A 144,179-nucleotide genomic window follows, 5' to 3' on the forward strand; every position below is an offset into this window, starting at 1 on the left:
GGTTAGGTATATTCCTAAGTATTTTATTTATTTTATTTTATTTTTGCAGCTATTGTAAAAGGGGTTGCGTTCTTGATCTGATTCTCAGCTTGGTCGCTGTTGGTGTATAGCAGCGCTACTGATTTATGCACATTAATATTATATCCTAAAACTTTTTTGAATTCAATTATCAGTTCTAGGAGCTTTTCGGAGCAGTCTTTAGGGTTTTCTAGGTACCCAGTCATATTGTCAGGAAACAGCAACAGTTTGATTTCCTCTTTACCAATTTGGATGCCCTTTATTTTTTTCTTTTTTCTGATTGCTCTGCTAGGACTTTCAGTACTATGTTGAATAGAAATGGTGTGAGTGGGCAACCTTTTCTTGTTTCAGTTCTCAGGGGGAATGATTTCCATTTTTCCCCATTCAGTATTATGTTGGCTGTGGGTTTGTAATAGATGGCTTTTATTACATTTAGGTATATCTTCTATGTTGATTTTGCTGAGTGTTTTAATCATAAAGAAATGCTGGATTTTGTCAAATGCTTTTTCTGTATCTATTGAGATGATCATGTGATTTTTGTTTTTAATTCTGGTTATGTGGTGTATTACATTTATTGTCTTGCATATGTTAAACCATCTCTGCATCCCTTGTATGAAACCCATTTAATCATGGTGGATTATATTTTTGATATGCTTTTGGATTTGGTTAGCTAGCATTTTGTTAAGGGTTTTTGCATCTATATTCATTAGTTGTTGTTACGTCCTTTCCTGGTTTTGGTATTAATGTGATACTGGCTTCATAGAATGATTTAGGGAGGATTTTCTCTTTCTCTATCTTGTGGAATAGTGTCAATAGAATTGGTACCAATTCCTCTTTGAATGTGTGGTAGAATTCAGCTGCGAATCTGTCTGGTCCTGGACATTGTTTTGTTGGCAATTTTGTTTTATTACCATTTCAATCTCACTGCTTGTTATTGGCTTATTCAGAGTTTCTATTTCTTCCTGGTTTAATCTATGAGGGTTCTATATTTCCAGGAATTTATCCATCTTCTCTAGGTCTTCTAGTTTATGTGCACAAAGGTGTTTATAGTAGCCTTGAGTGATCTTTTGTATTTCTTTGGTGTTTGTTGGAATATTTCCCGTTTCAGAAGTTTTGACAGGTTGTGTCACTATTATCATTCAGTTCAAATAATTTTTAAATTTCTACCTTGATTTCATTATTGACCCAATGATTATTCAGGAACAGGTCATTTAATTTTCATGTATTTGCATGGTTTTGAGGGGGTTTATTTTGGAGATGATTTCTAATTTTATTCTACTGTGGTCTGAGAGAGTACTTGCTATAATTTTGATTTTCTTAAATTTACTGAGACTTGTTTCATGGACTATCATATAGTTTATCTTGGAGAATGTTCTATGTGCTGATTAATAGAATGTATATTCTGCAGTTGTTAGACAGAATGTTCTGTAAATATCTGTTAAATCTTTTTTTTCTAGGGGATAGTTTATATCAATAATTTTTTTATTGACTTTCTATCTTGATGACCTACCTAGTGCTGTCAGTGGAATATTGAAGTCCCCCACTATTATTGTATTGCTGTCTATCTCATTTCTTAGGTCTAGTAGTAATTATTTTATAAATTTGGGAGCTCTAGTGTTAGGTGCATATATATTTACAATTGTTGTGTTTTTCTGTTGGAGAAGTCCTTTTATCATTGTATAATATCCCTCTTTGTCTTTTTTGACTGCTGTTGCATTAAAGTTTATTTTGTCTGACACAAGAATAGCTACTCCTGCTTGCTTTTGGTGTCTATCTGCATGAATATCTTTTTACATCATTTTACTTTAAGTTTATGTGAGTCCTTATGTGTTAGGTGAGTCTCTTGAAGACAGCTGATACTTGGTTGGTGATTTCTTATCTACTGTGCCATTCTATATATTTTAAGTGGAGCATTTATGTCATTTACATTCACAGCATTGAGACTTGAGATAGTGTTTTATGTATTGTGCTATTTGTTGCCTGAATACCTTGTGTGTTTTTATTGTAATTGTGTTTTTGTTTTATAAGCCCTGTGATATTTATGCTTTACAGAGGTTCTATATTTTGGTGTATTTTGAATATTTGTTTTAAGATTTAGAGCTCCTTTTAGTAGTCTTGTAGTGCTGGCTTGGTAGTGGAAAATTCTCTCAGCATTTGTGTTTCTGAAAAAGACTGTATCTTTCCTTCATTTATGAGGCTTAGTTTCACTGGATACAAAATTCTGGACTGATAATTGTTTTGCTTAAGGAGGCTGAAGATAGGGCCCCAAACCCTTCTAGCTTGTAGGGTTTCTGCTGATAAATATGTTGTTAATCTGATAGACTTTGTAATAGTTATTTTAAATTTCCTCTCAGTCCTAAGATAGGTGCCATGTCCAAGTCTAGTTCTAATGATTGTTTACAATATGCTTTTACCAATGAGCAGGAGTGATGGTTGCCTGCTTCTCCCCACAATCTCATAGATCATGACTTTTTTTTTTCATGAACAAAAGAAGTTGGATCTAGAGGAAGTTTCTTGCTTCTTCCACATGATATCTGCTGTTTTCCTTCCTCAAGCCTGTGCCACAATAGGAATTTATCAGGGCTTTCTTCAATTATTTTATGAATGCCTAGTGGAGTTGGTGGAGAAAGACCTTGAAATGTATAGATTCCTCCAGTTTTTATAGCTCCAAATTTTTACACTGCCTTCTGAATTTGGCATTTTAAAATTGTCAACGCTTCTTGTTCAACTCTTTTTATTGGTATCTGGTCACGTCTACTAAAGTAAATGAATGCTTTATCTCTCTTCCTTCTTTCAACGTATTTTGGAGCAGTTGTCCTTCCACTCCAGCTCTGTTTTGAATACAGTAAAAGTCATGATATTAACTGTAAGAGCAAAACTACTTCTAGCTTTCTACATCTTGAACATGAAGCCAGATACCATGTATTTTGAAGATAAAATGAGATAACAACAACCATGATCATCATGATAATAAATTTTATACTTACAAAAGGAGTGCTGTTTTAAGTGCTTTAACTTCACTGTCTCATTTATTATCATTGTAATAATATAAAGTAGGGTAGGTATTCTTATTTATATTTTTCAGACGAAGTATAGAGACAAATACATATTGAGGTATTGTATTTACACAAATTGCTACATGAAAAGTAAAAACTTAAGCCAAATACTGACCCACAGTCTATACCAGTAAGCATTAAACATGTTTTGTTTCTGTCATGTGAGGGAGCAAATGAAAGCATCTAACATATCTCACAACGTTTATGGCTGTAATTGGTAGATGCTCAGCAAATGTTTTCCTCTTCTCTTTTCTATTCTTTGTTTCAAGTTCTTGCTGACATTTATTGTCAATTCAAGAATGCCAAAATTCATTAAAAACAGTTCTTGTTCTTTTTGCAAGCCTTTGCACAGTGTTTTTTTTTTTTTAACACTGTCACATTGTGACACATGTTATTCAGCAGCTTGAGCATTTCAGTTCACAAATAGAATCTGAGTTGTTATTGATTTATTTTTCCCCTATTTAGGGCAAAATAAACTTTCCAACTTGTGTTTATTTTTAGTTAATAAGCGGATTGAGTGGTTAGTGGTGATGCTTACTTTTTGGGGTTACTGTGCCCAGAGCTGAAGCTTCCGGCCACCTTGGAAAGCATCCAGTGTTAGTGTACGCTATTTCCCCTTTTGAAGGTAAGAAATGAGTACACAAGCAACAGAGAAATAAATAATCTGAGAGTATTTATAGGAGCTACACTATGCAATTTTGACCTAAGTCATTTCCCAGAACAGCAGCTCTATCATACACTGATGATTTATAAACGCTTAGATTGCCCTCTTGAAACCACAAATCTGTTACACTGATATCTTTAATTTCCTTTTGTTCTGTCCTAAGCTAACCCTATCATTGTCAAGCACCAACAGGGCACAGAGAGAGAAATCCAGGTGGGAGCATTCAATTTAACCAGAAACTATATTCACAGGCCCCTCTTGATCTAATCAGAATTCCAGACATTTTCTTTCAGAAGAAAGCTTTGTCTTCATATCTTGTCATGTTAAAAGACACTTAAAGCTCTTATTAGAAAACAGTTCAATTTTAACCTTTGGAGACACAATGGTCTTTGACTAATTAATAAGCTAATGGACCCCATTTTTTTATTCACTTTAACAGTCAGTGCATGGACATCTGATTTTGATTTGAATGGCTTATCTCATAAAGATATCAGTCTCTTTGGTTACCCTTTTTGTTTCAGAACAGTCCTATTTTATGCATTTTCCTTCTTAATATCTCATGTTTAAAAAAAAATTAGGACCAGGGGCAAGAATTTCTTACCTAAAAGTAATTTGCCCAAATCTAAACAATTATTTCATATGCATTCTATATTTATTTTATGTAAAATAAAAGGATAATTTAATAGTTTTAGGAACAGTCCTGTGGGAGGTAGAATTCCAAGGTGACCCCAAGTGACTCTCATCTTTATATAATCTCTTCCTCTTATGAGAATGGAACTTATGAATATTACAAAACGTCATTCCTGTGATTATGTTACTGTTATAGAGTGTATTTTTTGTATAATCCAAAATTCATATGTTGCACTCCTTACCACCAATGTAATGGTATTAAGAGGTAGGTCTTTTGAGAGGTGCTTAAGTCATGAGGACCACTGATGAACCAGGAAGCAGGACTTTGTCAGATATCTGATTTGCTGGTGCCTTGATCTTGGCTTTCCCAGGCTCCAGAATTCTACATTTCTGTTGTTCATAAGTCATCCAGTTTATGGCACGTTCCTATAGCAGCCTGCACTAAGACAGATAACTTCTGTGGCAAAAGGGGTTTGAAAATACAATAATGCCCCAAATTGATGGACCTTAAGAGAGGAAGATTATCTGGATGGGACTGAGCTGATCACATGAGCCTTTTAAATCTGGGTCTAGAAGTCAGAGATGGAGGAATTCAGGGACTCAAAGCAAAAGAAAGATTTGATGTGCCATCACTGGCTTGAAGATTGAAGGTGTCACATGGCAGAGAATGCAAGCAGCCTCTAGCTGAGAGTAGCCCCTGAATGACAACCAGTAAGGATATAGAAATCACACAATGAATTTAATTCAAGTAACTTAACCCTGCCAGAAAAAATGAATTTGAATTTAGAATTTTCCCCAGAGCCTTTAGACAAGAACTCAACTACCCTGACATCTGTATTTCAGTGTGGTGATACCATGAGCAGAGAACCTAGTCATATCATGTTAGATTTCTGATCTACAAAACTTTGAGCTAATAAGTGGGTGTTGGTAGTTCAGGTGTGATGGTTCACACCTGTAATCACAGAACTTTGGGAGACCAAGGCAGGAGGACTGTGTGAGCCCAGAAGTTCATGTCCAGCTGGGACAACATGGCAAGACCCCCATCTCTATAAATCAATAAATCAATAAATCAATAAATAGGGGTTATTTTATGTTGCTAAACTTGTGGTAAATTGTTATGCATAATAGAAAACAGATGCATCTCTATTCTGCTTGTGTTATGCTGAATATTCATTTGCCTCATGCTCTTCCTACAACTAATGATATCCACATTTTTGTTACCTGCCTGGAAATTTAATTATTTAAAATAAAAAAGCATTCATTAAAGTAAGTCAAATAGCTGTCACACAAGTGATAGATTTACTTCATAGAAGGATTCATTCAGTGTTTAAAGACTTATATTTTGTCTATATCTTAAGAAACATGTTATTGTATACTTTCTATTCTGTAAGGATCAAAATTAGATTATAAAGGAGAATAAGTTGAGAAGTAAAAGCTGAAAGGCTCATAAGTAAGAAAAATACATAAATTTGTAAAACAAACTAAAGAGACACAAAGCAGTGTAGTCTGAGCTCACTAACTCTTAATTATGTTCATTTGAAGAAATAGAAGCAGTGAGTGAGTTTACTCTGATTCCCCAGAGGACGTGAGTAAGATTAAGTACTGGATTGACTGTGTTACTTTAAACCTTGAGATAAAAAAAGACCCACGGAAGTTTTTGCTCATTAAAGGGAATTTTAAGAAAAGTCTGTCTTGCAAGTACTCTAGAGTAAATGGGCAGCTATCTTAAGAAATAAACTTTTGTTACATTTAGCCTTTGGAGTTCCAGAGTTGTTTGTTACCACAGCCTCAACTGAATCTGTCCTGACTGACCTAAATATATTCATAACTCCAGTCTTCTTAGTTTTTATGCGATACAAATTCATTCTTGTAGTTTCTTATGTGAAAAATATTAAAATTATCCTTAACCCTTCTCTTTCTCTCTTTCATCACTGAATATTCAACATGAAATCTATAACTAATCTTGTTGTTTCTATCTCCAAAATGTATTAGCTTCTCACCATTACTGTTCCACCATGACCTAAACATATGAGCCCAACGGTTACAGAATCTTTGGGGTGTCATTTTTCTGGCCAGAAACCTCTGTGGCTGGTGGCTTCTTTTCCCGAGTTTTTCTTGGGCCCACTGGGCTCATTCTTCCCACTCAGCCTGGCAGACTGCACTCTGCTCACACTACCAGCCTGGATACCACCTCTGCCAATGTAGACTGCATGGACTGGTAAGGGATGTGTGAGCAGGTGTAGGCTCTGGCCACTGTGCAGTCAGACATGCTGGCTACTACAGCAAAGCAGGCAGTTCCAGGTGCCAGCATGGGCACTTGCTCTCTCTGAAGCTGCTGCTGGACCAGACACACCACAGACAGCTTCCACAGCTAGCACCAAGGAACATGGTGGTGTCTGGAAACTTGGAGATGCCAGGAACCACAGGACCCCAAAAATGGAGTGACAGCTCTGGATCAGGGAGCTCCCAGGTCTGGGATCCCCAGTGGACCATAGCTTTTCTTTCCTTATCTTTTCCCGAAATGTGGCAAGCAAGGGGCATGTCTCAGCCCTGTTCGTGTTACCGCTCTTTTAGCCTCATTCAGTGCATCCAAAGTTATTGTCCTCTGCCCAGGAAGAATAAGGTATGCAGACAAGTGAGGGTGAGCAAGACAAAGAGGAGCTTTATTGAGCAATAGAATAGCTCCAAGGAGACCGGCAGTAGGTAGCTCCTTTCTGCAGCCAGGGTGTCCTGACAAGTGTTCAGTTCCTAGCAGAGAGGAGACCCTGGAGTGGGAAGCTCCTTTCTGCAGGCAGTCGTCCCATCACCTCTGAACCTCTCAGCAGAGAGGAGGCCTTGGAGTGGGTTGCTCCTCTCTGCAAGCGGGTCCTCCCATCATCTCCTCAGCTCTCAGCAGAGAGGAGGCCCTGTAGTGAGTTGCTCCTCTCTGCGGCTAGTCATCCCAATGTCTCTGCAGATCTCAGCAGAAAGAAGGCCCTGGAGCAGGTTGCACCCTCTGCAGGCAGGTTGTCCCATCATCTTCCCAGCTCTCAGCAAAGACGAGGCCCTGGAGTGTGTAGCCCTTCTCTGCAGGGGGTCATCCCAAGGTCTACTCTGCTGTGGCTGAGCCCATGAGCCTCGGAGTGGAGGAGGTGCATGATGATTGTCATGGACGGCCATGGATGGGCCCAGAAAAAGGACTACAGGTTCCCACTCTAGTTAGGGACTGGCAGCCTGGTCCCCAGCCTTCAAGCCCTCCCTGGTCTGAAGGTGGAGCCTCAGCAGGGACCTGCCCCCTTCCAACCAGAACCCTGTCTGCCTCCATCCATGGGTCCAGGCTGCTCGCACCAAGGGGCACCCACAGGCAAGTACCAAGCTGCCCTCAGCACCCCATCAGCTCCCTCCTACCACACTTGTTGGAGCCCAAAGTCCAGAGGGAGGTGAGGCAGCAAGGGCCTGGCATGTCAATGTTGTCCCAGCACTCAGGGGTGGCACAGGGCAGAGTGGATTGCAGCCTAGAGCCTGGCTGTTGGGAGTGTCAGGCTCAGCAGTCATCCCAATGTGGGGCAGACCCCAGGCAGCCCTGCACAGAACCTCCTCCCAAGGCACAGGAAACTTGCACCCTCGGAGGGGTGGGTGCAGTGGCTGCACCAATGGCCAGGTCCCTGAGGTGGGCACCACTCCTACTTCCTGTCCCAAGGCTCAAAGCACAGCCTAGCTCCTTGCTTTGGGCTTGGCCCCTGTGCTGTGTGTGCAAGTGCGGCACTACCCCAGGTCCAGCTTTGCCTCAGGACCCCCCTCTGTTTAACTGCACTTCTCCCCCACCAGCAGGCGTCACAGGCCAGCCCCATCCTGGCAGCCCTCACGGTGGTGGGCTACAGAGGTGGGCTACACACCTCCTTCCTGTGCTCTCCCTGCAGTGGCTGGCATGATGGCAGTGGGTGCTCCAGGCAGTCTGCTGCTGCCATCACAGTTGTTACAGTAGCTTTCAAATTGCTTTTCATAAAAACTGGCTAGGTATCTTCCCTGATAAATGATATATTTGGTTAGATAGTCTATTATAAATAGACTGATAGACAAAATAGACATAGACCTAAAAGAAGGAGAAACTACCTGGGATATGAGAAAGCATCTCAATTCAAGTAGTTTCAAAATAGGAGGTAAATGACTTATGCTTGCTCTCCAGGTAAACTCAGTAGACATAGGATCAATTTTATTAAAATATGTTCTTTTAAAGAAGATATAAATGTGAAAGGAGAAGGACAAAAACAACCCTTTGGTGTTGGATTAAATTTAGAAATGTTAGCATTATTTTATGATTCAATCAATATATATTTTCTAAGGGCTGAATGCTGTGAAAGGGCTAAGATGTAAATTACACCTCCAAAAGAATGAGCATGTTTAGCACACTAATTTACTTTAAGATATTATCTCCCATTGTAAGGGACTAGACTTCCTGGACAAATGGCCAGTTCTAGGATTAGATGAGAGAAGAAAACATGTTGAACCCAAAATACATTATTGTACCAAAGAAAAAGCAGGACTCAAAACCTGGTGAAAACATGTCAAAAGGATACAGGAGCCAACTTGAATTGGCTCGCACTGGCCAATAGGAGCAATATGAGCCTTGTAATAAGTAATGACAGTGACAGAGAATGACATATATAAAATATAAGATGTGTCCCATAAAATATTTCAAGATGTATTCCTTGAATTACATGGAATCACACCCAGATAATTCAACTGAAAAGATTTCAGTGAAAAAACTACTGAAGAAGTATGAGTAAGTCTGACAGAACCAAAATGAGATGCCAAGGTGTCCGGTGTCAATAGCAGTACAGCTTAATGGGGCTGGGTGAGGATCTTACTATACACCTGGTACTGGGTGAGGACTTGAACTGTGGAGTTGGAACTATTGAGATTTGATGGAGTTCACAAGATCCTTGAAGCAGTGAGTGAGTGGGGATCTCTATATGCTGATACCCACAATATCTTGTTGGTGTCTCCTTTTGGTCTGAACTTACAGGAGTGTCCAGGTGATGCATCCGCATGAGTCTGCCCCGCATAGAAGAGCTGGGCAGAAATAGAATCTGGCAGAGCCAATATATGAAACACTAGCACAATGGCATCTCTTTCCATAAATTCCAACTACCTGGAAATAACAGTTTAGCATAGTTCCAGGATTTTATTATAATGCTGTACGTCTCCTTAATTCTATTTTATAGTTATTCCAATTACTTACAGTCCTGAAACGTGACAAATATCTATCATTTGCCATTGCATTGGCATACATAGTTCTTTCATTTGTTCAAATCTGTTTTATAATAGCTATTTGATTTTAAGGAATTTTCTGAGGGTCTTCAATCTGACGTTGCAAGAATACCCAACAGATCTCAGATTCCTCTTGACCTCGTGATATCTTTTCCCTTCTTTTTACAAGACACAAAAAGTGAAAGAGAGAGAAAGGGTGATAAAGCTGAAGACACTAACATTTCAAAAGGAGTTCAGTCACAATTTCTACTTTACTCTAAGATAAAGTTGAAATACTCACTTGCATTATTATTTTTCCTTCACAATCTATTATTTTCATGAGCATGAAAACATATTTAATATCACTCATCTTAAAACAGAAGAAAGGGGAAGAAAAGTCATCATTTGAACTCATTCTTTCTCCAGGGATTTCCTCCGTTATATCAAAACTTCAAATCACTATTATCACTTCCTGTCCTCCAAATCTCCAATTACCACTTTACAGAAAAATTTTTTTTAAAGTTATCAATAATCTCTATGCTACTTAGTCCAGTCGTCAAGTTTAATTTCATAATTAGCAGCATTAGGCGTAAATGATCATTCAATTCTTTCTTAATCATTCCTGCCTTTGTATTCTGGGATACCATTTCCTTTTGGTTTTCCTCCTGTCTTGGTCAGTGAGATTACTTTCTCAGTTTTCTTTGCTTCTCTCTCACCTTACTGACTACTCAAATTTGTGTGACCTGTTGCTTGAGGTTTGTATTTTTTTTTTCTATCTACATTTCATTCCCAAGATTATGTCTATAAACTTTAAATTCTAACCCAGATGACTCTTCTGAATTATTTATTTATTTATTTATTTATTTATTCATTCATTCATTTATTTGAGACAGAGTCTCATTCTGTCACCCAGGCTAGAGTACAAACTCCGTCTCCCAGGTTCAGGTGACTTTTGTGCCTCAGGTGCTGGAATAGCTGGGATTACAGGCGTGTGCCGCCACCCCCAGAGGATTTTTTTGTATTTTTAGTAGAAATAGGGTTTCGCCCTGTTGGTGAGGCTGGTTTCAAACTCCTGACCTCAAGTCATCCACCAGCCTCAGCTTCCCAAAGTGCTGGGATTACAGGCATAAGTCACCGCACACAGCTGTGAATCTCCTGAATTCTATACCCAAATAGACAACTCTGTATTTGGCATCATTTCTTTGATGTCTAGTAAGAATTACAAACTTGGCACATGTAAATATAAGTGTATTCTGACGAATCCTAAGCCATTAAACAAATATCTCCAGCTTTCTGACACATGGTAAAATAACACCTGTAGACCCCTTTTAAATGTAAACGTAGAAAGTACGTTTGCTTTGGCAAATGAAGTATAAGTTACGAGTTTTGTTTCTGGAAAGAAGCTTTAAGATTTAGTGCATGAACCAGTATGTTTCCCGACCTGTGCCACAGTGATTATTCAAACACTCATCAGTGTGGACCTTCCTCAGCCTGGGCCTGCGAGTACCTATGACAAGCAGAACTTTTGCTTGTTGATTTTCTTCAGACATGTGTCAAAGCCTGAAATGAATGTTTATTGTATTTAGCACCTGAGATTTTGAAGTTGCTTGTTATCACAACATAACTTAGACTATTCTGACAAATATACATTTCTGAATGTGCCCTTTCTCTAGTTTTTAAAAATTTTAGTCTGACACAACTTTACTCTTCTAGGTAGACCTAAAATCATGAAATTATCCTAGACTCCTCTTTTACTAATATCGCATATCTGATCAATCACCAAATATTGTTATCTCTATCTTCAAAATGTATCTACTTCTCACTGTTTACTATTTGAACCTACCTTAAGGAACTATAGAATCTACTATCCTTGACTGGATTTTTACAGTAGCCTCCAACTGTTCTTCACATCTTTTCCTTCTTCTCAACTGAGTAGCCATAATGAGTCTTGTAAAGACAGATTATATAATCCCACTCACTGACCAAAACCTTCCAATCACTTCCTATCTTAACCAGTGGAAAGCCAAATTACTGCAAAACCTTTAAGTTCTGGCCTCTCTAACTTCACAGGCCCTTATCCTCAGTAGCCTTCTTGCTATTCCTTTAACATGAGCCAAATATGTTGTCCTCTCCAGATATTTTTCCTTACCAAATCCTCTTGCTAATGTATTTTCTCTGACCGTTTCTTTAATTTGGCACTCATCAGTGTATCTTCCAACATCTATAAACAGCAATTTCTCCCACTTGCAGAACTTCTTATATTCTTACCTCTGATTATTTCCTTCCATGGCATTTATATAGCCTGAACCTTATTTATTTATGTATTTACTTTTTTTATTGTCTCTTTCATTCACTACAGTATAAGCTTTTTCAGAATAGGGCAATGGCTGGCACAAAGTACAAGTTTGATAAATAAACAGTGAATTAAAGGTAAATAATTTATTTGAATTTGTTAACAGCAGGGATGGAAAATCAATTTACTCTCAAAAGTCACTTATTGTCTGCTGGTTGTGATTATCTAAGGATTTGTGCAGTGGATACAGAAGTCACATACTGGCTCAGGGGAAAGTGTATCATGATTACTTAGAGGTGTCTTCCATAACTTCAGGACAGTTGACATTTGCCTGTCTCCAAAATTTCTCATACAAAAGTAAAACGTGTAATCTTTGCATTAATACTTAACTCTGATTTCTAATCAGAGATTTTAAGAGCTTAGTCACTCATAGTGGTGGTGGTGATGGTGAAGGAAGAAGGGGATATTAATTACTGACTTGATACACTTAAGAGCTTCCAAAATCACTGTGGTGACCTTAGAACCCCATTTCCTCACATATTCAGCTTCTTTCTTTCTTTCTTTCTCTTTTCATGATTTTCTCTCCTTTTGCTCTGCTTTCCTCTATTTTTTACTCCCCCACCTACATTTTTGTCTTTTCTATGAAGTCATTTGGTTGCATTCCCAGATACTATTTAGCCCTACTGACAGTAATATCAACTAATGATATTTTTCCTTCTGTTCTATTTAAGTTAAAAATGATCTAATTGCCACCATCATCAACAAATTAATTTCTGAATTATGCAATATTCTCAGATTAATATTGCATGCCAATACTCTTCTGTCCTAAAGTAAGGCATCAAAATTATCTAATGGAATTCCAGGACTACGTTTTATGTGTGCTAGCACAGTTCTTTGCATAAAGAGGTAAACATTTGTTGAATAAATGTTTCAATAATTTGTGGCTAGCTGCTCTATCCCAATCATTTTCTGTGGACTGCAACACATTTTTAAAGAAATTTTATGCAAAACAACACAAAAACACAATTTTGATCAAACTGTGTCACAAACTTAGGTCTTATAAAATTACAGAATTATGGTTTTGAGGCCCATATATACTTAATTAGTGCATATTGTCTCTTTATTTTAGCCTCTCTTTAGCATCAGATGGTCTGAGATCTTAAAATGGTCAAATAGCAAAATTTTACAATTATATAAATCATATCCTACATTAACATCAAGGGCAAATATCAAGTGAGAATTATCAAAAGTAATCCTTTCTAAAACTATAGAAGTGACATGCTGTTTTTAGTAATTTTTAAAAATTTTTTATAAGAAATTATTTTTGAAATATTTGAAATTAGCTTTACTTTGTGTATCTAAACGGGAAAAAAAAGCCAAAGAAAAATTGTTGTAAATGTAAAATAATCGCACCATTTTATATCAACCTTCCTATCATCAGTTACTACATTCAACTAGTTCAAGTGTATATCAATTCATTCCTTATTAATACTCAAACCCTCTCAATGTTAAATCTGTAGAAATGCTAAGGATACAACACTTAGTAAGACTGGATCTTGGCCTTAAGAAATCTACAGTCTGGCAGATAATAAAACATGTAAACCAATACGCCTAACAAAATATTATGAAGTTCCAAGACTTGACAGGAAACAATTTTAGGGAAGCACAAATTGCATTAAGCTGAAACTGATTTAATTTAAATTTCATTCTACTCAGGACTCCTATTTCAATGTTTAATTCAACCCCAATACTTTATATGTGACTTTTTTCCTTGTATATTTTGGGTTGTTTTTCTTTTATTTTAAGCCACTCAGAGCTATAAATTTTTCTTACTTTTTTATGCATATATAAGGTAAACTCTGTTTTTAGAATATTTCAAAGGATAAATAAATAGATTATTTTGCCTACCACAACAAAGCTGTAGCTAATCAATTAGGGTTGATTGATCTTGAAAGTCCATTCTCTAGAGTTAGGGAAAGTTCTCCTATATTTGTAAAATGGTAATGTAATTTAGAGACTTAAGTATGATTATGAAAGAGCATTAGTTTAACCAAGTACCTACGAAATGTTGTAAATAGACTTTGAACACAAACAAAACATAATCTACAAATAGAAAAATAAAAAAATGTGGGAAATGTAAAAATCCAAAACTTTGAATTTAAAGAAAGAGATATTTTTTCACTTCAATGAGAATATAAAATAAACATGCATAAGACAGTAAGTGTAATATAGATGTACACTCATTTTACTGAGGATAGATTTGTTTTCAAAGCTTATACAACTTGAAATGGGTATAGTTTTTCGGTGGTAAACTATAATCTTAACATTGACATCTAAAAACCTAAGTTCAATATATCAAATTTTGTGCTAGCCATCTTGCACTGGAAAAGTTGTTTAACATCTGAAAATGTTAATTCTCTTGCTTTAGAGTACAAATACTTTACCTCTAACACCAGTTTCAAATCCAAATGAAATCATGCATATAAAACCATTATATACTTATTTTTTAATGAGATAGTTTCTGAAATGTAAGGACAGATTTTTTCCCTTTTTTTAAAAATCAGAATAATAGGAATTTTATGTTCTTTTCTACTTTTACATTGTGTTATTAAATGTTCAGTAAGACTTTTCTGGCTCCATATTATTCTATATGATGGTTGCATTACACTTTCCTTAACTATTCCATTATTGCTAAATATTTATATTGTTTCCAATTGTTCGTTTATATATAATGTTCTTCCAAACATTCTTATTCTGGAGCTTGTGTACATCTTTGACATTATTTTCCTTCTAAAAAATTCACAGATGAATTACTAAATGAAGAGATTCTTTTTAAGGTTTTTGTTACAGATTGACAAATTGCTTCTAAGAATAGTATTATGGATTTATAGTAAATGAGAGAAACAAGATTTGAGACCACATATACTTAACTCTAAAACTCATGCTCTTTTTCTAACATAAAGTCCTTCTATTTGAAAGACTACGAGTGAAGGCTAATAGACATAGCCTTACAAATATTACATATAAAACAGAAATAGACTTATATAGCTTTCTCCTTAAGTAGTCATTGATGAGCCAAGCACATTTAGTGAATGTAATTGTCACGGAAATTGTATAATGTTAACCAAGTATGTGTACCTCTTGTAGTCAACCTTTAAATGGGAATGCAACTTGAACTTACATAATTTAGAAGAGTAGGTGAATAGTACATGCTTTAAACTAGCTATCTAAAGTTCACTTACTATACACATGCATTTTTAGAAGTAGGATGGCAGACAACTTAGCAGACAGGTTGTATTTTTGGTGAGTGCCTGAGAAATGGTTACTTATATTTTGAAAATATTTTACATTTCTATAACCAGAATGACCCCTGGCTTATAACAAGGAGTCAATAAATATTTGATAAATATAGGATAAATAATAGGAGAGACATACATTTTGGAAATCAGACCAAACAACTGTGTGGCTGAAAATTTGAAAGCCTGATGAGAATAATTGTCCTGATGGAAGAGCAGTTTCCTATCGTGTCAAGGCAGGTTTGCATGCCACCATGGGCAAAGTGCAAACTTCTTCAGACACATGTACACATTCAATTTTTAATCTATTGGGAATATAAGTATAAAAATTAAAAGAAAATAAAATTTCTATAACCTTTGGGCAATGATAGACAAAAAAAAAAAGTGTTGGAACTGTGCTCTGCCTGCTTAATGGAATTTCACCTCACAGAGGAGCTTGTATTAGTCCGTTCTCATCCTGCTATGAAGAAATACCCAAGACTGGGTAATTTATAAAGAAAGAGATTTAATTGGCTCACAGTTTCTCATTGCTGGGGAGGCCTCAGGAAACTTACAATCATGATGGAGAAGCAGGTGCCTTCTTCACAGGGTGGCAGGATGGAGTGACTGCAGGTAGGGGTAATGCCAGACACTGATAAAACCATCAGATCTCAGGAGAACTTATGCACTATCATGAAAACAGCAGAGGGGAACTACCCCCATTATCTGATTACCTCCACCTCTTTCTGCCCTTGACACATGGGGATTATGGGGTTTACAATTCAAGATGAGATTTTTGGTGGGGACACTGCCAAAAAATATCAGAGCTACAATACATTCTATCTTATCATGTATAGCCTAGTGGTAAAACCATGAACTTCTGAGCCAGAATGTCTGGCTTCAAATCTTTGCTGTACCCCTTGTTGCTGCTATTAGGTTTCAATGTCATTAAATGTGTTTCTACACCACTTGTATATGTTTTGTGCTAAGAGTAATATACTAGGAAATTTGATGTAAAACTGAATCATTTGCAGGAGCAAACAAAAGACAAATTAGAGTAAGATTTAAATGAAATATGCATGAATTATATAAATAACCAAAAATGATTCAATAATTTTTTCAAAACTATGTCCTCAACATTAATCTAGGTATTGCAGTAAAACAGTGAATAAGACAGATAAAAATCTTTGCCCTCATAATTCCTATATTCTAGTGAAGGAAGACATATAATAAAAATACATAAATTTTTACAAAACTAAATAGATGATAGGTAAATAGTTTATTAGGGTTCTCCAAAGAAATAGAACCAATAGAGCATATAAATACATAGAAAGAGATTTACTGTAAGGAATTGTCTCATGTGATAATGGAGGCTGAGTCCCATGATTTGCAGTTGACAAGCTGGACATTCAAAGGAAACACTGGTGTGGTTACAGCCCAAAGGTCAGCAGGCTCAAGACACAGGAAAAGTTGATGCTTAAGTTCAAGTCCAAAGGCAGGAAAACAAACAAACAAACAAACAAATAATGTCCCATAGCCAAAGGTAGTCAGACAAAAAAAATTTTCCTCTTCTTTGGGGGAAGGTTATTGTTTTTGTTCTATTCAGGCATTCAAATGATTGGATGAGTCCTACTCACTTTCAGGAGGGCAGTGTACTTTCCTAAAATGTTATTATTATCCCAAAACATCTTCATAGAACCACCCAACATAATGTCTGATCAAATATCTGGGTACATCATGGCCCAATCAACTTAACACATACAATTAACCATCACAGGTAGATATATAGATAGGTAGATAGATTAATTTATGAAGTGCTAGAATGTGATAACTTGTTTGAAAAAAAGTAAACCAAAGTAGGAGAAATTGGAAATGGCAAGGAGATGAGGATGCGATTTTAAGTCACCCTTACCAATAAAATGATATTTAAAAAGACGTGAAGGAGATAAGGGCATAAGTCATAAAGATATATGCATAAAAGCATTCCAGGCAGAGGATACAGCTAATGCAAAGGCTTGAGATTGGAGTATACTTTCTGTGTTTGATAAACAACCAAAAGGTCACTGTGGCTACAAAGAAAAGAAGAGGAGGTGAAGATGGCAATGAGGGAAGAGGCAGGTGAATGTGACCATGTAGTCCCTTGCAGGCCGTTATAAGGACTTTTGTTTGATGTGAGTGAATGCAGAACAATTGCAGGGTTTTGAGTTGAACAGTATCTTGGTTTGATTTATGTTGTGAAAGGATCACTCCAGTTACTCAGTGGAGCATAATCTAGGCTGGGCTGGTAGGCAAATGTGGAAGAAAAATGCCAGTTGGAGTTTAAATCTATGATATAATTTGGCTGTGTCCCCACCCTAATCTCATTTTGAATTGTAAAAATCCCCAAGTATCAAGGGGGGGCCTGGTAGAGATAATCAAATCACGGGGGCTGTTTCCCCAATACTGTACTTACGGTCGTGAATAAGTTTCATGAGATCTGATGGTTTTATAAATGAGAGTCTCCCTGCACAACCTCTCTTGCCTGCCACCATGTAAGATATGCATTTGCTTCTCCTTTGCCTTCCGTCATCATTGTGAGGCCTCCCTAGCCATGTGGAACTGTGACTCCATTAAACCTCTTTCCTTTATAAATTACCCAGTCTTGAATATGTATTTATTAGCAGGGTGAGAGCAGACTAACGCAGTAATTTGGTACTGCAGAGAGTGGGGTGCTGCTGTAAAGATATCTGAAAATGTGAAAGTGACTTTAAAACTGGGTAACAGGCAGAGATTGGAATGATTTTTGAGGGCTCAGGAGAAGCTAGGAAAATGTGGGAGAGTTTGGAACTTCCTAGAGACTTGGAGGGCTCAGAAGACAGGAAAATGTGGGAAAATTTGGAACTCCCTAGAGACTTTTTGAATGTCTTTGACCAAAATGATGATAGTAATATGGGCAATAAAGTCCAGGCTGACATGATCTCAGATGCAGATGAAGAACTTGTGGGAAACTGAAGCAAAGGTAACACTTGCTATGCTTTAGCAAAGAGACTGATGGCATTTTGACCCTGACCTACAGGTCAGTGGAACTTTAAACTTGAGAGAGATGATTTAGGGTATCTGGTGGAAGTAATTTCTAAGTGCCAAAGTGTTCAAGAGGAAGCAGAGTATAAAAGTTTGGAAAATTTGTAGGCTGACAATGCAATAGAAAAGAAAAACCCATTTTCTGGGAAGAAACTCAAGCCAGCTGCAGAAATTTGCATAAGTAACGAGGAGCCAAATGCTAATCACCAAGACAATGGGGAAAATGTCTCTAGACATGTCAGAGACCTTCACAGCAGCCCCTCACATCACATGCCTGAAGGCCTAAGAGGGAAAAATGGTTCCCTGGGCTGGGCTCAAGGTCATTCTGCTGTGTGGATAGTAAGGAATTGGTGCCCTGTGTCGCAACTGTTCCAGCTGTGGACAAAAGGGGCCAAGGTACAGCTCAGGCCATGGTTTCAGAGGGTGCAAGCCCCAAGCCTTGGCAGCTTCCATGTGGTGTTGAGCCTGCAGGTGCACAGAAGTCAAGAATTGAGATTTGGGAACATCCACCTAGATTTCAGAGGTTGGACGGAAATGCCTGGATGTCCAGGCAATGCTTTGCTGAAGGGGCAGAGCTCTCATAGAGAACCTCTGCTAGGGTAGTGTGGAAGGGAAATGTGGGGTCAGAGCCCCCACACAGAGTCGCCACTAGAGCACTGCCTAGTGGAGCTGTGAGAAGAAGGCCACCATCCTCTAGACCCCAGAATGGTACATTCACCAACAACTTGCGTTGTGTTCCTGGAAAAGCTGCAGACACTCAAAAGCAGCCCATAAAAGCAGCCAGGAGGCAAGCTGTACCTTGAAATGCCACAGGGGCAGAGCTGCCTAAGGCCCTGGGAGCCCACCTGTTGCATCAACAAGCCCTAGACGTGAGACATGGAGTCAAAGGAGATCATTTTGGAGCTTTAAGATTTGTCTGCCCCACTGGATTTTCAGTTTGGATAGGGAGTGTAGCCCCTTAGTTTTGGCCTATTTTTCCCATTTGGAATGAGTGCATTTACCCAATGCCTGTACCTCCATGGTATCTAGGAAGTAACTAACTTGCTTCTGATTTTACAAGCCCATAGGCAGAATGGACTTGCATCATCTCAGATGAGACTTTGGACTTGGACTATGAGTTAATGTTGAAATAAGTTAAGACTTTACGGGACTGTTGGAAAGGCATGATTGGTTTTGAAATGTGAGAACATGAGATGTGGGAGGGTTCAAGGGTGGAATACTGTGGCTTGGCTCTGTCCCCACCCTCAAATTGTAATAATTCCCATGTGTCAAGGTTGGGGCCAAGTGGAGATAATTAAATCATGGGGGTGGTTTTTCCCACACTGTTCTCGTAGTAGTGAATAAGTCTTTTGAGTCTGATGGTTTTATAAATGAGAGTTTTCTGCACAAACTCTCTTGCCTACTGTCATGCAAGACATGCATTTACTTCTCTTTTGCTTTCTGCCATCGGTGTGAGGCTTCCCCTGTCATGTGGAAATTGTGAGTCCATTAAACCTCTTTCCTTTATAAATTACCCAGTCTTGGGTATGTCTTATATCTTTTTATTAGCAGCATGAGAACAGACTAATACAATCTAGAAAAGAAATAATGGTCTAGGGTGACAACAAGGTAGTCGGTAAGAAGGGATCCGTTGTAGCACATATTTTGCAGAAAGAACTAAAAGCATTTCCTGAGAGAATATATGTGAGATTAAAAGTGGGTTAAAGGTTGTGTCTGAGTAACTAAAAGAATGGATTTGCCATTAGTTGAATGGGGGAACACTGTATGAGACACCTTTAGGTTGTAGCTAAGGATATGATTATGAGCTTAGAACTGGGCATTACAATTTTGACATGTCTATTAAGTATCAAAGCAGGGATGTCTAGTAGGATATGGACATATTGCGAAGAGATGAATGGTTAGGGCTAGAGGTCATTTACACTTAAAGTCCATGAAAATTGGGCTTCCAATTGAGATATAGAAAGTGGTAAAGGATCATGAACCCCACCCTAACAAAGAGAAAAAGGCCTTAAAAAAATCTAGAAAACAATATATTTTTAAAACCCATCAGGAGTGTAGGAAGGAGAAATAATCAAAATATCCTCACTCCTAGAAACGAACAATTTCTGACCAGGAGAAAAGTAGCATATAGCCACTTTCATCCCTGGTGCATGGTGAAAAGAGAAACAGAATCCTGTCTATTTAGAAGCAGAACCTAGCTAGTGTACTTTAACAGACACAAATGGGTAGGTGAGAAACATTAAAATCCTAAAATGCCCAAGATGTACAGTGAAAGTATTTCTATCCATCAGTTTTTTTTTTCTACAGGTATCTGACAAGGGAGCCATGGGAGTGCATCAACAGCTGGGGTAGAGCAGGACAATGAGACAGATATTTCTGAGTCATCTGGGTCATTTGAAAGTGCATGACAGTTTAAAGAAGGCTCAGTGCAGGGTAATAGGGTGAGATCTCTTCAACATGAGGAAAGTTGGAAGTTGGATTGGAGCCTACAGAGAAATCCTCAGTGGTATATAGAACTGGCAACTGGGCTACAAAAAACAGGGAGAGGATATAAAAGAGCAAAAGAAAGTGAAAAAGAGAGGGAGAGAGCGAGAGAGAGAGATCTAGAGTCTCAGCTGTGCTTGGATTTCAAGCCCTGCTGAAGAGTCTCCTGATTCTACACTCAGAGCTTATCAGCTTATGAAGCCAATGGTGATCTAAATTTGACTAAAGCTTCAACAAATTCTAAACCCAGTTCAAGTACAAATTAGATTGGTTTAGATCCCACTTTGAAGAGCTGGCAGAGGAAAGGGCCTGTCTTTGTTGGTGATAAATATTATTTACTTCAGCCTCTATTATTTTTTAATACTCAATATCTGACATGCAATCAAAAATTATGAAACAGGTGAAGAAGAAAAATGTGACGCATAGTCAATTTAAAGGATCAGTCAATGAAAGAAGACTCACAAATGAAACATATGTAGATATTACCAGTTGTAATAGGCCTCCTCTACCTTGTCTCCCAAAGATCTCCACTCCTAATATTCACCCTGTTGTATAATCACATCTTTGTGAGTGTGGGGTGGCCCTAGCAACTCACTTCTAATGAGTAGATCCATTTACAGGCATATCACTTTTAAGATTTCATTACAATGAAGAATGTGGCTTCTGCCTTAGGTTCTCTCTCTCTCTCTCTCTCTCTTTCTCCCTCCCCATCCCAGCCACCATATGTGAGTTGCCCTATGGAGAATGCCACATGGCAAGAAACTGAAGGGGACCTCTGATCCATAGCCCTTAAGGAACTGAGAACTTCAGTCCAACAGTCCACGAAAAGTTGAAATCCTGCCAACAACCAAGTGAGTAAACCTGGAAGCAGATCCTTTCATAGAGGAGTCCTCTCCAAGACCACAGCACTAGCTGACACCTTGATTCCAGCCTTGTGAGAGAGCTTGAGCCTAAGCCACAGATGTATTCATGATCCATACAAACTGTGAGATAATATTTGATAAGTTAATATATTTGGGAGTAATTTGTCATGCAATGATAGATTCAAATACAAGGAAGGATTTTAAAATAATGAACATAAATTTGTTGAAAACTCTATTGGAAAAGACAAAGATATGTGTGAATAGGTTTAGAATTTTAGCAAAATAAAAATGTCTAAAAAAGCATCCAAATGGAAATTCTAAAAGTTTATTTTGATTTCTTTATGGGCTCCTTCCTCCATTTGTATTAAATCCTGCCTGTTTTCTGGAAAGCTAATGAAGTTTTCACAACAGGCTTCCAATTCTTTTATGTAATTTTTTTCATTCACCAAATATAAATAATGAAACGAGTAAAGAGAACAATGATAAGTAAAATTTGTCTTCTGAAATGAAAAATTAAGAGAAGAGATTGTTCTGGTGGTTGAGAAAACTATTGCGTGTGTGTGTGTGTGTGTGTGTGTGTGTGTGTGTGTGTGTGTGTGTGTGTGTATGTACCTGACTACCCACCTTCCTACCCACACACATGATTTCCATTGTTATTTTTCTACCTGATGTGGTTTTAATAATAGGATGAATGTATTTAAATTAAGTAAGCATTCATATACAATGCTAACATTGACTCTGAAATGAAGCATGTTTTTCTTATATACTTCATACTTATATATTTTAATATATTACCAAAGAATCATCAAACACCAAATAAAAAGAGCCCTCAAATTGCGAGGGTCCTATGATTAGGTAATCACCAATAAAACGTCTGTATTCATTGTTATTACTTGATCCATATTATCTACAGAATCATATAAAAACAAGCGTGATAATTTTCAATAAGATGTTTTCATCAGCTCTTGGGAAGACAGTTAAGCCAAAAATACTCAAAATTGCACAAAGAATTGAAAATAAATAGAAATCCCTATATCCTTGCACTGTGTCATGCTTTGTAATCCTAGGAACTGTCTTCAGTCACTCACATGAAACCAATTGTACTTTATATTAGACAAAATTATGTTTTTTTAATTTTTGAAATTTAATGCTCCTTGAAGAGAAGAGACTAGAAATTAGCAAGCAATTTTGTAATTTAAAAAGTAGAAAAAATTATAAAAGCATATTCAAGCATGCTGTTTCGGGACATTTTATGTGAAATTCATTTATTGAAACATATTTCCAATTGCTACTGAAGAATCTATTATATTTTCATCCAAAATAATTAAACCATGTATATATACTTGTGTGTGTGTGTGTGTGTGTGTGTGTGTGTGTGTGTGTGTGTGTGTGTATAGACAATTAGATGAAATAATATTTTATCTGGACAAAACCAAAAACCAAAAGAAAAAAAGTCTGTGTTAAAGCTCATTTTCAGAAAATCTTTAATCAATTAATACTGCATACTTTTGCAAAAGCAAGGACATTACTTTTTCATTTTATCAATATATAGTCAGTTGCTACTAGATTTGTCATCTAAACATGGAATTTCATTGGAATTTTTTTTTGTACTACAATTTGTCAAACATAAAGAGTTCTCAAAATAGCTTTATTTTTTTAGTGGATAAAGCAATTACATTGGTAATTTTTCTTTTAGCAGGAAGACAAAATCTGAGATTTGGGCATTTTACTTCATGCTTAAAATGATGATGTGATGAAATTGAAGGAAAATTCATTTAAAGTGAACGCAAATATTTGTGAACTTGAACAAATAGAACTAATTCCTAGAAATCGTTAATAATTCTGATTCAAAATCTATCCAAAAAAGTTCTAATTTATATATTCCAGAAAATATATGGTCAAAAAGCACTAAATTTGCAATTTTAAGTTTAATTCCTCTTATAATGTGAATAATGCTTCAAAATTTAAAAGGAGGGTGGTATTTTGATATACAGTGCATATATATATATATATATATATACCCAATTTAATCTTGTCAATGACTGAAATCACAGCACAATCCATACATAAAATGAACAAACCAGTTATAACATAAGAAAACTAAATTTTATTTACTTAGTTAAGGAAGATGACAAGAGAGACACTTCTAAAATGATGCCATGTAAGTGAAAGTGAGTGCAGAGGTTTTATTGCTGTGTTTTGGTGTCAGAAGTTCTCAGTATGGACCTCAGAACACAGAGAGTCTTTGCATTGGCTTATCTCTTAGGGATTGATAGAAAATCTTTGATGGTGAAATCTAATTTTCCTGGAATGGTGAGGTGAGTATGCAAACACTGACTGTAACTCACACAAAGACAAGGAGCAGACAATGATTAGATTTGTTTGATTGCTTTAAGCCTACAAGACTGGGGAAGACACTGGCTTCTTTTTAAATATGGGTGTTTCCACCAAATATTAGTGATGGCAAATATGACATTCTGGCTAGCAAATAGAATAAAATCTATTAGATTATATGATAAGAAATGGCCAAAATATGTAGACTTATATCTCAAACCTCAAGGCATGTTGAACATTTATCATTTCAGCTAGGTTATTGATAAATTTCTGACTTTTTACATATTTGAATAATTTTGATTGTAAGAGTTTCTACGCCAATGTGATTTAAAGTTTAAAGAGTTAATCATTGATTACTCTGAGTAATTTCCTGGTGTAATCTTTGATAGTTTGGGGGCACAACCCAAGACATAAAATTGAAAGATGGATATAAATAAATCTTGACTGTCTGAAAAATTCTAATAATTCTCTCATAGGCACAAGTTTTATATTTGGTAAACAAATAAAGTCTTGATGTCTATCTGCCTAAAACATGGGAGAAAATTACTAAATATAGATATCTTTTCATGTGATAGAATTATTCATTTCATTTATCTGTTCTTTGGGAAGAAAAAATTATGTGTGGAGATAGAGAATATCTAAGAAAAATATGTGTGCTAATAAATAAAATAGAGTTCAAATATATGTTTCCAACATTACTGTGTCTTTTGTTCTTGGGAACAGTACTGTAATGATATTTTTGCCAATAAATTTTGCTGCTTCTTGTCCAATTTTTAACATGAATGGAAGTTACTATTAATAATGTGGCACTATTTCATTTACCGAAAGTGTCTAGTAAAGGCAAATGATCCTCTGAAAAGTATAGGGGAATATATACTAGATTTTTATCCAGAGATATCAGATAGTAGGTATTAAAAATAACAGTTGCAGGATACAAAGCTGTAGCTAAAATGTGTAATAATTGTTTGGTATACATTTTCAAATAATAAAGAATAATTTGTTCTTAATAATTATGTACAATAGCTAAAGAAACTCTCCTTAACATGTTCAAGAACTAAGAATTAAGTTATCAGCAATTTAAAACCATGGTCTCAGTCTAGTTTTGCTGCTATAATAGCACACTTGAGACTGGGTAATTTATAATGAAAAGAAATTTATTAGCTCACAGTTCTGGAGGCTGGAAAGTCCTAGACTGACCAGCTTGCATCTGGCAAGGGCCTTCTTGCTGTATCATTCCATGACAGTAAGTCGAAGAGCAAGAGAGAAAGAGACAGAAAGAAAGGATGCCAAATTGGTCTTTTTATAATAAATGTACTCTTACAATAATAGCATTAATCAAATCATAAAGTCAAAAACCCTCCTGGCTCAATCACTTCTCAAAAATCCCAGGTCCTGATACTGTCACAATGCCAATCAAATTTTAACATAAGTTTTGGAGTAGACAAACATTTAAACCATAGCATGTATATAACAGCAAAATAGAAAGAAATAGGCTAAAAAACTAAAGTGCTAGGAGGGGCATACACTAGTTTATGGCTCTTGGTCCTGATGCAAATATTTTGGGTGGAGGCTATTTAATGTGTCCTGCCATCAACTTTAAACAAAGGTCTTGGTTTAGAAGTCTTCTTCTGATGATATTCTGATTCCCAAGTATTCTTTAAGTATAATTAAAGGCTGGATGTGGTGGCTCATGCCTGTAATACCAACACTTTGGGAGGCCAAGGTAGGTGAACTGCTTGAGCTTAGGAGTTCAAGACCAGCCTGGGCAACATGGTGAAACCCCATCTCTACAAAAACAAAAATTAGCTGGGCACAATCGTGGACACCTGTAGTCCCAGGTATTCAGGAGACTGAAGTGGGAGGATGGCTTGAGCCAAGGACGTGGAGGTTGCAGTTAACCAAGATTGCACCGCTGCACTCCAACCTGGGTGACAGAACCAGACCCTGTCTTAATAATAATAATAATAATAAGTATATTCAATTTGATAACTTTAGTTGGAATGCTCTTCTAGTCATTGTATAATGTCGATAAGATGCTTCCATTGGGAGTTGATGGCTGTCATTATGTAATTTCTCTTCCAGAACACCAAGCCCCCATGTTTTAAGTCATTACATGTTTCTTGGAAGAATGTTGAAAATAGATTGCTGATATGATTTGGCTGTGTCCCCACCCAAATCTCAACTTGAATTGTATCTCCTAGAATTCCCATGTATTTTGACAGGGACCCAGGAGGAGGTAATTGAAGGGAGCCAGTCTTTCCTGTGCTATTCTCATGATAATGAATAAGTCTCATGAGATCTGATGGGTTTATCAGGGGTTTCCACTTTTGCTTTTTTCTCATTCTCTCTTGCCACCAATATGTAAGAAGTGCCTTTCCCCTTCCACTATGATTGTGAGAACTTCTCCAGCCATGTGGAACTGTAAGTCCCACTAAACCTCTTTCTTTTGTGAATCACCCAATCTTGGGTATGCTTTTATCAGCAGTATGAAAACAAATACAGTAAATCGGTACTAGTAGAGTGAGTATTTATTCAATACCTGTATCCTTATTGTATCTAGGAAGTAACTAGCTTGCTTTTGATTTTACAGGCTCATAGGCAGAAGGGACTTGCCTTGTCTCAGATGAGATTTTGGACTGTGGACTTTTGGATTAATGCTGAAATGAGTTAAGACTTTGGGGGATTGTTGAGAAGGCATGATTGGTTTTGAAATATGAGGACATGAGATTTGGAGGGGCCAGAAGAGGAATGATATGGTTTGGTTGTGTCCCCACCCAAATTTCAACTTGAATTGTAGCTCCCAGAATTCCCATGTGTTGTGGAAGTGACCCAGGGAGACGTAATTGAATCATGGGGGCTGGTCTTTCCTGTGCTATTCTTGTGATAAAGAGTAAGTCTCATGATATCTGACGGATTTATCAGGGGTTTCCGCTTTTGCTTCTTCCTCATTCTCTCTTGCTGCCGCCATGTAAGAAGTGCCTTTTGCCCTCTGCCATGATTGACCTTCTCCAGCCATGTGGAACTGTAAACCTCTTTCTATTGTAAATTGCCCTGTCTCGGGTATGTCCTTATCAGCAGTGTGAAAATAGACTAATACAATTGCTCGTACAGTTTCATGTAAAGATTTAGTATACTGTATAATTGCTTTGGTCATTTAAATTTGCAGCCTAATAGGTTCTAGGACCAAAAATAATATTCTTAAATGTATAGATTAACTGGCCACTAACTCATATAACTATATGTAATAGAATTATTTCCTTGATTTACTGTTTATTAGCTTTGCCTATAATATAAAAAAATACAATCTTTTTATGTATAATCTGTCTGGATAACAAAGATTTGGTATATTCTTTTTTTAATAGTTATGCCCTAAATTATTTAGAAAAACAAGATTTTCTTACTTATAAAAGAGCTAACATTTTTACAGTCATGCTCTCTAAATGTTTTATAGTCATTTAGATTAAATAGGAAACTGGGTATTCTTTCTTGGGCACACATAATCCTATATTAATCAACTATTTAAATATCTTCAAACACTTGTTGATTTTTGCTTTCCAAAACTGGATCCTAATTACAAAATATTCAACAGAATTCAATTCAATTTGGGAATCTCTTTTGCATGTAAAACAGTCTTTGAGATTTTTTACACAACTTCCGGAAATTTACAGAATAAGGAATAAAAAATCACATTATCTAATTACAAACTACACTATAAAGCCAATGTCAACAAAACAGCATGGTCCTTGTATAAAAATAGGTGCATAGACCAACAGAACAGAACAGAGAACTTTGAAATAAAGCCAAATACAGCCAACTGATCTTTGACAAAGAAAACAAAAACATAAAGTGGGGAAAAGATGCCCTATTGAACAAATGGTCCTGGGATAATTGACAAGCCACATATAGGAGAATGAAACTGGATCCTCATCTCTCACCTTATACAAAAATCCACCCAAGATGGATCAAGAACTTAAATCTAAGACCTGAAACTACAAAAATTCTAGGAGATTACACTGGAAAGGCCCTTCTAGAGATTGGCTTAGGCAAATATTTCATGACTAAGAACCTAAAAGCAAATGCAACACAAACAAAGATAAATAGGTGGGACTTACAACCTTTTTCATGGCAAAAGGAACAGTTAGCAGAGTAACAGACAACCCACAGAGTGGGAGAAAATTTTCACAATCTATACATCTGACAAAGGACTAATATCCAGAATCTACAAGGATCTCAAACAAATTAGCAAGAAAAATACAAACAATCTCATCAAAAAGTGCGCTAAGGATATGAATAGACAATTTTCAAAAGAAGATATACAAATAACAAACATGAAAAAGTGCTCAACATCACTAATGATCAGGGAAATGCAAATCAAAACCACAATGCAATACCACCTTACTCCCGCAAGAATGGCCTTTATAAAAAAAAAAAAAAAAGATTTTGGTGTGATGCAGTGAAAAGGGAAAACTTTTACACTACTGATGGGAACGCAAACTAGTACAACCACTATGAAAAACACTGTGGCGATTACTTAAAGGACTAAAAGTAGAACTACCGTTTTATCCAGCAATCCCACTACTGGTTATCTACCCAGAGGAAAAGAAGTCATTATACAAAAAATATACTTGTTCATGCATGTTTATAGCAGCACAATTTCCAATTGCAAAATGTAAAACCAGCCCAAATGCCCATCAACCAATGAGTGGATAAAGAAACTGTGATATATATGTATACATATGATAGAATTCTACTCCACCATAAAAAGGAATGAATTAATGGTATTTGCAGCAACCAGGATGAAACTTGAGACTATTATTCTGAGTGAAGTAACTCAGGAATGGAAAACCAAACATTGTATGTTCTCACTCATTCATGGTAGCTAAGCTATGTGGATGCAAAGGCATAAGAATGATACAATGGATTTTGGGGACTTGATGGAGAAGGGTAGGAAGGGTGCAAGGGGTAAAAGACTACAAATTGGGTTCAGCATATACTGCTTGAGTGATGTGTTTACCAATATATCACAAAACACCACTAAAGAACTTACTCATGTAACCAAATACCACCTCTTCCCCAAAACCTATGGAAATAAATTTTTTTAAAAAATAATTTTAAATTGTTAGATAAAGCTAAATGAATATAGAACGTTGGGGAAAGAAAGACAATGAGAAAATAGTAACAGGTTATAATGTTTATAAAACTCTTATCTTCAGTGGTCAAAGCTGACTGAGTTTGAATTGATCTGTTTGTAAGCTTTTATTAAAATTAACTTTAGCATTAGTAATACACTGATGCAAAGGTAGAATTTGGTTTTCTTTTTTGAACAAGACTGTAATGTAGTATTAATAAGAGCAAAAGACTTTGGTTTATATTTTGAGAAAACTGCAAAAGAAAGGGTGGGAAATCTGCCTCATGCTGTCTTTATTGGCTCTTTTGTTTGTTTGAAAAACTAAGACATCTCTTTAGGAAAGAATAAAATTCTCCACTTTTTTGAAATATTTTAACTATTCCTTTGGCAAAGTGAATTACTATAATTTTACAGTAACCTGTGATCCTATTTTAATCAAGTGTTTTAAGCAAGTCTTGTTTTTATATCAAGTGTTTTAAATCTTTGATATTTCACAAACTTCACCAAATCAAATTTTAAATTCAAATATCAGTTCTGTTGACCTCAAATTAAGTTTTGGGCCTTTCAAAAATAATGCCTGGAAGTCCAAGAGAGAAATCTTAGGCTTTTTTTGGTATGTAAAAATCATACAGGAAGCATTGTCAAATAGGAAATGACGTCTAACTTTCTCTGAGTTATATTTGTTTGCATGTATTATTCATATGTGTTCCAAAATTATATGAAATTCCTAAAAATCTAATATGTCTTGGTAAATATTATCAATAATAATAATGATAATCATTATTATTATTGCGAATGATAGCACACAAAAAAAGAAAATGACCAAATTTCTTCATCAATTTTATCTTTAACCATGGCCATTTTAAGTCTTGTCCTATTCTTTCTTGGGAAGTTTCTTTAAAGTTTCGCAGAGACCTAGGAACCCATTTTATTGGTCAAATAATTCAGTTTATTTATAACCTATGGCCAACTGTTCAGCATTTCCATTTTGCATGCGACCTTTAGTCCTCTGAACTGGTGGAATGTACAAATGGAATTAAAAAAAAATCAGTAAAGTTATAGAAACCTTGAAACTTCCCTGGCCTAATAATCTTTCATTGGTATTACTTAACTTATGTTCTACTATGTTGGAAAACATCAGCTTTCTCCTTTTGAAATAATAACAGGAAGACCCACATTCCTGGATTTAAGAGCCTTCAAACCAGCTTAAAGGTAATATTCTTCGTTATTGCCAAAGTCTTATATAACTTATCACTAAAAAATATTTAAATTGATTTAAGATTCTTTAACATTGAGGACCTGGGAGATAAAGACATCAAAGATCATGGCCTTTGACCTGGGGATTTTGTGTATTATAAATGCTGTTAAATAAAGGAATCCTTGCGACCACATTTGAAGTGACCATACCAGGTATTAAAAACCAAAACTTGTGCAGCTAAACTCAAAGGCATACACTCATGGACTCACATTTTTTAGTTAAGAAAATGTAGCTCCAGCTAAGTGGATGTCTTCCACCTATAGAGATCTCCAACTGAATCTGATCTGCACCCAGTCATGTCGATCTTGCCCAGGATGATAAGTGGAAACTAAGTTCAAAAGGATCACTCAAAAGGCTCAACTGCTACAAAGCATTAGAAAGACAAACCCCTTACATGATTTATTTGATTGGTTACCTTCAGGAATAGGAACCCTTTTTAGACCTGGATTTTTAATTATGTTAATAATTATTTTCATTGCATCATAGTTTTGACTCATAAATCGATTATGGTTTGTGTTTTTAGATGTCTAAAGTCAATAGCAAGAACTGAAATCATGACAGCTAGACACTCAGAAATGATCCTACATGCCTTGGCTCTTTGTAAGTGGATGACCTGACTCAGATTCTGTTGCACTGTCCCTTTGAGTTGCCAATCAATTTGGCCTTTTTAAGCCACAGTACCTCTCCTCTTTGCATTTGACATGAGAAAAAATTATCTGAGAATGATTCTTTCTAACAATGTAAGACAGACTTACATCTAAAATAATAATCACCAATATTTTCAGGAAAGAAAGATCTTCATTAAGAGAGGGAGTGAATAAGACTGGGCACAGTGGCTCATGCCTGTAACCCCAGCACTTTGGGAGGCAGAAGTGGCGGGGATCACTTGAAGTTAGGAGTTCAGTACCACCCAGGCCAATATGGTGAAACCTCATCTCTAATAACAATTAGCCGGGTGTGGTGGTGCGCACCTGTATTCTCAGCTATTCAAGAGGCTGAGGCATGAGAATTGCTTGAACCCAAGAGGCAGAGGTTGCAGTGTGTCAAGATTGCACCACTGTACTCCAGCCTGGGTGACAGAGCAAGACTATGTTAAAAAAAAAAAAAAAAAGAAAAAGTGTAAATAAGAAAAAATCACAATAATGGTTTAGGGAAGTCTGAGTTATGTGAAATAGGCAAAATTTGTGAGGCCCAGAGACCTAAGTATGAAACTTCATTGTCCAGGGATATTTGTTTGAGGAAATTTTCTTCTTTCTTTCCTTCCCTGTAGTTTCCAGACTAGCTAGATACATTACCTAAAATGTTATCACAAGTTGCAAATGTGACCCTCACCCGTTATCTTGATGATGTGGTTTTGGTTAAAGAAAACCATAAAGGTAGAAAGCCCAAACTCCATTGCATGACTCTCTCTTGAGTATGCCCACTCTCCCCTTTCTTGAGTGTGTACTTCTTGCTTGGCAATAAATCTCTATACTTTCACTATTTTCTGACTGGTCCTTGAATTCCTTCTCATGATCGTTTTAAGAGCTTGGACACTGGTCATGGTCAAGGTCCCACCAGCATTTGGAGACCATCCCTAGCCCACAGATATTGCCTCCGACTATATTCCCTCAATATAGAAATTGATTATATTAAGTTTTCTTCCTTTATATTGCTATTGAGTTATTTGATAAGTCCATTAAGACTCTCTCCTCTTGTTTAGCAGGGTGTGATTTGTTACCATGGTATAACTGGGAATACTGATTAAGCAACCAGGTCTTACCTGGATTGTGCTATTTGAGAATGATGAACACTTAACCAGGAATGACCAGTGTTGGGATACAGAAAATAATTCCCTAAAATGTAGTACTTGGACATGCTGAGTGCTTTTGAAAATGGAAAAACCTCAGAATCAAGATTCATCTAAACTTGTCTTTCCCTCACCCTTCAAATGCAAGTGGGGACTCTTTATAATTTTCTAATCTGACCAAAAAAGCTTCTTACCAAAAAGAAACACAATTGCCTTCAATCTCCTCTCTGAAATATCATAATCTCTTTCAGAAGAGAAGAGTGAGGAATGGCATCGCATCTGTATGGATTTTTCAATAAGATAATGCCTGACTGTCTGGCTCATTCAAATTTCAGAAGGAGTCATTTACAAGTTAATTTCTATCTCTCTTGTCTATTCTATTCTCCCTAATAATCATTATATGTCCCTCGAACAAATTGTCTACATCCTCCATCTTCTCCCTTCCCTGTTAATAAGGATACACAACTTTTGTACCCCATTGGGGGACTGAAGCAATCACTCTGATTTTCCCCTTATGTGTTAATAAATTTATATGCCTTTTCTCCTAGTAATCTGCCAGCTTTCACCTGATTTTCATGAACCTTCAGAGGGCAAAGGAAAGTTTCCCCATGTCCCAACACCAGCCACTTTAAAGGAGTTAAGTTTGGTTTTATGAAGTCAAATACTTTCAAAGCCATTACCAGGAAAATTGACCTATTACCTGACTTATAAGGTCCAGCCTTACAGGTGGTAAGGGAAGTCACCTCTAGCAGGCCAAATACCTTAGGATATTTGAGGACTTTGAGAAGAGATGAAATCATCCAAAGTTATGGATACTTGATATGGTTTGGCTCTATGTCCCCACCCAAATCTCATGTTGAATTGTAATCCCCAATATTGGAGGTGGGGCTTGGTGGCAGGTGATCAGATCATGGGGGTGGTTTCTAATGCTTTAGCACCATCCTTCTAGTTTTGTCTTATGATAGAGCTCTCAGGAGAGCTGCTTGTTAAAAGTGCATAGCATCTGTCCCTTAGGTCTCTTTTTTCTTCTCCAGCCATGTAAGACATGACTCCTTCCTCTTCACCTTCTACCACGATTGTAAGTCTCCTGAGACCTTCCCTGCCGTGCTTCCTATACAGCCTGCAGAACTGTGAGACAACTCAATCTCTTTTCTCTATTAATTACCCAGTCTCAGGTAGTTCTTTATAGCAATGCAGGAACAGACTGATAAAGTACTCTAGTCAAATATCAACAAGAAACTTTTTTGGGTTTGAATTAGCTTTCTAGGTTCGACATAGCAAATAATAGAGGCTCTTAAAAGTCTAATCTGAGATCTCTTTTGACAACTTACAGCAAAGAAAATTAAAGAAGACCTATGTGATATATTAAGATTCTTGTTGTACCTCTAAAAATCAGGCCACATCTAATGAGACCAGCTTTATTCTGTAGAATATAATAATCTTTCTTTAGATTATTCTTTAATTAAATGGCCAGATCTATGGAAACAATTTGTGCTTCAATGGAAAGCTATGCTTTACCTAGAACACCCTATTTCTGCTTAGTTTATTTCTAGTCTTTCATTAACACTAAGCTTTTTTACAACCCTTATGTTGTAGATAAATGATAGTAATGCAACTTATTGTCCATAGGCAAGCTAATAAAATCTGTCTAGTAGAGGTTTGGTTGATTTCCTTTACCAATGTGAGGGAAAATACACCCGAAATTTAGTTCTATTTGTACATTCTTAATCTATAGACTTTTAATATTTAGATTCTCTTTTGAACCAAACGTAGTATCTTACTAGTTCTCTCATTAATCAGCTAAATAGCATCTTTAGCATTGTTCATTTTTATATCTGTATAAATCTTATGATTTTGATGTTTTAAAGTTTAATGTTTGATACATTGTAATTATTTTTCTGCTTTCATACCACTTTGGTTTGGAAATGTTTAGTCTTTCTTTTCCCCCCAAATTTATCATCTTATTACTGGATTTTAGCCTTTAAGTAACGAAAACAAGAACTTTGTTTTATCCTGTGGATTTTGCAATTCCATTTATTTAAAACTAAAGAAATAATGGGGAGAAGATGTGTTACACAAGTTAAAAAACATTCTTATTTTTATGTGAAATTCAAACATAATAAATGCTTTTAATGTGCATAACACAGGTTTAATTCCAGCAGTCATCTTGTGAGGCAGGAATATTATTATTTTCATTTTAAATTGAATAAAAATAGTGTTTAAAAGGCAGAGTAATAGTCCCAAATTTGAACAACTATTAAGTACATAGAAAATAGGATTGAAGTGATACAGTGGGCCATATGAAAATCATCCATTGGTTCAGACTATTAAATTCCTTCTCACTTCACATATCTCCCCTTTCTTATATCACATAGTTTTCTGGGTAAGGATACGACAATATCTTTCACGATATGCCTGAATGACTGATAAGTCCTGAAGTCTATCCTTCTAAGTGATATTATTGTGTACAATGTATTATGGCTAAGTACAGGTAGGAGCTTTAAAATACTCCGTGTGAATTCTTAAGCTTAGCTTACTTTTTTATTCCAAGAATGTTACTATGCACAATCAAGTAGCCAAAAGCTAGCTCCCCAAACATCACTAACACCACTTGCTAATAAAACAAAGCAGAGTTTATTTCTTACCAATGTAAGGGAAAATGCTACCTTGCAAAGCTTCAGCAGCGTCTCAGAGGGAGAAGTCAAGTTCGGAATGTACTGAGAATTGGACGTTTGGTTTATGGCAGGCCTTTCAGTGCAGGCACTTGACTGATATTGAATCAGAATCGTGATACAACACTTTAGAATTTGTGGAAACAGCAAACAAAGATTTCGAGGTGAGAGATTCAAAGAATCTTAGGGCACAAATTCTCTGTTTATGTTTTTCTTTGAAAAGTTGACAAGCGTTTCAGGTGATTCCTGTACTGAACAACTAAATAATATTCTTAGGCAGCAGAATGCTGGAAAAATAAAATCATGTTGCTGAAGACATAGCAAAGTCATGTCAATATAAAGATAAAAGTGTGATTTCAGTTTTCAGGGTCCAGGGTGAGTGTGGGGATAGCTAGTTTTACTTCTGAAAAATAACATTCAATGAAGGAGAAAAAAGAATATTTTTGAAATGTTTAAAGAATTACTGTTTATGAAATTATTTAAGATCATTTATACTTCTGTTGCCTTTTAATCGTTGTGTAAGATTACTGTAACATGCAAAGTATATTTCAACCTTCACAGATTAAGAGGCAGAGGATATAGTAGGTAATAAAAACAAGGATAATAAATAATTTTCTTAGTCTGATGACAATCTAGTAATATTAAAAAAACAATTGAGATAAGAAGCACAAAGTACTTAACAACAAAACAAAATAAAACGTAAATTCCCAGAACTGAGGACTTTCTAAAAATGCTCATATTTTATTCAAATTAACCTCTTAAAATGTGGTGTAATTAACATAGCTTGTGCCTTGTTATCAACACAGCTGCCATGTCACATTTCTATCTCTTCAGGTTTCTCTAGAGCTCTCATAAAAGAAATATGTTCATAAAAATTATCATATTAAAACAAGAGAATAAGATTTTAAGAATAGGGAAATCTCAGATATGTCTCTGTCAAACAAGTTGGAGAGGTTATTTATTAGATTTGCATGTGCGTGTGTGTGTGTGTGTGTGCACGCACATGATGTCTGAAATGTTGAACTTTACTTGTGTCCTGTGTTCTAAGGAAATGTCTATTTAAAATTTCTCCAAAATCCTCTACACTGCCCTTCGTCTTCAAGGAAAGCACTAACAGCAAGGGCCATCCACACTCACATATTCCAAGATAAGACTTTTCTCCATCCATTTTTCATGACTTTCTTAAGAATTGCCAATGATTCTCATGTTTGCCGGCCTCCAACGTATCCAAAGGCCCTCCCCTCCCTTTGAGATCTTCTTCACTGAGGCCTGTTCTCTATATTGCAATAAGTGGTTATTGAATAAAATAATCTCTGTAATTGTGTGATCTTCTGGTGCTATATATGCATGGAGACAGACAGATAGATATAGTTGATAGTTACAAATAGCTCCACCATATTGGACTCTTCACAGGGATGAATTAGATGGATTTTCTCTTTGATATCCCAAAAATGCCTGCTTTCAGCCTCTATGCTGCTACCTCATCATTCACAAACACAAAGTGAAGCAGCATAAAGAGACATATTCAAAAGAGAACAAATGATACTATTTTTACAGATTTTGTTCTTATTCTATTTACATATATGGAACAGTGTGGAAAAAACAGTATGGGCTTTGGCATTTGAACAATAAAGACTTCAATTTTAGTTTCTCAATTCCTTAGCTTATGACTTTGGTGAAATTACCAAGTCTTATTCTACTCGCCTGTAAAATGAAAATAAAATAGATCATATGAAAATATTTCTTAACACATATAAAATATGTACAAAGTTCCTGGGAGAAAGTGGATGTTAGTATTCTTTCATCCTCATTCCCAGCTGTGTTTTATTTTATCAATTTATGAAGAACTATATCTCCTAATTAATTCACTTATATTAAGTTATAAATAAATAATAATGACTAAAGTGATTGAAACCGCCTTTGCAAAAATTATAACTGAGAAAATTATGATGGTGAAAGAGATCTGACCTAACTGACTCTGTCTTACTTCCAACCTCCAAACTGTCCTTGTTCATTCCTGGGTGTAGGCCAAACTAACTTTGAGAGGAACTTACTTTACAGATTAACTTTGAAACAAAGATGATAACAGCTTTTTCCCAAAACAGACCCTCTTCCTGCCTGGGGACTAGGCTGCCTTTGCCAGACTAACAAATTAGCCGCGAGATTAGAAATTATGATTTAGGAGTCATGCAGCTGGAAGCTAAAAGTTCCTGAACCTCCTCAAACAGCTCTTGGAGATAACATCACTATTGTAAAACCTAACATCAGTGCTTGAGGTATTTTGCAGACCCCGTACTTGATGGATCAGCTGGCACCACCCGGATCAATAAATTGTCTCATCTAGTTTTGTGGCCCTCACCCAAGAACTGACTCAGTGCAAGAGGACAACTTTGACTCCCTATGATTTCATCCTTGATCTAACCAGTCAGCACTCCTGACTCACTGGCTCTCTATCCATCAAAGTACCCTTAAAAGCTCGAATCCCCGAGTTTTTTAGGAGACTGATTTGAGTAATAATAAGACTGGTTTCCCGTAGATTTTGCTCTGCATGAATTAAACTCTTTTTCTACTGCAGTTTTCCTGTTTTGATAAATCAGCTCAGTCTAGGCAGAGGTCAAGGAGAATTTGTTGGGCAGATGAATTTTGCCCCATTATTGGTATTTGTTTGTAGACATTAACAGAGCTATAATCAAGCCAAAACACATATAATATGATATAAACACATATAATATAATCAAGCCAAAACACATATAATATCTAATGTAGATACCATGATTCTCAATAGAGAATATAAAGATGTTCCCAAAATCAAACCAACAGGCAGGTGTATTTTCTACCTCTGTAAATATAAACACATATAATATAATCAAGCCAAAATACATATAATATCTAATGTAGATACCATGATTCTCAATAGAGAATATAAAGATGTTCCCAAAATCAAACCAACAGGCAGGTGTATTTTCTACCTCTGTAAATATAAACACATATAATATAATCAAGCCAAAACACATATAATATCTAATGTAGATACCATGATTCTCAATAGAGAATATAAAGGTGTTCCCAAAATCAAACCAACAGGCAGGTGTATTTTCTACCTCTGTAAAATCAACCAATACATTAATTTGAATAGGTAGATACAGCTACTCATACCTGCTATATATTTCTTTCTCTAGTCTATCTTAATTATTTTGATTTTTGGACTCTGTGTCAAACATATGACTTGTGGTTTTGTTTTTTTTTTTATAAATGATAGTAAATGAACATCACCCATGTGAGCCCATATATGTGGCAAATCACAATAAGATACTGGGATTTTGGAAGGCCTATATGGAAAAGCCAAATCACCTTCAGATATAACAACCTGTTTTCCCTGAGATTGTCATTCAAGAACAAGGGCTTTTAATAATCACTGTCATCATTGTAGTTTGTCATGCATGCCTAACATGCTCTTTTTTTAAAATAACAAATTAACAGACACTTAAGATTAACCTATCCTGTGCTACATAAACTACTCCAGAATTACCTGAGAAGTAATGTTTAAATCTCTATAAAGGAATAGAAAATGGTGGGGAATGGAGACGTGTGCCCTTTAAAAATAATAAAATAAAGGAAGACGCTAGAATATTCAATCATTTATTAGGATGAGCATACTAAAAGTGTTCCAGAAATCAAAGAAAATAAAGCAAAGTGATATAAGTTAATGTAATTTTATTACTGGCTTTCAGGGCCTCGAGGCCAGGCGTTCAAAGCTAGACATTTGGCACTGTATTTTATTCACAATAAACTATTAGTCTGATGAAGAAAACTAAAACATTTTTATTTTATTTGTATTTATTTGACATATTTGGATATGGTTATTCAGGGGGTCTGCACACAGACGTAACCCAGCAAAGCTGCCTTTTGTGGGGACGATTTGCATCTGTAGAGAAAACAAAGGGAAGTAAACAACAGATGCACACAGGTTTCTTTGAGGCCCTCCCTTGTCCAGTCTAGGAAAGATTAACTAAGAATCTGACAACTTTACATATCTGACTGAAACATTTACCATTAGCTGTCATCTATTCTTTCGGAGGGCTGCAACTTGTGAGGTTTCATCTGCATAAGATCACCTTTGCTAGCCAGGCCTTCTCTCCCTCTTGTAACCTGTTTTGCCACCATAACCTGCTCTGTCAAGCTCCAAGCTTCTATTCCTTCTACAACCTCAAGATAATGTAAAAAAGTCAATTATATCACCTTTTTTTTTTTTTTTGAGACGGAGTATCCTTTTGTCACCCAGGCTGGAATGCAGTGGCACGATCTTGATCTCAGCTCACTGAAACCTCCACCTCCCTGGTTCCAACAATTCCTCTGCCTCAGCCTCCTGAACTATCTCACCTTTTTTGAATTTTTATATTCTGTATAACTCTCATGCACACATGGCATGTAATAAAACAGAAATGCCTTTTTTTTCCCGGTCATTTGTCTTTTACCGTTTCTTTTATAAACTCAAATTATCAAAACTTCAAGAAAAAAATTAAAGTGTTCTATAATGAATAAATAAATGAATTTATCAACAAATATTTGAATGATTGCACATAAATGTAGATAAGATAAAACCCTCATTATTAGATTTTATTTCATTTTGACAAATATGTCAGTTAGGTTAATGCCAAGAAAGCAGAAAATAATTGCATATAGAAAAGGACTAAACAAAACCACAGAAGCTGAAATTATAATTAATCGTAGGATTATGTACAAAACATCCCCGACAATGCCATTGAGGGATAAAATGAATGGATGAACTCAAGCATCATTTTAAAATTATGTGTATATATACATTTCTTAAGAAACATATTTAATGTTGAAGTTGTCAACATTAAAATAATGGAAATATCTCACATACCCCACACATATACACATTTACTATGTACCCATACAATTTTTAAACATAAAAATAAAATAAAATCAAAATAATCAGAATCTAGTTCAAACAAGTTTATTCAAGAGCAAAGCTGAAGATGGTTGTATTAGTCTGTTTTTACACTGCTATAAAGAACTACCTGAGAATGGGTAATTTATAAAGGAAAGAAGTTTAATTGACTCACAGTTCTGCATGGGCTGAGGAGGCCTCAGGAACTTTACAATCATGGCAGAAGGTGAAGGGAAATGCAAAGCACATCTTTCATGGAGGCGGAAGAGAGAGAGTACAGGAGGAACTGCCAAGCACTTTTAAACCATTAAATCTCATGAGAACTCACTCACTATCACAAGAACAGCATAGGGAAAACCACCTCCATGATCCAATCACCTTCTACCAGGTCGTTCCCTCGACATGTGAGGAACGCAATTCTAGATGAGATTTGGGTGGAAACACAGAGCCAAACAATGTAACTGGCAATCCTGCAACCATACACTCCAAAGGAATGGGGTCAGTGCTTTGAAGTTGTAAAGGTTAAGGTCATACTTATATAGGCATATATAGGATCAAGGAGTTCCCATGTTACAGAATCAATTGCCAATATTATACAAAGGACAAATTAAAACAAGGAGAGATAATAATTGGATTACAAAGAAATAAGGCCTGGAATGTCAATCCAAAGAGAGGTCAGCCTATATAAGTGGTGAATTTATGAACATCTCAGAAGTCAGTGACAAGTACTACTAATGTCATATAGTGGTCAAGAATGAATCTCATGGTGAAACCCCATCTCTACTAAAAATACAAAAATTAGCTGGGTGTGGTGGCAGGTACCTGTAGTCCCAGCTACTTGGGAGGCTGAGGCAGGAGAATGGCGTGAATCCAGGAGGTAGAGCTTGCAGTGAGCCAAGATCGCGCCACTGCACTCCAGCCTGGGTGACAGAGAGAGACTCCATCTCAAAAAAAAAAAAAAAAAAAGAATGAATCTCAGAATCATCTGGCAAATCCAACAATCTGATAGATTCCCTCCAGAGGCAACACTTTGGGATAATTTAACCAAAGTGTTATCATGCCAGTCTATGCTTTGGGACAGAGAGGCAACTATAAAAAATTATATAAAATACATTTTAGCTAATTTAAGGAATTTAGTTAAAAAAAGCAAGGCAAAAGTTCTGCTTTACATAGGATGGTAACAATCATCAACGTTCCTAAGACAACAATAATAACAACTACTATAAAATAAGTATAAGCATTCATTCACATACATGCCTCCTCTCGTGTCTTGGGAAAGCTGACCACCTCCGATGTCATCTCCTTCTTATTGTGGCATCAGTTTATCTTAAGTCAAAGACCATCTTCCAGTGAAAAGACTCATTCAGGAGATTCGATTTTCATTTCTAGAAGGTAAATCCAGATGTCTATGCCTTTTAATTTAGCAATATAAGTACTCCTTACTTGCTAAGGTTCATTCCATCTTATTTGGAGAAGGTCATTTACAATGTATTATTTCTAGCAGACAAAATCTCCTAGTTGAAATCCATGATCTTTGAGATTTTTGTTTCCTGGGAGCTCACTATGAAAAGATTATTTTGCCAATTCATAATTTTTAATTAATTGTCGCATAAGACGATTAGATAAATTTTTTTTCTGTTAAGAAGGCAAAGTTTTAAAGACACAATTTCATAAATCTGTCTGTTATAATTTCAAATGAAGATGATCAGTGTTTACTGAAAGGAGCTGATCTTAAGTTTAGCAAAACCAGTGGAAGAGCTTTTGGCCAAATAATTTTGAAAACCTTGGTTGATTTTGCCAGTTGGCTTTGAATATTCTATTTATGCTTTCTACTAATCCAGATTTCTGGGGGTAATAAGCACAACAGAAAAGTTGAAGGCCAGAATTATTACTGACTGAGTGAAGTGATTTGTTCAATAAAATGAAAGCCTCTGTCCCTGTGAGTTTCCAAAGGAAATCCTCAGTCAGAATTTTTTCTAAAAGGATTTTATCATTGCTAGAGCCATTGCTTCTCTGTGTGTAAATGCTTCTACCCAATGAGAAAACATACAACTCATTATCAGTACATATTTGTAGTCTTGTGAGGGTGGCAGCTAGATAATATCCAGTCATGGCATTTCAAAGGGATCCTCGGGTAAAGGAAAGTGTCCTTAGAATCCATGTATAGTTTTCCTGGATTATAATTTTGGTAAGTATGACATCTGTTGTCTACCTTATGAGCTATGGTCAGAGAAAGTTCCATAAATGTATTTGCTCTAAGCAACAATTTTGTCAGGACTCCAGTGATTTAGATTACACACATACGTTAAAAATGATAACTGCAGTTCAGCAAAAGGTATGAGCAAATCATTTGACCTGTACCACATTTCATGTTTGAGGGGTATTTTTACCCTTGTGTTTCCCAACCTTTTTGTTCTGGTTTTCGAGCTTTGGATTGAGCTAATTTTATGTCAAATTCAGGTGCTTTCTTAAAAGTTAATACAGGTTGTTTTTCTTACGTAGATGTGCTTAGAGCAGCATTATTTGCCACCTATCCGCTCACTGATTTCCTCTGCTTTCTGTGGTATTTCATTTTGAATGATACAGAATTCTAATATTGGCCAGAGGTTTTGGTAATAATATGGCTTCTAGTAGTTTTGAAATAAAATGTTTGTGTTTTATGGATTGACCCAGAGAAATTAAGAAACCTTTTTGCTTCCATTACATTTGAAAATCAAGGACTTCTCCAGTTCAGCAAGTGTGAGTTCAGCAATGCTACCGCAGAATGAGGGACAAAGACAGTAAGGGGTATTCCCTTTATCATTTCTTCAGCTGCCTTAACTCAGTGGTCCGGGCACCAGGGACAGGTTTCATGGAAGACAATTTTTCCATGGACCAGGGTTGAGGGATCGTTTCAGGATGATTCAAGTACATTACATTTATTGTGTACTTTATTTCTATTATTATTGCATTGTAATATATAATGAAATAATTATGCAACTCACCACAATGTAGAATCAGTGGGAACACTCAGCTTGTTTTCCTGTAACTAGTTGGTACCATCTGGGTGTGAGGGGAGACAGTGACAGATCATCAGCCATTAGATTCTCATAAGGAGCACACAACCTAGATTCCTTACACGTACAGTTCACAATAGGGTCCCTGCTCCTGTGAGAATCTGATGCCGCCACTCATCTGATATGAGGCTTAGCTCCGGTGGTAATTTGAGCAATGGGGAGTAGCTGTAAATACAAATGAAGCTTCACTCAATTGCCTGCTGCTCATCTCCCGCTGTACTGCGCAGCTCCTACCAGGCCGAAGACCATTCCCCATCCATGTCCTGGGGACTGGGGACCCCTGCCTTAACTAAAATAGCAGCGGCTTATACGGCTCTCATACAAAGTGGCAATTCTCTAGATACAGGATATAATTGTTGTCTATAATGCCCTTCAGGTTTATTTTGATCTCTGTGTTTTTGAGTTAGGACCCATAAAACATTTCCATCACTTTCATGTATAAATAATGAAAATGGAAATTTATAATTTGGATGCCCCAAAGCTGGGATATTAGCAAGGTCATTTTTGACCACTTCTAAAGTTAGTTGATTTTCTTTAATGCAATCTAGAAGGTCTGGCATTTCTTGATTTTTTTTTTTTTTTTTTTGTTTTTTTTTTTTTGTTTTTTTGAAGAAAACACTTTATATTGAAAAAAAAACAAAAACAAAAAAAAACAAAACAAACGGCTTGTTTTAAGACAGCATATAGGGGCCAGGCTTTTAAAAAGAAATAAGGATTCAATTTCTACAACACCATGCTGTTTCCAAAAACTCTCTCAAGTGTTTCTATGTTCTCTGTGGCTGAAAAGCTAAAACTCCTTTCAACCTATCTGGATTCATAGAAAGTCCTTCCTTAGATATTAGGTGTCCTAAGTACTTTACTTGATTTTGACAAGATCGAATGAGTTTTTTTAGATGCCTTATGATATAGTTTGGCTTTGTCTCCCTACCCAAATCTCATGTCGAATTGTAATTCCCAATGTTGGGAGTGGGAGGTGATTGGATCTTGGTTTTCCCCACCATGTTCTCATGAAATCGTTTTTTAAAAGACTGTAGCACTTCCCCTTTCTCTCTCTCTTTCTCTCTCCTACCACCATGTGAAGACACGCTTGCTTTCCACTTGCCCTTCTGCGATGATTGTAAGTTTCCTGAGGCATCCCTAGCCATACCTCCTGTGTAGCCTGTGAAATGGTGAGTCAGTTAACCCTCTTTTCTTTATAAATTACTTAGTCTCAGGCAGTTCTTTATAGCAGCATGATTATGAACTAATACACCTCATAATCTTTTAGTGCCAATTTTGTAACAGGTATATTCTATCCACTATGGAAGCCCATTTGTTCTCTGAGCAAAAAAGTAAATTATCTACATATTTCATTAAGACAGATATATCAATAAAGTCAACATCTGAGCAGTCTGTTTTTAGTATTTGTGAAAAGTGAGTTTGGCTCTCGGCATACCCTTGTGTCATGACTCTTGAAATATATTGTCTTTCTTTCTAAGTGAAGACAAAGAGAAACTGGACATCTTTACCTCTAGTAATGCTAAAGAATGCACTCCATGTCTATGTCTGTAAAAAATTATGCATTATATAGAATAATTATGAGTAGGAAATGAGAATTAGGCACTACTGGATACTGTGGAATTATTATGTTGTTTATTGCTCTCAAATTCTGGACAAATTTTATTTTATTCTAAGTGATTTTTTAACAGGAGAATTGGTGTATTACAGGGGCTTGTACAAGGAATGTTCAGTTCTCTTTTTTATATAATGTAAAATTATAGATTTTAATCATTCCAAAGCTTCAGTTCTCAAGGGACCCTGTCTGTGTTTTTCTCCATTTTATTTTTTATTTTGGATTCAGGTGGTACATGTTCAGCTTTGTTATATGGGAATATTGCATGATGCTAAGGTTTGGGCTTCTGATGATTCTGTTGCCCAAGTATTGAACATAGTACCTGACAGGTAGTTTTTCCAACCCTTAGCCTCCTCCTCTCTCCTTTTAGAGTCCCCAGTTTCTATTGTCCTCAACTTTGTGTCCATGTTTACCTAATGTTTAGTTCCCACTTACAAATGAAAACATGCAGTATTTGGTTTTCTTTTTATGCAATAATTCACTTAGGTTAATGGCCTCCAGCTACATTCATGTTGCTGCAAAAGACATAATTTTGTCCTTTTTTATGACCTCATAGTATTCCATGGCATATATGTACCACATTTTCTTTATCCAGTACACTGTTGATGGGCACCTGGGGTGATTCCTTGTCTTTGCTATTGTAAATTGTGCTGCAATGAACATACAAGCACAGGTGTCTTTTTGGTAAAGTAATTTATTTTCCTTTTGGTGTATACCCAGTAATGGGATTGCTGGGTTAAATGGTAATTTCAGTTTTAGTTTTTTGAGAAATCCTGAAACTGCTTTCTACTGGGTCTAAACTAATTTGCATTCCCACCAAGAGTGCATAAGTATTTCCTTTTCTCCACAACCTCCCCAACATCTGTTATCTTTTGACTTTTGAATAATATCCATTCTTACTGGTATAAGACAGTATCTCACTGTGGTTTTGATTTGCATCTTTCTGCAGATTAGTGATGTTGACTTTTTTTTCATGTTTGTTGACTGCTTGTATGTCTTCTTTTGAGAAGTGTATGATTGATATTTGGAAGCAGTTTTGATAAGTTCATTTGAATTTTTATTGAAGTAGGTGAAACAATAGTTTATCAGTGGAGAACTTTGAACACAACTGATCAGACACTAAAATAGCAGGCTTTGTAAGTCTTCATTGCTTAATAATTCACTGTCTTCAATGTGAAGATGAATAGTAATTGAATTAAATTTTGAAAAATTTTTGCTAAATTTTTTTGTTATGTCTGTTAACTCTGTTTTATCATTCATTAATTTTGTTTTGCCATTTGGATAATTTAATTCTAAATACATTTTCCCCATCTGCGAGTAAGAAATATGATTTTTACATAGTTCTAAATAGTCTCTTCCTATTAGCTGGATAGGGGCTGATGGAACCAAAAAGAAAACATGAATCCCCCTTGTAGGGGACCTAGTGGGAAAGTTATAAACTTAGGTTTTTATGCTGACATAGGAATATTTGTCACACCCACCATTGAATCAAGTGTTTATAATAAAGACTGGGGCCTTGTAATAAGGTGGGATTTACTACAGAAAACATTGCCCCAGTGTCAATGAGGGCTTGGAATTGTTCCCCATTTAAAATAATTGCTATTTCTCTCAGAGTGTTAGTAAAAAGAAAAGGAACTATCCCTTTAAGTTTCTCAGAGCACTCCTATCCGTTTCTCCTTTGTTATTCTCTCTGGTTTAATTTTTGGCATTTAAAAAAAATGGTCTCTTTTTTGCAGCAATTGCAAGTTGGAGGATTAGATGTGTTCAGGGGTTAATTACGGATATTTTGGCTTTTAATTTTTGGGTGGATAATTGTTTCAGTTGCCAATTCATAATCTTGTTAGTTTTATGCTTTTGTCTGGCCTCTTTCTCTTTTTCTTTAATTAAAGTAGGTCAGCAAGATTAACCAAATCATGAATTTGAGAATTGGCCCAACTGGGAAATTGTTTCTGTATTATTTGTGCTAATTCTTTGTGTAACCTATTTGTAAAGTTGGAGTTGAGAATACTGTTTTGATGATTTGTACAATTTCCCTCAGATACGCCTGAATATTGGCTAAGAATTTTTTCAAATCTTTCAAAGTCAGCCATTACTGACTTATTTGGAATTTTTCAACATTAGTGTATTTTATTACAACCCATTACCTTTTGTATGACTAAAGTAATGGCTGCAAGCAGAATCTTTACAGTTTCACAGGCATTCCTTTGACCTTGTACTGAACATTTTTGGAAATTCTCTAGTGGATTTCTCCAATGACTTTTACCAATCTAATCTTCAGCCTTACTTTCCACAACTAATATGTGAACTATTTTTTATTTATATAAATCGGAAAAGCCAAAGTCATAAGTTTAAATATTTAATTTAAACTCCTTGCCAAAGCCAGTAGAGTCCTGATGGAAGTCCAACATTTCCTTAATTATGTTTTTAAGTTCTACCTTTGACCATGGTTGACAAACTGAGGCAGGGTTTTTCTTTCCAGACACTGACTGTATAGAAAATGAAGCCAGAACACCAAGGGTAGAAGGGGAAGAAAGGGAAGCAGATCAGGGCAAGTTAAGAAAGTAAAGTGTAAAGAGAAAAAGGAGATGAAGGAAGAGAAGGATAAGCTTCTCATGGAGGAGGAGAAGCTTTGGCAGCCTTTTCATAAAGTATTTTGACAATCTTTCTTTTTTCTTCTTGTAAAGAAATAACTTTTCCAGAACCCCTTTTGGATGCTTCTAAATACCAATAAAAATAGCTCTCCCAATTATTCCATTTTATCCTAGAGCCAGCTTTTTTTTTCTAATTGCACCCACAAGTAAATGATTTTAAGCATTTCAAAAGTTCCCCACTTGAGCCATTGCAATTTCAGTTCTTCATATGTTATGTAAGACCATTTTTCTAAATATGACAAGAGGTGAAACCGTAAGTATTGTATGTCAATCCATCTGAAGTCTCTAAAGGTAATTCCTAAAAGACAACTCAGGTTTAGATATGTGATCACTAATAATTTGTATTGTCATCTTAATTAATGAAAGACTGAAAAAGAGAAAGATGTTTTGGATCAAATTTACTAGTTAGGGAAACAGCTCTCAAAGATGTCATCCTTTGGTCAGTTCTTCCCTTTTATGCAGCTAGGTAAAGCCCAGGAATTCTGTGTGCTTAAAGCACTGGAAGATCGGCCAGGCACCATGGCTGTAGTCCCAGTACTTTGGGAGGCTGAGGCTGGCAGATCATGAGGTCAAGAGATTGAGACCATCTGGCCAACTTGGTGAAATCCCGTCTCTGCCAAAAATACAAAAATTAGCTGGGTGTGGTGGTGCGTGCCTGTAGTCCCAGCTACTCGGGAGGCTGAGGCAGGAGAATAGCTTGAACCTGGGAGGCAGAGGTTGCAGTGAGCCGAGATTACGCCACTGTGTATCAGCCTGGGAACAGAGCAGGACTCCTTAAAAAAAAAAAAAAAAGTACTGGAAGATCAGCTTCTTGCACGTGCCCAACAGTTTAAGCAAATTTCCATGTATGTTCTCCTTTAGAGATTCCCTATCTGATCATTTCTTATCACTAGCGGGAAGCTCCAACATTCCTGTGAGACGTTAGTAATCTAAGGTTCCTTTCATCTAGGAGGAACACTGTCTTTGTCTTCGGGACATATCATGTCCTCATAAAGGTCTTTTATAAATTTCTGGTCACACAAATAATTTAAATGTGTCAAATCGAACCAAGCTTCCAAACTTGGCCAGTTTAAGATAACAATTTTACTTAAGCCATAGACATTCACTTCTTCTGGTTAAATAAAAACATATTTTCCTTTAACCAGTTTTCAAACAAGAGAAATGGTTGCAAACTTTAGGAAACAGAACAACAATCACAAAAAAACCACCCCTAACCCTAAAGAAGAGTAAAATTACAAATTTGCAACAATAAAATCTGTAGAGAGATAAGAAACATCCTACCTTAAATGCTTTAAAATATAATTCTAGCCCTGTCAAGGATAGAATCAGGTTGCTTACATAAAATCTGAAACTCACGTCAGTCAGGGAGATTCAAAACCTGAGACGGGCCTCACCAAGGGCTCTGGCAAACTCCAGCAAAGTCGGTTGGATGGAAATGGTCCATGCTGGTACCAGGGCACGTCTGTGAAGCAGCAGGAGTCAATGGAAGAAACCCACTTTGGGTCACATGTGGGATGCCAGTATGTCAACATAAAATAATTGAAATAATCAGAGTCCAGTTGAAAAGAGTTTATTCAAGAGAAACCTGAGGATAGCCATCTGGAAAACACAGACTTTGAAGGAATGAGATCAGTGATGAAAAGCTGAAATGTTAAGGTCTTATCTATATATTCAGAAAACAGACAATTAACAGGATTACATTTTTCACCAAAAGCACTTTTAAGAGTTACAGAAATTTGATTAGTTACAGGTTGTTTTCTTTTCTTTCCTCAATTTAAAAGCATATATCTCACATTCCATCTTATACAATGTGATATTTCTGAGGTTTTTGTGTAAGAGAAGAAAGAGGGAAGTTAATATACAATGAAGGACTGTAGTTAAGAGGGAAGGGGTCTTTTCTGGCACCCTTGAATCTTTACAACATTTTACAAAACAATGTAGGTAAAGAAAAGTTTAATTTCAAGTCAGAGACACAAAGGTTACAGCAGCCTGAGTTATAGCTGCCTGTTAGGTGACTCAGATTCCATAATCACATTCCTTAAGTTATAATAATGCTTATTTTGAATTACTTATTTATGAAAAGTCAAATATTTTCTTCAAAAATTATAAAAACTAGGCCGGGCGCGGTGGCTCGTGCCTGTAATCCCAGCACTTTGGGAGGCCGAGGCGGGCGGATCATGAGGTCAGGAGATCGAGACCATCCTGGCTAACACAGTGAAACCCCATCTCTACTAAAAATACAAAAAATTAGCCAGGCGAGGTGGCGCACGCCTGTAGTCCCAGCTACTCAGGAGGCTGAGGCAGGAGAATGGAGTGAACCCGGGAGGCGGAGCTTGCAGTGAGTCGAGACTGCGCCACTGCACTCCAGCCTGGGCGACAGAGTGAGACTCTGTCTCAAAAAAAAAAAAAAAAAATTGTAGAAACTAGTGATTTTCTTCCATCTATCGTTCTTCCTAAATTGCTTTTCTTCATTTCTCACTGGTAACCACTTTCAACTTGTGAAATAATATATTTTATCAATCATCTTTATATTTATAAATATAAAAGGTAATTTCATTACTTGTTAATATTTTGGAGTTACATATTATCAAGTGGCATTTCAAAATCAATGATCAATATTTTGATCACTTATAGTAATTATCCTTTTTCTCCATTTCCACCTATCACACACACTCACATTAATGTCCTCTCTACCTTCAATATAATTAACTCTTAAATTTTATGTAGTTTAATATTTATTGTTTACAATATCAGGATTAGATAAATATTATTATTCACAGTTAAGTTACGTAGAATACTATAATTAAAACACCTTTGTTATGGAAATATTTCTTTACTCTAAATTTAATAACGGTCTTCTGTTGTTGTTCATTTAATTTTAACCTACCATCATCTTATGTCCAAATTTTACTAGGGATTAAAATCTTCTCTTGATGTAGCCAGACTAAGTAGACTATAATATTCTACTTTTCTTGAAGACATCAGAGCTCTTGATCCTACTTCTTGCTTATCTCTGGAAATGCAGCATCAAACATAATGCATTATCATTTTTTCTTTTATTTTCTGATATTCCCAACTTCATCATTTTGTTTACCAACTCATTGGGATAGAAAAATTATTCCAATAGTTTTTTGAAGAGCACCACATGGAAAATAAATGGGCATTTTGCATATCGAAAAATGGTCGATTGGTTCTCATTTTGGTTTTGTATAATATTATTGGTTGGACTTCCTTTTTCTCAGAACTAAAAAGGCATTGCTGTATTTTCTTCTGTTTCAGTGTTGCCATTTCACAAGTTCTCCAGTGCCATTCTGTATATTAAATATGATTTTCTAAAAGACACTAGATGATTTTAGCTCATATTTGTCTTAAATTTTATAAAATTTTCAAATAAGTGACTTTATTGATTTTCCCTTTCATTGTGGTAGGCACACTGTCTATCAGTTCTTGCATGTCTCATGTCCATTTGTTTGTGCGTGTATGTGCATATGTGCACGCATGTGGGTATTTAACATACTTCCTGTCATTTTCACGGTCATAAGTTTTTGAAGTTTCTATTTTCACATGTTGCAATGACTAGACCGAACCATAATATTGATATCATTGCTATATCATTTCATCTCTCTTATTTTCAATGTTTACTCTTTGAGTAAGACATCACCTTTATCTTCAAACTCTTCTTTTTTTTTTATTTTAAGGGTTCTTTTTGTTATACTAATGGTAATTTTATATCCATTTGCTCTCATTTTATGATTGCAATATCTTTTTCTATATTTCAAGTATATTAATTAGTCCTTTTGCTTGAGGTTTATCATCACTTCCTTCCCGCTCTATTTCTTGCAAGTTACTATTTTTTCTTTATCTATATTGCCCTTTTATATGTTAGTGGCTTTTCTTAGTGATCCTTCGAGCCCCTTGAATTTTTCTATTAAATTTTGCATTTATTACCATATAGATATTTTCCCAATAAATATTTTTTCTAGTCTTATTCCTAGTGACACAAATCCAGCTTCTATCTTTCTGTAACTCATTGTTGTCAACTTTATTTAATCCTGTGTCTTCTTTATGTGCCTTTCCTTCAGCTGTCCCTGATGTCTCTAATTTCAGAGTTCAGTTAAAATTTAAATTGAAACTTTCAGAGAGTAAAATATTAATACTAGGCTTGGGTTGGTGACAGAATGTGAGATTTCAAGCATTTCAATTTTTATTTTTATTTCAGCCATACATGTATCCAGTATAGTGTCACCTATTTTTTTTTTCTTTTTTACCTTTACTTGTCTTGCAGTAACAGTTAGAAAACAGTTTTTGTTATTGCCAGCTTAAGTATTTCAGGTTGCAGTTTTCTCTGGTAGGCTAAGCCAGTTTAAATTTGTCTGTCTGCTTTTCATGGTTTAAAGTGTTCTTTTTTAATGTTTCTTTGCCTATGAATAATTTTTAAATTTAATTAAATTGTATTTGAGTTTCTGGTGGTTATCAATGTAAATTAATGTGTTTGATTAGCCACAATTAATTGAAACTTAGACAATACTTAGAAAAAAATGTATGCTGTCATCAACCAAACTATACCTAATCTCCCTTTTTGTGGCACTATATGTAGATTTTTTGTTTGTTTGTTTGTTTGTTTGATTTTGTAGAAGGTTGAATAATACCCATGCATAGATATCAGGTCCTAATCCATGGAAATAGTAAATGTTATCTTATAGGAAAAAATGATTCCTTCAGACATAATTAAGTTTAATATTTTGACATTAGAAGATTATTTTGGATTATCCAAGTGGTCCCTAAATGCAGTCACTGGAACCTTGTAAGAGAGAACCAAAGGGAGTTGTGAATAAGAGAAAAGAGTAGAAGATACTCTGCTATGGTTTAGATTTGTGTCCCTGCCCACATCTCATGTCAAATTTTAATCCTCAATGTTGGAAAAGGGGCCTGGTGGGAGGTAATTGGATCATGGGAGCGAACTTCCCCCTTGCTGTTCTCGTGATCGTGAGTAAGTTCAAATGAGATATGGTTGTTTAAAAGTGTGTAGCACCTCTCCCTTCTCTCTCTTCCTCCTGCTCCAGCCATGTAGGACATGTCTGCTTCCCCTTCACCTTCTGCCATAATTCTAAGTTTCCTGAGGCTTCTCGTACAGTCTGTAGAACCATGAGCCAATTAAACCTCTTTTCTTTTAAATTACTGAGTCTCAGGGAGTTTTCTATGGCAATGAGAGAATGTACTAATACATACACAGAGTGAAAAGGTGTTGTAAAGCCAGAAGCAGGAATTGGTGTAATGAAAGAAAGTAATCCAGCAGCTGGAAGAAGCATAGTATGGAATCTCTGTTAAAGCCTGAAGAGGAGGGATGGTTCTGTGAACACGTTGATTTTAGCTTAGTGAAATTGATATTTGATGTCTGACCTCAGGAACTATTAGAGAATTTCTGCTGTTTACTACCATGTTTATGGTTATTTGTTACAACAGCTACAGAAAATGAATACATTTCCCATGTATCTAGACATTGAATTTGTCTCTCTTCAAAAATTTTAGGAAAAGTAGGTAGAATTTTATAATAGTAAAACATATCATGTTTCTAAGTAGCTAGACTACCTACATAAACTATCTCCAAATTAGGTTGGATGCAGTGCAAATCAAAATTCTACCATGAACTTATAAAGGATTCTAAGATTTTTTTAAGAGTAAAAATAGGAAGACTAGCTCAAAACATCTTGAATAAGATTAGCTTATACAACTGCTGTAAGAACAGGGATTACGTCTTGTGATAATATCTTCCTTGTAACATTCTACAAATATTGTTGAATGAATAAAGAATGAGAAGTGTGACAAGGAGTATTCTAGGATGACACCCAAGATTTTAGACCCCTGGTATATGTGCCCTGTATTATTCCCTTCTCTTGAGTGTGGGTGAGACTTGTGAATAAGTTATGATTTTACTCCCAGAATTAGGTTACTAACCAGTGAACTTTAAGTTAATCAAAAGGGATGACTGTCTTAGAATAACCTGAAATGCTTAGTTGAGCCCTTAAATGAGGGACCAGACCCTTCCTAAAGAGAAAGTTTTAAAGCAACAGATTCTCTAGAGCTAACTTTCAAGAAGCTAACTATTATGTTGTGCAGTAGACCATGTGGTAAGAACCTGAGGGAGTGCTCTAGGACCTGAGAGCCACAAGAAAATGGGGATCTCATGTCCATAACCACAGGGAACTAGATTCTGTCTACGTGTAAAAGAGCATGGAAATTGATTATTTCTTAATCAAGCCACCAGGTAAGAGTGCAGTATAGCAAACACCTTGTGATTTTAGCCTTCTAGAACGCTGAGCAGAGGACCTCGTTGATCAATGCACAAACACATGTCCTACAAAACTTTGAGATAATAAACTAAGTTACTAAGTTTGTGGTGATTTGGGACACAGCAACAGACAACCAACAAAAGAAAAGACTTTCTCAAGTCTATATTAAATATATCATAACTTCCTTATTTTTTTTTTTTTTGAGACGGAGTCTCGCTCTGTCTCCCAGGCTGGAGTGCAGTGGTGCAATCTCGCTCACTCCAATGTTCGCCTCCCAGGTTCAAGCAATTCTCCTGCCTCAGCCTCCCAAGTAGCTGGGACTACAAGCATGTGCCACCACGCCTGGCTAATTTTTTTTGTATTTTTAGTAGAGATGGGGTTTTACCATATTAAATAATTAAAATAGATTTTTCTTGCATAAGTTTCAATCCATAGATTGATAGCTCTAATTAGATACCACAGAAATAGACATAATTTATGTATCCAAATTTTATGTATAAAAAATCTACATTATCGGCTAGATAAAAAATATCATGTACTTAATAAATGGTGCAAGATAGTTCTCCTTGTGAACTTGTACTAACCCAATTCTTTCCCCTTTCTCACTTATAATTCTGAAGAATAACTGTAGCATGTGCTGGGAATGCAACATCTAGGATATGGAGGGACAGTCTAGAATAGCCTGGGCTCTGTTCCAGTCACCCCCAGCAACAGGATGCCCTTCAGTGCTTTAACCTCATAGGTCACATCATCCCAGACTATCAAATCCAGGGTGGGCTGCTCTCCAGTGTCCCTCAGTTGTAGTGCAAGTGGGACAGATGCAGTTGAGACTTTATCTGCTTTAGACAGCTTTTCTGAGCCTTGGGGGACAGGCTCACCATAAATCCTAGGCATCTGCTGTCCCTCTCTGCCAATCAGTGAGTAATAAATGCACGTTACATAACGTGTGTGCATGGGTCTTCTGTCTCATCAAACTCAACAAGTTGGTAACAAATACACAGTGAACCTGCTTCACAAATAGCATTAGAATTTCTTATCTTTTTTGACATGTAAAAGAGTAGCTAATTACATGGTATATTCTAAAATATATTCTAGATCCATCAATAATTTAAATGAAAGAAATAAATTGACAAAACTAGAGGAAAATAAATATAGGCTTTTTTTTTTTCTGATTTCAGAAAAGTAAAACATTTTCCATGCATGATATTATTTGGAGAACTCCCGAAGAGAATACATGCAATTGTGCTACTATGTCTATTTTGGAACAAGATTAACTGCAATAAACAAATTCGTTTGACAAACTGACACTTAAAAATAACCTTAGCCAGGCGCAGTGGCTCACTTCTGTAATCCTAGCACTTTGGGAGGCCGAGGTGGGTGGATCACCTGAGGTCAAGAGTTCGAGACCAGCCTGGCCAACATGGAGAAACCCCATCTCTACTAAAAATACAAAAAATTAGCCAAGCGTCGTGGTGGGAGCCTGTAATACCAGCTACTCGGGAGGCTGAGACTGGAGAATTGCTTGAACCCAGGAGGCAGAGGCTGCAGTGAGCCGAGATCGTGTCATTGAACTCCAGCCTGGGTGACACAGTGAGACTCCATCTAAAAAACAAACAAACAACAGAAAAAACAACTTTAATTAAAAGTGTCAAAAACTTTCGTTGATATTTTATTTTATTTTATTTTATTTTATTTTACATTTAGAGAGTACATGTGAAGATTTGTTACATGGACATATTAATGGTGAGGTTTGGGCTTCTAGAGGGCCCGTCACTCAAACAATGAACACTGTACCCAATAGGTAATTTTAAAAGCCTCACCCTGCCTCATACCTTCCCTGCTTTTGGAGTCCTTAGTGTCAATTATTTCCATCTTTATGTCCATGTGTACCCATGTTTAGCTGCCACTTATCAGTGAGAACATGAGGCATTTGAACATGTGTCCTCCACATCCATCTATGTTGTTGCAAAAGACATAATTTTATTCTTTTTTAAGGCTGCATAATATTCCATGGGGTATATTTAACACATTTTATTTACCCAGTCAACCATCACAGCATCACAAAGGGGGAACTATGAAAACACATTTAAGATAAGTGAAGATATGTATTGAATATAACACCAATTGCACATGCCACATAAAAACATGGACAAATAGCCTTGTAAGACATATGAATCATAACCTACCCAAATTATAACCCTTTCTAAGCAAACTGCTGCACCCACTGCTTTATATCATAATTGTCTTACAGTCTGTTTGTGCTCCACTCCAAAGCCATAAAGACTGGACTAGCGATTAATACCTAAATCAATGATTTGGCAATTATTTTATGGTCTGCCTAAATAGAAAATTTATAACAGTTAAATTCTTTTTTACAGATTTCACCTGCAAGCCAGACTTTTGTCTCATACGAAAGGTCTGGGTCTGCCATTTCATGATTTTTGTTGTATGTAACAAATAAGGAGAGAGAGGACATAATAAAGAAAGGTGAAGATAAAGAAACAGAAGAGAACAGAAAAGAAAAAGGGAATAATGGATATGAGAAGAGAAGGAAAGAGGCAAATAGAAAGATAGGCTTGAACACACAGGATCTGAGATTTACAAAGCAGTGAGTGACTATGCTATAAGGAGATGTAGAGCAGAAAGGAAGGCACGCAGATAAGAAGATGAGGATGATGCACTCATTGTATCTGTGGAATAAGAAGTGGGCATGTAAAGATTGAGACCATGTAATGTGAAAGAGCAAAAAAATGGCCCTGCCTACAGTGATCTGGTACTGGAAAGTTCTATTTAGAAGTTATTTTTCTGAGGGACAAAATGTAGAAGGCATCATAAAATATGAAGAATGGTGTTAACCCTTACTTGGTAATCTGTGTTCATAATTGTGTTACGGGAAACACCCTAGAAGGTAATATAAAGCTTGTAGCAGGGTGCTGTGGCTTATGCCTGTAATCCCTGCATTTTGGGAGGTCGAGGTGGGAGGATTGCTTGAGCCCATGAGATTGAGACCAGCCTTGGCAACAAAGTAAGACCTAGTCTCCACAGAAAAATTAAAAAATTAGCTGTGTGTAATGATGCTCACCTGTAGTCTTAGCTACTTGGGAGATAGAGGCAGGAGGATCACTTGAGCCCAGGTCGAGCCTGCAGTAAGCCACATTCATACCACCAAACTTCAGCCTGGATGACAAAGTGATACCCTGCATTCAAAAAAGAGGAAGAAAAAAAAATCTACACATACTGACACAAAAAGGGAGATTAGGTTTAGTTTGGTTGATGAGAGAATACAATTTTTTTCTAAGTATTGTCTCAGTCTCAATTAATTGTAGCTAGCAGTTTATTTTGTTAATCATTTCAAAAAACCAGCTCCTGGATTCACTGATTTTTTGAAGGTTTTTATGTGTCTCTATCTCCTTCAGTTCTGTTCTGATCTTAGTTATTTCTTGTCCTCTGCTAGCTTTTGAATTTGTTTGCTCTTGCTTCTCTAGTTCTTTTAATTGTGATGTGAGGGTGTCTATTTTAGATCTTTCCTGCTTTATCCTGTGGCCATTAAGTGCTAAAATTTCCCTCTAAACACTGCTTTTGCTGTGTGCCAGCGATTATGATACGTTGTGTCTTTGAGAATAATGGATATGAGAAGAGAAGGAAAGAGGCAAATAGAAAGATAGGCTTGAACAGACTGGATCTGAGATTTACAAAGCAGTGAGTGACCGTGCTAAGAGGAGATTAGAGCAGAAAGGAAGGCATCCAGCTAAGAAGATCAGGAGATGTTACCTTGTTGATTCAGAACACCATGGCATCCTCAAGGTCATACGGAAGTTCCTTCGAGGCAGTGAATGTTGAGAAATGCTTGACACTGGCCACCACCTTCTCAATGCTGATCATATCCACAGTATAGGCCATCATCAGGGCATCCACCAGCACCATGTGGGCACTCATCATTATGGGTGCACGACTGAGGTCAGACTCTGTCATGGGGGTGTCATTACCCTCCATCACATAGATCTCTTTCCAGGACAGGGCCTGGAAGACAGACTGGTGTCCCAGTAAGGTGGCCACCTGGTCCCCTTTCAGGATAAGGCTGCAGATGTGGCAGTACAGCTCACTGGACAGGAGAAGCTTGATAACAGGCAGCTTAATGTGCTCCTGCTCATATTGGTTGACGTAGAAAGGGTCTCTGAGGTCCTTGGGGATGTTATCTTGTTCAAGGGCACTACAGCTTGCATTGTGTATCAGGAGCAGAAATCCAGTCCCTTCTCACTCTAGTTGAGTATCAGTACAGTCCACCAACAGGCACTATACACAGCCAGGAATATCAAAGATTCCAGGAATCCAGTTTACAGTCCTGCAGAAAGAAACCAATGACTGCAGTTTACAGTCGTTGGTTTCAAAGAACTAATTTATTTCTGCCTTAATTTAATTATCTACCCAGTAGTCATTCAGGAGCAGGTTGTTCAATTTCCATGTAGTTTGTGGTTTTGAGTGAATTTCTTAATCCTGAGTTCTAATTTCATTCTGCTGTGGTCTGAGAGACTGTTATGATTTCCATACTTTTACATTTGCTGAGGAGTGTTTTACTTCCAATTATGTGGTCAATTTTAGATTAAGTGTGATGTGGTGCTGAGAAGAATGTATATTCTGTTGATTTGAGGTCAAGAGTTCTCTAGATGTCTATTAGGTCTGCTTGGTCCAGAGCTGAGTTCAAGTCCTGAATATCCTTGCTAATTTTGTGTCTTGTTGATCTATCTATTATGGACAGTGGGGTGTTAAAGTCTCCCACTATTACTGTGTTGGAGTCTAAGCCTTTTTGTAGGTCTCTAAGAACTTGCTTTATGAATTCGGGTGTTCCTGTATTGGGTGAATACATATTTAGGATAGTGAGCTCTTGTTGCACTGATCCCTTTACCATTATGTAATGCCATTCTTTGTCTTTTTTCATCTTTGTTGGCTTAAAGTCTGTTTTATCAGAGACTAGAATTGCAACCCCTGCTATTTTTGCTTTCCATTTGCTTGGTAAATATTACTCCATCCTTTATTTTGAGCCTGTATGTGTCTTTGCACGTGAGATGGGTCTCCTGAATACAGCACACCGATGGATCTTGACTCTTTATCCAATTTGCCAGCCTGCATCTTTTAATTGGGGCATTTAGCCCATTTACATTTAAGGTTAATATTGTTATGTATAAATTTGATCCTGTCATCATGATGCTAGCTGGTTATTTTGCACATTAGTTGATACAGTTTCTACATAATGTCATTGATCTTTGTATTTTGGCATGTTTTTGCAGTGGCTGGTACTGGCTTTTCCTTTCCATATTTAGTGCTTCCTTCAGGAGCTCTTGTAAGGCAGGCCTGGTAGTGACAAAATCCCTCAACATTTGCTTGTCTGTAAAGGATTTTTTTTTTTTTTTCGCTTATGAAGCTTAGTTTGGCTGGATATGAAATTCTGGATTCAAAATTATTTTCTTTAAGAATGTTGAATATTGGCCACCACTCTCTTCTGGCTTGTAGGGTTTCTGCAAAGAGATTGCTGTTAGTCCGACGGGCTTCACTTTGTGGGTAAGTTGACATTTCTCTCTGGCTGCCGTTAACATTTTTTCCTTTGTTTCAACCTTGGTGAAGTTGAGGATTATGTATTTTGGTGTTGCTCTTCTCAAAGAGTATGTTAGTGGTCTTCTCTTTACTTCCTGAATTTGAACATTGGCCTGTCTTGCTAAGTTGGGGAAGTTCTGGATAATATCCTGAAGTGTGTTTCCAACTTGGTTCCATTCTCCCCGCCACTTTCAGGTACACCAATCAATCATAGGTTTGCTCTTTTCACATAGTCCCATATTTCTTGAAGGCTTTTTTTGTTCCTTTTTATTCTTTTTCCTCTAATCTTGTCATCACGTTTTATTTCATTAAGTTTATCTTCAATCTCTGATATCCTTTCTTCTGCTTGATCAATTTGGCTATTGATACTTGTGTATGCTTCACGATGTTCTTGTGCTGTGTTTTTCAGCTCCATCAGGTCGTTTATGTTCTTCTAGAGTAACTAGAATAACTAGTTATTCTAGTTAGCAATTCCTCCAAGCTTTTTTCAAAGTTCTCAGCTTCCTTGCATTGGGTTAGAACATGCTCCTTTAGCTTGGAGGAGTTTGCTATTACCTGCCTTCTGAAGCCTACTTCTGTCAGTTCATCAAACTCATTCTCCGTACAGTTTTGTTCCTTTGCTGTTGAGGAGTTGTGATCCTTTGAAGGAGAAGAGGCATTCAGGTTTTTGGAATTTTCAGCATTTTTGTGATGGTTTTTCCTCATCTTCATGGATTTATCTAACTTTGATCTTTGATGCTGAGGCCCTTTGAATGGGGTTTTTCCGTGGGCGTCTTTTTTGTTGATGTTGATGTTGATGTTATTGCTTTCTGTTTGTTAGTTTTCCTTCTAACAATCAGGTCCCTCTTCTGCAGGTCTGCTGGAATTTGCTGGAGGTCCACTCCAGATCTATTTGCCTGAGTATCACCAGCGGAGGATGCAGAACAGCAAAGATTGCTGCCTGCTCCTTCCTCTGGAAGCTTTGTCCTAGAGGGGAATTCACCAGATGTCAGCTGGAGCTGTTGTTGGCCCCCGCTGGGAAGTGTCTCCCAGTCAGGAAGCACGGGGGCCAGGGACCCACTTGAGCAGGCAGTCTGTCCGTTAGCAGGGCTTGAGCGCTGTGCTGGGAGATCCACTGTTCTCTTCAGAACTGGTATGAAGGAACATTTAAGCCTGCTGAAGCTGTGCCCACAGCCGCCTCCTCCCTCAGGTGCTCTGTCCCAGGGAGATGGGAGTTTTATCTCTAAGCCCCTGACTGGGGCTGCTGCCTTTCTTTCAGAGACACCTGGGCTCTGCTCAGTCCGAACTTCCCAGTAGCTTTGCTTACACTGTGAGTGGAAAACTGCCTACTTAAGCCTCAGAAACGGCGGACGCCCCTTCCCTCAAGAGGCTCCAATGTCCCAGGTTGACTTCGGACTGCTGTGTTGGCAGCAAGAGTTTCAAGCCAGTGGATCTTAGCTTGCCAGGCTCTGTGGGGGTGGGACCCACTGAGGAAGACCACCTGACTACCTGGCTTCCACCCCCTTTTCAGGAGAGTGACTTGTTCTGTCTTGCTGGGGTCCCAGGCACCACTGAGGTATGAACAAAAACTCCTACAGCTAGCTTGGTGTCTGCTCAAATGGCAGTCCAGTTTTGTGCTTGAAACCCAGGGCCTGGTGGTGTAGGCACCCAAGGGAATCTCTTGGTCTGAGAGTTGCAAAATCCATGGGAAAAGTATAGTATCTGGGCTGGATAGCACCATCCCTCATGGCACAGTCCCTCACAGCTTCTTTTGGCCAGGGGAGGGAGTTCCCTGACCCCTTGCACTTCCCAGGTGAGGCAACGCCCCACCCTGCTTCGGCTTGCCAACCATGGGCTGCACCCACTGTCCAACCAGTCTCAATGAGATGAACAGGGTACCTCAGTTGGGAATGCAGAAATCACCTGCCTTCTGCGTTGGTCTCCCTGGGAGCTGCAGACCGGAGCTGTTCCTATTCAGCCATCTTGCCTGGAACTTCTACTTTTATCTTCAGAATCAATAACAACAACAACAAAAAGAAATTATATCAATTTAAATATTAAAAGAGGTGATGAATTTTTAAATAATGACAGAAAACTGTGTTGCCAGACAGGAATACTTACTGAAACATATGTACTAGAAATTCTATATTTGAAAGAAAATTTTTGTGCTTAGTTTTTCTAAAAATTATTCTTTATATTGGTGGTTTTTAAATACCTACTTTAACATGGACACATAGAAAATAATTTTACACATAATTGATATCTAGCAATCAAAACATTTTACAATTAACATTTTAAGAATATCACTATTAACATTTTAACAGCTTTGAAAATTACCTCTATGCATTTTTCCTTCCGTAAATCTAAGACATCATTTCATTTTAATTATAAATTATTCAGTATGTATTCCTAAGAGATACAATATCTTTTACAATAACCTCAATGCTATTATATGCCTGATATGATTAAAATGCATCCTTATTATCACCTAAATCCATATCATGTTTATATTTTCAAGTTATCTCAAAAATGTCTTTTTAAAGTATTTCGGTTTAAATTGAAAAATATCCATCAGTTGCATTCAGTTAATATCTCTTAACTTCTTAAAATTGATAATTTTTATTTTTAAAGTAGTTTTTTACATGTTATTTGCTAGTCCTGTGGAATTAGCCATCAACTTTGAGCTGTAGAATTTTCTATATCTTTAATTTGGCACCTCTATTCCTCATCATATTATTTTCATTTTTACTCTATCTCTCATGTATTCAGTATACGGTACTTTTAGAGACTTGCTTAGACTCAAGTTTAAGTTTTTTGGCAAGACTACATTATAGCTGGAGCTGTGGAATTGTTAATATAACACTAGGAAGTACATAAGTTCTGGCTGTCTGATATGGTTTGGCTCTGTCTTCCTACCCAAACCTCTTCTTGCATTGTAATCCCCATAATCCCTACATGTCAAAGGAGAGATCAAGTGGAGATAATTGGATCATTGAGGCAGTTTCCCCCATGCTGTTCTCATAACAGTGAGTGAGTTCTCACCAGATCTGATGGTTTTATAAGTGTTTGCCAAGTTCCTCCTTCAGTTATTCTCATTCCTGCCACCTTGTGAACAAGTTTCCTACCTCCCCTTTGCCTTCCACTGTGATTGTAAGTTTCCTGAGGTTTCCCCAGCCATATGGAACTGTGAGTCAATTAAACTTCTTACGTTTATATATTATCCAGTCTCAGAAAGTTCTTTATAGCAGTGTGAAAATGAACTAATACACTGTCTCACCTTAGTAACATTTAAAACTGACACTTGGATTCAAGTGTGGGCAGCTGGATCCATCTATTATGATATGCTCCACCATGCTTTCAAGTTTCTCAATTAGCTATTATTTCCTTTGAATACCTCAATGGAATTTCTTGTTTTCTAGAGTACATGATAAGGTGACGTTGTAAGTTTTTTATTCTGGCATTTGTTGTTCTGTAAGAAGCTGTGGTTCCTTTTAGTAAGAAAAGCTTTTAAAGATCCCAACCTAGCTAGTAGAGTTACTCGTTGTTAGTGATTTGTTACTACTTTTAAGACTTTATAGTGGGCAGAGATTGAAAATATGTATTCTTCAGAAAGAAATTAATTATAATTAATATTGAGTTTATACTATTTAAATATCAAGTATAAGTTGTAGATTTTCCCTCTATATTTTTTCTTTCTTTCCTATTTACTGTTGTCACAGACACAATTCATTTGAAAATATAGCAATATGCTTTTATAAAATCTTATAAAATAATTCGATTTATTTTACATAGAAACAATATATCATTCATCTTATGTAAATACAGTTGATGCTTGAACAACACAGGTTTGAACTGTGGAGATACATATGTATGTGAATTCTCTTCTGCCTCTGCCAACCTTGAGACAAGATCAACTTCCTCCTCCTCGTCCTCCTCAGCCTACTTAAAGTGAAGACAATGAGGATGAAGATCTTCAAAATTATTCAGTTTCACTTAACGAATAGTAAATATATTTTCTCTTCCTTACAGTTTTCTTAATAACATTTTGTTTCCTCTAGCTTACTTTGTTGTAAGAATACAGTAGATTATAAATAGAACTCAGAAAATATGTGTTTATTAAGTGCTTATGATATTGGTAAAGCTTCTGATCAATAGTAGGCCATTAACAGTTAAGTTTGGGAGTAGTCAAAAGTTAAATGTTCATTTTTGACTGTGTGAGGGGCTGATGCCCCTAAGTCTCACATTTATTAAGGGTCAACTGTATTAGATATGTTTTATTTTAAAATAGTCAAATTATTTTTTCATTATATTAATCCCATTTATACTAATTTGCATACCTTTATAATGTAGCTAGTAATAGTAATATTATATGTAATTAAATGAGCACATATCACTTTGATACAAACAGGATTATGAATAAATATAACTGATTCTTGTTAAGCATTGACCTTTATTTTTATGGCAAGTTTAAGGACATACAACGACTACCTAAAGAGCTTCAAACATTTTACGAAGGGAATGGAAAGCATCATTTAAGAAAATGGTACAGATAACTGCGGTTCCTGAAGAGAACTTCTACTCTCTTTTAGTTAGTAGGGATAATTTCTATCTTTACCTACACCCAAATGATTCTGCATTTATTCCAGCCTTCTTTTTGACTTTCATTAGAGTTTAATAGTAATCCTCAGTCAAGTTCTGTAAATTTTAGGTTAAATTTACTCCTGGTGTTTTAAAATGCATTTGTTAGCATAGATAGTATCTATATTTCCATTACACTTTAGGGAAAATATTGACCTTTTCACACTACTTTTTTAGCCAGACAAAATATTAACCTCCAGTTAAGAAATGCTTTCATATGAATTTACTATATAATCTCTAAATCTAACTATATTGTATTAGTCTGTTTTCACACTTCTATAAAGATACTGCCTGAAACTGGATAATTTATAAAAGGAAGAGGTTTAACTTACTCACAGTTTTCCATGGCTAGGAGGTCCCCAGGAAACATACAATTATTGCAGAAGGTTAAGGAGAAGCAAGCACCTTCTTCATAAGGCAGCAGGAAAGACAGAGAGCAAGGGAGGAAGTGCCAAACACTTTTAAACCATCAGATATCATGAGAACTCACTCACTATCATGAGAACAGCATAAGGGAAACCACTCTCATGCTCTAATCCCATCCCACCAGCTCCCTCACTTGATATGTGGGGATTACAATTCAAGATGAGATTTGGGTGGGGCCACAGAGCCAAATCATGTCATTTTGTCCCTGGTCCCTCTCACATTTCAAAACCAACCATGCCTTCTCAGGAGTCCCCCAAAGTCTTAAATCATTCCAGCAATAACCCAAACATCCAAGTCCACAGTCTCATCTGAGACAAGGCAAGTCTTTTCAGCCTATGAGCCTGTAAAACAAAAAATATGTTAACTACATCCAAGATAGAATGTGTGTACAGGCATTGGGTAAATGTTCCTGTTCCAAATGAGAGAAATTGACCAAAATAAAGGGGCCACAGGCCAAAACCCAGCCTGGCAGTCATTAAATCTTAAAGCCTCAAAATGATCTCCTTTGACTCCATGTCTCAAATCCAGGGCATGCTGATGCAAGGGGTGGGCTCCCAAGGCCTTGGACAGCTCCACCCCTGTGGCTCTGTACAGACCCTGTGGCTGCTTTCACAGACTGGTGTTGAGTGCTTGTGGCTTTTCCAGGTACATGGTGCAAGCTGTCAGTAGATCTCCCATTCTGGGGACTGGAGGAAAGTCTTCTCACAACTGAAATAGGGAGTGCCACCCTAGTGGGGACTCTCTGTGGGGGTTCCAACCCCACATTTCACTACTGCATTGACCTAGGAGAGGCTCTCCATAAGAGCTCCATCCCTGTAGCAGACTTCTGCCTGGACATCTGGGTGTTTCCATACATACTCTAAAATCTAGGTGGAGGTTCCCAAAGCTCAACTTTTGTCTTCTGTGTACCCACAGGCTCAATACCATGTTGAAGCCACCAAGGCTTGGGGTTTGCACCCTCTGAAGAAAGTGCCTGAGCTGTACCTTGGCCCCTTTTAGCCACAGTTGGAGCTGGAGTGGCTGTATACATGGCACCAAGTCCTAAGGCTGCACAAAGCAGCAGGGTCCTGGGCCTAGCCCAGAAAACCATTTTTCCTTGGTAGACTTTCGATTCTCTGATGATGGGGGCTGCCATGAATGTCTCTGGCATGTCTTGGAGACATTCTCCCTATTGTCATGGCTATTAACATTGGGGTCCTTATTACTCATGCAAATTTTTGCAGCTAGCTTGAATTTGTCCCCAGAAAATGAGTTTTTCTTTTTCACCACATGGTCAATCTGCAAATTTTCCAAACTGTTATGTTCTGCTTTCCCTTTAAACATAAGTTTCAATGTCAAATCTTCTTCCTGTGAGCATATGTAACTGTACATTTTCAGAAAGAGCCTCTTGAATGCTTTGCTGCTTGGAAATTTTTTCAGCCGGATATGCTAAATGATCTCTCTCAAGGTCAAAGTTCCACATATGTCTAGGGCAGGGACAAAATGTCACAAATCTCTTTGCTAAAGCATAGCAAGAGTGACCTTTTTCTAGTTCTCAATACATTTATCATCTTCATCTGAGACCACCTCATCCTGGACTTTATATCACTATGAGCTTTTTGGTCAAAACTATTCAACAAGTCTCTAGGAGGTTCCAAACTTTCTCACATCTTTCTGCCTTCTTCTGAACCCTCTACAGTGCTCCAACCTCTGCTTATTGCCCACTTCCAAAGTTGCCTCCACATCTTTAGGTTATCTTTATAGCAATACCCTTCTATACCATTAACAATGCTCTGTATTAGTCTGTTTTCACTGTGCTATAAAGATACTACCTGGGCCTAGGTAATTTATAAAGAAAAGAGGTTTAATTTACTCACGGTTCTGCATGGCCGTGGAGACCCCAGCAAACTTACTATCATGGTGAAGGCAAAGGAAAAGAAGCAAGCACCTTCTTCACACGGTGACAGGAGAGAGAGGGAGGCAGCAAGGCAGGAAGTGCCAAACACTTTTAAACCATCAGAGCTTGTGGCTCATAATGATGAGAACAGCTTGAGGGAAACCACCCCCGTGATCCAATTTCCCCCTACCAACTCCCTCCCTCAACAAGTGGGGATTAAAGTTCTAAATACAATTCAAGATGAGATGTTGGTGGGGACATACAGCCAAACCATATTATTTGCTATCTGAAACAATTGTACTTTTGTATTTCTTTGTTACAGCTATGCCTGTTTTAAGAAACTGAGGTAAATATGTGATATTTTTGTTTTTCTTTCCTGTCTTTATACCCTGTAATTAGTTTTGAAATATTGCCCCATAGAAAAGTCTACATGGTTTTTTTTTTTTTTGAGATAATTTCTTAGAAACATTCCTAAGATTTTCTATAAATTTTGGTCTAATTAGATTATTACTTTTGAAGTCAACCTTAAACATTTATGTTTTATGGGACATAATTTATTCTGGCCTTGACTTAAAGTATAGACATATTAAATATTTCAGTGTAAATTCTCTATTTTTCTTCTTTTCCTCATTTCTATTTTTTGTATTTCACTCTTACTTTTTCTTGACTTATTTAATTAGTGATTTATCATTTCATTTACTACTTTAAAGATTTTTTCTATTTAATTAACAATTTCACTTTTCATGTTCAATGTCATTAAACTTTAAGTCACATTAATTTTAATATTTTTAACCTTAATTTTTATTATTTTATTAAAATTTTAGTTTGTTGCCTATTCTTGTAATTTTCTTCTTTTTTTCCTAATTTGGTAATATATATTTGTGTTTTAATACTTCCTATTGTGTTATTTCTATGTTTCCACAAAATTATCCCAGATCATATTTAGAAGAATTTATTTATTGTAAAATTATACATCCAAAAATTGATATTGTTTTGAGTTCTTCATTAATGATTTTGTAATTTATTTTTATTTTTATTTAACTTTGGATTAGTTTTATATTTATTTTATACAAAATCTACAAGATGTGGAATTCATTAAAATGTTTGTGTAGCCTAGTCAATAATTAGTATAATTGGTATATTTGTTCTGTTAAGAAGAACATTTCTATTTTGTGTTTTTCATGAATATTTCAAGATATTACATTGTTTTGATTTTACATAACTTTGATTTTCTTTTGTCTACCTTATCTGTCATATCTGAGTGAGAATAAAGTCTACTACAGTATTACTTTCTTAATTCTTTTACAACCAATTTTCTAATTCATTTTTGACTTGCACCTATCTTTCACTCACTCCATATCCAGTCATTACTAAGTATCATTAATTCTTTTCAAAACTGTTTCATGATTTATGTCTTATCATTTTAAATATTAGTGTGTTCATTGTTTTTATTAAAATTATTACATGTTTTGAGACTTTTTTCCAATCTACACTTCATACTTCTATCACATCAATCTTTTAAAAATAAAATCTAATAATTCAGTTTATAAAAACTATTAGTTTTTATTGAATGAAGAAAATCTGAACTCATAGAAAGCACCTTGATTGTACAGTTATTTCATTTATTTTGAAATAATTTTTATAACTTAATTCTTGAATGATCTATAATCTAAATACTTTAATTTGCTAATTGTCCATGGATTTAAATGTTTATCAAATCAAGGCTTAAGTGTTTAATTAATTTGCTTGCTTATTTTCTTTTAAAATATTCATCATAAAGTCTGTGTGGCTCTTTTAGTCTTGTGTGGTTTGGTGGAGGAGGTAATAAGATATAGATATAAAATTAACTGTGAAAATAGTAGAAATAGGTTAAAACCTTAACTGATAATAATACGTAATAATACATATACGTTATGTAGCATACTTTATGAGACATGTTTTTCAAATCAATTTTTTTGCATGCAAATCCTACTTGGTCTTCACAGTTTAGTAAAAGAATATATTTCAACTGGGATTATTACAATGTGGCCAGATGTCTAGTTTCTTAATATGGCATGATTGCAAGAATAAATATAGATCAGTAATTTTAAAAAGTATGTTTTAGAGAAAATGATTAATTCCTAAAATCATATGAATAATGCCAATAGTCAAAAGAGAGATTAGATTTAAAGAGTTACCTATTTTTCCTCTAATGAACTCTACTTGTTATATATATTTCTTAAAACAGATAAATGAATCAGTTTAGAAAATAATAAATGGGAATATATCCCACTCCAGTTATTGCAAAAAAGAAAATGAGAAGTAGAAGGGGAAAGAGGAGAAGAAGAATCTTCAGTATTTACATATTTTGAGATTGGAGAGTTGACATAAAGAAAAAAATGAAATGAGTATAGAATCTGAAAATTGTAACAGGTCTTCTGTTATTTATCTAGAAATAAGATGAAGGGAAGCAGTAGAAGAAGGTGAGGAGAAAATACTAGGTTTTATATACTAGATGCCTTTTAATAGTTAACCACTATATTTTTACTAATAAATATCTTTTAATTTAAATTTTTCACAGTTACAATAAGTAAAATTAGAGTTTGCCATTTCACATGGTATTTAGTAAAATTGATACATCATGCAGAAAATGAACAGATGATGATGTCATAGTGACCCAATCCACTTGATTTGAACAGTGCAATATGGATAACTACACATGTTAAAAAAGGAAAACAATTTTGCTTAAATAATGATATATAAATTTTTATTTTTTCATTGCTATTGTTGTAAATTCTACATTTTTCTTTATGTTTAGTACGTATTTATCCAGATAATACTTTTCAATCAGAATCACACTGGAGAGGGAGACAGATGAATAAATAAGTGGATAGAGATATCATGACTATGTAGATTTCTTGGCATTAAGGAATCTGAACTCCGGAATATTATTCATCCAGAATGCTTCCACTCCAAGACAGTTTCTTCTTAGTTTCTTATCAGACAGTATATCAATGTGAAAGACTGCAAGGTAAACGTGTTATGTGAGACTGATTCCCTATGTCTTGAAACCATTCAGTCAGTAATTCCTGTTTCAGATTATAGTTTATATAATAAATTTTCTTATTTGTCTCTTTCCTTGGTATGGTATCACTCCTTTCCACATTTTTCCAAAATAATGATTATGTTATTTTTCTCCCTTTCCACTTTCTCTTTTTCTGCAAATTGCTGGATTTTGTTTGTTTGTTTGTTTGTTTGTTTGTTTTTTGGCAGTTAAAGGTAGGTTTTCTTTAGTTAAAACCTGAGAGGTGCTTCTGGCCGATTTCGGTCTGGAGTGCTTTCTCTTATAGACTAAGAGTATATATTGGTTTTAGGGTGAGGGGGCTTATTACAAGCTTGGAATGTTTATGTGTGTGGAGAAGTTTATGGTGGGGTTAGAATCTGTTTGGGAGGAGGGGAGGTTATCTTGGGCAGACATCTTTCCGGCCCAGAGGGGGCTTATCTAGAGGCTAGCCTGTCTCCGATCAGGGACGAATTTGGAATGTTTCTGGTTGGAAACATTATTTGTGGTTTATGGTCATGCTGACTTTAGCCATTAGGCTGATGCCCTTTGGATTTAGGCAGTTTTTTATTAAGGTGAACTCCAGAATGAGGGGCTTGTCCAAGGTGGTGATGCTCCTGCTCTGTCAATCCAGACCGTATAGTTATAAAAAAGAGGAGGGACGACATGTTCTTTCTGACTACTTCCTGCTGACGAGGGGATGGAGAGTTTTTTGGTCTCGGGTTGACTGTAGGAGCAATGCCGTTTGTAGATGTTTTTGGATAGTTGTCTGTGAAATGGCCATGATCCTGTCAGTTAAAAATCTTTGAAAAAGGTTAATTTGGCAGGGTAAGAACATTAGTTCCAGGCATATTATTTGGAGATGGCCCAGGAGTGGGATGGCCCATGCTATGCTTTTGTTTCCAAACCTAGAATCTATTTGGTTGTTTTGATAGTGTCTTAGCTTTTTAGCCCTTTCTTGAAGTTTTTCAGCAGCGTTTTTCACTAGTCCCAATTGGTTGATATAGAAACAACTTTCCTTACCTAATGAGAGACAGAGGCACATGTTTGGAAAGGTTCATGTCTTATTTTTTTGTTAGTAACCCTTATTCCTGCTATGAGGATACTAATTTAGCAAAATGCTATAGTAATTGGCAGTCTCTGTCCAATATTCCACCCTGAGGGTGTTACAGTGTATATTCCTACTGCAAATAGTAGAGTGACTAAAGCAGTTCATGCAAGGGTGGTGTAGTAAATAATTACCATTAAAAACTTTTAATATTTGGCTTAAAAGGAGAGGTAGGAATGACAAAAATATTTGGTGGGGTAGGGGTGAGACTGAGTAAGAGAGTAGTTCTTACTTAGTTACTTATCCTTTGTGATTTTCAGCTTAAGATTTCCTATTTCGGCTGGGCGTGGCGGCTCACGCCTGTAATCCCAGCACTTTGGGAGGCCGAGGCGGGCGGATCATGAGGTCAGGAGATCGAGACCATCCTGTCTAACACGGTGAAACCCGGTCTCTACTAAAAATACAAAAAAAAAAATAGCCGGGCGAAGTGGCGGGAGCCTGTAGTCCCTGCTGCCCGGGAGGCTGAGGCAGGAGAACGGCGTGAACCCGGAGGGCGGAGCTCCCAGGGAGCAGAGATCGCGCCACTGCACTACAGCCTGGGTAACAGCGAGACTCCGTCTCAAAAAAAAAAAAAAAAAAAAAGATTCCCTATTTCTTTACATTGCTATTTAGGACGTTTCTTTTGGCTGTAGGGGTTACTTCCTGAGCTTTCCAGCCTTTGACTTGAGTGTGATGGATTTAGGAGTTGAATCTTGTAACAGATACCATGTTAGTTACCCTGGGCTCCGTGGATTCACTAAACGTGGGGGCAAATAATTCCGGGCACCCTCAGTTATTGGTTGTCTGCACCAGCAGCGAAGAGATTTCTTCCTGTGATGGTCGGGGGGCTTAGAGGCAGCGCCTACCGAAACACCTGGTTTTCAGTTTATAGGGCTTTGAGAAAGCACACCTTAATTTGGGAACTTGTAGCCAGAAAAATTATAATTTAATTTAAACAGTTGAAAATAATAAAAATTGCAAAATATTAGACAACCCTAGAATTTAACAACAGGTGTGCTACAGTTTTTGAAACATAATTTTTTTCTCTACAGTTTCCCATTTTTATTAAAAGACAAATCATGGTAGGACTGGTTTGCTTTACTATACTTGGCTTAATTATTTGCATACAGTGCAGCAAGAATAATTACTTGTTATATAGGCCTTTTAAATTGGCTTCGATGGAACTTTATTCCATAGAAGGAATCTGAGAAAAGACCTTTTTAAAGCCAAGCCCACCCAATCTCATACCTAGGAGTTGGGTGAATTCCTCTCTTCTTTAGGTTACAAGATAACTTGGGGTTCCCGACCTACTACAAAGTGACATTCTTTACTTATCACAGATCCAGAAACCTTGTACAAGGACTCGTATGCAAAATATGAGTCTAGTTTTCCAAGGGCTTTATTGCTTTATAAGTCAAGTTTGATTCCTTAAATGAAAGCCTCATTCCAGTTAAAGCCTTGGTAAAAATAACCAGTTTTTCCCATTGTGTCCTGTTACAAAAGAAAACAGATTCTTATTGCACTTATGCAAATAACTATATTGCCATAACTTAAGAATACTCACAGATAGTTTCCAAATTCCGGAGAAAATCAGGTAGAGAGAAAAAATTATGCTTCAAATTTTGTTTATGGGAGTATACTAAATTGTTAAAAGCTGTCAATAGCTCAAAAGAAAAGTTTCTCTGACTTTGAAAAGCAAAACAAAGGATTAGCAACATTTTAAGCAAAACATTAAAAAGATTACTCCAGTCTCCTATTAGTTCATTTCATGCAATTAATTTCTGTTCCACTTGATATTAATGAACGTTTTAACTCTTCAAGGGTCCTGAACGTTTTTCCTCTATTTTGATGTTACAACCTCCAAAGTTATCAGAGACCTGTACTCAAGAACACCAGTTAGAACTTTTATAGCTGATTATAAAATCACCTTTTAAAGAGGACCAAAACAAGACAAAAATTGTTTATGGATGACAAAAAGTTTTAGGGTATCCATAGTTAAAGACACAATTGACAAGGACATCGGTTACCTCTGTGGCACACAATAATTTTAGCACATAACAATTATAATAATTACTGTTGATGTACACTAAGATATATCAGAATCATAGGAGTCTCCCATAACTTTGGGACACATACCAATAACATATTTATACAAATATAGCCCAAAGAAAGCCAAACACCATTTTATATTCAACAATGCTTCCTGTACAATTTTATACCAGATAAGCCAAATTTCACCTTTATATTAGTGTGCTGTTAATGATAAACTCAATTTTAATAAAACCTTGTAGACATATTTAATCAATTTTAATGTTTGACCATAAGGTAAGATTTTTGTAGATCCCTTTTAACCCTTTATAATTTTTGTTAAAGATCAGGTTAGTGCTTTAAGAGAAAGACGTTGTGCTTTTATTTTAATGATCAGTTTACAGAAAAACTGGATGATACCCCTTTAACTTTAGCCAACATGTTTACACACAGAATTTCCTTTACAATTAACCTTTCAAAACTTGCTTAAACCTTCAAAACAATTTTTTAACCTTTTAATCTGGGTAAAACTCCACATTCTTATGCCTCTTTATAATCTTTTTACCAAAAGTATATTTTACTTTCCTCACAGACCTTACACATAAAGTGCCTTTTCAATAGTTTTAAATACCTGTTACACTGTTAACTCTTAGCAACATTTACCTTTGTGGAAACCTTGGTAAGTTTGGGATTTTAATTATGTGCCAGGTGTAGACCCTAGGACCTAGACAGAAGTGCAGATAAGGTCTGGCTTATTCCAGCATTTAACTCCATGTGTCCTAGGTTTTACCTTAGCTGCAAAGCAGGAAAGTTGTACAGCTAAGAGTTACAGTGACATTTTATAAAGCATTCAGGAGGCCTAATCACTTTTAAATTGTACAACATTTCTTGCATAAATTCCCTTTTATAAAATTTTTCATGACTTTCCCAGACAATTTCTGCCATGCCTCAACTTTCTGACTTGTTATAAACATCTCTCTCTTTAAACAACCAGATAATTTACTTTACGACAAGAATTTACCGTATAAGATTCTTGTTTATTTATTTATTTATTTCTATTTTGAGACACAGTCTTGCTCTCTCTCCCAGTCTGGAGTGCAGTGGCGCAATCTCCGCTCACTGCAAGCTCCGCCTCCGGGGTTCCCGCCATTCTCCTGCCTCAGCCTCCTGAGTAGCTGGGACTACAGGCGCCCGCCACCACACCCAGCTAATTTTTTGTATTTTTAGTAGAGACGGGGTTTCACGGTGTTAGCCAGGATGGTCTCGATCTCCTGACCTCGTCATCCGCCTGCCTCGGCCTCCCAAAGTACTGGGATTACATGCGTGAGCCCAGCCAAGATTCTTTTTATATAAATTCCCTTTTCTTTAATGTTAAAGATGATAACAGTTCTTTCCCAAAACAAATTTCCTTCATGTCTGTGGACTGGACTGCCTAAAACCACAAGATTAGAAGCTAGGATATTTTACTAAATAGTTTAAGATATAGTTAACTTCATTAAACAATATTAATGTTTCATTTATTTAAAAAATTACACAAAGATTATTTCATTTCGGCTGAGTTATAGTTTTGTAGCCTTTAAGCCAAATTTTGACACCTTATAGTATTTGGCAGAGATAAGTATGAATTTGCCTGATTAATAAATGCAAACAAAAATGTATGCTGGCAACTCTAATTTCTAATTTTTTTATACCAGTAAGTTTTTAAAGATTAAAGCCACATGAAATGAAAGGTCCCACAGCTTTTACTTCTCCCTTAAAAATATTTGATTTAAGTGCTTATTTTTCTTATGCCAATTAATTAGAGCTCTTTTTATAGACATGGCACACACAACACATATATAGCCACACGGACAACCAGAAGAAGATTCAGTAGTTATAAGATTTTTTTTTTCTGCTTATTTTCCAATTGTATTATTGGCCTTCGGGTGAGGCCCTTTAAGAACAGGATTAGTAAAACAGTTTCCAGGGCCTAATAAACAAGTATAGCTGGAAGACAAAGACAGATTTTGAGAGGTACTTATTCACCTCTAATTCCAGGGGATCCATAAGGAAAACAAAGATTTTTTTTCCCAAAACGGGATTTGTGGGGCCTTTTCTGTTTTCCCAAGGAGTCCCAGGCCACGAGAAGTTATTGTAGGGTTCTTTATATATGCACCAAGAGTGGCAAGATGGAGTGGAGAAAAGTAATTCAGTTAATAGTGAAAAAAACCTTTTCCAGGAAAACAAGATTGATGAAGAGAAAAATATAAAGAGAAGAACATAAAGTCCTTTTGAATATACTTATAGCTTTGATCTGCGACTTATCAGACGTGGAGAAAGGGACATGAATGCGAGCAATGCTTTTAACGCCAGCCACTTCCCGGAGAGGGAGAATGGCAGAAGAGGTTTCTGAATGGGTAAGAGGTGGGGCTGAAGGATTGGAGGAAGGAGAGGCCACTAGGGCGGAGAGTTTGGACAGGCGAGGAATGGGTGCTGGGGGATAAGAATACAGAGAGAGTTCATCTGCAGCCTGAATAGGAGTTTCAGGGGAAGGGGAGACCTGGGGAGGGTTTTCATTAAGAAGAAAGATTTTACGAGAGGTGCAAACTTGACACGGGGCGGGGGGCTGGGATTTAAGGTAGAAGTAGAAGAAAGCCTGATATAGGGAACCTCTTGCCATTTGCCATTCCTGATTGTAAAGTTGTTAAGGTTCCTGAGAATTTGCAAGTCAAAGGTGCCATTTTGGGGGCATTGGCTGTCATTATGTAATGTGTATTGGGGCCAGGCTGTGTTACAGCAAAAGACTAAATTCTTAAGCCAAGTTTGGCGAGGTTGTGAAGGAGACAGCACAGTGGAGAGGGTGTAGGAATGTGTGATTGTTTGGCACCCATGTGGGCTGGTGAGTAGAAGCCTAGGGTGTCTGTTTTTGTTCTAGGCGTCCCCAGACAAAAGACAGAGACCCGGAATCCTCTTTCTATAGATGATAGTCAAGCTGAGAGGAAAATTGGGCGCCCTCCAGATTTCCTCTAGCTTGGTCCTGCTGGTTCTCCGAGGCCCCGGACTGCAGACCTGACTTTTCCCAGGTACCGCGAGAAAGCCAGGGGAGGGCAGATCTTGCTAGTGGGCTGGATTACTGTCCTGTATTAGATGTTTCGGTTGGAATCAGCAAAGGGCCTCTTGGACTTCAGGCACACGAGGAAGAGAAATAAATAAAGAGAGAGAGAGAGAGACAAAGAGACAGAGAGAGAGAGAGAGAGCAAATGAATATGAGGGAAAAGTGAAGTGAGAGAAAAGACGGGGCGGATGGCCAGAGACACTCAGGGTTCATTAACTAACTCAGGATGAGCTGCTGCTGCCGTTGGCCACTGCTTCCTGGGTTGCAAGACAGCCTCTGCCCCCAGCACCTGTCCCAACTTTCAGTACCAAACGTGAGAGTTCAAGAAAGAGGAAAGAAACACGAAACACGGCGGGCAGTTAAAGACAGGTTTTATTTAGCTAAAACCTGAGAGGCGCTCCTGGCCGATTTCGGTCAGGAGCCTGCTGTTATTTTTTTAGGATACACTCCTTTTATTGCCATTGACAATCAATGTAAAAGTACTAAAATTCTATCACATGCCAGCACTCAATTAACAATGAAGTTTCAGCAAACTCTATTTGCATTCACATTCTATTTTATATACAGGTTTAAAATTGCGGTTCATTCCTAACACCACATATACAATTGAAACCAGTAAAAGGCAAGGATAGAAGGCAGAAATCACCTATTTGAATGTAAAAATAAATATTGTTACCTATAGGAAGCCATCCTATTTCTTGCTTGAGGGAATTGAATACACTGTAATATAATGTAATCTTTAAAAGCATAATGGCACAGAGACATCTGTGAATAGAGTGCACCAATTCTGACATTGACAAATGGTCCAAGAGTGGATGGAATGTAAATGGAACTGACAAACTTTCCAATTCCATTGACATTTAGGTACTTTAAAAATCAAAGAGCTCAAATCATTTTAATGCTAGCACTTGCGCAAGACATTTAAAGCCTGTTATTTTTAAAAGAAGTCCAAAAACACAACATTGCATTGTGTGTTATCATATAAAGTTGCAAGGTAGTGTAATATAAATTCAAGCTTGTAGAAATCACTCGTCTATGAGAGAATAGAAATGTTGATTTAGCAAGGAAAATAACAGCCATATCTCCTATTGCACCAAGGAAAAAGTAGCCATCAGCCCAAGAAGTTACTCAAATTTCTGCAATAATACCTACAAATTAATGTGTAATCATTGTCTTTTTATTTCTACTGTTCCTTTCTCTGTCTCTTCAAGAGGGATATGCATTTTCCAGGTGCCTGATCCCTGACTGCCTTCCCTAGCACCTTGCCAAATACATTATCTAATTAACTATCAGGTCTTGCTCTTCCTCCCTGTCTGTAAAATTAAACTTGTTTTATTTTTCTTCCCAATGCTTCCTCCTCCTCCAAAAAACAACTTTCCTCACTTCAGAAGTTCTTTTAAATTCTATTCATTCTGTTATACTCTCCAGGTTTTTCTCTCCTCCCCATTTAAGTGTCGGGCTTATCTTTATTCACAAAGCACTCTTTTAGAATATAGAAATGTCTAAAGATTCTACTAAAGTCTATGAATATTTATGTTTCTGAAGTGCATAGAAAATAAAAACAAATATTTACAATCATTAATAGTCATAGATTACATTTTAATGGGATAAATATATAATTTTTAAATCCTCCAAAATAAAAAAAGTATGTATTTGTGTGTGTAGCAATAAAAGTAATTGTACTTGCCACATAAAAATGTATTTTTAATGAGGAGAGAAATTGCGGGTTTGAATAAATAGGAAAGATATATTTCTGGAAGGGGAAGGTAAGGTTATGACGATGTCAGTTCTTCATAATTGAATTTACAGCTTTAATATACATAAAATTAATATTCCAACAAATCTTTAAAAAAAATTTGTCAAGAAACTTTCAAATGTTTATATTCAATCAGAAAATAACTAAGAGTACAAAAGGAAGTTTAGAAATATATTGGAGGAAAGAGCCCTACTGCACATTACAAATTTGTAATTATATTTTAGAGTTAAAAGAATCAAACAATGTGATAATCAGAGAAGGCTAAATTGATCAGTACACTAGAATTGCAAAACCAGAAATATATTTTAAGAAAAACAAGTCTTTGGTTTACTAAATATTATTTATCCTGATAAAGTTATGGATCAATTAATTATCAGAGATTCAAGTCTTGGAGGGCTTAATTCTCAAACATGTATACTCGCAGCAAAGAATATCTCACCAGCTTCCCTGAGCTATCTATTTTGATGTCCATAAGGCATCTCAGAATCAACATGTCAAAATGTATTTTCTCTCCCCACAAAAGTAGCTTTTTCTCTGATGTTTCCTATCAAAGAGAATACCACCATAATTTTTCAAGTTTGCAAAACTAGAAAATATTTTGATGTTTGACCAATATAGTTTTTCCATGTAAATGTATTTTCTTCTAACAATATTTTTATGAATCTACCAGTGAAAATTCTACATATGTAATCAAATTCAAAGGATGAGTTGATCAAAATATTTTTTTGACTGACAGTAGAAATAATGTTTTCTGATTATACTTAAAGATGTTTATGACATTGTCAGCTGCATACAACTTAGTAGATTTGAAACCATCCACAGAAATTTATAAAGATGCTAAGAAATTTTCCAGGGAAATTTCACCTGTTAATATTAGAGTTGATAGTATCCAACAACTATTTTCCTTTTTGAAAAATTTTCTTCAATAAATGATTGCATTCAACCTACTTTATAAAGCCTTGCTTCAAGAAATGTAGTTCGTGCAAAAAGAGACATTAACATCTTTGTGAACAGTTTTGTCTATGTATGTGTGTATTTTATCTTCTCCGAGAAGATTGGAAGGTAAAGATATTTCTTTTTTTTTTTTATACTTTAGGTTTTAGGGTACATGTGCACAATATGCAGGTTTGTTACATATGTATACATGTGCCATGTTGGTGTGCTGCACCCATTAACTCGTCATTTAACATTAGGTATATCTCCTAATGCTATCCCTCCCCTCTCCCTCCACCCCACAACAGGCCCCGGCGTGTGATGTTCCCCTTCCTGTGTCCATATGGGAGTTGAACAATGAGAACACCTGGAACAGGTAAATATATTTCGGTATTACCACTGCATCTGTCACAAAGATCATAGACCCAGCTTTTTAGAAATATTTGGTTTTGAAAGAAAAAAATGTTAAAAATTTTGAATGCCAATTATATGTTAGACCCTGATATATTTTTGTCATCTAAACTTCTAAATAACTCTACAAATAAATGTTATTTTTGTCATAGCTACATAAGATAAGTTATTCAGTATAAGTTGGCTAGACTCTGAATTAAACTATTAGCTTAAGTTTAAAGATTATTTTGTTTTATTATAACTATATTTCTATTTTGTAACATGAGAAAGGAAAATAAAATGTATTACTTTGCTATGCTGTCAATAGTGATATTAAAATAAACCAACATTAAATATCCATCATTCTTCAAACGTGCATATTATTATGTAAGCAAAGAATTTTCCAGCAAAATTTTAACTCAAGAAATAAGAATATATAGTGCATATAAAGAATGTAAATTAGATGATTTCCATTGTGGTAAATATTGATTACTGAAATTTATAGTTAGGATGTTCAAAGTTAAACCATGCTAGAAATCTCAGCAGTCAATATCCTAGGTGATACATTTCTATGACTGTATTAAACAATATTGTGAATTGATCATGAATATAATAAAATAGTATTATTAAATTGTTACATGTTTGGTATAGTAGAACCTGGCAAGCTTTAATTTGATCAGAGATATATCTCGAGAAGATTAAAGTAACATGAAGTTTTTGTTACAGAATGGTAGCTATTTGGCTACCCTGAAATGACTACAGTTTTAGGAAGAGAGATAGTTCGGAAGTTAGGTCAGTAATGATCTATGAGATTTTGTTTTCCTCACAAAAGTAATTGGAAAGAGAAGGAATGTAAATTAAATTTATAGTAAAAAGCCAAGGAGAGTTGGGAGTAGAGGAAGAAACTTACTAAGTACTTAGTTTATCTCAACAATATTGGCATTTTAAAATCTATTCTCTCATTTGATATAACAAAGAATGATAGACTGATATTTGGAGATATAAAATACAAAGAATCTCCAAATCAGAAACTCCATTTGGGTGTTTATTTTTCCTCAACTCTTCCCTTCTTCTTGCTCTAAATAAAACTAGGGTCTTAATTGTTATTCCCACAGCCTTTGCATGTTAAAATCATTTCTCTTCCACACCTATGTATTTCCAGGACCTGTAAATGTGTAGGGATCTTATTTGTTCCATGCTGCTCTTTCCATCAAATGTCTTCTTTCCCTTTGTTTTAAATTTTGAGCATTTTTAAGGTGTATGTAATCAGGTATCATACCCTCTTACCCTCAAGTTGATGTCTCCCAAAGATCTACAAGTTGTGCTCCTTCGTTCTCTTATAATTTTAATACTTGAATCAATGTTGTCTTCTTTACTCTTTCTGTTATCTTGTAGAGTTCAAGATACAGTAGATGATTCCTTCACTGTTTTGTCTTCTCACATTTTTGACCATGCTACATTTGAAGATAATTTCTTTCTTTCCACTTTATCCACTTAAACACAGATTTATGATTTATAATCCATATATGTCATAACTAATACATGTTCTACTACAATTTTCTTTCTTTTTTTTTTTTAGGTGGAGTCTTGCTCTCGCCCAGGCTGGAGTGCAGTTGTGCAATCTCAGCTCACTGCAACCATCACCTCCCAGGTTCACGCCATTCTCCTGCGTCAGCCTACTAAGTAGCTGGGACTGCAGGCACCCACCACCATGCCCAGCTAATTTTTTGTATTTTTAGTAGAGACGGGGTTTCACCGTGTCAGCCAGGATGGTTTCGATCTCTTGACCTGGTGATCTGCCCGCCTCAGCTTCCCAAAGTGCTGGGATTACAGGCGTGAGCCACTACCCCTGGCCTATAATTTTTGTATTGTGTTTCTGCTCTCTGTTCTTGGCCTCCTTTAATTCTGTCTTATTACATATGATACAGTGGTTCACCCATTAACACAATATATGTCCCCCGTTGTTTTTGTCTTTTTTAATTTCTCTATGGACTGTTTTGTAATTTTTAGTGTGGGGTTTTTTACATAGTTTTTAGGTTTATGTTAAAGTGTTCAATAGTTTTGATGATATTATAAACAAAATTATATTAATTTCTATTTCTATTCATTTTTATTAGTGTATAGGAATAATATTAATTTTGGTATATTTGTCTTAATTCTGCTGCCTTGTAATTTCAATTTTCAATTCTATAGCTTTTTGTAGATTCAATCAAATTTTCTACATAGCAAATCATTTCTGAAAATAATTTTACTTCTACCTGTCCAATTAGTAACAATTATTTTACTTCCTTGCTTTATTGCATTGGCTAAAACATGGTGTGCAATATGCTATCATCTCTGGCCTTCTATTGCCCACAACCACAGCATCATGGCAAATCTTTCTAAAACATAAATCATATTATATGGCTTCTACATGCTACATACTCCAATGTCTTTCAGTTATACTTAAATAAGTATCTAATCTTCTTAAGGCCCAAAGGCTATATGATGTGGTTCTTAGCTATATCTCCAACCCCTTCTATTACCTCTATCTACCTGTTTACTGTTTTCTACAATCTGATCTCTTTACTATTGATGAAACCTACCAAACATACTCTAGCTACAGGAAATTTTGCTTGCTGGCTTCAATATCTGTCATTTCCACTCTCATGGCCCCACTTTATTCAGGTAGAATATTTGTTCTTCTTGATAAAAGTGAAATAATTTCTAAATTTTCCTGTAAACTTTTAAAGCCCATATGTCACCTCCATGGAAAATTGTTTTATTGTAAATCACCCAAAAACTCAATTAACTTTATATTATATACCTCATTTTCCTTGCCCTGCTTCTCTGAGAGGCCAGAGTTTCTTCTGTAGCCAATCTCCATTCTATTAATGTGTTCTAATTTCTTTATAAAATGTATGAGAAATATCTTATTTAAGCATTCGCTTTTGTGATTCTTATCATATGTACCACTGATGTTCCATTTCTAGAATATAATCTGTTTAAAGGCAAGAAGTTAATTAATTTGATTCACTTCTATATCACAAGAGTCTATAACTTGCCTGAAACATATTAGACACTCAATATTTGTTGAATAATCAACAAATGCCATTCAAACCTTTAATCGAATGGCCTATATCAGCAGTACAATGTTATTAAATATAAGATTGTATATAATATCCTCAACAAAGACTGGAATCAATTGTAACACAACATATTTTTTAAACTCTAAAATTATAGTATTTTAAAAAGATATTAAAAAAACCCTAGACACTTAATTATTTCCAACTTTGTGTTTGAAAGACAATCTAGACGCAAAAAGTGATGGCCTCAGTGAAAAAGGATTTTCATAAGTCAGCTAATTAGCACTACGCATTAATGAAAAGGCAGATTTAAAGGAGAATAAGAAAATATAATGAGGTCAAGAAAAACACAAAGGGCACATTATGATGATAGAAAAATAGAGTAGTAAGGAAGCATAGATGCTAAAAGAGTTGGAGCAGAGAGCACACTTAAAAAATTAAAACTGAACAAACAAAAATGTTTGAAAATAGATTATACTTCCTTCTTCTTCCAACACCAGTGCACATTTGTGTTTGTTGTGATATGACAATATCTATGGGATGTTAAATGATCATGTTTGTTTCCTAAAATATGGTTTCTATTGTGAAAATTTATACTAATGTAATTTTTTTCTCCCCCCATGTCAAAGAATAAAGAATAGCAAGTGTCACACAATGTTAAAAAATGTTCTATAACCCCAAATAGGAATAAGTGATAGTTGTGGCAAATCTCTGGTAGAATTTCATCAATAATTCATTCTCAACACACTTCTGGGTGCTGCAGCAGTTTTTAATAGGCTCTCTAGTGCATACTCTGTAGTGTGTTTTGGACTAAACCATTGACACAGAGGAATAATGCTGAGGGGGAAAATAGCACAACTCAGCCCTTGGTGAGTAATTCAAAAAATGAGTGAATCATTTTTCTTTCTAGGAGTTTTGTTTATCCTGTCCCAAACTTTTATTATCATAAGTAAGGTTTGCATTTTCTTCAGACGAGTCTTATTCTGACAAATACTCATTGAACGTTTATAGGAAAGCAGGGGGAGGATGTCGTAATTTTATAGAGGAAATAAATGCAATGAAAATGACTTATGTTCCTTCAGCAGATATCTGATCCCTGAGAGTATCATTCAAACCATTTGGTCCTGCTGAAAACCTATGGCCTTCATAAATCTTTCCTGTTATAAGGAACAACTTCACTTATTCTACCATGCTTAACAGAGTTGTTAAATCACTTCTCATCATGTCTTATCCCTAAGAGAGAGAATTATGTTATTTTAGTGCATTTTATATGTGCTTTTATTGTTTTGTAGGTTAAGTTACAGTATTTTGTTTCTGCTCTCTAGCCCACGGCCCTTGATTTTTTTTATTTTGTACTTCCTTGGGTTCCATATTGTTCTCTTTTTAAATATTAACATTTGACTCTATAATTTAATATTCTGAAAGACAGCCAAATCCCATAAACTATTGGGAACTATTAAAGATTTATAAGCCAAATTTAGAATAAGGATAATGACAATGTGAGAAAATAAAAGGGAAGAAAGTAAATATAGGAAACAGAGGTAGAGAAAATGTAATTTGCTATTTAGAATATCGAACAGAACATTCAGAGACATTAAGAAGAAAGAAGACAAATAAATAAAAAAAACAAGGGGAAAAAGGATAGGGAGAAAAGGCATATGATGTAAAGTTACTTGAGTTTTGAGTTAAGAATAAAATAAATTCTCAAGTAATTGGTATAATGTAATGCAAAGTTTATGGAAAATTGAGACTTTTTTTTTCTCAAGAAGGATGCAACTTCTGCTTTTTAATTTATTTGAGAAAAAAAGCGATAGTAAAAACAAAACAGTGGTAAGAAAGCAATTGTCAGTTTTCTGGGGAATGTTGACTATATCAGGTTCAATAGTTTTCAGAGAACTTTTCAATGAACCAATAAAATGGTATGAGTCTTTACAGGAAAGTGGGTAAGAATAACTACACATTCACTTATTTATTCATTTATATACTCAATGAACATATTTGTTTATTAGACATTATATAAAGTATGAGGATATAAGGATCAATATATCCCCAAGCAAATAAGTGATTATTGTACATCAAATCTGGGAGAAAACCATATTGATTAAAAGACAGGTGATTATGGATATATTCTGAAGTTCTAGCCAACACATTCTGATGAATTGGATGTGGGACATGTGTGAATCAAGTCATGGGTAATATTCAGAATTTTGGTGTAACAATAAGACAGATAGAGATGCCCTCAATTAAAATCAGGAAATATGTTTTTAACATGGTGAGATATTTATTTAGATATTTAATTTCATAAGATATGTTGATTAGGCAGTAAGACATAGATTAAATTTGGGAAAAGATGTAATCTGGAGAGAGAAATTTGTGGATCTTTCATATAGAGAAAGTATTTAAATCTATGAAAATAGATGAGATTACTAAAGAAATAAAGGCATAGACAAGAAAACTAAGTACTAATCCTTGTAGCACTCCAGAATTAAGAGGTTGAAGATAAAAGAAGAAGTGAGTACAGTAAGCTGAAGAGGAGAAGCCAGTATGACCAAAAAACAAAGAATCCCAGAAGAGCACTTTCTCCTTGAAGCCTGGTGAAGCAATTTTATAAAGCAAGCAGGAGTGATAAATTTAAAATGTTGAATGCCAATTTGTTAAATGAGAAGAAGATTGAAAATAAATATCCTCAAGAGATGCACATTAAGGTACAAAGAATAGTGAAATAATGGTAGTATAATATATTGATGATTCTAACAGATTTTTGGAACTGATGTACCGAAGATTAAGTTAGACATTTTGAGGAAAGTGATTAGGAAGTAGGATAGATAAACCTAACAGTAAGGACATCAGCAGTGGTGGGTTATATAAACTCTATATAAGCCACATACGGCATTCTGTTCTAACTAGCCATTAGAAATATGAATATATTAACCAAGCTCTTTCAAAGTGAATATTTCCTGTAATATGAAAAGGGAAATGAATTTTAAAATTGTGAAGATTTCATGTTACAATTCATAAGACCAACAGTGTGACGGTCCAGGCAGAGATCAAAGAACACCATTGATTGTGGGGTGACAGACGTGCATAATTTAAACTCTCACTTATCCTCCTCTTGTGGATGAACACAGTTTTTTCAACTAAGTGTTAGTTGAGTGTCTTTCTCCCTCTCTCTATATATTTGTGTGTATATACACACACAGAGAGAGCTATGCAAGATAAAGAAAAGAAGCATATATTGACCAGCAATTAGGATTTGATTATGTACCTTGATCAAAGTCTCCACTATTCTTAGGATACAAAGCCAGGGAGGCAGTGAAAGCCTTTGCATAATGAGGCTCATTCTTCCAGAAAAAAGGGAACTGCTACCCTAAATGCTTTCTGAATGTCAATTCAAGAAGACAGGATATCATGACTAGATATTGCCCTATCCTAAATCTCATAACAGGGAAAAGAAAATAAAATAAAAAAGGGAAAAATCTGGGTTGTTAACATAATTTGAAGTACAAAGAGGATGACGTTTCTTGTTTTGACATCATCAGAGTTGACCATTAAACTGTGGAAGGTCCTTAGGAATCCAGACATCATTTTACAGTGTGATGCAGTGTGTTCTAATGGAACTGTTACTTTGCAGCTTGAGTGTGTCACCCTACTCAGCAGTGGCAGTTCACAGAACTGTACTTGTTATGATTACTGAGTGGATGAGCATACCTAAGATTCTGCAAGGGCAGAACCGATGCAAAATCTATGGATTCCATTACTCTTGCAGGGAAATATTTCTCCTCTAGACAACCAGACTTCCCCACTGATAGGATTTGCATCTGTGTCCCTAGCCAAATCTCATGTGGAATTGGAATTGGAATCCCTAATGTTGAAGGTGGAGCCTAGTGTGGAGTGATGGGATCATGGGGTTGGTTTCTCATGAATGGTGTGACACAATCTTTCTTGGTACTGTCCTTGTGGCAGTGAGTTCTCATGACATTTGGCTGTTTAAAAGTGTGTGGCATCTTCCCCCTCTCTCTTGCTCCTGCTTCCACCATGTGAGAAGAGATACTTCGCTCCCCCTTGGCCTTCTGCCATAATTGTAAATTTTCTAAGGCCTCTGCAGAATCCAAGCAGATGCCAGCATTATTCTTCCTGTACAGCCTGCAGAAACATGACATAATTAAACCTCTTTTCTTCATAAACTCCCCTGTCTTAGATATTATTTTATAGCAGTGTAAGAACAGATAAATACACCAAATCCTAGGCACCTTGGTGGAAATATGAATCTGAGTTTCTGGGATAATTCAAGTGTTTTAGAAGAGGATAATAATAATAAGATATTTTTATATTACTGTGACGATCTAAAAAAACGTGACTAGGTTTTATGTTGATTTCTTAGGGCAGTTCATGTGTCACACTTAGTAAAGTTCTAAACAATTATAAATTTATTATTTTGATTTATGCTTAATTGTTTACATGTGTTATTTTTCTACTTGGAGAGTGTCCATTGCATCTTCAACTTTGAATCCTCATTATCTGACACAGTGGCAAACACTTACAAGACAATTAATTGAAATTCCTTTAGTGGGCTCAAAGGTTACAGCTCTCTTGATTCTCACCAACACTCAGCCACTGGAGTCTAGACTTTAGCACTGTTACATAGAACTGTCTCTAAGGTATTTAAAGAGGTAACCATTTGCTGAGTTAGAATTTGTCTTTTCAAGTAATTAACTTATAATTGAATTCATTAATTATTTATTAAATAGGTGAATTTCTAAGTTTAGAAAAACAAAAATAGATTTTTTAATAGCCCACAGCTTGGCATTTTAACTTGAAAACAATTAATAGATAGGAAAATGTATACCAAGCAGATAGCTGAGACATATTATATTATATTCAAAATTTCATTAATGTATTGCTTTGAAAGCACTTCATTTATTTTTTATTTCTTCTTCTTCTTCTTCTTGTTTTTTTTTCTAGATGGAGACTCACTCTATCACCCAGGCTGGAGTGAGGTGGTGTGATCTCAGCTCACTGCAACCTCTACCTCCCAGGTTCAAGAGATTCTTCTGCCTCAGCCTCCCGAGTAGATGGGATTACAGGCTTGCACCACAATGCCCAGCTAAATTTTTGTAGTTTTAGTAGAGATGGGATTTCACCGTGTTTCCCAAGCTCATCTTAAAACTCCTGGCCTCAAGTGATCTGCTTGCCTTGGCCTCCTGAAGTGCTGGGATTACAGGAGTGGGCCACCATGCCCAGCTCTAGCATTATTTTAATTATAAAATGGATGATAAAAGTTTATGATGAAATAATGGGATTTATTTCTATAAAAATGAATGGCATAACTCTTAAAACACCACAAGAAAACAAACAACCAAAATAAATAATGGGCAAAAGATAGGAAGAGACATCTCAGCAAAGAAGATATATAGGTGGTAAATAAGCATATGTAAAGATGCTCAACGTCATAAGTCATCAGGGAATTGTGAATTAAAACAACAATCAGGTATCATATGCATCTATTAAAATGGCTGAAGTCCAAAACACTAACAACACAGAATACTGGTAAGGATGTGGAACACCAGAAAGGCTCATTCATTGCTGGTGTCCACAGAAAAGACTGCACAAAAGAGTTTATATCAATTTTACTCATCAATGCCAAAAGCTGGAAACAACCAAGGTATTCTTCAGTAGTGGAATGAATAAACTGTGGTATATCCAAAAAGGTATGAATAAAGTTTAATTGCATATTGCCAAGTGAAAAAAGCCAATCTGAAAAGACTGCAAATTGTATGAGTCCAACTATATGATATTTGGAAAGGGCAAAATTATGGAGATGATAAAAAGATCAGTAATTGCCAGAGTTTTTCAGGGAGGGAAGGACGGAGGGATAAATAGATAGGGCAATGGGTATGTTTGGAACATTGAAATTATTCTGTATGATACTGTAATCGTGCACACATGCAGTTACATATTTGTAAAAACTCATTGAATGTACAACACAAAGAGTGAGCCCTAATGTAAAGTATGAAATTTAGTTAATAATAATGTGTCAATGTTGTCTAATTAATTCTTACAAATGTGCCACACAAGTGCAATACAATAATAATAGGGAGATAGTACGGGGCGGGGGAGATAAGAGAGATATGGGAACTCTATGAACTTCACACTAAAATTTTAGTGTGAACCTAAAACTCCATTTAAGTTCATTAAAAAACAAAGTCTATTAATTTAATGAAGTGAATAAAGTCACCTTCTGCCGCTTAAAAATTAGTATGGATTATGAGAGTGAGTAGAGAATTGTATTCTTACTATAATACACACATACATATCAGTAGTTCAGATTGGTTTTATTGAGCTCATGTGTAAGTCCTAAAACTGGGAAACAGAAAATTTAAAACAGTCTAAGTAGTGGAAGATGAGTAAAGTCTGGACAACAGTCAAATATTTCACTAGCAAGTAAGTATTTTGGAGAGCATATTAATCTGTCCTGGCTTTGCTGAACAAGAGTTTCGCTCTTGTCGCCCAGGCTGGAGTGCAGAGGCGTGATCTCAGCTGACTGCAACCTCCACCTCCCGGGTTCAAGGGATTCTCCTGCCTCAGTCTCCCGAGTAGCTGGGATTACAGGTGCTTGCCACCATGCCCAGCTAATTTTTGTATTTTTTTTCACAGAGGCGGGGTTTCACCATGTTACCCAGGCTGATCTCAGACTCGTGACCTCAGGTGATCCACATGCCTTGGCCTCTCAAAGTGTTGGGACTACAGGCGTGAGCCACTGCACCTGACCTGTTTCTCTCTCTTAATCTGATTAAAATATTTTGCCATGGAGCTGGCTGTTAAGTGTGCTGCTCTGGGACTAAACAGTTGAACTGAATGTATGACTTCTTGACCAAAACCTAAAGTTACATTAACCTGAATAGTTTCATAATTGTGAAACACAAAAATGACTCTTGTTTAAATTACCCAGTGATATTGGTATTTTAGTTCAGTCTCATTTTGCAGAAATTTGAATTGTGTAAGTGTGTAGTTACATGTCTGTGTGCTAGAGGCCTAGGAGTTATGAACCTTTCATGAATAATAATAACAATAACCAAAGTAAACTGAATTTTAGAAATATAGTCTTATGAATAGAGATAATTGAGGAAATAGGAAGAAAGACACAGATAATCTATAACATAAAATAGCTATTAAATGTAATGTAATATTCAATATAAAATGTAAGATATAGTACTCTATTATAGATATAATTATAAAATTTAATTTGTAATTTATAATATATGGTAATACACAGTACCATTTAATATTACAGATAACATACAATATATAAATGGCTGTATGAGTATATAAACATATATACCGCATATATTATATACTACATGCTTATAATTTTTTTCTATCAATGGGGTATTTACTAGGGAAAATTAGATTTAGAGTATTTGCTATTGGCTCTACCAATCTCCAGTAAAAGCTACAGGCAGCTATTGGGTAAATATTATCACATAGTTCACAATTGTTAGTCTTTCTTTTCAACATCCTACAATGTGATACCTCATCTAAAGTGTCTGTCTCTCTGCCCTAGTAGTTATAGATTTCACATCTCATTTGGTTTCATAGAATCCATTCACTGAAACCAGTAAAAGGACATATCGTAGAGGCTCCAACAATTCTTAAGTCATTGATGTGAATTTCACTACATTTCCCAAACCTTTTTGCATGAACTGTAAACCAACTCTTTTCCATATTTCACTATGGCAATCAGCTGCCTCAAATGCTCTTTGTGGCAGATGAGGTCTATATTATAAATTCATGAATCCATAATTAAATTTAAATGCAAAATTTTAATGATCTTAATTATCAGAATATAAAAATTTCTAACCACTATTTTTTTCTAGTAAGTTACAAACATTCTTTCAACCTCTAATCTTATTGTGGACTTAAGTGAGTGTCCCCTTTTAATAGACTAGATTATAAACTCTTTGAGTATGATGATCACAGATTCTTAGCTTTACATATAATTTTTCATTTCAGTTTTCCTACTATTATACTCAATGTAGCATTTCAAGAAAATTTTAATTTTTAGAATTTCAGTAAAATGAAAGTTCAACCATTTTAAAAATATGTTGAAATTTAATTTTAAATTTTAAACAGCAAGGAAAAGCATAGATGTAGTTGTATAAATTCATATATGTAACTACATATGCAAAGAGAATAATCTGTTTAACCAGTCAGAGCCCTGCTGTAAAAAATTATAAATATTTAACAAATATACTTACTATCTCAATAGTAACTGCTAGAGAAATGCTATTAATCATATTAAAACTATTTATGGGGAAATATTACTCATCTTATTTGATAAAAATGTAGAATTTTCAACAGTCTCCAGAGCATCATTTGATGACAATCATCATCATTCAAATCCAACAGATATTGACTCTCATGCATTAGGAGCATATAGCTCCTACTTACTGACACATTATTTATAAGTTTGACAGAAACGTAAGAGAGAGGACAATATCTTAGGTGTTTATGAGAAAAAGGCGGTCATTTTAGAGATAGACCAGCAACATTTTCTTGTCTTGTTAAGAGAAAATATATTCTTGTCTAAGTTAAGAGAAAATGAATTCTTGTCTAAGTTTTCAAAAAAACAGTCATTTGGCTTCTCCTACTTTGTACATCATTCTCATACAGAGAAAAGAATAGCAAAAATGTCTTCAGAATTCATTGGGGCACAAATAATGAAGAAATTCAAAGGACTATTTGAATTCCTTTCTGGGTAATTTATGAAGAAAAGACGTTTAATTGACTTATAGTTCCACAGGCTATACGGGAGCTGGGGAGGCCTCAGGAAACTTACGATCATGGCAGAAGACAAAAGGGAAGCAAGCATGTCTTCTCATGGCTGGCAGGAGGAAGAGGCAGAGTGAAGTGGTAGGTGATGCACACTTTCAAACAACTAGATCTTGTTAGAACTCACTCACTGTCACAAGAACAGCAAGGGGGAATCTGCCCCCATAGTGCAATGACCTCCCACCAGATCCCTTCCCCAACACTGGGGATTACAATTCAACATGAGATTTGAGTGGGGACACAGAGTCAAACCCTATCAGTCTCCTTCAATGTAATATACCTCCATTCATTCTTCAGGCCCCAAAGGTGCTACCTACTTCAGGCAGACAAAATTATGTGCAGCCTTGTTCATTCTTTCCTGTCTACGCTTTTTATGTAGGTGTTCATTTATCCATATATCTATTTATTTGATAAATATTTTTAAGGTTTCTTTTATATGACTTCTTGTCTTAAAGTTTGGGTATACCATACATCACCATGCAATGAGGATAAAATCCATTTACATTTCCAAAGAAGTTACTATACCTAGAATAATTTTTTTGTTCATTGTTTGAAATTCGTCTGCTTTAGACTGACTTGATTTGCTTTATTTTGGTAAACACTTTGTAAGAATCACTGTGTCCATGATAATGCTTTATGTACTATGCTTTTGAACATAATAAAGAATGGCATAAACCCCACCACTGAATGAAGATATGAAATAATTGGTTACTAAGGCTATAGATCAGGGGTAGAAAAACATTTGTTTTACAAGTCCAGATAAAAAATGGAGTTTGTGAGCCATATTGTCTTTATCCTAATTGTTCAGCTGCACTCTTGTAGTTTAAAAAGAATTATAGAAAATATAAAAAATGAGCATGGCTGTGTTCCAGTAAAACTTTACGGACACAGAAATTTGAATTTCATGTAATTTTTTTGAGTCTCAAAATATGCATCTCCTTTTCATCCATTTTAAACTCCTTAAAATGCAAAACCATTCTCAGCTTGTGAGCTATATAAAAACAAGTGATGGACCGGATTTGATCTTCAAGCTGTAGTTTGCTAACAATTTAGACATGTTGCATATGTTATAAAAATATTAAAGATGTTTATATAATTCCAAGGCACATAAAAACATAATATAAAACATTTAAAAATGCATTATTGTTTGAGTTAGATAGATTCTTAGAGGAAGTGAGAAGATCTGGCACTTAAAGTATATAATTAGGAATAGAGAACAAAAAATTGGAAAACATATATAGATGCAAGTTCTTAAGTAAAGGGCCAAAAACAAGAATGAATGTAGTGTAACTTTGTTATTTGGAACTTATAACTTTTGATTTGAATTTTGACATTGCTTACCAATAATCTCTCAATTTTTATTGTACTATTTTTTGTAGCTCATATTGAGTGATAAAATGCTCATTTTAATAGTTTAACATTAAACTTGAATACAATGTTTCCAATACATGATATCAACATGCTCAATTTCCAACAATTTCTAATTACTTTTAATACTCTTCTGAGGTGGAATTTTGGGACAAATAATCCCCATTTGGCATTGGCATCAATAATATTACACTTCTTTTATAACTTTAAAATGAAAACAAGATGACTTAGCAAATACAAATCGTGTCCTTAATATCACATCTTGCACAAAAGCTGTGTGTTTATGTCTCCAGAACCAACCATTTTTATGGGAAGAAAAACTCATTGCAATTGTGTGGCCATAATAAAATTAATCAATGAATTAAGAGAAGTTTACCTAAAATCTGACTGCACCACCATGCGAGCAAATAAAATATAAAATATGGGCCTCCTCAAGACACCAGTATTTACATTTGTGTATTACAGATCATCATGATAAAAGGCTTTAACTTAAGCATCTCAAATTTTTTGGTGCAGGCTGTAAAATAATATTTTCTCAGAAATTAATAGCAATGCTAGCTTTAATGTTATAAATGTGTTTGGTAGAATCATATTTGGACAAATGTCTCCAGGCTGATACATATTGAAAGCAGAAAGATAGCAAATGGTTTATATTTTAAAACCATTATAGTTTGAATGTTTGTGTCCCACTAAAATTTATGTTGAAACTTAATCCCCAAGGCAACAGTTTTAACAGGTAGTGAGTTTACGAGGTTATTAGATTATTAGGGCTCCTCCTTTGTGAATAAGATTAAGGCCCTCTTAAAAGAGGCCTCATGCAGCATCTGACTCTCTTGCCCTTCCACCTTCTGCCATGTGAGGACACACAGTTCCTCTCCTCCAGATGATGTAGCCCTCACCACACAACCCAATCTGCTGACACCTATTGATCTTAGACTTTCTAGCCTGCAGAAATGTAAGAAAATAAATTTCTATTCTTTATAAATTACTCAGTCTTATATATTTTGTTATAGCAGCACAAAATGGAGTAAGACAGAAATGCATCCCTAAAGTATAATAATGGATAGAATTCCTGCCCTCAAAAAACATTTTATTTAAGTAAAGGCTGTAAACAAGGAATTAAACTGTGTTGCGAGACTTCAGATCCATACAGCCTGATACAAGACTCCACATTCTTTACCATGGCGTAAAATATTTATCACTCAAGAGAAGGAAGTTATAACAAGTCATTCACCTTCTGTAATTTTTCCTACTGAAATACTTACATTGCAGACATCCTGAGAATTTGCTGTAGGTAGTACTTAATCTGATAACTTGTGCTTCATTTACTTTTAAAATTTTATTTACATTGAGGTATAAACATTTTGAAATCTATATAAGATAACATCAATGTAAAAGTTGAAAAATGGTCTTGGTAGAAAGAGCAAATTTTTAATAAAATGTTGAGTAACTTAAAAAACACAATATTATGAGAACATATTTTAATAACCCTGGTGTTTTACTAGGAATTGAAAACAAAAACTCCTTGGTGACATAGTTGTCTTGGTGGTGTAGAGAAACTCCCTCTATAACACTGGGGGTTCTGTGTCACAGGGATACTGAATTACTATCCATCTTCTTACTAGCTGGCAGCTGGTGGTCATGCAGGCTAAATGTCCAAAGTCTTACTGTGTCATAATACATCCAGCTTGAGGCAAATGTATTACTCCGTTTTCATACTGCTATAAAGCACTGCCCGAGACTGGGTAATTTATAAAGAAAAGAGGTTTAATTTAATCACAGTTCAGTATGGCTGGGGAGGCCTCAGGAAACTTACAATCATGGCAGAAGGTGAAAAAGAAATAAGGCACCTTCTTCACAAGACAGCAGGAAGAAGAAGTGCTGAGCGAAGGGGGAAGAGCCCCTTATAAATCCATCAGATCTCATGAGAACTCACTATCACAACAACGGCATGAGAGGAACTGTCCCCATGATTCAATTATGTCCATCTGGTCTCTCCCTTGACACTTGGAGATTATAAGAATTATGAGGATTACAATTCAAGATGAGATTTTGGTGGGGACACAAGGCACAACCATATCAACAAATAATGCAAACATTTTGAGATTTTGTTATTTTGCTACTCATATAGTTATCAATGCACTGGTCTGAACCATTTTTTCTTACTTTCCTTCTTATGCAAATATAATGCTTTGTCAAAAAAATTATAAGTATCAAAAATGATTTTATTTTAACCACAATATTAACATGTAGCAAGTATATTCATTCATGTATGTATTAGTAATGTATTTCCTCAAAAATAGGTGTTTCTTAATGATGTATACAAGTGTATCTGATGAGTATATCTGAATGAAAATTTAAATTACAGAAACATGGCTCCAATAATTATTACCAACAATTCTGAATCAGTCTGCTCTGAAATTATTTTTCAAGTGTTCTAGAGCTCCAAGGAGATGCCTACATTTTAGGTGAGTTTTATATTACTTCATAGTCACTGCCTCATATTCTCTTCATAATGTTGTCTTCAATCTTTCTTTTTCCAATACATTATATGCTGCATATAAACTACATATAATTATTATATTATGTAATTATATGTTTATGTGAAATGCATATATAATTTAATACAAAAGTTACTTTATACTGAATCACTACATTGTTCATCTACAGTTCCACTTTAAGTACATTTCAGAAAGTGTTTTAACAGCCAAACCTCTTGTGAAAATGGTCTCAATATGGAGTTTTCATTGAGTACTCTGAAGAGACCTCTTTAGATTGTCTAATTGAGTGCCAAGTGGGCATGAACTGGGTCTAATTGTTCTTCACAACATTTAGTGCATTGTTGATGCTCAAAGCATCTTTCAATAATGACAGTAGTAACAATGTTCCCCGGCCTCCAATAGAATGATCCCTCCCCTGCTATTTTCTCTCTGCTGGGTACATTGCAAGACTCAGTCTCACAGTCCAAACTATTTGGATTGAGGCTCTTTGTTTCCCTACTTTGGCATTGTTCTTTCACTATATTTATTGGTATACATTTCTTCCACCCAAGAGCTATGGGAACTGGCTTGTCTCTATGCCATCCTTAACTTCTAAAAAATACCTCACAGCAAACCCATCCAAAAGTTAATAATTTTTATTATTCTGATCAGGAAATCCATAGTTAGAAGGAAAAAAATACAGGTTTTTCTTTTCTCAAAGTAGAAAAAAGTCACCAAATGAAACCTGGAGGTTTTATTCAGCTCCAGTGTCTCAGAATGTTATTTAATTTCTATGCCCAGTGTTATAAATCACAGAGACATTTATCTTTCCATTCCAATAGATCAGCAGAAAGCTGAAGGGAACCTTATACATTATTGCAAATTCCCAGTAGTTTCACTGTAATAAACCTTTGCCCACTAAAAATCTCTATTGCTTTCTTCCACAATTCAACGTGATTGCATTATCTAACTTAAGCAATAGGTGCTGAAATATGATAATAGTATTAATTATTTTATTTTATTACTTAAGGATAATGTAATAAATAGTATTTCTAGAAAGCTCATTCTTATTTCAAAATTTAAATATTTTTATTTTTTATTTTACATATTAAAAAGACCTACATATATCCTTTGCAGAAACTAACAGAATGATATATATATATACACACGCACACACACACCAAATAACACACATATTTATATGCCTCCTCAAAGTTGTAACAAAAAGGTAAAAGTCATTTAATTCTTCCATGCTGTTGTCATGCAATTCAAACTTCTATCCTATCAGAATGAAAACCTACTCCATGAACTCAACTTGCAGGTTTACAACAAGGCTTGTACAGGTATATGGATTAAGAAAAATGAGGCTTTATCTCATTTAGAGTAGATGGTTAAAGAATATATTTCATACTACTCAAAGTATTGCTGGAATTATTAATAGTTAGCTCATTCCCAGGATTCACACAAATCTTGTCCCCATTCAGTCACCTGTCATCCTTTTAGGTAGTGAGAAAAATGAACATGAAGAAAATACATTTAGTAAAATGAAACTATTCTTTCTGGCAGGCACTTAAACTCCAAACCCCAGTATAATCCTCTGGTGATGCAGAATAAAGCAGGTGGAAAACTATATTAGATTAATTGCAATGAGAATAACTGATATGTATTTAATATGTTCCAGATGCTCTAAGGCATTTTGTACTTCATTTCATCTTTACAGCAAGTACATGAAGCGTTATTGTCACTGTTTTACAGGTAAGGAAACTGAGACTAAAGAGATTAGTTGACTTGTACAAGATTACCTTGCATAGGTAATAAATGCAACATCTAATTCAAGTAGTCAGATGCTAGGTCTGTGCAGACAATTCAGAGAAATGGTTTACATATCTTTAATCCCTAAAAAAGCTTAGCAGTTTCCTTTGCTTTTTATGCAATAAGTCTATATCAGTATTGGAGTCCTCTGTGTCTTATCCCTCCGATACAAAAATATGTCCCAGGTAAACCACTGAGACCTACATCATGCTAAAGGACATTTATTCCAATAAAGGAGAATTGATTCTTATTCTGCCATTACTCCTTTTACTAAGTCTTATTGTGCAAGTAATACTTTTGCAGTTGACACTTTCTTTTCTGTGTTTTTTTATATGGATGTACAGTTAGGAAAGAATAATTCTAGATAATGAGCTAGAGGGAGAAAATGATGAGTTGCCTTAAGCTGTTCCATGTAACCGAAAACTATCTCAAATATCATGCATTGATAAATTGGTTGATTGAGTCAATGAATATTTGCTGAGTTTCAATGATGAAGTCTGAAGTAGATACTATAAAAGATAAGCAATAAATATATAGGTGAAATAATTGAGTAAAAATATAAGCAGTTATGGGCCTGGCGCGGTGGCTCACATCTGTAATCCCAGCACTTTAGGAGGCCAAGGCGCGTGGATTACCTGAGGTCAGGAGTTCGAGGCCAGCCTGGCCAACACGGTGAAATCCCATATCTACTAAAAATACAAACATTAGCCAGGCATGATGGCACACACCTGTAATCCCAGCTACTTGGGAGGCTGAAGCAGGAGAATTGCGTCAGCCCGGGAGACGGAGGTTGCAGTGAGGCAAGATTGTGCCATTGCACTCCAGCCTGGCCGACAAAGCGAGACTCTGCCACAAAAATATATATATACATATTTATATATATATTTATATATATATGTGCAGTTATGTCACACAATTGTATGGGACACATCAACTTCATTATACGTTCGTTTTTTGAGGTGCTGAAATAGAAAAAAAAATCCAAGTAATTAATTATGTTCTGATTACTTAAGGAAACAGAATCCTCGATACTCTCTTTTTTCTTTTGTTAGTCTTATTATTGTTATCATTATTACGTAAATGATGTACTTAATCAGGAGAAGCAGATATGGTTTAAAAAATGAGGGCAATTTGGTATATTTATTTAGTTACTGAACTTTTTGGCTCCCTCCACAGAAAAGTTGCACTGCAGTCTTCCAAGAATATTGTATTTGAATAACAGAAAGAATAAATGAGGTGTGGAAAGAGTCCAGTTCAAAATAAGTTACCAGATATTTCTTCTTCTGGCAGAAATCCAATATTAAGCCTAATTGCAAAGGAGAAATTTAGAAGTGGTTAGAGGAATACCATAGACTAGAAATAGAAATAGATGAGTCAATCTTGACTCTAATGAAAATCATAATCTAATTTGAGAAATAGGAAAACACAAATAAAAAAATACCTACTTTTTTTAAGTTTTGGAGGAATCAGGTTAGCAGTCTATTAGTTCATTCAATTTCTGCCTTTATGCTATTCATCTTCTTATAAATAGAAGGCTGTCTGAGAAATAAGACTGAGGGAGAATTTTCTGATATGCGATATTATTTTAATATTTTGCCTGCTAAAGTGAAGTCACAAACTACAACGCAGGGAATGATTGTTAAGGTGCCTGTGTCTCCTAGATCCATTATCTCCCCCAAAACAAATTTGTCAAGGGCTTATCTGTGTTTGGTGTTGAATAAGAAGATTTGAGAGACAGTTGGAAATAGCAGATAAAGAGTGTTAGACATAGGAAACATCATTGTCTGGAAGGCTTAGCTCTCTTCCACACTTAACGTGAGAAGAGAATCAAGAACTCCTTTCTGCCGGGCGCGGTGGCTCACGCCTGTAATCCCAGCACTTTGGAAGGCCGAGGCGGGCAGATCACGAGGTCAGGAGATCGAGACCATCCTGGCTAACATGGTGAAACCCCGTCTCTACTAAAAATACAAAAAAATTAGCCTGGCGTGATAGCGGGCGCCTGTAGTCCCAGCTACTCGGGAGGCTGAGGCAGGAGAATGGCATGAACCCGGGAGGCGGAGCTTGCAGTGAGCCGAGATCGTGCCACTGCACTCCAGCCTGGGCGACAGTGCGAGACTCCGTCTCGAAAAAAAAAAAAAAAGAACTCATTTCTGTGAAAGGGTCTGAGGGAAGGTATAGTTTCTATTAAATTTTTCACTGGTGAGACATAATAAAATATCTTGCTAGAACATTTAATGGGGATGAAGGCCCAGAAATTTAAGTTGTGAGCTCAAATTAAAGAAACGATGAATAGTAATTCAGATTCATAGACTTAGTAGGAAATACGTGAGCTGAATAAAGAGGTTAAAGATAATTATATGAAGTTTCCTCTTAAAAATCCAGGTGATTTGCCCTAATTTCAGTACACATAAAAAGGGAGCAGTGACTACTTTAGGAATAGGATGATGTGGAGATGTGAGAGAACACAGACACAGATGTGGACTTCAAGATTGAATCTACAGCAAAGGAATTCAATGAAATGGGTACATCGGACATCATGTGAAATTTGGTAGGTGGAATATAAACTCAATTCAACAATATTAGTAAAAATGACATTGCCATCAATGGATTAAGAATATATGGCAAACTTTGCCCTCAGAAACTGTCTCAAAGCACTTCACATCATCAAAAGTGCATATAGTGATTCAATGTAATTACTTACATGAAAATGCATGCCACAGCATTAATTCGCTATGCTAAACCGATGTTGACAAACATAAACTAATTGTTAGTGGTAGTTTAGTATAAACGACTTGAAACTGTGAGGAAAATTCGAAAGCTACTTCTAATGACAGTGGCCTTTCTTGAAAAGTTTTTGAATTTAGTTTTTATAAAATGGAAAGCCAGAAAAATGACAAAAGAATTTTCTAGCTATTCCTAAATGTCATGACAGAGAATAGCGTCGAGTGTTCATTAGATCACTTTTCAAGGTTTCCACAGAGTACAGAGCTGCCTGTTTAACAACTCTTATGAATATAGAAGGTAAAGGCATAGATTTTCTTGTGCGTAAAGGGGTCCATTATCTACCATTTTATTTCTTATAGACTATTTGGAAGAAGATAAATCCCCACATGAGAATTAATGAGAGTACTCTGATGTTATTGTTCGCTTATGTATTCTTTCATATCTCTACCTATCTATTCCTTTTTTGTTGTGCAAAGTCCATTTTTATATTTTTTAAAATGATAATATGTTGGTTTTGCCCATAGTTTCTCTATCTTGAGTTAATTGTTGAATATATTTTGGTGAAGAACTTCAGCTCAAGAGACTAGACAGCCTTAGGCTTTTATTCCTTTTTGACACATAAAAGTATAATTGTAGAAGGACCACTATATCTCTTGGTTTTCTTGCGTGCTAAATTTGTATAATACTAAGAATAATTATATATAGAAGCTCATAAATTTATAATATTAAATAGAATAACATAACAAATCCAAATGTTTTTTACAGAGGCTAGCATATGGTAAGCATTCAAAACTGTAAGCCTTCATTATATTCATCATTGCAATAGCTTTATTGTAATAACTTTTCTTTCATTCAACATCATATGATTTCAGTAAAAAACTTGACTAACATAAATTCTAATGTCATTTTGTATTCTTTTTAAAGTTCTATGGAGTTCTACTTTACAGCTGAACAATAGTTTAACCATATATCCATTGAAGAATAACTGGATTGTTTCTTTTTGTTATTGTAATTATAAACATCACTGTTGACATAAAACTGCATAGCAAAATATTTATATACTTTCCAGAGTATTTGCCTAATATGTAATTTCAGAAATCAGATGGCAGGAAAATTATAAACAAAATTTTGCTAAGTGCTTTCAAATTTCCCTGCATGGAGTTTGCAACTACTTATGCTTTTAGGAATGGCACTTGAGAATGTCTGATTCCATGGTTCTTTATTATCATTTCCTCAAGATATCCAAATTTGCTTGGTAAAAAAAAATTGCATCATATTTTAAATTGTTGTTGCTTTTAGTTATTGGCTTGGTTGAAAATTTGCCTATATGATAATTGGCCATTTGCCATTTTTTGTTTGTTTGTTCTGTGTTGGTTTTCTGTAACTAGTAGTAGTGTAATAGGCTCTGGGGCCTGCTAAAACCCACCTATATCTTCAATGTTCATGTAAAACTCAAGGAACCTTCACAAACCTCTCCATTTTACTGCAGTCTTAGTCTTCATTATTATAGCTTGCTCTGAATGATTTTGCTTCTTTTTGTCTGTATCACTAAAAGTGATAAAATTACATAATCATGTACCCATTTTTATTGGTATTTACCTTGCTATTAAATGTATTGTTTTGTATGTAACTTAATTTTTACTTTTTATAGTGTCTGAAGGATACCCAGTAAGCACTTGTTAATTGAATTATTTTTGATATGTATATGTATTTAAATTGATCTATATTGTTGGCTAGAGCATTGAAAGAAATAATTATCTTCTTAAGAATAGACATTTTGTCATTGTTATTATCATGCCTGTGATTTCAGTGATGATTTATCTCATAATATCTTCCTAAAATATATTTGTCCATGATACGTTTTTATCTGTTTTTTTGTGACACTTTTTTGGTGACATGTTTAATCTGCGTTTTTGTGAGTATATTTTCAGAAATATTTGCCTAATACATAATTTCAGAAATTGGGTCATGGAAAAATCAAAAACAGAGTTTTTCTATGTGCTTTCCAATTTCCCTGAATAAAGTTTGTAACTATTTGTACTTTCCCTAATGGCACTTCCAGAGCCTCCAGTCTTAACAATTGAGTGCTTTGCCTTCCCAAACTGTACCCATTACAGTCAAGCCCTCCACATCTGCAGGATCTGCATCTACAGATTCACCCAACCTTAGGTTAAGTGAAAAAAAGGTAGTAAGTGAAAATACAATGAAAATTATTACAAGTAAAGCAACAACACAGTATGACAACTGCTTATATTGCATTTATATTGTATTAGGTAGTATCAGTAACTAAATATGAGTTAAAGTCTGCAGAATCACATGTATAACTTACATGCAAACACTACACCATTTTATATAAGAAGGATGTGCATCTGCTGATTTTGTATCCGTGGAGGGGTCCTAGAACCAACATTCCCTATAGATACTGAGGGACAGCTGTACATGTGGATTGTCATAATTTTACAGATAAGGAAATTTAGTCTTTGGAAATTGAATCAACTAAGTTTTCAAGTTTCCATAAGCTATAGGAACAGGATTTCAAAGCCAATCCTACCTAACTCCATACCATGCTGTACTATCTAATTTATTTTTATATGTATTCTTTCAGCTTCAATTGAAGCTGAAAAAAACTAATGATTCAATTAGTAACTGAAGCTAATATCATAATAAAGGGCTCCATGGCTACAAATTATAACTGTGACATGGAGGACAGTAGCTTGGGAAAATATAGTTTGTTTTTATAGATCCAGCTAACACTTTCATAAGCCAAAGGTGGTGTTGGCCAATGGATCATGAAAGACAATTGATGGTTGTTGAAGAAAATGTCAGGGAAATGAGAAATCCATACCGACTGTGCCTTATTTTTTCTTCTTTTTTTGAACAGTTGCACAACAAATAAATAATGATTTTCTATCATAAAACTCTCGGAAAAAAGATACTGTACAGATTTTGAAATAATAATCAACTTTGTATTGGTTTGCTAGTAAAGCCATACAAAATATTATATACAGAGTGCATTAGATGTAGAAGTTCATTTTCTCAAAATTATGGAGCTAGATGTCCAAGACTAAATGCTGTCAGCAGGGTTGGTTTCTTCCAAGGCCCCTCTCCTTGGCTTCTACCTGGCCCACTTTCTTCCTGTGTCTTCATGTGGTCTTCACACTGTGTGTCTGCGTCCTAATCTCTCCCTATGAGGATACCAGTCATATTGGATTAGGACTCATCCTAGCGAACTCATTAAACTTAATTATTCCTTTGAAGATCTTATGTCCAAATGTAGTCATAATCTAAGGTACAGTGGATTAAGTTTTCAACATATGAATTTTGAGTGGATACAATTCAGACCGTAATAATTCTGTATCTCTTTTAAGCCTATTTTTTTATATTAGATAACCACTTTCAACAGTTTCATTCTAAACCCAAGCAATCCGATTTCAGAGCCAGGAAACATGGGTACTATAAAACCTACCTTTTATGTCAAATACACACACACACACACACACACACACATACATATAGACACAAACACAAATATATATATACATATATAATATATTCTGTAATTGCATAAATGTTTCAGTTAATATTGGAGAGATTACCATATTTGTGAATTTTTAAACTGTTCATATTTTTAAAACATTTGTAGCTTTGATATAAGAACATATAAACGCTATCATTTGAGTATGTATACAGTTAACTCTGATGGTCAAAATATATGCTTAATTGTTTAATATGTGTTTAAATACATTTACAAGCAGATTTACTATTTGGTGCCCACATAGCTTCTTTCTTTAATTGTGTATATTTTTTTATTGTTGCTTGGCTGAGTTTGGAAAAAAGTGCATAAATATTTTCTAGTACTATACTTATTTTAACTTTATTTTTCTAATTTTCTTCCTCAGATACTTTGCCACCACATTATCAAGGAGAGAGAAAGATTTTTGCTTCTATAAATTCTTGGCAATGATTATATAAACTAACAAAAAGTGTAAAATATCTGTTCCATCTTATGATGCTTATTTTCGGTTATATTATGTCTGATTAGAATATATCTAATCTTAATATCCTTTGAGCTCACTTACCTTTTGAGTGCAACCTTTTTTTGCCTAACCACTTTCATAATCTCATATTTTTGATGGGTCTTTTATAATAAATCAGTGTGTAGTTGAAATCCTCTGCTCTCTATTCCCTCCAAATATCTAAGCATTTATATCTTTATAGATAGTTAGATATTTGATAGATATTAGATAGATACTAGAACTTCAAATTCATTCACCTTGCAATGTCAACAAAAACGTTACTCTTACGAAAGTCTTTGTTTTGTCTGTAATATTTATTATTATTTTTCTTATTTTTAGTATTTTTTCTTTAGGAGGATTGATTGAGGTTTTCTAAATCCGACATCCTCTTTGTTTCTCATAGATGTTTGGAAGTAGCATACTTTATGTCTTCTAGTCGTTTTTCTTAATTTTTAAGAAATTGTATATTTTTATATTTTTCTAATGACTTATAAAATTGGTTGAAATCTCTAGCTCACTACTTCTCTAGAAATGAGATTTCTAGCACATTTCCACCCCTTCCACATCCTGCCATAATCTGATGCTACTATAGAGGACATATTTTTATGAATTTTTCTGAATAATTTAACTGGAGCTTCACCGTAATTTTATTAAAAAATATTGATGCATGGGTAATATTTTCTGGTTACATTGTTAACAACTTTTCAGGGGCATTCCACTTTTTCTTTTATTTATATCAGTGTTTCAAATTGTTGGCTTTTCTCCCCGGTGGTAATTATTGATCAAAGGGGGCAAAACTTTAAGAAGTCAAGTTAATGCATTCAGAAGAGAATGTACAGTTTCACCTGGACATTTTGGGGAGTGAGAAAAAATAAGGATAAAGCATCAGTAAGGAAAAGAAAGAGATTATTTCCATGCAGCCATAAAATTAAGGAAAGCCAAGAAGATAATCAAAGCAGAGGAGGCTTAACTGTGCATGCCTTACCCTCACATCTTTTGGCAAAAAGGCTTCCTCCTATTGCATAATAAAACTCTAATAAGAACACGTTGCTTGAAGAACACAGTGATTGGAGCAATAGACCTTATCTCTGGCCACATTACAGACCAAATGGGAAAAACTATCTAGGATAAGACCCAGACATCAGTGACGTTTAACTCCTCAGCTGATCCCAGAGTGCAGCAACTTTGAGAACTATGGAAAACAGGGTACACCAGAAGATTTGGAAAAGAAATTCAAGGTTCATTTTTTTGGGGGGGAGTGGAGAGGAGCAAGAATGATAGTATGAGGGAAAAGTGTTTTTGAGTAAAGTACAAGAAAATTAACTTAAGGTTGGCATGCTCTGAAAAGCGTCTTACTACCACTGTCCTGTTGAAACTCCACTTGAATCTGGTCAAGTGTTGTAAGCAGTAACCATGTACTCATTCATACAAAATGTCTTGCTAGTTCAACTTTTCATCATCATTCATCAAAAGAGGAAAACAGGCTCTGATAATTGAAATTCACTCCCCTAGGATATTCTCTACTTCACAGCAAGCTAAACAGCTTGCTTGTAGATTCTTTTTACTATTCTTTATGTCACCAACAGTGGATAGTAAAAACGGGAATAATGAGATAACATGAGTTAATAATTACTCCTAAGATGTTTATGGATGATAAAACTTTCATATTAAATGTTTATGTTTTGGGCTCAATTTTATTTTACAGTGCTATATAATTGCACACAGATACTAAAATGCAAGATACTTTTAGTTTGTGTTATTCTTTTAATTTAAAACGATTTCAAAATTACAGAAAGTTTTAAGTTTATACAAAGTATTTGAAACTAAGTTGACAATTAGAGACACTATTACCTCCAAATACATTCCTGTATTTATTCTACAAAAAAGAACATCCTCCTGGCTTGTCAGTATCCAAGTCAGGAACTTAAAATTAATATAATTGTATTTGTCTGCTTGGGCAGCCATAGCAAATTACCATAGGCTGGGTGGCTTAAATATCAGAAATGTATTTTCTCACAGTTTTGGAGCCTGAGAATCTGAAATCAGGGTATCAGTATGATTCAGTTCTGGTGTAGGCTCTCTGTGCAGATGACCTTCTCTCTATGTCTTCATATGGCAGTGGTGGAGGACAGAGAAACCAATCTCTAGTGTCTCTTATTATAAGGGCACTTATTGCATTGTGAGGGCACTGCCTCCATGGCCCCATCTAAATCTACTTACCTCCCTAAAGCCTCATCTCCAAACACCTTGAAGCATTTCCTTCTTCAACGATCTTTCGATTTATTCTATTTGATTATTTAAGTATAAAATTATTGTTCTTCCTTACTGAATGAATTATAACTCATAATTATTATTTATTCTGATACTCAAATTCTTCCTGATTTGATTTGGCCAGTAAACGGGCCTTTAAAAAAAGTTCTTTTTTATTTTATTTATTTATTTTTGCATGTTCTCATAATTCCTTTGCCCTTTCTCAACTTCTAAAATGACAGGATATTTTATATCTGAAATTAACCATTTCCAAGGACTCTTGGTTCCTTGTCGTACCACATCATATTTACAAACAAAGATCTGTGTCTTAGTGGTGCTACTCGCCATCGCGGCAATGCTGCTGCTGCTCCCAGGGTCTCTCTGTACAAAACTCTGGTGTGTGTGTGTGTGTGTGTGTGTGTGTGTAAATATTAAGTATCACATTATTTATTCTAGTTTTATCTTTTTCCATATTTGTAACTCTCTTTTCCACCCATTAGAAGACCAATTCCCCAGTAGATAAACTATCTTCCATCACCACAGCTGCCTCTTTCTCTGGATTGATGCTTTCTTCATCCGACTTAGGTATAAATACCATGTGCAGAGCCACTGCCACTGTTCATAACATGGATGCCTCCCTCACCCTATTCAGACTCTGGTATTCTGCAACATTCCTCCCCAGGAACAAACTTCTCACACTGCTCTGGCTCTGACACCGTACACTGGGTTGGTTATTGTAGTGGATGCCCTCCTTACTGTATTCTGTCGTGCATTGGGCCCTCTGCTTATGTAAGATCCCTCCTTGTCCCACTTAGGATCCAACACACTGGAAGAAAACACTATTTTGTGAATGTCCTTTCATATTCCCAACTCCTGTGCCACACTGTATCCTGCATATCTCCTGCATGAATATTTTTTTCAGTCCACCTGGGTTTTGATACTTCATGCTAGGCACTCAGTGGAGAATATGCTCATCCCTCTCGTACTTTGACAATTCTCAATGGGCGTTCCCTCCCTAAGGACATCCTGCACCAGGCTGACTTTTTTGAAGGGCCCTTGCTCACTTATATTAGGCTTCAACATCTCACACTGAGCCCTCCCTGTGTAGATAAGGTCCTCACCACCTCACACTGAGCACACCCTGCATAGACAAAGTCCTCAACAACTCACACTGAGCACACCCTGCATAGACAAAGTCCTCAACAACTCACACTGAGCTCTCCCTGAGTAGATAAGGTCCTCACCACCTCACACTGAACCCTCCCTGAGACAAGGTTCTCACAACCTCACACTGAGCCCCCCTGTGTAGATAAGGTCCTCACCACCTCACACTGAGCCCCCCTGTGTAGATAAGGTCCTCACCACTTCACACTGAGCCCCCCTTGAGTAGATAAGGTCCTCACCACTTCACACTGAGCCCCCCTTGAATAGATAAGGTCCTCACATTGCTCTGACTCCCACAGCATCAGTTTTCCCTTTCACGGACATACCATTTCTACTGGGCTTGGGTCCAACACCTCACACCTGGCAACCCTTTTACCCAGACTCCTCCTCACCTTTCCTGGGCGCCACTTCAGGTATCTGTAAAGACAATTGCTCATTTTCTTAAATGGGTTGTTTGACTTTCTACTATTGATTTATAGGATATACTTATACAATCTGGATATAGGCCTTTTTTAAATTGTATGTACTTCTAGTATTTTCTCCAATGTGTGGCTTGCTTTTTCTTTCTTAATGATGTTGAGTTTGGGGATTTTTGGTTTCTTTGTTTGTTATGTTTTATAATGAATACAAGCATATAATTGGATGAAATTTCATTTATCAAGATGTTAGTTATTTTATAAACTAGCAAAGGAATACGTGCCTGACTCTAGTATATTCACTTTCTAGGGTTTCCATAACAAATTATCAGAAACTGGGGGGCTAAAAGGAAATGTATCCTCTTACTGTTCTGGAGGCTGTAAGTAAGACTCTGTTCTTTGCATCTCCCAGTTGCTGTTAGCTGTCGACATCTGTAGTTTATGGCCACAGCACTCCTGCCTCTGTCATTTTAATCTCCGTCTGCCTTCTTTTATTAGGACATTTGTCATTGAAAATAGTGCCCACCCAGAAAATCAGGGTATCTCTTCATCTCAAGATCTTTAATTTAATTTTATATGGAAAAACACTCTTTTCAGAGAAGGTTAAATTCGCAGGTCCCAGGGATGAAGATGTGTATATATCTTTTGGAGGGACTACCATTCAATCCTTGCACAAGCTCATGAAGAATTTTCTCCGTAAATAGACAAGTGACCTTTATAGGCACTACATGAAAGGAATTAGAGTGGCCAGTAAGTATATAAAAAAGTGGTCTATTCAGGCATTCAACTTCCTCCTGGTTTAGTCTTGGGAGGGTGTATGTGTCCAGGAATTTATCCATTTCTTCTAGATTTTCTACTTTATTTGCGTAGAGGTGTTTATAGTGTTCCCTGATGGTAGTTTGTATTTCTGTGGGATCGGTGATGATATCCCCTTTATCATTTTTTATTGCGTCTGTTTGATTCTTCTCTCTTTTCTTCTATATTAGTCTTGCTAGTGGTCTCTCAACTTTGTTGATCTTTTCAAAAAACCAGCTCCTGAATTCATTGATTTTTTGAAGGGCTTTTTGTGTTTCTATCTCCTTCAGTTCTGCTCTGACCTTAGTTATTTCTTGCCTTCTGCTAGCTTTTGAATGTGTTTGCACTTGCTTCTCTAGTTCTTTTAATTGTGATGTTAGGGTGTCAATTTTAGATCTTTCCTGCTTTCTCTTGTGGGCATTTAGTGCTATCAATTTCCCTCTACACACTGCTTTAAATGTGTCCCAGAGATTCTGGTATGTTGTGTCTTTGTTCTCATTGGTTTCAAAGAACATCTTTATTTCTGCCTTCATTTCCTTATGTACCCAGTAGTCATTCAGGAGTAGGTTGTTCAGTTTCCATGTAGTTGAGCAGTTTTGAGTGAGTTTCTGAATCCTGAGTTCTAGTTTGATTGCACTGTGGTCTGAGAGACAGTTTGTTATAATTTCTGTTCTTTTACATTTGCTGAGGAGTGCTTTACTTCCAACTATGTGGTCAATTTTGGAATAAGTGTGATGTGGTGCTGAGAAGAATGTATATTCTCTTGATTTGGGGTGGAGAGTTCTGTAGATGTCTATTAGGTCTGCTTGGTGCAGAGCTGAGTTCAATTCCTGGATATCCTTGTTAACTTTCTGTCTCATTGATCTGTCTAATGTTGACAGTGGGGTGTTAAAGTCTCCCATTATTATTGTGTGGGAGTCTAAGTCTCTTTGTAGATCTCTAAAGACTTGCTTTATGAATCTGGGTGCTCCTGTATTGGGTGCGTATATATTTAGGATAGTTAGCTCTTCTTGTTGAATTGATCCCTTTACCATTATATAGTGGCCTTCTTTGTCTCTTTTGATCTTTGTTGGTTTAAAGTCTGTTTTATCAGAGACTAGGATTGCAATGCCTGCCCTTTTTTTTTCCATTTGCTTGGTAGATCTTCCTCCATCCCTTTATTTTGAGCCTATGTATGTCTCTGCAACAGGCAACCTACAGAATGAGAGAAAATTTTTGCAATCTACTCATCTGACAAAGGGCTAACATCTGGAATCTACAAAGAACTCCAACAAATTTACAAGAAAAAAACAAATGACCCCATCAAGAAGTAGGTGAAGGATATGAACAGACACTTCTCAAAAAAAGACATTTATGCAGCCAACAGACACATGAAAAAATGCTCATCATCACCGGCCATTAGAGAATTGCAATCAAAACCACAATGAGATACCATCTCACACCAGTAAGAATGGTGATCATTAAAAAGTCAGGAAATAACAGATGCTGGAGAAGACGTGGAGAAATAGCAACACTTTTACACCGTTGGTGGGACTGTAAACTAGTTCAACCATTGTGGAAGACAGTGTGGCGATTCCTCAAGGATCTAGAACTAGAAATACCGTTTGACCCAGCCATCCCATTACTGGGTATATACCCAGAAGATTATAAATCATTCTACTATAAAGACACATGCACATGTATGTTTATTTTGGCACTATTCACAATAGCAAAGACTTGAACCAACCCAAATGTCCATCAGTGATAGACTGGATTAAGAAAATGTGGCACATATACGCCACGGAATACTATGCAGTCATAAAAAAGGATGAGTTCATGTCCTTTGTGGGGACATGGATGAAGCTGGAAACCATCATTCTCAGCAAACTATCACAAGGGCAAAAGAACAAACACTGCATGTTCTCACTCAGGTGGGAATTGAACAGTGAGAACACTTGGACACAGGAAGGGGAACATCACACACCCACACACCAGGGCCTGTCATGGGGTGGGGGGAGGGGGGAGGGATAGCATTAGGAGATATACCTAATGTAAATGATGAGTTAACGGGTGTAGCACACCAACATGGCACATGTATACATATGTAACAAACCTGCACATTATGCACATGTACACTAGAACTTAAAGTGCAATAATAAAAAAAAAAAGAAAAACAAACCAGCAAACAAAAATCATAGAGTATGCTGGCAGCAAATATTTTCAAATGGAATTTCTTAAAAAATATAAAATAAAAAAGTGCTCAATATCATTAGTCATAAAGCAATGCAAATGTGAACCAAGGGAGTTACTTCTACGCAACTACCTGAAAAAATAAAAGACAGGCAATACTACATATTTTAATCTTGAAGAAGTTTAAAAATTAGAATTAATTAACCAGAGTTAATCACCTTTTCAGGGATTTCATAAATTGTCTAAGAAATCTTTGCCTAACCCAGGTTATTTAGATATTGTCCCATGTTTTTTCTAAAAGTTTTTATAGTTTCAACTTTGACATTTAGATCTACATCCATGTCAAATTAATTTTTTTTGCATGGTGTGAGGTAGGGTTCAAGATTTTGTTAATGAAAATTCCATTGTTCCATAACCATTTTTTAGACAGAACTTCCTGTTCCATTGAAATTACACTAGAAACTTTGCTCAGAATTAAGCTATTCTGTAAGTGGAGGTCTATTTCTGGAATATCTGGTTCAGTCTATTAATAAATTTCTCTTTCCTTCCATGAAAACCACACTTTCTTTCTTTTCCTGTCTTCTAAAGGTTGAAGGTTGTGTCTTAAATGTTTCACATATTTCCATTTTTAATATGATTTTTTGCTCCAAGAAATGCTTTACCTAAAAGTATAATTTTAGAACTTTATGTTTAGAACTTTCTTAATCAGGTTAGTTTAGTAGTTATAGCATTTTAGTAAGTGTGGAAAACAGATAATATAAATTTTCTTATTAAAGTTTGTCCTAGGTATTTAGTAGTTTTATTATAAATTGATACTTAATTTTTATATAAATTTATGGCTGCAAAGTTATGTTATAATTTATGAGTGCAATATGGAATAATTACATCAAGTTAGTTAACATATCCATTACCTCAGACACTTAACTTTTTTTGTGGTGAGAACATTATAAATGTACTCTTATGGAAATTTTTAAATGTGCAATATTTTAACATAAATTATATTCACTATGCTGTGCGATTAATCTAATTAAAATATATATCGCTCATATCTAATTGAAATTTTGTGCCCTTTAACCTCATCTCACTATTCTCCACCCCTAGCCCCTCTCCTGGCAATCTACTCTCTGCTCCTATGAATTAGGCTGTTTCCATATAAATTTTAAAATCAACTCATCACAAAAAATAAGAAAAAAAATTATTTAGAGAGAAATGGCATCTTAACATAAATACGTTATGGCTCCTAATTTATTTAGGTCTTTAATTCCTGTAATTATTTTTAACATTTTTGGAGTAGAGGCCTTGTTTATCTACTTATTTCTAATATTTTAGTAATTTGATATTACTTTTTAAAAAATATTTTCATTTCTATTTGTTATCTGTATATAGAAATACAGTTGAATCTCACAACTTGCTGAAATCCCTGATTTGTAGTAGTTTATTTGTAGATTTCATTGGGTATTTTACATAGGCAATTATGTATTCTAAAGATATTGACAATCTTACTAATTTCTTATATCTAATTGTTTCTTTATTTCATATTCTTTGTTTATTGCACTGGCTAGAAACTTCTGTATAATATGTAGTGAAATTGTGAGTAGATATCTTTATAATTTTTCTAATCTTAGGGGAAATTATTTAATATTTCACCTGGAACAATAATGTGTACTCTTTTTGTGTAGACAACGTTTATCAGATGAATAATTTGCTTTTAAGTTTGTGTGGACATGCTTTATCAGTTGAAGAATTTGCTTTCTGTTCCTGTTTTCAGAGTGTCAATCATGTGCAAATGTTGAATTTTACCACATTTTTTTTCTGCTTCTATCGAGGTGATTATATGCTTCCTTTTATCTGCTGAATTACACTGATGGAATTTCAAATGTTACATCAACCTTGTTGTACTGGCATAAATCCCACTTAATCTGGATGCATTATTATTTTTATATATTGGTGGATACAATTTACAATTATTTTGTGTTTATTTTCATAAGGTATAATGAAATGTATATTCATGTTTTGACCTCATCAGCTTTTGGTAACAAAGTATGTTGACCTCATAAAACAAGTTAAGTATTATCTTTCTTTCTTTATTCTTAAAAAGAGTTTTCATAAGTTTGAATGAAAGTTTATGATATTTCCCACTATTAGATAGAATTACCCTATTGAAGCCATGTAGTACTGGATTATTTTAGTGGGAATGTGTTTAATTACAGATTCAATTTTACAGATATAAGTGTCTTCAGATTTTCTATTTCTACCTGTGTTTAATTTGAAAAAAAATTATCAAATAATTTCTAATTTCCTCTAAATTTATAATCATAAAATTATTCATATCTTCCTATGTATTCTTCTGGAGTTTTTAGGATGTATGATATCAACTTTTAAAGTCTTGATATTAATATTTTTCCCTGTTTTTTTTTCTTGTTCAGCTGTGAGCTTATCAGTTTCATTAATCTTTGCAAATACCTAGCTTTTCACTATTTTTTTTTTTGCACTGATTTCTTCTTATACATGAATTATTTTCTTTTGCCTTCTTCTTTCGGATTAATTTGCTCTCCTTTTCCCTTGGTTGAAGCTTGTGTCTTAAATGTTTCACATATTTTCATTTCTAATATAGTTTTTTTCTCCAAGAACTGCTTTACATATATCAAACAAATTTATCATGCTTTTTTCTCATGATCAATAAGTTTGAATTAAAAACCAATTATTTTTGTCTTACTTTTCTTTTCTTTAAAATTTGCTTCTTGTCCCCATATAATCTATTATAATAAACTTTTTATGAACAATTAAAAATGCATTAAGTCATTGATTTTAATGTTTGTAATTGTCCAGAGTTCAATTGGATTCAGTGTTCAGTGTTCAATTGTTGGATAGTCTTTTTCAATTCTTCTGTATCTTTACTTCTGTTTGTACACACGTTTATTATTGAGAGAAGTATATGCATATCTTTCACATTGATGAAATTTGCATAACTTATCTTTTCCTATACATTTTTAACTATATATTTTGTAACTGTACCATTAGCTAAAGAGAAGTGTATCAATATTTTTAATAAACTGATCCTTTTAAACTTTTCAAAAATGTTTCTGTATATCATTTTAACATTCTACATTTCTTCAGTTTGAAATAAACTCTGCCTGATAATATAACTAAATTGAAATTTTAAAATAGTAGTAGTATTTGCATAGTATATCTCTTTTTCAAACATTTATTTTAACTCCCTCTGTTTTCTTTTATTTAAATTATCATGTTAAGTAACACTTTATTGGATTGATGCTTTATTTTATAATTTAACAATCTTCATCTCTTAGTTTTTTTATATGGTTGACTTAGATTTAGTGAAATTATTCATGTTGTTGGTTATTTATACTTTGAGACTTTATTGTTCCTTTCCTGTATTCTTTTGGATTAATCAAATATATTTATGTTTCATATTATTACTTCTATTGACTTTCAGCAATATTTCTCATATGATTTTTGTGGATATTGTAGATTAAATATACTTTCAGAATTCATTACAGCTCAATCTATTATACCACTTCATGAACTTAAAAGAATCATTCAGTAGTTTAATTATCCACACACATCTCCTACTCTTTGTGCTATTGTGGGCATATATTTCACTTTTACATATTTTTGAACGCTATACTACTTTTTTATTATATTTGCTTTGAACAGTCAACAGTCAAATTTAAATAAAGTTAAAGGTGATTATGCACATTTGGTCACAATTTTCTCATATTTTTTCTAACTTTGTGGTATTATATTATTCTAATTATACACATACAGTATTATTTTAATTCAGTAAGAAGTTGCATACAAATTTATATATTTTATGTTGTTTTACATATCTGTAATGTTTTCCTCATTTGTTTCTTTATTTTTCCTCTATGTTTTAGTTTAAATTATTACTAGTGACCTATCTTTACATTTACTAATTTCTTCTGCAGTATTCAGTCTGTTAAATCCAGCAAAGGAAAGCTTTGCTTCAGGAAGTATAATTTTAGAACTGTGTTATTTGCTTTTAAAACTTTATACTCTGCTGAAATTCTCGTATTTTTGTCATATTTCCCTCTATATTCTTTAACATTTGTAGAAAAAAAAATTTTAGGAAGATGTCTATTCATTCTAACATCTGCATCATTTGTGTATCTGCTTCTAGTGGCTATTTTTATTGTCTTAAATAATGTCTTGAATGAAATCTGCCTGGTTTTTCACATGTCTAATAAATTATGATGACTAATGAACAATCCGAAGGATACTGAGTAGCACTAGAGTGGTACTAGCTTATATTAACTGGATTATATATATATATATATATAAAATATATATATATAAATATATATATATAAATATATATATATAAAATATATATATATATAAATATATATATTTATATATAAAATATATATATTTATATATAAAATATATATATTTATATATATAAATATATATATTTGTATATATAAAATATATATATATTTTTTTTCTGTGAGGTATTAGACTTGCTCTAGAATAAAATTCAAGTATTAATATTTTGTTCCTGTTAATTATTGGTTTTGACTTCATTGAGGTGGGTCAATTTTAGGTATTCCCACCTTAATTTTAGATATAGTTATAGAATGATGCTTTAAATCTGGGCATAAAATTATGTTTTTTATTTGTTTGTTTGTCTGAGACAGAGTCTCCCTCCCTCCCTGTCAGCTCACTGCAACCTCTGCCTCCCAGGTTCAAGCGATTCTCCTGCCTCAGCCTCCCAAGTAGGTGGAACTACAGGCATGTGCCACCACGCTCGGCTAATTTTTTGTATTTTTAGTAGAGACGGGATTTCACCATGTTGGCCAGGCTGGTCTCGAACTCCTGACCTCAAGTGATCTGCCCGCCATAGCCTCCCAAAGTGCTAGAGTTATGTATTAATCCTAGGTTTATACCGCAAGTAAAAGTTCTTTCTGAAGTGTCACCTAAAAAAATAGCATTTTCGACAAATCTTCTTTTCTTTCTGGCTGTGATTAGATATCTGCCAGCATTGTGTGATCTCTGAAATTTCTGTTCATCTGACAGGCTCAAAGCAAATGTTTGCTGTACTCTCTGGATCCTTGCCTCGTTTGTGCTAAGATTAGGATATGTCCAATACTAAAGGAAAAACTCTGTGTAACATAAAAATCCAAGTTTTCCTAGAATGTGATTTTTTTTTAGCTGTTTTGCTGAAGGAATAGGCTTAAGCTTTTAATCAATGCTCTTTACATTTCATATAAAATAAAATTCCATTTGTTAAAAAAAACAAAAGAAAAAATAATAATATTTTTAACAACACAATTTTAGTTCCAGGAAATAAAACAGAACATTTTGGAGAACATATTAGAAGTAAAGAGCTATTTGATCTATTAAGTAGATCAAAATAATAAAATATATGCTCATTGATTGTCAAAATTTAAAAATCACTAAAGTTGACATCATTTTTATTTTATTTTAGTAACACTTTTCAAATCCAAAGCTATTGTTTTAATACTAGAAGAAATGCAGCATGCTATTTCAACTTCAGAATAAGTGTATTATAACATTACGTAAATTTTGTATAAAAAATTCTTTCTCGGCCACGTGCGTTGCCTCAAGCCTATAATCCCAGCACTTTGGGAGGCTGAGGCGGGGGTAACAAGAGGTCAGGACATCGAGACCATCGTGGCCAACATGGTGAAACCCCAGCTCTACTAAAAAAAAAAAATAGAAAAAATTAGCCAGGCGTAGTGGCGGGCGCCTCTAGTCCCAGCTACTCGGGAGGCTGAGGCAGAAGAATGGTGTGAAACTGGGAGGCAGAGCTTGCAGTGAGCCGAGATCATGCCACTGCACTCCAGCCTGGGTGACAGAGCGAGACTCTGTCTCAAAAAAAAAAAAAAAGAAGAAAAAAAATTCTTACTATATTAATGACTAACTCCTATCTAAGATTTCTTGTCTCAAGAGAATATGTGTAATAAAGACTGGGTCACTAGTACTGAAAGTTCTTGAAGTTGCTCTGTGACAAGGTAAGGGAAAAAGTGTTGAATAACAACATAAAGCATCAGATAAGAAACTTAGGCGTTGATTTTACTCTCAGAAAGGCATATAAGAGGAGAATAAGGCACAGAAATGTATCTTGAGGCATATAGTGTATTGAGATTTTTCTCTCTCCTTTTTGAGTGTCCTTGTATTTTTTAGGCAGCAAGAGAGCGCATTCTACTAAAAATTTGTGAAGAATAAAGAAACATTACATAAAAACATAAAATATATCTATCTATTTGATTTATTTTTGTGCCATTATCTCACTATTTTATATTATCTGGCTAGACATGTTAAAATATCTTATTCTGTTAGTTTAGGAAGAATCTGTACTTTCCCAAGGGGATTAACTTTAAGGACTGTAACAGGCATGTGCAAAACTTACTAAGCAATGTAAAACAAAACATTTAATTTTAATATCTTATAATTTAGTATAATTTGTGGGGCCCTGAAGCATTGCATAAACCTTAATAAAGAATAGGTCTTTCTAACTCGTTTCAATTGAATGCTTCTAAACAGACAAAAATGAATCATTTTATGCACTGGTGGAAGCATACTTTTAAGCTGCAGTTTGGTTTAATTCCTGTCACCTTACTCATGACAGCTCTAACAAATAAAGAAACTGAGGATGGATTCATAGGGATAATTAAGCAGTGTTGATCTTAAGACAGTTGTCTTTTCAATGAAACACTGATTGCATTGTTCATAACAAAACTATCTCTGCATGACAGAACTAATTAGTGACCATCTGAACTTACTTAGTCAAACAAAAAAAGCAATTAAAACCTCCGTCATCACTGGATCTACCATTGAACAGCTGGTTATACTGATAAGCAATCCAGCAAGTTAAAGCTACTTTAGAACACAATGGAACATAATCTGCTTCCTGAGTAGTAATTAGAGAGCAATACGAGAATATGAGATTACTGTGGAGAAACTGTAGTTGTGATGCAAACAACTTTTAAAATACATTTTTCCTCCTGAATTGGCATGAGAATAATAGATGAAAACATTTTATATGCTCTGAAACGCTTCATATTCCTGTGGGATATACAGATCATATTGTAGGATTTATCAACAATTAGCCATCTCTCTGAGACAGGATAAATTTGTATGACATTGCAGTTGATTTAACAGAGCAGGTGAAATTGGCCTTTGCATAGGAACAATGACACTTACAGAAATGGTAGAGAGTTTACATGACATTGGGTTATAATTACCCAGAGGGCAGGAGAATGAATATCTATTGTAGTTCTGTAAGAGACAAAAGCTCTGAAGCATATGCTGGCCTGTGTGTGTATGTGTGTGTGTTTGCATGTGAGGTCTTTATGTTGTTATTTCTAATTATGTCTGCTTTAGAACTTCTATAAATATGAATTTTTTTAATGTTTAGGAAATGGAAAAATAAAATCGCATTGTTCTCAATCATACTTGGTGCACACTCCATATTTGGTGTAAAATCAATTAAAAGGAAAAAGTGTCAATGATATCTCAAACTCAGCTAGCCAACGGGGAGTCAATTATTACCTGATTGAAATTGCACTTACTATTCTTATGTTTCTTGAATCCTTTTCTGTCTTTATAACCATGTAACTAAAATAAATATTCATTCCAGAATAGACAAAAGTACAATGTTCAAGCATAACATTTTTGGAAATAGACAAAGCAGCATATATTTCATTCCTGTATATGCCATTAATTGCTATTTGCTTAACCTACCCAATCACTAGCTGTGTTACTTTAAGCGAGTTAATTTTGAAACTAAAATAGGTTATACACCTGAAAAAGTGGGTGGGAGGGGATAGTAACAACTTGGTTGCGGTAACTTACATACACACACACACACATGCACACACATACAACCATCTATTAGGTAGAATAATGGCCACCCAAAGATACATAGGTGTCATATCTTAATCCATGGAAACTGGAAAACTATAAATGTTAATTAATATGAAAATAAAGCTTTTGAATATGTGATTAAATTAAGGATCTGGAGAAGAAATGATCTTGGATTATTCAGGGCAATTCTAAAGGCATTCACAAAGGTCCATATAGAGAGATGCAGAGAGAGACTAAACATACAGAAGAGGAGCCAATGTGACTAGGAAGGCAGAGATTAGAGTGATGCAGCCACAAATCAAGGAATGTTGCCAGCCCCAAGAAGCTGGAAGAAAGAAGGAGTGGATTCTCCAGCTGCCCTGGAACCTTCTGAAGCAGTGTGGCCCTACCTACAGCTTGTTCATGCCTCAGTGATGCTGATTTTAGACTTCTAGCTTTGAGAATTATGAGATAATAATTGCTATTTGGTTAAGCCATCCAGTTTGCAATAATTTGTCATAGCAGTCACAGTATATTTCATATATGTATATGTGTAAGTGCATATATATACACATAGACACATACACATATATAGCTATATATTCTGACTGGAGCACATTACATACCTCAAAAAGGGAAGTTACCATTATTTCCAAATAATTCCTTTTCTTGTTTATTTGGGTAATCACTTTATTTAAAGCTTCTCTGGCTTTTTTCATTATTCTTACTTTATTCTCTTGGTTTTATTTTGTCTGTTATTGTTGTATTTACTTCGTGGTTGGTTAATGCATTTACGAAACAGGAATTATTTGTTAGCCAACTGTAAGGATAAAGGGGTATTTGACAAAGAAGGTATTAAACTTCAAAGATACATATGTGTGGGTGTGTGTATATATATGTATATACAATTTATTTACTTATTTAACTTTTATGTGAAGTTCAAGGGTACATGTGCAGGTTTGTTACATAGGTAAACTTTGCCATGAGGGTTTGCTATACAGATAATTTTTTCACCCAGGTATTAAGCCTATTTCTCATTAGTTATTTTTCCTGATCATCTCCCTCCTTCCACCTTCCACCCTCCAATAGGCCCCTGGGTCTCTTGTTCTCTGCTATATCTTCATGTGTTCTTATCATTTAGCTCCCACTTATAAGTGAGAACATGTGGTATTTGGTTTTCTGTTCCTGCCTTTGTTAAGGATTAGTGGCCTCTAGCTGCATCAATGTTCCTGCAAAAAAAAAAAAAAAAAAAAAAAAAAAAAAGATTTTTGTTATTGTTCATGGCTGCATGGTATTCCATGCTGTATATGTAAAGACATGTTTTTAAATCAGTAATGCAAAGACACAAAATCACTTTATTACTGCCTTACTACAAGCAATAAAGTTTCCTACCAAGATAGCTACACATGAGTACTATCTTGCGGCAATTACTCATCTAAGCACATTATTGATCAATTTATTTAACTCTCAGATTAAGATTATATGTGGCAGGTTATTTTGTTATTCTCAGGTCAAAATGAAGTAATGGAAGTTAAGAAACGTTAAGTAATGTATTAGTCAAAGTTCTGCAGAGAGACAGAACCCGTAGGATAGATAGATATAGGAAAGAGGATTTATTAGGAAAATCTTATAATCCTCACAAGAGAATGGAGGCTGAGAAGTCCCATGATAGCGCATCTGAAAGTGGGAGACTGGAGAAAGTTGTAGAATGAATCAGTCCAAGTCCAAAGACACCTGAACCAGAGAAGCTGATGATATAACTCTCAGTCAGAGGCCAAAGGCCTGAGAAACTGATGGGGGGAAGCCGGTGCAAATTCCAGATTCCAAAGGCCGGAGATCCGGGAGTTCTGACATCCAAGGGTGGGAGAATGGTGTCCCAGCTCCAGAAGAGAGAGAGAGAATTTACCTTTTCTCTGCCTTTTTGTTCTTTTGGGCTCTAAACTAATTGGATGATGCCTGCCCATGTTGAGGGTGGAGTTTTCTTATTCAGTCCACTGGTTGAAATAGCAATTTCTACCAGAAATGTTCTCATTGACATACCCATAAATAATGCTTTACCAGTTATTTGCATATTCCTTAATCCAGTCAAGCGGACAGGCAAAATTAGGCATAGTAAGTAACTTGTTCAAGATCAAAAAGCAGTAACTGCTATAGTTAAGATTCTAAAGTTACCTCTCTTAAAGATTAGGGCAGAAGAGTGGCTCATTTATTTCATTCAACAAATATATACTAAGCACTTACCATGTGCCCGGAACATATTAAACAACAGGAATGTCATAGTTAAAAATACAGACAAATGTCTGCTCTTCTGGAGCATTTTTGTTTTTTGTTTGTTTGTTTGTTTGTTTGTTTTTTCAGACCGGGGATTGGCAAATTTCTGTAGCAATATTTTAGGCTTTGCAGGCCATGTGGCCCCGTCATAATTACTCACCTCTGCCATTAGAACATAAAACAGCCAGAGATAATTCATAAATAAATGTTTGCACTATGTTCCAATAAAAATTTATGAAAACAGATGGAGGGCCAGATTGGGCCTGTGGGCCATAGTTTTTCCACCCCTGGTATAGACAAACAAAAAATCAGATAAATAAGTACTGTTAAAATATAAATTTTATTAGATCCTAAGTGTCAAGGAGAAAAATAGAGCCGAGAAGGGAGAGAAGGAGTGGAGAAGTGACAGAGTTTATAATACTAAATATGGTGGTAAGAAAAGGTTTCTCTGTACAATTGGCAATTGAGTAATGGCCTGAAAAAAAAAAAAAAGACAGAAAGCAAGTTATGTGAGTATCTGGTGCAGGTGGAGGAAAGAGTTTTTGCAAAATCCCTAAGGTAGGAACCTGGTAGTTCTGACAAAGGAACAAAGAGAAGATAAGTGAGTTAAGGAAGTATGTGGTATTAGGGGAGGTTAGAGAGATAAGTGATAATAGGATGTCAGATCACAAACACTGGCCAATTGCTCCACAGAAAAGGCCATGCTCTGAATCAGGTGGGAAGCATTGGAGAATATAGAGCAGGACAGTGATAATATGATCTGTTTCATACTCTGGGAGGATCACTGTAGCTATTATGTCAAGAAATGATTTGAGGGTGGCTTTGAGAGAGCCAGAAAGACCAGTTAGATAGTTTTCAATTTCTTAAAGAAATTGTACTTTAACGCAATTTTGGGGAGTAAAATTATTCATCACCCAATGGAATGAATTAAACACAATAGATACATTACTTCTATATGCCAGGAACTCTGCTAAATCCCGCTGTTATAGTCAAAAAGCACACTATTTTTCTCTCTTTATCTGTTTTTGGCTACTAAGTATTTATTTTATTTATTGATGGTTTTTGAGACCAGAGTCTCACTCTGTCGCCCAGACTGGAGTACATTGGTAGTTTCATAACTCACTGTAACCACGAAGTCCTGGCCTTAAGGGATCCTCCAGTCTCAGGCCTGGTCTTTTTTTTTTCTTTCTTTCTTTTTTTTTCTGAGACAGGGTCTTGTTCTTTTGCCCAAGATGACTGCAGTGGTGTGATCACGGCTCCTTGCAGCCTGAAACTCCCAGAATCAAGTGATCCTCCCACCACAGCCTCCAGAGGAGCTGGGTCTACAGGCTCATGCTAACATGTCCAGTTTTTTTTTTTTTTTAAGTTTTTGCTATGTTTCCCAGTTTGGTCTTGAACTCCTGGACTTAAGCAGTCCTCCTGCCTTTCCCTCCCAAAGTGCTGAGATTACAGGCATGAGCCACCACGCCAGGCCCAGGCTGTTTTTTGTTTTGTTTTGTTTTTTGTTTTTTTTTTAGTACAGACAGGGTCTTTCTGAAGTGCAGTGGAGCTATCATAGCTCACTGCAGTTTCAAATTCCTGGACTCATGCAATCCTGTCACCTCAGTATCCCAAGTAGCTGGGACACCAGGTGCATGCCACTGCATTCGGCTTGGCAACTAAATATTTGATTATCTACCTTTCTTAATAAAAATAGATTCTTCTTTTTTTCTTAGATTGCTTAAAACAACAGTAAGTGCAATGACATGTTACTTGAAAAAGAAGAGATTTACTATTTTTCAATAAAAAGATACAAGGTAGTAGGAATGCATCAGCAAAATAGCTTATCTTCTGGTGGCTTCACAACCATCTCTTTGCCAAAAACTGTACATCTGTTAATGGTCTGGTATGTGTCACTCAGAAAGGAGAAAATAGAGCCTAGAAGTTGGTATTCTAATGGTGATGCAACAAAAACACTGATTTAACCTTGGCAAATTCAACAATTTCTTCATGGGTGGATTTGTGGTTTCAGCTGAACTGTAAGGCCCTCACTCACAAAAGCCCTGCCTTTGTGGTCAGCATAAGCATGAGATAAAATCTCCTTTAGTTGCAAGCAAGCAAGCCAGGGTTAGCAAGATCAGCTTTTGGCTGAACTTCAGACAAATCGTCTGCATCACTGATTGGCATCATCAGCTGATAAAGAGAGAATGATTTCATGTTGCCAAGGAACAGAGCATTTAAGGGAGAAACACATGCTTATACTTTAATCTATTTTCCCAATATCTCTTTGGATTAAAAACAGGGGCCATTTCCCTTATAAATTGAAGGCAGTTATGTCTTCCAGAGAAATTAGATGAAAATGCTAAAATTTTGTAGAGCTTTGAAGTTAATCCTTGTGGATTGCTTTAGTCTCTATGCATTTAACAGTCTGATAATATTTCTCTTTTACTATATCTACTAAGAATTCAAATTGGCATTTAGTTTTTACTATAGTATTTGTTTTATTATAAGTAAATGTTATCACTAAGTCATTATTTTCCTTTTAAGTGCATGCTTACTTAACTATAAAATGTTATTTGTCTTAACTCCAAACTTCAACGTGAAACATATTAAAATTATAAAGTGTAACAATCTGTGATGTATTTAACACACATATATATAACACATAAGGATTTGAAAAAGAATTTATTGCATAAACTATAAATAGCAAATAATAGAGCCTGATATTAAATCTTAATGTAATGAAAACTTCTGAAGGTGCTTTCACTTATTTATATATACATTTGCAAATGGCTGCATGTATTTTACCTAACAGTTTCTGAGTGTCTTATGTATTTGAATCATTTTTATGACCCTTGAATATTATACTTCATTACCACAATATTTTAGAGTATTAAATTTAATTCTTAGGAATAAAGAAGATTTGTGTCAAAATGTCACATAACCAAATGTATTATTTAGTAGCATATTCTTAATTCTGAAATAAAACATCGTTTTCTAAAATACTTTCATAAGTGCAAGCATTTGGACTTAAATTTGTTTTTTTCTAATTAAATGTGTCTAACTTTTCATATTTGTAGAAATTAAATGGCATATTCTAGATTTCTCTCACTATTTGGCATTTACTTCACAACTTCTCATTAAAATGCTTGTGTGTATGTATTTCAATGTATATTTATGCATAGCAACTATCTGCTGTGAAATTATACCATATTCTACTCCCAGTGAGTGGAGTTAATTTCTATTTTGCCTCCGTTGTCTCAATCTTTGGCAACTCACCCTTTTTTACTCTTTGTTATACTCTTTTCCTCTGTTTGTCCTGTCTTCCCACTATAAACACACATGCAGGAATTTACAAGATTCTCTAAGGACTCAAGGCAGGCTTAACAGAAGTTAACAAGCTAACCAAAACTTGTAAGAAAAATATTTTAGGCTTGCTGTTTGGGCTACAGCATATAAAAATCTTGGAAATCATCACTTCTGTACATACAATAAGAAAATATCTAGACAAACTTAAAATTCAACAGTTCTTAGACCTGTCAGGAAACTAAGATTAAAGGCAAACCACTGCTCCTACGATTGGAAATATAGGCAAGTGTGTGCAGAGAATCACAACTCACCTGAACAGAATCCCTTGAGCAGAAACCTCTGTGGGAACCCACATCAAGGCAGGAAAACCTAAGTGGCAATTGAAAACTTGCTGGAGGCTCAGTGTGGGCAAGCTTGAGAGTGAAAAACTTCAGGGGTACTTAGACTTAGGGAGCCCTTAAAACTTTTGTAAGTATTATCTCCAGGAGTTCTTCCAGCTCTGACAGTGAGAATCAGAGAAAAAACTTTTTTTGCTCCAGCATGGGGAGAATAGCAGCTATTTTGAAATAAGCCCAGAATATTCTGTTCTTCTTAATAAGGAATAGCATCAAGATAAACTAGTTCGCCAGTGGTTAACCAACCTCTGTTTTTACTCTAGGTGATCAACTTTAGTGAATGAAAATACCCAACTCCAGCCCCACCTAGCCTTTCTGTCTTACCTACGGTGTGAAAAATACAAAACAAAACAAATCTGAGAAGCACTTGTGAAGGTTATAGTCTGGGCTCACTAACAGACTAAGACCTAATCCTAGGACTATAGAGCTCTTTATCTCACTTTTTGCCTTCCATATCAATAGTATTCCCATATAATAATGAGGACTGCAACTGAAAAAACTGAACAGTTTGAACCTTATTTAAGCAGAAGTCCATAGGGAACCCTAAAGACAATAGAGGAAAGAAAATCAAAGACATGAGAGAAAATTTTTGCTTTGGACACCTACAGCTACAGAAAACAGTAACCATAACTTCTCTTCCATGCAAATTTGAAGACAGTAGAGTGATATAAAATGTTGAAAGAAGAAAAAAATAACTCTGTAATTCTGTATACAGTGAAACTATCCTTCAAAGGTGAAAAAGAAATGGAGACTTCTCAGTCAAATGAAAATTGATAGAATTATTTGTCACTAGTAGATTTGCCTTGTTAGAAATGTTAAAAGAAATTCTTTAGGAAGAAAAATGATATGGGTCAGAAAACATCTATTTGAAAAAGAATTTGGATTAGTTGAAAATATATACTGCAAAGTCAAGGGCAACCACTAAAAAATAAAAATAAAAATGAATAATATACTAAAAGAGTGAAAAAAAACAATCATATGAAATGCTCAGTGAAAACTAATGAAGGCAGAAAAAGAGTGGAAGGTAAAAGTAGATACTGAGAACAAGGGCAATGAATAGAAAATAGTAATGAACATGAGGGATATTAATCCAGCTATATCAATAATCACTCAAAAGGGTCTACATAGACGAGGTAAAAGTCAGAAACTGTCAGAGTAAGAAAGGAAGAAACAAACAAACAAAAAACAAATATGTGTCATTCTGTAAAAAGCAAAATGTGAAGACAGTGAAAAAAGCAGTCATTTCTAGGGATACAGGGGGATGAAGAAAGGGAGAGATGAATATGAATAAGTGGAGCAAAGGGGATGTTTAGGGTAGTGAAACTGTTTTGTATGATACTGTAATGATGGATACGTGTCATTATACATTTACCCAAACCCATAAACAACACCAAGAATGAATCCTAACGTATAATATAAACTTTAGTTAATAATAGTGTATTAACTTTGGCTCATCAATGGAAATGAATGTAACACACTAATTCAAAATGATAATAGGGAGACGTGGGGATAGGGGTAAAGGGCATTGTGATACGAGCAGGAGACAGGAAAATACTAGATAAGAGAAGGTGGTTCCCTGGCAAAGGCCCCACACTAAAGCCTGGAAACCCCATAGCCCTAAATGAGAACAGGCATTCCTGTTTTCACGCCAAAAAGTTGCCTTTTGGCCTGCCACGCCCCCATCCTATACCCATATAAACCCTAAACCCCAGGCTCCATAAGCAGACAAAGCAGATGAACAGAAGAGCAAAAGAGCAGTGCAGCAGAGAAGGATAGAAGATGAGGAGGGTCTGAACTGCGAGAGGAGTTTAGCTGGGGATGGTCAGAGAGATCAGCCGCTGGACAGCCAAATTCTAGGGAAAGATCATCTTCCCATTCCATCTCTTTTCTAGCTCCCCATCCATCCCGCTGAGCACCACCTCCCTCCACCACTCAGTAAAACCTCCACAGTCACTATCCTTCAAGTCCATGTGTGATCTGATTTTTCCTGGATGCTGGACAAGAGTTTGGGATACAGAAAACTGTCACACTGGCCCTATGCACTTGTGAAAAGGCAGAGGGTCCTCTGAGCTGTTTAACACTTAAGCCATCCATGGATGGCAAAGCTAAAAGAGCTCACTGTTGTAACACATGCCCACTTGGGCTTCAGGAGACCCAGGCACCCACACCTAGAAGCTACTATGGGGCCGGAGCCTGTCACCTGCACTGGCCTGTCTGCATGCTCTTTCTTCCATAGGGGTTTGAGTGCACATGGCGGCCAAACAGACAAGCCGCATCCCTGTCACATGTCCTGTGAGGAAGCTCAGGGAACTCTCCTGTCTCACTTGTACTTTCCACTCATCTTTCTGTAATCCTACTACTGCTTTTATAAAGTCTGCTAGTTTTTTTAAAGCTGTGCTTTATTTATTTGCAGTTAAAGAGTCTCCACAGAATGAAAAACTTACTTTTTTCCTTGTAATACCTTAATCCTCTGAGTTCTCAATATTCGTGACTCAAGAAGTTGGTTAACAGCATTTTTGGGAGTGGGTAGCTCTTGGTCTATTGCACAGAGCAATGTAAGTTGCCTCTGATGTAGAGGAAATAGAATTCAGATATTTAGTTGAAGAGATCAAACTGTTCCAACATAGAAAAGAAGAGGTGCTCTGAAGTAAGAGAGCTGTCTTCATGTCAGAAAATATGTATATATATATATATATAATTTCATGAATGAGAGCATCCTTAAAAATACTTGGCATTTTCCCTTTCCTGGAACATTCTCATCCTTTTTGAATCCACCACAGTCATGAATGTGCAGAGTTAATGAGGGCATATAAATTAAAAGGCACAGTTTGAGAGGGTCTTACTCTATTTGTGTTAATATGAAAAAATATCTGAGGCTGGGTAATTTATTTTAAAAAGATGTATATTAGGCTGGGCATGGTGGCTCATGCCTGTAATCCCAGCACTTTGGGAGGCAGAGGTGGATAGATCATGAGGTCAGGAGATTAAGACCATCCTGGCTAACAAGGTGAAACCCCGTCTCCACTAAAAATACAAAAAATTAGCTGGGTGTGGTGGTGGGCACCTGTAGTCCCAGTTACTCAGGAAGCTAAGGCAGGAGAATCACCTGAACCAGGGAGGTGGAGGTTGCAGTGAGCTGAGGTGGCACCACTGCACTCCAGCCTGGGCAGCAGAGCGAGACTCCATCTCAAATAAATAAATAAATAAAAATAATAAAAAATAAAAAATAAAAAAGAGGTATATTATACTCATCATTCTACAGGCTGTACAAGAAACATAAAACCAGCATCTGCTTCAGACGACGGTCTCAGGAAGCTTTCACTAAGGGTGGTGGAAGGCAAAGGGGTCCTGTTATGTAGAACATGGCAAGAGAAGAAGCAAGAGCGAGAGGGAAGGAACAAAGCTCTTTTAACAACCAGATTTCAGGGGAAGTCTCATAAAAACTAATAGAATGAGAACTCACTCACGACCCTTAGAACAGCACAAAGCCTTCCATGAGAGACCAGTCTCCAGGACCCAAACACTTCCCATTAGACCCCACCTCCAATATTGGGGATCAAATTTCCACATGAGGTTTGGAGGGTCAAATAGCCAAACTATAACAGGGGACATTTTCAAAACAAATCCAAAGAGCCATCTCTTGGCTATTAAACTATTAAACCTCAAACACTTTATATAATTTGATATGTTTCACTTTAATTTGGCAATATTGTGTTGTGAGGGATATTTCTTTTCAGAACTATTTCTTTTCTCATATCATAAACACTATGAAAGAGAAGGAATGATTAGAAATTACTCTACCTGATGTGTCAAATGAAACATTCTATATAAAAAACTTTTTATACTTCCCTCTTGAATAGTGACGTGTTTGACTAGAAAAGTAATTACCAGTGAATAGGTCACTTCAAATAAGTTTTATAATTTAAAAAAAATTACAGTAATTAATAATTTGCTTATAGTAACTGAGTGAAAATCAAAGATCAATAATATGGTTCAAACCCTGATCCTTCAAGCAGGTTTCTGATTAATGCCTACCTCCCCTAATGTTTCCCCTTTCTGATCTCCATAATGATTACAGTCTGCCTCATACCCTGGCAGTTTCTTAATTCCCATTGTGTGCCTTGTATAACTCTTGATTTTATTTTGTTTGAATTTTAAGTCCAAATTTTATGTCCCAAGCAGATTGATACTATATGTATAAAAGTTCTATTTACGTCCCATGACATTTAAGATGATCAATAAGGCTTCTTGATGCCATTTAAAAAACCACAAACACTATCTTTAGGGATATCTTGCTCAAATTTAAATGTCAATATTCATTTTAATATTGCACCATCTTAAGATACTCCACATTTCAACTGTGTGACCTTGGAAGAGTTACTTAGCTATTCTTCACCTCAATATCCATATCTGTCAAATGACATGAATATCAAATTTACTTGCTTCTTGTGCAAAGTAAATGCAATGAAATATGCAAACTGATTGGCTCATAGTATGCACTAAAAAAGTGTTGTTTTTATTTAGCATAAATTTACTATTTAAAATTTTAATAAATGTTGTATTTGGAGTGTTGATATTCAATATTACCAGTAAAGAATTCATATTAAATACAAAGAGGCGATTTATCTTTTAGATTGGTGTGCTTTGCCTTCTTAACAAAAAAGAAATAAAGACATTTATGTGGCCAACACACATATGAAAAACAGCTCATCTTCACTGGTCATGAGAGAAATGCAAATCAAAACCACAATGAGATACCATCTCACGCCAGTTAGAATGGGGATCATTAAAAAGTCAGGAAACAACAGATGCTGGGGAGGATGTGGAGAAATAGGAATACTTTTACACTGTTGGTGGCAGTGTAGATTAGTTCAACCATTGTGGAAGACAGTGTGGCAGTTCCTCAAAGATCTAGAACCAGAAATACCGTTTGACCCAGCAATCCTGTGGCTGGGTATATACTCAAATGATTATAAATCATTCTACTATAAAAAACACATGTACATGTTTGTTTATTGAAGCACTATTCACAATAGCAAAAACTTGGAACCAACCCAAATGCCTATCAATGATAGACTGGGTAAAGAAAATGTGGCACATATACACCAGGGAATACTATGCAGCCATAAAAAAGATGAGTTCATGTCCTTTGCAGGGACATGGATGAAGCTGGAAACCATCATTCTCAGCAAACTACCACAAGACCAGAAAAGCAAACACCACATGTTCTCATTCATAAGTGGGAGTTGAACAATGAGGACATACGGACACAGGGAGGAGAACATCACACACTGGGGCCTGTCTGGGGGCTCGGGGCTTGGGGAGAGATAGCATTAGGAGAAATAACTAATGTAGATGACGGGTTGATGGGTGCAGCAAACCACCATGGCACATGTATACCTGTGTAACAAACCTGCATGTTCCGTGAACTTGAAGTATAATAAAAAAAGAAAAAAAAAGTGATTTTAATATTATCTTGTTCAAAATTTTTATTTGGAGCAAAACTTTCTGTAGCCTTTTGAAAAACCTCTAATTGAAAGCTCTGCATGATTATTTTTATAATTAGGAGCTCTTGAGTTTTCAAAGCACCCCACCCCATAATTTGATGATTCTAATTGTTAGGATTTTGTTTTTTATTTTGAACTAAATAAAGGTTTTACTCCCTTTACTCTGAAACACTGTCTTATTCTGCTTTCTTAAGCTACAGAAAACAAATCTGTCCATTTCCAAATAATATACATGTAAAATTGCAAGAAAATATCATTTCAACCATCTTTGGATGAGGCTGTTCAACTAGGTAGAAATACATCTAACTCTGTCCTCATCATCCCTTATTTCTTCAGTTTATTTCCTGGATAATGTGACAGTTTGTGAAATAAATTGCCAAAGGTAAACATACATTATGGAAACAAAATGCCTTCTCAGAAATCAGAGCTAAATATTTATGCTATTACCATAACCTTCTAGCTAATAATATAATTACAAATTAAAATGAGGTTAGTTTGACTTATTTTTAGAAACACATGTTGTATCCTCATAATATTTTCCATTCATTATTGTTTTTTTCATTATATTTTAACGACCTTTTGACAACAGTTCTGAGATTGCACAGTAAAATTGTGGCAATATAAAAGGCGGTGAAATCCATTTAAACAAGTTAAGATGTTTACCTATCTTGACCTATCAACCACCTTTCTAAGTATTCATTCTCTTCTGTTTATCCAGTTTAGTTTCTGTTTTTCTTTCTTTTTCTTTTTTTTTTTATTTTGAGAGGAGTTTCATTCATTGCCTAGGCTGGAGTGCAATGGCACAATTCAGCTCACGGTATCCTCCACCTACAGGGTTCAAGCGATTCTCCTGCCTCAGCCTCCCTAGTAGCTGGGATTACAGGCATGCACCACCATGTCTGGCTAATTTTGTATTTTTAGTAGAGACAGGGTTTCTCCATGTTGGTCAGTCTGGTCTCGAACTACAGACCTCAGGTGATCACCTGCCTCAGCCTCCCAAAGTGCTGGGATTACAGGCGTGAGCCAAGGTGCCCAGCGCTAGTTTCTATTTTTCAGTTCCAATTCGAAGACCGATATTTGTCAAATGGGATTTGAGTGAATTTGCTGTTGTTTTGGGAAGGAGAATGGAAATATTTCATTTGGTAGAGGGCTCACATCTCCTTGCCTCTCTCACTAGGAAGAAGAACAAAAGAAGTTTTGGGGATAGGGACTTGGCTGGCCCTGAAAGAGGAGTAAAAACAAAACTCATTTGCCAGCCCAATATCACTAAAGGAAGAAAAACAATTCACAGTCAAAAATTACATGAAAATTACAAAATAAAAAAACCATTAAAAATTGTGTATACCACAATAATTAGTTCCATCGTCTGGCCTTATAATTTTTGGTTTTTGCAGATTGAGAATTTCATGTATTTATAATTTATGTTTCTCGTACTTGCTATACTTTAATACTGGATTTTTGGGTCTGGAATGACAAAACTATTGATACATACATTCTTAATATATTTAACAGGATCATACAGAATAAGCATACTTTTTTGTTTGTGTTATTTTGTGTTTATTTTTATTTTGAAGTAGGGGTGTAATTAATTTGTACCAATTACTAAAATTTTTGCTTGATTTCTTTTTTTCACTACAGAAGTATACTCAAAAATTTAATTTGTCTAATATATCTGTTCTCTTGCTTTGCTTTCAAATAGGATACAACTACTATTTTATAGAAATATAGGTTAGAATTAAAATATTTCTAAAATATTTTTTCTCCCTATTCAATTACTCAGTTACCAATACATTTGCATGAGTTCATATTATATTATGTTAATCAGACACCTAATATTTGCTAAAACTTAGATATATTTCATATTGCTGGTGCTTATTACAAGATTATTGTACTGAAATAATACTTGATGTAGTATGTTTGATAGATATTTCCATTGTTGAAAAATCTGATTGTCTTATACTTTATGAAGCAAAAAAAATAGGCAATTTTATTCAATTCAACAATATTTATGGAACATTTACTCTTTGGATGAGACTGTATTAGACATTATTGGGGATATTTAGCTCAACAAGAAATAATTTGTGCTCCTTTTCCTCAAAGATTTCACTATGGCCAGGAAAAATACGTCGGCCAAAGGTTTTTTGTTAAGTTCCTACACTGACAATCAGCCATCATACATAGTTCAGAACAGCCATGGATATCTTTTGAGTGATAGTTCCTCATCATTCTAAGCTTACTTGCACACTGATCTTTCTTTCTGAAACACATTGCATCATTTTACATATTGAATCATTCACGTATTTCCCTCAAGGAAGCCTTCCAATCCTTCTGTAACTAGGTTAATATCTCTTGATATATATTTTCATAGCACTCTTTACTGTGTTTTCTGCAACTGAATTATTTGTGTTTGTTTAATGTTTGCTTCGCCTACTAGTGTGTATGCTACCAGAGGGCAAAACCCATTCTTATCTAACTTACCTCTTTGTATTCAGGGTCTACTAGAATGGCTGACTCAATGATAATTACTTGAATAAAAGAAGGATGAATTAAGGCATATAATTTATACTGTTTTTGTGAACTCTTTATTTTGAGAAAAAACGAAAGTAAATGTTGAAATATATCCTTATATTCAGGGTCTACTAGAATGGCTGACTCAATGATAATTACTTAAATAAAAGAAGGATGAATTAAGGCATATAATTTATACTGTTTTTGTGAACTCTTTATTTTGAGAAAAAGTGAAAGTAAATGTTGAAATGTATCCTTTCGCTAAATTTATTACTTGTTAAGATGTTGCCACATTTGCTTTCTTTCCTTCTCTCAGCTTCTCTCTCTTCTCTCTATATGAAACTTCAGCATGTGTCTGGATGAAACAAGGCATCCTCCTACCAAATCATAATATACTGACCTCCTCAAAGAATTTAACACTAATAAAATAACATCACATTTCCAGAATGCATATTCAAATTTTCTACATTTTTAAATTCATGATTCAATCAAGTATCACAGATGCTTTAAATTATCAAGCTATGTTTATTATACTTACTATTTCTTAACAGAGAAATAATTTTATTTTGTTCCTTTGAAACATGACTTACTTAAAGCTTACTTTTTCTTTGAAAAATATGACTTCTTAAAAACTTTTGAACTATTTTAGATTCTGTAGTACACAAATTACCAAATGAATGAGTGGCCTGAAGGCAAAATTTACATATGTCTTTATTTTTCCTACCCAAATAGGAATATTTTAAATCTAAGTTTTTAGAAAGTCATTTCTAATGATACAGCATGTCGCTATTAAAAGATGATTTCAGAAAACAGCAATTTCAATGCCTGACTGAACATTTACATAGTCCTGAAGAACAGATTAGAAAGTTTTCCAGACCTTAATTTTCATCTTGAATTACTTTCTTGAATCTAAGTGTACCCTTAGGGCCTTATAGAAAGCATAAAAAAAAAAAAAGAAGAAAGGCCTGCCAAAAAAAGCATACAATATAAAAAAGTATCATTTTTTTATTTTTTTCTTTTTTTATTTTCAATATTGTAGTGCTTTCTGAGGGAAATCAATGTGGAAGAGAGATATAACAGGTACTGTCCAAAGAACTTATGCTATTTTAACTCAGCACCACCTTTTCAAAAGCTGCAAGAATAAACATTGTTACACTGAAGAAGTATTTACAAGAAATGAGAATAGATGTTTCCATCTGGGCCCATTTCACATTCACCGTGAACAGTTGGATGTTATTGAACAGGCTTTGCCCTTTACTAGTAAATCCTGTAGGTAATCTTATTAAGAACCAGTGGAAAGAGAGTTATATAGAAATCAGAAGTCAGCTAGTCAGTTCTGTGGTAGAGTTCAAAGGGTTTTAATTTTTGTTAAATGCTTTTTCTCTTCTTGTTTGTGGAAGTTATCTCATTTAATTAATTATATTTCAAACATTTAAAAATGTAATCACATGATTTTACACATTATAGTTCTCCCACATGAACACATTCAAAAAGTCAGTTTTGTCAGACACAGACCAGTTTTCTTAGAATGTAATTTAGATAATATTAAGGCATTTTAAGATTCTTTGAAGAACATAGACCATTTCCTAAAAATAATTTCTCTATTCCTCTTAAGTAACTCTAATAAAAGATCAAGGAGAACTGAGTCTATAGATTCCCAATAAGCATCAGAGTTTCTTAAAATATTATCTCTGAAAGACAGGCTATTCTGCTTTTGTCACCAAGTAAGTAATGCTGAATTGCTGACTCTTAGAAAATAACAAGTTGTGGATTCTATTTTGTTTCAGACTCTGACATGGGTTATTTTTGTGACATACACTCATTACTTACTTAACCTTTTCTGGCTTTGGTTATAATGTTAGGACTAGGCAAGAATGATTCTATAAGATCTAATATTAGATTGAATCACTCTTTTGCTCATGACTCTTCAAAGCTTCCCCATTTAATTCAAATAAAATATTCTTAAAAGAACTCTCAGGGCCCTTTGCAATTTGTCCCTATTTATTTGTCTAAACTCTTCTCCATCTATACTCCTTCTCGTTACTATCACTCCTGTTCTTAGCCACCTCTACTTCTCCCAAGCCTTTCCTTAAATATTACATTCTCACTGAATCCTACCTATGCAAGTATCCTTCTGTAAATTTAAAGCCTCTGACTCCTGCTCTGAATTTTCCCCCATAGCATTCATTGTGTATATGATACAAGACCAAAAATAAGACAAAAATGAATGACTTAAGTAGTTAATTAACCTAACAATCATTTTTACTGTCTTATTTTGTAATGCACCATACATAGTCAAGAAGTTGGAAAATCAGCCAATTTTTCATCAAAGAAAGTGCCAAATTAAGAAAAGACTATCACTTGATAGAGAAGTAAATTGACAGATTGAGTATAATACAGAAAAATACATAATTATCAATAAATCCAATTTAATTAAGACAATCTTAGAATAACAGTTCTATGTATGTAATGTACTTACAAAATATATGTACACATCACAAAAAAGCTATGTAGATTAGCCTAGAACAAAAATGTTTAAGTAAATTGGACATAATGTATTCAAATGCAAAATATTACTGAGTATTTGGATGAATTGTCCTTCTTAACTAAAAGTAGTTATTCATATATATAGGTTCTAATAGTTCCCCTAGTGATATGGTTTGCCTGTGGCCCCACCCAAATGTCATTTTGAATTGTAGTTCCCATAATTCCCACGTGTTATGGGAAGACCCTATGGGAGATAATTGAATCATGGGGACAGTTTCCTCCATACTGTTCTCCTGGTAGTGAATGTTTCCTGAGATCTGATGGTGTTATAAAGGGTTTCTGCTTTTGCTTGGTTCTTATTCTATCTCTTGCCTGCTGCCAATGTAGGACCTTTCGTCTTCCATCATGATTGTGAGGCCTCCCCAGCCACATGGAACTGTGAGTCCATTAAACCTCTTTTTCTTTATAAATTACCCAGTCTCGAGTATGTCTTAATCAGTAGCATAAAAAAGGACTAACAGAATAAATTGATACCAGTAGAGTGGAACACTGCTGTAAAGATACCTGAAAATGTGGAAGCAACTTTGGAACAGTTTGGAGGGCTCAGAAGAAGACAGGAAAATGTGGGAAGGAATGGAACTTCCTAGAAACTCGTTAAATGGCTTTGACCAAAATGCTGATAGTGATATGGACAGTAAAATCCAGGCTGAGATAGAGATGAGTAACTAGTTAAGAACTGGAGCAAAGGTGACTCTTGTTATGTTTTAACAAAGAGACTGGCAGCATTTTGACCCTTCCCTAAAGATTTCTGGAACTTTGAACTTAAAGGAGATAATTTAGGGTATCTGGTGGAAGAAATTTCTAAGCAGCAAAGGATTCAAGAGGTGACTTGGATGCTGTTAAAAGCATTCAGTTTTGTAAGCGAAGCAGAGCATAAAAGTTCAGAAAATTTGCTGCCTGACAATGTGATAGAAAAAAGAAAAAAAAGAAAAATCATTTTCTGAGGAGAAATTCAAGCCAGCTGTAGAAATTTGCATAAGTAACAAGAAGCAGAATGGTAATCCCCAAGATAATGGGGAAAATGTCTCCAGGTCTGAAGTCTTCATGGCAGCCGCTCCCAACACAGGCCTGGAGGCCTAGGAAGGAAAAATGATTTTGTGGGCGGATCCCAGGGCCCCTCTGCAATGTGCAATCTAGAGACTTGGTGCCCATAGTCCCAGCTGCTCCAGCCATGACTAAAAGGGGCCAAGGTACAGCTCGAGCCATGGCTTCGGAGGGTGTAAGCCCCAATCCTTGGCAGCTTCCCAGTGGTGTTTAGCCTGTGAACGCACAGAAGTCAAGAATTGAGGTTTGAGAACCTCTGCCTAGAACTCAAAGGATGTATGGAAATGCTTGGATGTCCAGGCAGAAGTCTGCTGCAGGCACCAGGCCCTCATGAAGAACCTCTGCTAGAGCAGTGCAGAAGGGAAATTTGGAGTTGGAGCCCCCACACAGTGTCCCCACTGGTGCTCTGTCTGGTGAAGCTGTGAGAAGAGGGTCACTGTCCTCTAGACCCCAGAATGGTACATCCACCGACAGCTTGCACAGTGCACCTGGAAAAGCTGCAGACACTCAGTGCCTGCTCATGAAAGCAGCTGGGAGGGGGGTTGTAGCCTGCAAAGCCACAGTAGCAGAGCTGCCCAAGACCATGGGATCCCACCTCTTGCATTAGTGTGACCTGGATGTGAGGCATGGAGTAAACATAAATCATTTTGGTCTCTAAGATTTGACTGTCTCACTGGATTTCAGACTTGTATGGGGACTTTAGCCCCTTTGTTTTCTTCAATTTGTCCCATTTGGAATGGTATGTTTATCCAATGCCTGTACCTCCATTGTACCTAGAGAGTAACTAACTTGCTTCAGATTTTACAGGCTTATAGCCAGAAGGGACTTGCCTTGTCTTGGATGAGACTTTGAACTGTGGACTTTTGAGTTAATGCTGAAATGAGTTAAGACTTTGGGGGAATATTGGAAAGGTATAATTGGTTTTGAAATGTGAGGACATGAGATTTGGGAGGGGCAGTGGCAGAATGATATGGTTTGACTATGTCCCCAGGAAAATCTCATCATAAATTGTAGCTCCTATAATTCCCATGTGTTGTGGAAGGAAACTGGTGGGAGATAACTGAATCATGGGGTGGTTTCCTCTATACTGTTCTCATGGTAGTGAGTAAGTCTCATGAGATCTGATGATTTCATAAGCAGTTTGTGCTTTCACTTGGCTCTCATTCTCTCTCTTGCCTGCTGCTAATGTAAGGTGTGCCTTTACCCTTCTTCCATGATTGTGAGACCTCCCCAGCCACATGGAACTTTGAGTCAATTAAACCTCTTTTTCCTTATAAATTACCCAGACTCAAGTATGTGTTTATCAGCAGTGTGAAATGAGACTAGTACACCTAGCAAACTAATTTATAGAAAAAATATGCTCACAGATAAATTATTTAAATGATAGTTATAAAAATGCAACTAGGCTATTGTTGCAGCTTTTTTACCTTGGCAAGCAGGAGAAAATAGCACCCAATAACTTTTTCTTCCACATTTCTTGCAAGTGGGAGGAAGGGTTAGAGTGTTACAGGATTCCTTTGGTGCCACTTTGCCAGCCGGAAATCTCTGTGACTGCTCTGACCTCTGCCTGGAGCTTCACTCAGGCCCACCAGGCTCACTCCACCCACTCAGCATGGCAGGGTGTGCTTCGTTCATGCCTTGGCCCAGATCCCTTGCCTGTCACAGGATCTGCACTCAGCCTGTGCCGGGACCTGGTGTGCCGTGAGCAGCTTTCATGTTGCGTGCCACCATCTAGATGAGGGGAATGCAGTGGTGCCTGAAAACTCAGAGATGCCAGCAACCATGGAGCCTAAAGTGGTGTTACAGCTCTCGTCTCAGGAGTCCTGAGGTCCAACCCCCCAAGAAATGTTACAGCTCTCTCTTGTTCCCACCACCTTCAGCTCAGCAGATGCGGGTGTGTCACAGTTTGTTTGTTCCTGCCACCTATAGCTTGGTGAATAAGAGTGTGGTATAGCTTGTTTGGTCCTGCTGCCCACAGCTCCACAAGCTCTGGGTTCTTGCCCTGTGACCAAGAGTAATAAGGTACATAGACACTGGAGAGTGAGTAGGGCAGTGAACGATTTTATTGAGTGACAAAAGGAAAGCTCTCAGTGGAGAGGGGATCTGAGAGTGGGTAGCCTTCTGTGTGAGAGGAGGCCTGAAAGTGCGTAGCCATCTGTGAGGCTGAGTCTAGGGATTTTATGGTCTCAGAATGGGGGGGGTGGGCGTGCTGATTGGTCCATGGGCATGCCTGGAAAAAGCACCATTTGATTGGCTAAAAGGCATTCAGGAAGTTCTGACTTTGTTTGTGGACTCTACCTGGAACTGGCAGCTCGGTTTTCAGGCTTCAGGCTTGAAAGTTGGGTTTCACTGGGGACTCGTCCCTGTCTGCCTAGGAATTTGTCTGTTTTCTGCTGCTATCACTATCAAGAAAAAATTCTGTCAGTATTCCAGATTGATCTCTGGGAACAGCTAGGGTTAAAAAGAAAAAGGACTAATATAATAATAGATAGGATCATTACAAACTCTAAAACTAAAATTAGAAAGATGTTCTGATTTTATTTGGAAATATAGGTTTTCTCTCCTTATATATACAGTATGCTGGAAATAAAGATATATAGAAAATTATTAAAGTTTTGAGAAATGAAAGTCTACATTTTTATATTATTGATTTTGGAAAAAGTAAAGTATAATGAATTTATAAAAACATGAGTATTACTGACTAATGGAAAGGGTAAAAAATTAAAAAGTTAAATTATACTCTTTGGACAAATCCAGAAATACTAAAAAAAATTACACAGCCTTTAGGTATAATTAAAGGCAAGTTAGATAAATACAGCTCTGTTCACTTTTTATTTCTACCATATTTCTAAATGGGAGATTCATAAATATCAGAAGAATTAACAGAAGAATTTTGGGAACTATTGGGTGTGCATGTGCAAGTATTTGAAGTTGAATTAGAGAGAGGATTCAACAGGAATATACATTTATGATTTTTTATAAGATGTATACTTTGTGTTGTAAGCACCCTTAAATCCAAGCCTACAGTAAAATCTAAAACTGTAACTCAAAAATAGCTCAAGAAGCATTACGATTTGCTAAATGACAGAAACGACTCTCAGAGTATTGTTCAGGTTTGTATGGTGACTCATCCTTACGTTTTTAATAGGAAAACCATCTTTTTGTCCTCTATTTCATAAAATCACAATTAACACACATTGTGTTATTTAGTTTTCAGTAAGAACTTCTATGTTTATAATGTTTATAAGTCAAATTACAATAGTGTACCCATGTCTGTCCATGTCTGCCCACTCACACAGAGCAGAGGTTCTTGAAATGTTACTTACAGTGCCTCAGACAAGTACCTGAAACTTTATTTTATAACCTTCTCTTTCAACCCACCTTCTGTGAACAGCTATTTAAATAAGAAAATGTATGCATCTGCAGGAATACATGGGAAAGACTAAATGTACAGAAAGAAAAGGAGCCTCCCTTTCTTTTACACAATGCTACCACACAAAGACTCAAAAGTGGAGCTTTTAATGCAAGAAAAATAATTAACTATGTGCAAATAGCCTAGCTTCTCCTTCGAAATCACCTGTATTGATTATTATTTTTAAGCAAGAAAAAGGGAATGTTTCAATGTGTGGAAATAATGACCTTAGTTAGAATTTTTACAAAAAAAAGTCTGCCAAAGCAGATGAAATTATTTGAAGACTGAAAATAAAGGTATTAGATGCAATATTTGCTTAAGTTTTAAAAATTTCAGGACACACTTGTGGAGTCTTATATTCACGATGTTACTACTAAAATTTCAAAATCACATATTCTCCAAATATGGATTCTCATTTTTAAAATAGGTCTTCATATTGTTTATTTGACACATAATTGATTTTTATATGGGGATTTATTTGACACATAATTGATTTTTATATCGGGGTAATTACCTGTCTCTCTCTGCCTTCTCTCTCTACACACACACATATATATACACACACACACATATTTATGTATACACACACGTGTATATATACACACATATATACATATATGTGTGTATATGTGTGCTTATGTGTATCAATGAAGGAAAATTTGAATATGCAAGAAATTTTTTAAAGGATCTCAAATTCCCATCAGTTAAGAGATAAGATTAACATTTTAGTGTATAAAACTATGCTCTTTTTGCCATGATATATTCATTTATACATTATAGCATACTGACAATATCTATGCAGTGATGATTTTGTAATCTGGTGTTTTTCATTTAATAGCTGATGAACAATTTTAATAATATATCATGTATAATTTTCTATATATTATTATGTGAATATGATTTTGAGTATTGTATAAAATCTTATAATTTTGGTTTTATTCACTATTGGTTACTATTATGAATTACATTCATACTTAAAGATTTATGTAAATTCTTTAAATTTCCTCCAGTTAAGTTTCTAAAAGCAGACTTGCTGGATTGAAGTGTACATATAAAATTTAAGTTTCAGCTCCCTTAACACTCTGTACAGTTACAATTTAATCTCTAGCACAGGGTGATGCTTATTTTCCCATAATTAATATTTTATGAGGTAAATTATATGGTTACATTTTTGTTACAATATGTTACCCTAATTAGAAAAAAAAGACAGGCTATCACATTTTGGCTTAAGTACTAAGCCTTAAACTAGCACTATGTGAAGCCAGTTCATTCACTGCAGCAAGCTGGTTGGGAAAATCTGTTTTCTCTCCTCTCTCCATCTTTTTTTTTTCCTCATCACCATTCTTCTCCTGCTCCTGTACACACATACTGCACACACAGACACACTCACAAACACACTAACACACATTCATATTTATACTTAAAGGAAATAGTCTTTGTTCTACTAAATATTCAAGTTAAAATTGATTTTATTGGAAATGGAAAAACCTTTATCTGAGAAAGTTGCAAAACTCCCTAATAATTGCTTAATAATTGGACTAAAATGAGTTATATACTCTTTGTCTTTTCTTTCTTTCTTTCTTTCTTTCTTTCTTTCTTACTTTCTTTCTTTCTTTCTCTCTCTCTCTCTCTCTCTCTCTTTCTTTCTCTCCTTCTTTCTTTCTCTCTTTCTTTCTTCTGCCCTCCACTCTTTTTGTTTGTTTACAGACAAGGTCTCACACTGTCACCCAGGCTGGAGTGCAGTGAAGCGATAACAACTCACTGTAGCCTCAAACCCATGGGCTCAAACAATCCTCGTGCCTTAGCCTCCCAAGTAGCTGGAATTACAGGTGGCTTTTTTTTTAAAAAAAAAAATATGATGACAAAAGGTCTCAGTTAAGCCTTTTCATACTTGTAAAGTATTATCTAATTTATTGCTTATTCTTTACCACAACATTCAAAGTCTGGCTTTAAAACTCGTTTTACAGTTGAAAAATGAACATACAAAGAGACAGAGTGCCCTTACTGACTTTCCAAAAACAACAAAAATAGCCTAACTCAGAGTTTCTCAGAAGTTTAAATATGTATATATGTATAAAACATATATATGTGTGTACTTTTTTGTATATATATATATACACATTTATACATATATAAAAATACATATACATTTGTGCCTCAGTCATTAGCTTTATGCTGCATACGTGTTTTTAGATGGTTGCTTAAATCCCCGCAGGTCAAATATATGTTCTTAAAGAATCTTATAAAGTAACAACAATACAACGAAAGCAACAGCAGATATTAAAACTGGAAGAGGAGCTTGCATATATACTAGCTTTGCCTTTAAGTTTGAAGAGGAAGAAGTAAGACTACCATAAATTAACCATATAGACCGATATAACCCTGAAGGAAACCAGACATTAAATCTAATTCTTCTGATCATGGATATAAATATACTATTGTATGCCACATGAAAAATAATTTATTACTTTACAGAGAAAAAGTATGCATACTATTAAATTCTAAAACCATATGAATCTTACAGAAGGGCAATGGGTTCATCTAGGTGGCATTTTAAACGTTTCGTTTAAAAAAAATCAACAAATATTAATATCAAAAATCTTTTCATTTTTATGTTTTCTTATACCTCCATTTGGATTGGAATGGATAATCTTCTCTTGTTTTAAAGCCATAGCACACATTTAAATTTTGCTACCATAAAGATAGCATTTCATTGCCTGGAGAATTAAATCAATTACCATAGATTAATACACTTTAATCTTCTAAGATATGCTACCTAATTCTAAATTTTCAACTGTGTTTGCTGTATTAATATTTAGTCTTTGATGCCAAATGACTAGGATATTTGTGGTTAGGAAATAATAACTAGAAAATTTTTGTAAAAATGTCATGCTCAGAGACAGTCTCTATCTTTTGCTTCTGTCAGGTTTGTTTTATTTCTGAACATCCTAAGTTAACTTTATTTTTCACACCTCTTTGCTTGGTTAAAAAAAAATAAAGCAATAGCCAAATGGCAATTAAGAATAACAAATCCTGTGTATAAATCCCATCTTGACCCACAATCCAATGAGATTTATTGGGAGAGTAATTTCCCAAATCTTTCCTTGAGTATAATCTAGATATAAGATACAAGAATAGCCAAATTCACTATTTTATAGGAAACAGGCTAATAGTTCTTAATGATTAATATTTTATTTTATCATTTAGAGACCAAGTCCTCTGGCCCAATTGGCCAGAGGCATTCATCTTCCTGCAGAATGTGGCAGACTAGGATTTATTACAGAAGGAATTTTTAAAAAATGTAATATTCAGTTTTGTTATATATAAATTGATGAAACAAGACATTAGATGTGAGGATTAAATAATGTTGGATGAATACTTTTTTTTCCAAATTTACTTAACTTTCTTATCGTCTCAATACTCTGTATAACCATGACATTAAGGCTTCGGAGATATGTTACTCTATAGAACACAGTTGTAACATGGTTTTTTTTAAAGCAAATGTCTTTTTATTTTCTTGAGAATTAGTAGAAAGAAAGAAAGATACAAGGAGGAAGAGTGAATCAATCAGAGATGAGTAGACATTTTTCTTTTAAGTCTTCGGTTTGGTGAGCAGGAGATATATTACATGATGGAGTTAAGTGGAATGATAAGGAAAAGAACATATCTTCCCTTTTTTTCAGGAATTAAGACAACTCTTGAGTCACCTTGTATGAAGCTTAAATGTAGCAAAAATAACTTGGCAAAATTCTGTGGAGCTGAGGTTACTTTCTATGAGTTTTCCTCAGTTTTCATCAGGAATGGATGCTGAATTGCCAGGCAATTACCTTTCATGAGGTACATTTTTTTAGGGAATATACAAAGATTGGGAGAAGACTGACCAACAGGAATGAATGGAGCACTGCAAAGATAATCTGCAGGCTGAGTCAGTGGGAACGAAAGTTGAATAGAGTCAGCCAGAGAAAGCTGTTAGGTCCTGTCTGAGCTATGAGTTGTGTCTCCTGCAGAGCTTTGCCATGAGTACTGTAGCCAAGAAGGCAGGTGGACGAAAGGATCCAGATCCATTAGATAGTATGTCATGCTGTATTTCCTCTGCTGAGTTTCTCTAATAAGGAAGAGAAAGAAGAGGGAAAAGTAGGTAAAGTGTCTTTTAAAAATTCACACAACATGTAATTCATCAAGAAATAGAACACTTTTTATTTACGCCTAGGTTTATTTTAGGTATTTGTAAGAACATGTGTATCTCCAATCAGGCTACATTATCTCTGAATGCTTGTTCAGCTCTAAATTTCTATAAAATATTTTATTTAAATTGGTTAGGGATGAAACGAAAATTTTAGACATAATCCTTGTCTTAATAAGTTTACTGCTTATTTAGGAAAAAGCAAAGACAAAAAGACATGTAATGTAAATATAAAGGCAAAATTGAATACCAATAATCATAATAATCAAAGAAATTAAAAAGATAGGCATAATTATTTAACATGAATCATGCAAGAAATGGGTATTAAAATTTTGGTACATGAATAATTTAGTAACATTTGAAGTTCTGTGTGAGGAATGTTAAGAGACCTTTTAGATCCACCTTGATATATTTGCTCATTTATACAACTCAATGCTGTATGCTAGAAAATCTGTTATGCAGTGGGAAGTCAGAAGTAAATAAAGCAAAAGGAAAGTCTTGTCCTTAAGAAGCTTACAGTCTAAGCTTAAGAAAGACTAAACACAATAAACAAAGGAAGTACAAAGTTGGATTAGTGTGTTTGCAGATGGTTCATAATAAAAAAATATTACGGGTGTAATACAGACATGCAGTTCTTAACAGAGTTGTGGTCTGAGAAGTGCATCATTAGGCAATTTTGTCATTGTGTGAACATCATAGAGTGTTCTCACAGAAACATAGACAATAGCCTACTACACACCTAGGCTATGTGTGATAGCCTATTGCTCCTAGGCTACAAATGTATACAGCATGTTACTGTACTGAATACTATGAGAAGTTTTAAGACAATGGTAAGTATTTGTGTATCTAAACATAAGAAAGGTACAATAAAAATACAGTATAAGAGTTGAAACATGGTACGTCAGTTACTATGAATGGAGATTGCAGGATGGGAAATTGTTCTTGGTGAGTCAGTGGGTGAGTGGTGAGTCAATGAGAAGGCCTAGGACATTACTGTATACTTCTCTAGACCTTTTAAACGCTGTAGAACTTAGGCTACAGTACATTTAAAAAGAAGGGACTTTTCTTTATTTAATAATAAAGTTAGCTTACTGTAATTGTTTCACTTTATAAACTTCTAAATTTTAAGTTTTTGACTCTTTTGTAGTAACACAGCTTAAAGCACAAATATGTTGTACAGCTATACAAACAAGTTTTTATTTCTTTATGTCTTCATTGAATAATCTTGTTTCTATTTTCAAATGCAATTATTTTATTTTTTACTTTTTAAACTTTTTGGTAAAAACGAAGGCACAAGCACATACATTAGCCTAGGCCTACATAGGGCCAGGATCATCAATATCACTGTCTTCCACCTTCACATCTTGTCCCACTGGATGACCTTCAGGGACAATAACATACATGGAGCTTTCATCTTTTATGATGACAATGCCTTCTTCTAGCATACCTCCTGAAAATGTGCCTGAGACTGATTAACAGTTAACTTTAAAAAATGTAAGTAGAAGGAGTCTAAAATAACAATAAAAATATAATATACATAAATGAGTAATACAGTCTATTATTGTTGTTATTGTATTATTATAATAAAATACATAAATGAGTAATTAATTCTATTATTATCAAGTATTATGTACTATATGTAATTGTACGCCCTATATTTTTTTTGTTACATATACAGCAAATTTTTTTTTGTTACATATACAGCAAATTTTTTTTTTTGTTACATATACAGCAAATTTTTTTTTTATTATTATACTTTAAGTTTTAGGGTACATGTGCACATTGTGCAGGTTAGTTACATATGTATACATGTGCCATGCTGGTGCGCTGCACCCACTAACTCGTCATTTAGCATTAGGTATATCTCCCAATGCTATCCCTCCCCCCTCCCCCCACCCCACAACAGTCCCCAGAGTGTGATATTCCCCTTCCTGTGTCCATGTGATCTCATTGTTCAATTCCCACCTATGAG

Source organism: Gorilla gorilla, chromosome 3 (genome assembly GCF_029281585.2).
Source record: "Gorilla gorilla gorilla isolate KB3781 chromosome 3, NHGRI_mGorGor1-v2.1_pri, whole genome shotgun sequence".
Classification (NCBI taxonomy): domain Eukaryota; kingdom Metazoa; phylum Chordata; class Mammalia; order Primates; family Hominidae; genus Gorilla; species Gorilla gorilla.